Raw genomic sequence first — 102,500 nt, 5'->3', positions numbered from 1 at the left:
AGAGAGAGAGAGAGAGAGAGAGAGAGTCGTCTTACTGCTGATATAATATCTGCTCATGAACGAGCCAGGCAAGCAGAGTCGGCTGCAGAGAGAGAGCGTCGCCTAACTGCAAATAGAGCGTCACACCGACCGGTGAGAGAAGCACAAAACTCACGTTCCAGCTTTCTAGGTCCAGGTTTTGGCAGGACATCAAGGACAGTTGCCACTGCTGCTAGAAACATTGAGTGGCTCAAGGCCGCCTTCAACTATGACCTCTCTGAAGATTACGGCAGCATAAAGCCTTCCTTCCATAAATCTGAGGAGTAAAAGAAGCCTTCCTAATTTTCTCCATACAACGAATGCCTCAGTCTAACTAGCGTGAGGAAAATAGGGCAAATTTCCCGGGTATTACCGGGTACTTCAGCTAGTGTATATATATATATATATATATATATATATATATATATATATATATATATATATATATATATATATATATATATATATATATATATATATATATATATATATATATATATATATATATATATATATTGTTGCGAATTCGCGCCCGCCGGCGTGCGAACGGCCACGTAACTCGAATCGCGGCACGTCGCCCACCGGACAGACAATTCTGTCGTGATCCTCTCGGACTAACGCCGGGAGCGAGTCACGGGTGGGCCTTTCGACTTCACCACAATCATGCCAATCGGCCACCCGCGTAGGATAGGGTTGTTCGCCAAACTCGACCTACCTCAGTACCCACGTGGATGGTAAACTGGGCGATCATACCTCGCCACAGGTCGACTCTGGACACGAGCCGCTTGGGTGGCCCGTTCCGTACTATCGGGATAACCGAGCGGTGTTATCGTCGACCTGGCGGTTCAGATTAATTACCGAGATGTTGCACCCACTACGAACCTCTTACGTGATGCAAGATGGAGATTCAAATGGAGAAAAGACGAAGCGAAACGGGCACAGTTCAACAAGCAAGCATTTTATTACGTGACACACGGAAAGCACGTATATACAGCCATACACAAAAAGCAAAGGCAAGAAGAAAACAGTTGACACCGACCTAACGCGTACACACAGCAACACTTAAACAGTTTTACTTCACAGACGGCGCCAACACACATTTACACAAAAGCAAAAGAAGGAAGCCACCCTCACAGACAAGGAGGCAGACAGGCCCGTAGGCCAAATGTGCGCGGGACCTAGAGGAGCGTCCAGGTCCGCGAGACTGGGGAGGTCTTACCCGCGTCCTCGTGACACGTTGGCGGCCAAGCCGCAAAATGTCCGCACGCTGTGCCCCGACTTCGTGCCCCTGGCATGCTCGTTGGCACCACGTTTGGGGTGGGGGAGGAACGGGGCCCCCTTTGCACTATCTCAGCGCGGGGGAAGGGGAAATTGTTGATGCCCTGGGGGAGGGGAGTGGCTGGCTGGCTTGGGTCCCACGACGAGACGAGCGATCCCCCACACCGCAAGCTCGTTGCCGACCGCCGTCCTCCTTGCCTCGGACCCGAGCTTCCTTGCCCCGACCCGCCGCCTGCGGCTCCACCGCACGCACTCCACCTCTTCCGGCTCACTCTCAACGACGCCCTCCAATGCTCAACGTTCAATGCTCAATGCTCCAACTCACGCATAGCTCCACCAGTTCCACACTCTCCTCCTCTCTCACCACCCAACTCCCCCAGTTCCACACTCTTCACGTGAGTCGCCTTCCGCTCGCACCTTTATAGCTCTCAGGAGGCACCGATATGCAAATTCCCGGATCAGAACGTGATTGGAGGCGGGGCCACACCGCCCCCCCCCCCCGGTCAGCCATTGGTCAGGCAAAAATGGACGTGAACCTCCCCTGATCCTAAAATTTGCATAGACGGACATGGATGGAATTCACCTACATGCGCCTGGAGGTGGGGCCAAGCCGCCTCGCGCTTGTCCATTGGACGGAGGAGAAGTGGGCGTGAAGCATTCCTGATCCACGGAGCGACGTGTTCGGCCTCCATGGCCGAACGGCTCCGGGAACCCGACGTTTGGTGTTGACTGGTGGTGTTTGGGAATGGCCATACAAGCGATGATGTGGGATGAAGTTGTGAAGGTAAAGGTGAAGGTGGTAGTGTTTGCGAATGGTTGTGGAAGCGTAGGTGTTGGAGGTGGCGTCGTTGTAGTGTGGTTGATGCTGTGGTGGGGATGGCGTGGTTGGTGAGATGCTGTTTGTTTGAAATAAAAGATAGAACAGAAAAATGGCTAACTCAAAGTGTCGCAGCCCGGATGGATCACATAAATTCCCTCTCTACAACGGGTTTGGGCTAACTACACATGTACCTATGGAGATATCTCACCTGAGGGCCCTTTATGGTGTAATGCGAATTTCCACAACTGTAATACTATATATGTATGTGTATATATATATATATATATATATATATATATATATATATATATATATATATATATATATATATATATATATATATATGTATGTATATATGAATGAATGCCTGAAACTCCAATTGCATCAGATGACGCACTTTTTGCATCTATACCATAATGGAGCTACGTGTTTGTTATCTCCTCCAAGATGAAGCGTCAACGGTCCATGAAACTCAGCGATATAGTGCTTCATTTCCATGACTCTGGATCGCTCTACTTTTTGGCTCACGAGAGAAAATATAGATACTTGCTCATTATTACCTGTGACTGAACTTCATTTTCAAAAAAAGTGCTGCAACAACACATTTGGTCTCTCCGTGTGACTACCTTCAATTACAACCCCATAAAAGCCACTGAGGAATCAACACCTCATTCTGAAAAAATGACACGTGAAAAAGGAACGAAATCACGACTGCAGATCTCTGAACCGCGAAGCACAACAAAATCACGTGACCACCACCACCTCTGCCACCCATCCATGGGACGGGTAATCTAGGAGTATAAACAAATCAATCATTCTGCAATGAAGGGAAAATTCCAATGAAATGAGAGCTGCAAACATGAAGAGGGTTCCACCACACATTTCATCGTGAGAGGATATTAAAGGTGTGCAAGGTATTAATTTCCATTTCCTATTGATATCTATATATATATATATATATATATATATATATATATATATATATATATATATATATATATATATATATATATATATATATATCTACACTTATTGTGTTGGCATGATTTAATGCTTTAACTTTCAACTGGCTATGATTAACCGTGCTTTTGACATGGTCTGGCACCCTGTCCTGCTCACCAAACTCTCTTCCTCTGGTTTCCAAGGACGTCTCCACTCATGGCTCACAGACTGCTCCTGTCACAGTCAACGTGTGGCCCTTAATGGAGTTCTCCCATCCCCTCTGCCTGTTCGGCTGAAGTTCCTCAAAGGATCGTTCTGGGCCCTGTGCTTTTTTCTGGTTTAAAACAATGATCTCTCCGACTCTGGAAAATCCTCTTTATCTCTTTGCTAATGACTCCACCATCTGCCGTACAGCCATACCATCTGTCATCCCTCAGATCAGCAAGCAGCAGCTTCTTCACTCTCTGCAGATCTGGATAAAATCACAAACTAGTGGAACATGTCTTTCAATCCTGACAAATCTCACACTCTCACTATGTCTCTCCGAAAAGAACATCTGGAATCCCTCCCCCCCCCCCCATATACCCTCTCAACAATCCCCTTGAAGAATTCCTTTCGTTCAAGCTTTTGGGCCTCACTATCTGACAAGACCTTTCCAGGGAAAGCCACATCTCCAAGCTGACCTCCAAAACCAGTCACCAACTGGGCATCCTCCATCATGCAAAGTCCTTCCTTGGCACAACTGAGCTCCTGACAATGTACAAAGCTTTCATCCACAGTCTGATGGAGTACTGCTCTCCCCTCTGGGCTGGTGCTCCCACATCTCACCTTTCTTGGATTCACACGAATAGACCAAGGCACTTAGGATCATTGATATCTCCTGCGGTGAGGCTGTCTTTGGGTTTCCCCTCTGTCTGTCCAGCCATTCTGGAGAAGAAGATTTTTATATGTTTCAGGGTAAATCCAATATGGCTGCCAAACCTTGTGACCTATGATGTCATATCTCTGAACAGTTTGTTCCTCATGAATGGGCAGTTATACGTGTAAAGTTTTGCCTCGATCTGTTCAGCCATTTCAGAGAAGATTGTTGAAGGTTTAAAAAGACCAAAAAAAAAAAACAAACAATATGGCTGCTGACTAATGTGACCGATGACGTCATCATTTTTTTTCTGTGGACCATTTTATCCTAGGATAACCCTGAATAATTTTCATACTGATCAGATGTAGTGTTCTACATATGCAATTATGAGGTCATAACGAAGGCACCTATGATGTCATAAAAAATCACACTTATTCCCCATGAGGAGTACTTGCCACAGGCCAAGTTTCAATTTTTGCCTTGGTGTGGATTCATCGATACAGAGGTCCAAAGTTTTTTCCGTTTTTCAAACATGGCTGCCACACCACGTGACCTATGATGTCCTAATTATGATTAAAACATTCGGGATGAGTAGTCGCACCTACCGGGAAAACTTCGTCTAAATCCAACAAGCGGTTGTGGAGAAAAACATGAAAGTTCTGTGCAGACAAACAAACAAACAAACAGACAGACAGACAGACAAATGAAATTGCTCGTTGAGCAAGGAATTGCCGGAATAACTTTGTCATATCTCCATGATCTCTGAAAAAACAAAAACCTGGAAATCAATTTGTTTCTTATAAGTCGATAGTGCTACTGTTTAATGAGTTATAGCACTTAGTTTGGTCATGATCATAACTAGGAAGTCAATCGGACTTGAAATGGCGTTTTTATCGCAATTTGAAAATTTTGACCCGACCCCCCCTGACATTCGAACCCCGACCGCTAATAAGGGTGTTGGTGTGACATCCCCAATGAGACATATGGTTGGATGCAGAATTGGAAGATGCACATTTTGGATTTGATTTGAAGTCGATACGACAATTTTAGCGGACGTTATTGCAAAAATAAGAATTTCGGTTTTTCAGTGACCTTGACCTTTGACCTAGATTCACTAAAAACGACAAGTATCTAAGTTGGACCATGGCCGACGTCTATACCCAGTTTGGTCATGATCGCTGAAACGGTGTGGCTGCTACAGGGTAAACAAACACACAAACAAACAGACAAGCCAGTAGGCGGCCATGGGTCGCCGAGCATCTGATGACCTTTAACCCCTGATCTGAGTTAATCTAGTACTAAGTACTGGCGAAATTGCAATCAAATCGGTTAACCCGCGTATGAGCAAGGGGGCTTTGAATGGTCATTTTGGCCGAACAATGCACTCATTGACCTTTGACCCCTGACCTAGCCGAGAAAGGTCAATATGTCCTGAAGCAAAGTTGTAGTACCCATTGAGTACTCTGTACCTATGAACTTTCATTCATATTGGTTAACCCGTGTAGGAGCAAGGGGGATTTGAATGGTCATTTTGCCCGAAGAATGCACTAATTGACCTTTGACCCCTGACCTAGCCGAGATAGGTCAATATGTCCTGAAGCAAAGTTGTAGTACTCATTGAATCCTATGTACCTATGAACTTTCATTGGTATCGGTTAATCCGTGTAGGAGCAAGGGTGCCTTGAATGGTAATTTCGCCCGAAAAATGCAATTATTGACCTTTGACCCCTGACCTACTCGAGATAGGTCATTATGCAAATGAGCAAAGTTGTAGTACTCATTACGGTCTATAAGCATGTAAAGATTAATTCGGTTCAACCATCTTGGAGCTAGTGTACTTTGAATTTTCAGCGGGAATGCTCAATAGCCCTCGGACACCCAAGTTGAGTGGGTTACCATTTGGAGAATATAAGATGTGTTGTTGTTGTTCGTCTTTCGGCTGCTCCCGTTAGGGGTCATCACAGCGAATCATCCGTTATGATCCACATACTGATTTGGCATAGGTTTTACGCCGGATGCCCTTCCTGACGCAACCCTGGTCACCTCTTATGACACAGGGATAAGGATTGGGTTTCGCCATGATTCCAGGCTGCCCTACACCCTCTCATAGCGCGGCCCAGTACAGAGCTCCCGTCCTCAAGCGATCCTCCAACCAAAGCCTCCGACTAGCCGGATTACAGGCTCACGCCACTACGCCCGGTTATTTGGAAACTATAAGATATACAAAAAATGTATGTCATATAGCGGATAGAGAATCACCTTAAGATTATGCATACCAAATCTCATCCAGTTCCATCTCTTGATAACTACTCGGTATCAATTTGAATGAAAAGTACCGAAAATGCGGTTTGAAATCGGAAATCCCCAAAGTTCGAGGGGTGAACAAAGATATAAATCGAAATCTATCTCGATTGTTTCTGCACAATGCATTCCAGATGATTAGTGTGAATTTTCATGACCATCTGACCATAACCCTAGGAGGAGTAGCATTTGGCGCAAAGGCACCTCCAACTCTCACATATTATCGATTTTTGCCCTTTGACCCCTGACCTAAGCAATATCGGTCAAAATGTCCTGAGGCAAAGTTGTAGTACTCATTGCGTGCTATGAACCTGTAGTTTCATTCAGATCGATGCACTCACTTGGTTGCTCGGGGGCCTTCAATTTTTGCCAATTTTCGGGCATACCCCATTTGTAGGGGGCGCTGCAGGTAAACTCTTCCAGATATCACAAAAACTGGAATATATTTGGTAGAGCATCACCTGTAGATGATGCATGCCAAATTTCATAAGCCTACGTGGGATAATGGCTTTCGTAAATGATTTCGTGTTAACGGTACCGATTTTGAAGGGTTATCGGCTGTTGCTCGGGAACCAAAGCGTCCCTAGCAACCATCACAATTTCCAAAGCACTAGGTCATAAGATGTACCTACCACCTGAGTTTGGTCAAAATCCGCCCACGTTTACTACCAATTATGCTGATGACAAACGAACAAACATCCAAACAAACAGACAGAATTACTGACAATAAGGGTCACCTATTTCGGTGACCCAACAGACAGAATAACGAAATCGACTAAGCAATATCCTTGAAAAATCTTCAATTTTGCAAGTAACAAGAAGAAGATGCCATGCAGAGCACGATACTTGCAAAATCCATTAAACATATTTGACCTCAAAAACAATTGGTAGTTGAATTCAGTGACCTGATATGCAAATCCTCTTCAAATTTCAAGTCAATCGGATGAAAATTGAGGATTTTAGAAATACCACCTTAGTTGTTGACCTTGGGCCTATTTTGACCTTTTGGTCCATGTTGACCTTACAAATAATTGGCCAGTTGAATTCAGTGCCGTGAAACATAAATCTTCTTCACATTTCAAGTCAATCAGATAAAAATTGAGGATTTTAGAAATCTCACCGAAGTTGTTGACCTTTGGCCGATGTTGATCTTTTGACCTTTTGACCCCCAAAACAACAGGCTTCTTCCTGATGACAAACTCTACCATGTGGTGAAGTTTCGTGAAGATCGGCTTAAAGTTGTGACCTCCAGGCGACAAACAGACAGACAGAATAACAAAATCGACTGACCAATATACTTGAAAAAGATTCGATTTTCCAAGAAGCAAACGGACAAAAATGGGTGAAAACTTAACCTCCTTCACCTTCGGTGGCGGAGGTAGATAATCACTCTCCGGCATATTTGTTTTGTACACAAAATCTCAGCAAGTGAAAGATTGGACGTGACAGCGAGTAAAAAGGCAACGTACTGCCAGTAGGACAGTGATGGCACAATTAGACAGAATTAGCAAGGGAATGAGGAACAGGAAAAAGAGTAGAAGTATGAGGGGAGAAAATGCTACAACCTGCAAGAGGGTTGGATTAGGTGGGATTAATTGGGGTAGAAAATATTCCAGGTAGATATGGGGGATGACCCAGGATGGTGGTGCACCGCTTGCTTGAAGTCTGATGGTGAAGCATGCAATTGAACCATCTCTGGAAGACAGGCACATCCAGTCAGTCGAAAAGAGGAACAAAAAAGTGGAAATTGGCAGAAAGCCTGGATTTGGGGAGCTCTACTTGGAAAGGGTTTACTGGAGGAATGTATGCACCCTGGTGGGTCAGAGGACTGTTAGAGCATAGAGAGCTCAACCAACCTGTCTGCAATGTGAGAGCAACAGTCCTTGCATTTCAGCCTCATAAGATAGATAAGATGCTGGGGCACCAGCACATAAGTGAAAGCAGTGCTCCACTGAGCTATAGTCAAAGGCTGTGTGACTAGTTCTGATTTTGTAAGAACTTGGAATTTTGAATAGCCCCCGTATGCAAAACCTAACTCGTGGAGGAGCTTGCATGTATATCATATGTATGACTTGGACATTTGGAGATACCATTGTACCTGTACATAAATTACGCACACACGAGGACTCGGTCGATGAATTGGATTTAAACCCAGGATTCCAGCATCCTGAGAACCAAGTGTTCAGATAGGAACACCAAACGGGAAAACCAACATTTGTCTTATTGTTACACATGACACAAAAACATGGTTGATTACAAATACAAATACCATGCATGTGTCAGGGTCGCTGGGCACTGCTACCGCCGCAAAAAAAAAACCCCAACCAAAACCAACCTGTTTTCAATCTTGTACTCTGGATACCTAAACTTGGAAGGCTGAAGCAAGGCAGACCATCGCTCAACTACATCAACACGTTACAGAGGGATTACTGGCCTGGAAACAGATGAACTGCACACAGCAATTTGATGGAGAGGACTGGAAGCTGAGGACAGTCATCTGATTTTGACTTTCGAGCTGATTTAAGAATAATGAGAAGCATAGGATACATTTACCGATAAGACCTATTTCAATACACCCCACCACTCCCAAAATGCATCATATATATATATATATTTTTTTTCCAGAGGTATCTAATAGATCCAATGTGAAATAAACACGAAATTGCTATTAAAACAACCACGATCATAAGAACGATGCTTCTACCAGTGTGGTGAGATGAAACCACAAGCAGGCCCAATGGTAAAGATGTGACGACGCACCTGCCTATAAAAATGTGGATCCTGTTATCCATGCGAGTGTGTTTGTATGTTCTCGTGTGAGTCCCAGTTTGGAGATCGTTATGATTAAAAGCTGTTTCCTTTGGCTGTGCTCAAGAAAAGCATTCCTCTAATGCTGTGTTTACATGCACAGGGGAGTCTGATGGTGGGGGACGGAGTGTAGTCGAGATGGGTGGAATTAGTTGGACCAAGAATGTTTTTCATGAGCACCCCAACTGTCCCCACCTCCATCGAGCCTGGGCACCATTCCACACGTTTAGAGACTCAGAACGCAGGTAACTCCAAGCTGTGTTGCCTATAAATGAGTGATCATAAACAGGCTCTGCAGTACAATTGCCAGACATTCGATTTGGAACAAGCAAGTATACGATATGCTCGTTTATAGTCGGTGTGACATGTTCACATTTGTTTCGGCTCCAAACCTTTGTCTTTAAACAAAGTTACTAATATCAACTTAACCTTTTCAAAGGAAGAGACCATTATTTCTTGGCTTACTCCAGTCTACTCATATTGTAGATGATGAGCATGATTCAAAACTTTGGGTATTTTTGGGAAAAAATTTTTGCATATCTAATATAATCGTCAATTAAATCCTCACTAATGTAGCCACTTGGAGCAGTTGCAGTTAATCAAGGGTTATAAATGTCTCTTTTTTTAATAGTACCTTTTGGGAAAGACTCCATGAGTTAGTTCAAGATCATCATGAAGACGGCCAGCTTAACGACTAATAGTGTGCTAACCCGTTACAGATGGCAAGCCAAATTGGTTGCATACAGTACATGGTTAGTCTTGGATTTTGATTCTTGTGACTTGCGATTGGCAAGCTTTTAATACAAAGAGATGTTAAAACTACAACGAGGTCAATGGTGTGCCATCGCAAATCGCCACGCTCCCCCCCCTAAAGTAAAGTTGAAAGATGGCAAAACCTTTCACCAAAAATAACTCAATATCAAATTTTGAGTTAAAAAAAACATCAAATCTTGTTTTTGACCCTGTGACCCCAAGTCTTTACCCTCTAGGGCATGAACCGGGGATCAAATCCCCCAAAAATCGTTACATATTTCATGCATCCCCCAATGTTGATTGCAGACATAAAGTTTTTTGGTATTTGACCTTTTGACCCCACCCTGCAGGGGTCCCAGGGTTTGGGGCCAAATATGATCCTGCTCTCACACCTTCTTGCCATGTGTTGATCATAACTGCCAAGTTTGGTGAATTTCTGCACAACCGTCTCAGAGGAAATAGCATGATGGACAGACAGACAGACAAAGCCGATTACAATATCCCACGTTTTTTTTTCTTTCTTTTAAGCATGGGGATAACAACAAGTCGAAACACTGCTGCTAAGAAAGTTTGCTGCATTGGAACAATATTACATTAAACAAGCTTTCAAGGTTTGGGAAGTGTGTCGAGATTCCCGCGTGAGACATGATAATAATGCAAGGTCCATGACCTCCCGTCACACCGACATCAAAGCCTGGCAGTCTTCCCATTGCCCCATCAACGTAAGGCATTCTATAACCTGCTTCAAGTTATGAAAAGACAGGATAATGGAAAAAAAAATTAAAATCATACTCAACTCTTGCAGTTAGTTACCCAGTCTGGGTTTGACTCCAAATGGAATAAAAATGGATAATGAACATTTTTTTTTGTGTACTAGCAAGGCTCGTGGAGGAGTTAGAACACAGAACGGATTATGATGTAACAGAAAGAAAAGAACAGTGGAACGAAAAAAACAGGGGAGACGATACATCACCAGTCGGGTTAAAGGACAAAATAGAGGGAGACTTGGAGAAATGAGGGATGTGGGGAAGAATCAGGGCTCGGGGAAGATGCGGTGTGAACAAGATGGATACAGCCACAAACTCTTAATCACAGAAGTGGAAGGAAAAACTGGAGACTCAGAAAAGAGTTTGGCTTGAGGAGGGAGCGCAGTGGTATAAAAGATCATGGTTGTGGATGGAGGACGACTTGAGATGGTGGTGAACTGTTGTCCTGGTCTTTCACAGGTGGAGTGTTGCATCATACAGTATGCTGTCCTGTCTAATCTGTTAGTACAGTCCTCGTTTGTTGACGTCATATATTCCACCATATCCTTTGAAGAGCATAGGCCATTGTGTGCCAGTAGTGGTACTCTAGTAAATTAAAAGTCCTGCTCTGCTCAAAATCTGTTGTCAAGGACCGCAAATAAACCGGAATACAAAGATACCATTTGAGCTTTTGTCATCAAATTTTCAACAAAGCTTTACTGTGAAAATATGGAGAAGAGAAATTAATAATTTGATCAAAAGGTCAACGTCACATAATGTCATCAATTTTCATCTGATTGACCTGAAATTTTAAGGATTTGCATATTGGGTTACTGAATTGGTACACCAACCAAAAGCGAGAAGCCGATTGTTTTCTTTTTTTTGTCGGTCAAAGGTCAAGGTCACATAGAATTGAAGTTTCATCCCATTGACTTGAAATTTGAACAGGGTTTACATACTGGGTCACTGAAGCATCATGCTTTTGAGGTCAAAAGGTCAAGGTCGCCTAAAATCGTCAATTAGTTTATTTGTTGTTTTCGTCGTCTTTAGCATTTGGAAGAAGCAATCCGAATACAAAGCTGATGCGGATGGGCTTTGCATTTTCAGATGTTTTCTCATTTTGTTTGTGCTTAAATCTAACTTTTTACGGTCACCTCTGATGCCACTCAAAGCAGGGCGACTGGTTTTAAACTTTTAGGTACACGTGATGCAACACACGCCATTAAGTGTGGCTTTGCGACCTGAAATGCAAGGAGCGGACAAAGTTTTTAAACGTTCGATCAGTGCCTGGAGAGGGCGCAATTTACACATATTAGCTGCCTTCTTCAAAAATCCAAAGCTGTAATTTTCTGATCTTCAAAATAATTATCATGATTTTAAATTTCAGAGTTTCAACACTACCTTTCATGATGATTAAAACTGTGTTCGTTTATGTTTGTTATTCCTGTGTTAGAGTGCAGCTCAACATCATGATTGGTGGAAAAAACATCTGTCTATTTGTCGTGGGAAATATTTCCACCCCTCACCTCTCCTCATCCAGATCCCCATCCCCTCCAGATTTCACGACATATCAGCCACAGGAACGAACCTGCATTTATTCCCATGCATATGTATCTATACTAATAAATGTCAGTGTGTGTCAGTCTGTCAGACCATCTCCTCCATAACTCCAAAACCATGAAACCTAGCGGCCCCAAACTTTGCAAGCATACGAGGGGAGCACTAAGGTAGTGCATGAATGAAAACTGGGTGTTTGCATTAATTAAAACAGCCCTTTTGAGGATAATTAATGGCCTTATTTAATTACCCTTTCTCAAGGTGTCAGTCCCTATCAGATTGCTGGGGTCTTAATTTGCCATTCTGTTTGGCCTCATCAACAATGTCTTGACTTGGACCAGCCCATAACAGTTTCTTAACGATAATATACTCAATTTTTTTTTTTTTAAATTTCCTCACTCATTTTATTGAATGCCTGATCATCATACCTACGATTCACTGGATACATTCCAATGCTTATAAATGCCAGGAGACGAAAATGTCCGTGGCTTTATTTCATTTCCGCACATGCCATAACCTCTAGAATCTCTTAATCTGTGCGAAATTTCAATATATAAATTTCTTTATTGACTCCAGCAGCAGTTCTGACTGCTAAAAAAAAGTGTTTGGTTGTCCAATTCGGACATCGCTTTGCATTCGGGGCATCTCTGGGTGCATGGTGTTTATATGACTGATTGGCAATCGCGAAGCGCTTGCCAAGCACTGCAGTTGTGCTGGCAATTATAATATCATCTATATACACATAGCAGAAGTGTAATCCCTGGAGAACTGATCAATAAAACGTTGAAATGTTTTTGCGGCATTGTGTAGTCCAAATGCCATCCACAGGAACTCAAACAGGCCGAAAGGCATGGTGGCTGCTGTCTTCGGGATGTCATCTCAATCCACGGGAATCTGATGGTATGCATGAATGAGGTCGACCTTGGAGAATATTGTCGCACTATGGAGTATAGTGGTAAAATCCTGAATGTGTGGAATGGGGTAGTGGTCTGGAACAGTCACATTGATTAAGAACCGGTAATCCCCACAAGGTCGCCAATCCCCAGGTGTCGTTTTGGGTACCATGTGTAACAGTGAAGACCAACTGCTGGACGATGCTCTGATGATTCCTTGTTGTAACATGCAGTCAAACTCCTAGCGGGTGATACATCATTTCTTGGGTGCTAGTCGGCGAGCACATGCAAAAACAAGGGGTCCTGTGGTATCGATCTGATGTGTGGTCTGGTGCTTGGTGGGCTGGCTTGTCGCCGATGGGGGCTTTATGAAACGGTGGATGCCGTACCGAGAACACAAAGCCGTGTCGAGACATCCAATAAACAGTGATGTTTGATGTCTATGAGGACATTGAAATGATGCAAAAAAATCCACACAAAGGATAGAGTATTTTGTGTTGGCAAGGGTAAACATCCATGGGAATGAGTGACGTAAACCCAAATCAAGCTGAAGGAGGCATTCTCCAAAAGTATCAAGAGCGCTGTTGTTAGCGGCACGTAATGAATATTCCTGTCGATTTTCCTGCACCGCATCAGACGGGGACACAATGCTCACCTCTGCCCCTGTATCCACTAGGAAACGAAAACAGCAATTATGATTCAGGAGGAAGAGAAAGGTACTGATGTATGGCCCACGTGAACTCGTCACCATTAGTTGTGGGCCTCATCATTTTCCCTGTAGCCGGTACGAACATGGTGCTCTTCACTGATGAGCATTAGCACCGAAGGTCACATGGTACCAACACCAAACTGGAATGTTCACTGAAGGTGAAGTCAAATGGAAGATCGAGGTATGGCGTTTCTCACTTCTCCTACCAGGGGTACCCGAGGATGAGCACGATTGGCGTTGCAGATCATGGAATTCCAGGACTAGCTTCTTAAAGTCCGCCATTTTGGATTGTAGTTGTGTGACATGCTGTGCTGGAGGTGTCGCATTAGCCTAGCCACGGTCAGTATAACTGTGTTAATGAGATGATCAGTCATCTCCACAATGGTGGGTCATGCCAGCTCTGCATTAAATGCAAGTATTATGCATATGTGGGCGGGTAACCATTACAAAACCAACTCACGAAGGAGCGATTGGTCAAATGTGGCATTTCGGTCACCGAGAAGCTGCTGCATATGGCGCAGCAGCTGTGTAGGTCTTCAATTCCCTAAATCCTCAGTTGTAAGGAGTTGTTGAAGGTGGCGGTGCTCAGAGGGGATCACGGCCTCCAAAATTGGGGCCTTTATGAGCGTGGCCTTCAAAATCATGTATGGGTTGTTCGTCGGAGGTTGCAGCAGAATGTCTCTCACCCCCGTCGCATATTCTGGTGATAAGGATGCAACAATGTAATTGAACTGCGTCGGCTCAGTAGGAATGCTCCGGGTGTTGAATTGCACTTCGACCTATGTAAACCACAGCTGCGGGTCGTTGGGCCAAAATGGCAGCAGCTTTAACGAAACCGTTGCCACGGATGAAGCTGGTTGATCGACTGGGAAAGGTGCAGCTGCCTGGCTGTTCCCGGTTTATGTTTGGTCGTTTGTACATCCTTGTCCGTCCACTGTATCACGTTGGGGGTCACTAATTTAGCATACAGTGGTGAGAAAAAGTTTGTGAACCCTTTAGAATTTTCTGTATTTCTGCATGTTTGAAATAAAATGTGATCAGATCTTCATCTAAGTCCTTATAATAGATAAAGAGAACCTGGTTAAAGAAATGGCACACAAAAAAATTCTACTTTTTCATTTATTTATTGAGAAAAATCATCCAACATTCAATTTCTTTGTCGGAAAAAGTATGTGAACCTGCAGGTTAATCAGCTCAATTAAGGGGGTAATTACAGTCAGGTGTTTCAATCAATGGGATGACAATCAGGTGTGAGTTTGGGTGGTTCTGTCCTCCATGAAAAACATAAACTTTGTTCGACACCATCAGAATCTGGTCTTCAACACACAGGTTTGTGCAAATGTATCATGCCCTGATCAAAAGAGATTTCTGAGGACCTCAGTAAAAGAGTTGTCGATGCTATCGGTCTGAAAAGAGTTCAAAACCATTTCTAAAGATGTTGGGCTCCACCAATCCACTGTCAGGCAGATAGTGAACAATTGGAGAAAATTCAACACCATTGTTATGCTTTGCCTGGTGTTGGCTTAATGGTTAGGGTTGCAGGCTTGGGATCCCAGGGTCCTGAGTTCAAATCCTGCTTTACCATTGAATTAATACCACGTGGGGTTGACTCAGCCTGTGATCTTTTTGCGGTCGGCAAAATGAGTACCAGCTTGCTGGAATGATTAAGCCATTTGAGTATCCTGCATCAGAATGGTGACTCATCCAGGATTGTGCTCAACAGCCCAGGAGATTGCCTAGGTAACACCAATGCTCTGCACAGAGTATGGTCCCAAGGGAATGAAATGGAGCCAAGGAGACTGCTTCAGCAGCACCAATGTTCTGTATAGTGTATGGTCCCAATGGATGGATGGATGTTATTCTTTCCAGGAGCGGTTGTCCAATGAAAATCACTTCAAGAGCAAGGCGTACAATAATCCAAGAGGTCACAAAGAACCCTAGGGTAATGTCTAAGGATCTGCAGGCCTTAGAGTGATCTTAGAGCACCAGCTTTCAGCTGAGTGACCGTGTTGTTGGCACTGAGATTGGAGTAATTCATACTGCGGCTGGAGATTAGAGTGAACCGTGACTGCTTCAGCACTTCTGTGGCTGGCCCTTTGCTGGTACTGAACCTGGACTGCAGCACTGTGGGATTAAAACCTGGACTCGAAATGTTGGAATGGCTTGCATCCTAATGTCTGGGCTCCAACTGCGGCACAGGCTATTTTTTTAGCCACGGTCTTAACGTCATCTCATGTCGGGACTGCGCCTCATTGGAAGTCGCACCAGCTATGTTGGTTTCATAGCCGTGTAGAAGATGAGAAAATACAATGGGGAAGGATTAACAATGCAAAATACAGAGGGACAAAGGGATTAAAGAGCCAGACACGGGTGCTCGGTTGACAGGGAGCTGTCTATATGTTCAATCCCAGCAACTGTTAACCTGGGTGCTAAAAACTGACTTATGCTTACATTCATTAAGAAACAACTATCTAAGTAACCCCTTCATTAACCCCTATGTCATTTTTGTAACTACCCCATCCTCCCCAATCTGTCTATCAGGATCCTTCCTTCTCAGATGCATCCATCCCTAAGCACATAGTTAACACTTCTACCAGGTGTTTCTATTGAACAGCAAAAATAAAGTGGCTCTGAGGATGAGCACGGCATTTTAAAATCAAACAGCATATAGCAATACTAATAAAAAGTTCAGGAGTCCATGGAGGGGGCACATTTGTCAATAAGGGACAGCAACGCAATTCCTTGTCCATGGGTGAATAATAATTCATGGGACACGTACAACACAGTTTATGGCAGCACAATAAAAAGTCTGTCAGAGACCATGAAAATAGTTTATTGTACAGCAATGCCAGCAGGGTTGTCTGGCAGCACCACCCTTGGCAGCAGCGATGTTGTTCGCTGGCTACAGATGTTGGCAGGTCGTTTGGCAACAAGGGAGAAGGACGGCCGACTCAAAACCTACTAACCCTCTCTGGGGAGAAAATGATGGTGTGCTTAAAAAACTAAAACGCTGATCAGATGTGGCCGTACCTAGCTCGCTGGCAGAGAGGGTGACCGACTGTGATACCTACTCTTATCGAACAATTTGGGATTCAAAGGCTCTCCTCAAATGCCGATTACTCTTTTCTATACTCACCTGTAGCTCAGCCACTCATGAATCCCCAAGGTTCGGTGCATTCAATACTAAACACTCCTTACAATTCTCGGGCAACACTCTCAACCCGCAAGCTACACGTTTGCATACCCACTATGCACAATATTCCTTAGAACAGGCAATTTTCCATCCTCAATGACTTGGTGCTCTGCAGCTTCCATTTTCCAAACCTTCTGACTCCTCCATGTCACCACCACTAACTGGAGGTTCCTTCCAGTAAGGGGGGAGGAGTTGTAGGGGGCACTGCTCTCTATACAAATCTTTCTCACACTACTCATTCCCTTCACCATACACACCTGAAATTTGGCCACACTCTGATTTTACATTCACCACACACCAGCACATTTCCACAGTGTCCACTCATAACAAATTCCTCTGGACCAAGACACAGTAGCAGAAGAAAGGCGTACACTATCACTACAAGTCATCAAATTGCAATCCAATTCAAGCCATGTAAATTTTCTCGCAACTTAATTAAAATTTCATTCAATTTTTCCAAACTTTCCGAAAATTCTCTAAAATACCAATTATCCCATTCAATTTTAACGTCAAATTCTGTTGGTCCTTTGTCCGCTCTGCTTTCTATTCCCCATCAGTCCATTGCTGCTGCTGCTGCCCTATGTCACCTGCGAAGGCCTCATTTCCCTGGGCCCTGGTCTTGTTTTTGGCCCCTAGGTGGGCCCTGGGCCTGTTAATACTGCCCACTGAGGCCCAAAACCTCCCTCCACAACTCTCAAAGATGACTTGGTTGCCCATGCCTACCGCCACCTTTCCTCCAAGGCTAATGGGACCTGACACAACCACTTGTAATGACCCCCTCATATTCTCCTTGGCCTCTGCAAAGCCTGCAACTACCACAGATACCAACAACAGCTCCCTGCTAAATCCATGGTCAACAGTCTCGGCTTATGTGGGGACCAACCGCTGCCTAACATCTAACATGTTTGATCTTAATCGAGCGAGCATCATTTGTCCTCCTTCCTGCCACTCAGCCCTACTCGCTGCAATGCTCCGATCAAGAATGCTGATGGCTATAAGAATCTTCCATCCAAAGATGACATTGCGAGCCGTTGGATGGAATACTTTCAAAAGCTATTAAATCGTCCATCCACTGCAACTGTTGATGCACTTCAAAGCTTTGAATTGCCAGTCGAAGAAGCATTAGGAAGCGTACACACTATGGCAGAACTGTCAAGTACTCAAAAGGATGATACTATCTCTGTGCCAATTACAAGAAAAAGTGCTTGAACAACATCAACGTCTCTATGCTGTCTTCGTCGACTTTTCAAAGGCATTCGAGTCACGAGACCGAAAATTATTGTGGAAGCAGCTAGGCTTATGTGAACGCCCTGGCAAGCTGGTGGGGATGATTGAAAGAATCCACGGTGACATGTCTCTGTTGCTCACGAGACAAGTGAATGTATATGAGGGAAGAGAAGCGAAATCTTTGATCTACGAGTAAGAGAAGCTAAAAAATTAGGGTTAGGACTTCTGGTTCGGGGTTTGCTGTGCATGTCAGTTTGATAAGCAGTTGCTATTTCCACTTCATCAATGCCAAGTTTTCCAAACCGTATCCATCAGGTTTTTCTGTTATATTTTCGTCACTGTGTTGTGGTTTATGTTTTCCTCTGATTGACATGGATACTCCGATTTGATAGGCTTGAACCCTGCTCTGATGATGGAGTTGCACTTCACACCAATAATTCAATTGCTCACTATCCGCATACTGATCTTGCACCTCCCAACCCCCAGGAATACCTTTGGCTGCGAGTACCCCTCTGCTCCCACCTCTTGTACCACCAAAATCGTACCATCCTCAGTTACAATATCTCTCTCTCTCTCTCTCTCTCTCTCTCTCTCTCTCTCTCTCTCTCTCTCTCTCTCTCTCTCTCTCTCTCTCTCTCTCTCTCTCTCTCTCTCTCTCTCTCTCTCTCTCTCTCTCTCTCTCTCTCTCTCTCTCTCTCTCTCTCTCTCTCTCTCTCTCTCTCTCTCTACAAGGATCAACTTTTAACCACTCATCCCAATTCTCTCTTCTCTCATATGTGGTGATTTAAATTGTCACCATGCCAATTGGCTGGGTGTTGGTACCTCTCTCACCAGCCATAGCACTTTAGCAGAGGACTTCTGTGACTCCAAGGGACTGACTCACTCTGTGAACTTTCTCACCTGGATTTCTCCCAATGGTAAATCCTCTCTTCTGGACTTGGTGATGACAAACTACTCCATCAATGTTGCCTGCTCTTCCTGCTCCAATTGAATCAATTGATCATATGCTTATGAGAGTCAACATCCATCTCGCTATTCTCAGAGAGCCCCCTCAGTGCTGGCGAGTCTGGCAGATTGCCAAAGACTGCAAGCAGCCATCACACTTCAGGACTGGTCTCCTATATCTACCACCCCTGACATTAATTCCTACTGGGAATTCCTCCATATAAACCTGCTCTCTCTTATGCACAGATCGATCCCATCTCATCGTCAGCTATTCTACCCTACTTCTCACCCATGGTACACTGAATCATGTGGTGAGGCAGTTGGTTCAGGACAACTTCCCTTCTATTCCTGAAATGCAAACCTGACCGAAGGCAATCTCAAATTATTTCACAAAGCCCACAACAAATGTGTGTCTACTCTCAGGAGAGCCAGAAAACAACATCGGCCCAACCTCAAGATTGAACTTTCATACTTATCTCCCTCTTATAAAACCTGGTGGCACCATTGGTCTGTCTCTCGAGTATACTCATCTTCCATCCTTTCCCTCTCTTCAAATATCACCACAGCCGACTGCTCGTGAGAAGGCCCAATGCCTCAATTCTGCATCATCAATTTAGATTCAGACCGGGTCACTCCACCTTGCAAACTGCCTCTACTCTCCCAATGGATGGAGGCCCTCAATGTGAGACATCAGTGAGATTAGGGCCATCTCTCTAGACGTATCTCGAGCTTTCGATACAGTCTGGTAGCCTGAATTGCTCTCCAAACTCTTACTTTGGCATCCAAGGGCAACTCCACTTTTGGGTTGCTGACTTCCTCTACTCTCATAGCTAATGTCTCGCTCTCAATGGAATCCATTCATCTCCTCTCCCAGTCAAGGCTGACGTCTCCCAAGGTGGAGTTGTAGGCCCATCCTATTCCTAATCTTCATCACCGACCTTTCTGATTCTCAGGAAAATCCTCTTCATCTGTTTGCTGATAACTGCACCCTCTACTATTACATTGCTTTTCCTTCAGATAGGCAGGCAGCAGCCTCTTCACTCTCTTTACACCTTGATAAAATCATAAATTGGTCAAATACTTGAATTGTGTCTATTAATTCTGAATATACTTACATTCTTACTCTACAAAAGGACCGTCTGGAAAATCATCCCATCTACTTTCTCAACAATCCTCTTGAAGAAGTTTAGTCACTCAAACTCCTGGGTCGATCAGCCACGATCTTTCTTGGGCAAACCACATCTCAAGGTTGGTCTCCCAAACCAGCCAACGACTGGCATCCTCCATCATGCAAAGTCCTTCCTTGGTACACCTGAACTCTTATCCACCTATAAGGCCTTCATCCATCATTTGATGGAGTACTGCTCTCCCCTCGAGGCTGGCACCTGTGACTCACATCTTGCTCAGCTTTATGTCATGAAAATCCATTCAAGATCATTAGAATGATGTTGAGTCTATGGGCCTTATCACTTTGCCATTGAAGATAGGTCGGTGGTCTCTCTGTCTTCTACCACCTCCTTTCTGCTCTGCCCTTTCCATGCTTTGTCCCCCCCTCCCCCACAGATTTCTGCAGAGTGCACACAGTCCACCAGCAACCCCCTTCTGGTGAAACTCCCAAAACCCAGAAGTCCTGCTTAAGGCCCAGTCACACCTTGACGTTTTAGCCAGCAATGGCAACGTATTAAAATGTATGTAAAACGCTGGCTTACGTTGAACTTTTGATGTTTTTTTTTTAAAGATTCGGACGTATTCATAGCGACTTGTTCTTATGTATAACGTATTAGTAACGGACACAGAACGTTTCGTTGTGTTATAGATAACTTATACCAATGAATGCTGAACCTGTTGTCGGCCTACACAACCGATGCCCAACGATAGTCTAACTTAGGCATAGCGCGTTGCACGCATCGCCGACGATGTCGTGACGTAGCCTATTAAAAGGCTGACGCACAACGATTCGAATCATAACTGCCGTAGAAATGGAAGCGTCAACATCGCGGTCACACCTTGGCGATCTTGCCAGCGTATGCCGACCTAAGAAAAATGTGTCTAAAACGTTGGGGCACGTCAAATACGGTATGAGTAAGTTTGGTATACGTGAGTACAACGCTAAAGTACGCTATCATACGTCGTAGTAAGTAGAGTACGTCAAGAAATTTTAAACATGTTCAAAATTTTACGACGTACTCAGCATATGACACATGTTCCGCCATGCGATGGGGTTAAGTTTTACACACGATATGTGGACGCTTACACACGTCCACAAAGGCTACTTATAAGCTACTCATAAGTCGAAACACGTCGCGGTAATGTCTTTTTTACGCGAAACTTATTTCTAACTTATGTTTGACGTGCTTTGAACCAATTCTTTACGTAGTCCCAACACACATCGACGTATGTAGACGTATTCCAATGACGTCTTCCGGTCGACAAAAAAAATAAATGAACGTGTTTCTAACTTACAACTGCCATATAAAGACGTGTTCCCAGCGGTTTTGGGAATTGGTATATAAAAATGCTGCTCATAAAAGGGGAACCCAACAGTGTTTTCGAGTCCTTTTTGAGTCGATGTCCATGTCAGCAGTAACAGTATCAGTATCAGTATCAGTATCAGTATTAGTAGTAGTTTGTTCATGTTGGCAGTAGTAGGTGAGTGTGAGGGGGAGGGTGTGGGTTATGATGGATCCTCCTTGCATCCGCGTGTCCACGGGTAGGAGACATCTTTGCACCATTGTTCGAAGTTCTTCGCAGCTAATTTTTTATGGGGCTTTTTCAACAATGAGCTATAGCTTGTTTTTACGATTTACGTCTATTCATAACGGGTTGGACAAATGCACAATGAACTAATAATGTGCATAGAGCGCTTCGATAACTTATAGATACGATATACCAACGAATAATTATCGTGTAGCCGGCGTTCACAAACTCTGCCCAACGATAGCCTAACTTATCCATATCGTGCGGCAGTTTATCTTTGCCGGTGACGTGGGGTTTGCTATTCATAGGCTGCCACTCAACGATTTAAATGGCTGCATCTCCACTATTGAAAGTAGACGCTTGCGCTCAACAATTGGATTTTTTTTACACTCAACGACTTTTAAACGGTACCACTCAGCTATTTTCATTGTTTACAATGAACGATTTAAATTGCTGTCACTCGCCTTTGTTTTTTGACGCTGGGGTTTGGAAATTTGAAGCGTTTCTTCTGAACGTGTTAAAACGCTCAAACTCGACTATTTTAAATAGACGCTGCCGATGGACAATTGGAATCATAGCCAAGCTAGACATCGAAGTGTGAACATCCTCATCATGACGAAGAAAAGTTTGAAGAATGCTGCAAATAAGTGTCCTGGCCGTGGCCGTGGACGCTGACGCAAGGACGATCCATTATACCGACGTCTTTCAGCCGATGAGTAACTTAAAAGTAACGTCTGTCGATGTGTGGCAACGATCGCGTAACGTGCCAACAACACGTTAATCATAGGTTAGAAATAAGTTTCGGGTACGCTAAACATTACCTCGGCGTGTCTCAACTTATGATTAACTTACAAGTAGCATGTGTTGACGTCTGTCAACGATCGCAGACCGTGCATACAACTTGTGGCCAGCGTAGCGGAACGTGTGAGTCATACGCCGGCATACGTCGTGAAATTTCATGCATGCAAAAATTTGAGGACAACCGAAAAGTACAACGTTTAAAGCCAGCGTACAACGACGTATGGCAGTGTTTTTCAGCGTCCTCTCAATGTTATCAAAACTTACCCATAACGTATTCAACATGTGCCAGCGTTTTCGAAAAAATTTTCAAAAATCGGCATACGTTGGCTAAAACGTCAAGGTGTGACCAGGCCTTTAGCTCCACTCATTCGTTCTTTTTTTCCCCCACCTCTGGAACCAACTCCCACATTCTCTTAAATCTCAACTCTTCCCTCCAGCTTTTAAAGACAGCTGTTTGTCACCATCTCAGATCATCCCCCATCAAAAACCATGATCATTTCTACTCCAATTAACTCCACCCCAAGCACGCATCCCTAAAAATTTCCAGTTTTTCCTTCTTGAGAGTTTGCTTCCGTATCCATATTTTCCACCCCTTGTATCATTCCCGACCCTTCATGCTCTCCGCCACGGAAGGTGAAGGAGGTTATGTTTTAACCCCTCTCTGTCTGTTTGTCTGATTGTTTATGTACAGGATATCTCAAAAAGTTGTGGACAGTTTTGGATGAAACTTCGTGAAGATGTTGGGTGTCTGGCGAGGACGAATTGATTCGACTTTGGTGAAGATCCCAATCCGTATCTGGATACGATTTGTTAAACTTTTAAAATGATTCTTCACCATTGAAAGATCGGGCCAAAAACGATATAGTACTGTATAGCATATTTCTAAAATGTATTGGGCCCGATATGTTTTTTTTTTTTTTTTTTTCTCTCTCTCTCTCTCTCTCTCTCTCTCTCTCTCTCTCTCTCTCTCTCTCTCTCTCTCTCTCTCTCTCTCTCTCTCTCTCTCTCTCTCTCTCTCTCTCTCTCTCTCTCTCTCTCTCTCTCTCTCTCTCTCTCTCTCTCTCTCTCTCTCTCTCTCTCTCTCTCTCTCTCTCTCTCTTCGATCTCTCTCTCTCTCTCTCTCTCTCTCTCTCTCTCTCTCTCTCTCTCTCTCTCTCTCTCTCTCTCTCTCTCTCTCTTCGATCTCTCTCTCTCTCTCTCTCTCTCTCTCTCTCTCTCTCTCTCTCTCTCTCTCTCTCTCTCTCTCTCTCTCTCTCTCTCTCTCTCTCTCTCTCTCTCTCTCTCTCTCTCTCTCTCTCTCTCTCTCTCTCTCTCTCTCTCTCTCTCTCTCTCTCTCTCTCTCTCTCTCTCTCTCTCTCTCTCTCTCTCTCTCTCTCTCTCTCTCTCTCTCTCTCTCTCTCTCTCTCTCTCTCTCTCTCTCTCTCTCTCTCTCTCTCTCTCTCTCTCTCTCTCTCTCTCTCTCTCTCTCTCTCTCTCTCTCTCTCTCTCTCTCTCTCTCTCTCTCTCTCTCTCTCTCTCTCTCTCTCTCTCTCTCTCTCTCTCTCTCTCTCTCTCTCTCTCTCTCTCTCTCTCTCTCTCTCTCTCTCTCTCTCTCTCTCTCTCTCTCTCTCTCTCTCTCTCTCTCTCTCTCTCTCTCTCTCTCTCTCTCTCTCTCTCTCTCTCTCTCTCTCTCTCTCTCTCTCTCTCTCTCTCTCTCTCTCTCTCTCTCTCTCTCTCTCTCTCTCTCTCTCTCTCTCTCTCTCTCTCTCTCTCTCTCTCTCTCTCTCTCTCTCTCTCTCTCTCTCTCTCTCTCTCTCTCTCTCTCTCTCTCTCTCTCTCTCTCTCTCTCTCTCTCTCTCTCTCTCTCTCTCTCTCTCTCTCTCTCTCTCTCTCTCTCTCTCTCTCTCTCTCTCTCTCTCTCTCTCTCTCTCTCTCTCTCTCTCTCTCTCTCTCTCTCTCTCTCTCTCTCTCTCTCTCTCTCTCTCTCTCTCTCTCTCTCTCTCTCTCTCTCTCTCTCTCTCTCTCTCTCTCTCTCTCTCTCTCTCTCTCTCTCTCTCTCTCTCTCTCTCTCTCTCTCTCTCTCTCTCTCTCTCTCTCTCTCTCTCTCTCTCTCTCTCTCTCTCTCTCTCTCTCTCTCTCTCTCTCTCTCTCTCTCTCTCTCTCTCTCTCTCTCTCTCTCTCTCTCTCTCTCTCTCTCTCTCTCTCTCTCTCTCTCTCTCTCTCTCTCTCTCTCTCTCTCTCTCTCTCTCTCTCTCTCTCTCTCTCTCTCTCTCTCTCTCTCTCTCTCTCTCTCTCTCTCTCTCTCTCTCTCTCTCTCGATCTCTCTCTCTCTCTCTCTCTCTCTCTCTCTCTCTCTCTCTCTCTCTCTCTCTCTCTCTCTCTCTCTCTCTCTCTCTCTCTCTCTCTCTCTCTCTCTCTCTCTCTCTCTCTCTCTCTCTCTCTCTCTCTCTCTCTCTCTCTCTCTCTCTCTCTCTCTCTCTCTCTCTCTCTCTCTCTCTCTCTCTCTCTCTCTCTCTCTCTCTCTCTCTCTCTCTCTCTCTCTCTCTCTCTCTCTCTCTCTCTCTCTCTCTCTCTCTCTCTCTCTCTCTCTCTCTCTCTCTCTCTCTCTCTCTCTCTCTCTCTCTCTCTCTCTCTCTCTCTCTCTCTCTCTCTCTCTCTCTCTCTCTCTCTCTCTCTCTCTCTCTCTCTCTCTCTCTCTCTCTCTCTCTCTCTCTCTCTCTCTCTCTCTCTCTCTCTCTCTCTCTCTCTCTCTCTCTCTCTCTCTCTCTCTCTCTCTCTCTCTCTCTCTCTCTCTCTCTCTCTCTCTCTCTCTCTCTCTCTCTCTCTCTCTCTCTCTCTCTCTCTCTCTCTCTCTCTCTCTCTCTCTCTCTCTCTCTCTCTCTCTCTCTCTCTCTCTCTCTCTCTCTCTCTCTCTCTCTCTCTCTCTCTCTCTCTCTCTCTCTCTCTCTCTCTCTCTCTCTCTCTCTCTCTCTCTCTCTCTCTCTCTCTCTCTCTCTCTCTCTCTCTCTCTCTCTCTCTCTCTCTCTCTCTCTCTCTCTCTCTCTCTCTCTCTCTCTCTCTCTCTCTCTCTCTCTCTCTCTCTCTCTCTCTCTCTCTCTCTCTCTCTCTCTCTCTCTCTCTCTCTCTCTCTCTCTCTCTCTCTCTCTCTCTCTCTCTCTCTCTCTCTCTCTCTCTCTCTCTCTCTCTCTCTCTCTCTCTCTCTCTCTCTCTCTCTCTCTCTCTCTCTCTCTCTCTCTCTCTCTCTCTCTCTCTCTCTCTCTCTCTCTCTCTCTCTCTCTCTCTCTCTCTCTCTCTCTCTCTCTCTCTCTCTCTCTCTCTCTCTCTCTCTCTCTCTCTCTCTCTCTCTCTCTCTCTCTCTCTCTCTCTCTCTCTCTCTCTCTCTCTCTCTCTCTCTCTCTCTCTCTCTCTCTCTCTCTCTCTCTCTCTCTCTCTCTCTCTCTCTCTCTCTCTCTCTCTCTCTCTCTCTCTCTCTCTCTCTCTCTCTCTCTCTCTCTCTCTCTCTCTCTCTCTCTCTCTCTCTCTCTCTCTCTCTCTCTCTCTCTCTCTCTCTCTCTCTCTCTCTCTCTCTCTCTCTCTCTCTCTCTCTCTCTCTCTCTCTCTCTCTCTCTCTCTCTCTCTCTCTCTCTCTCTCTCTCTCTCTCTCTCTCTCTCTCTCTCTCTCTCTCTCTCTCTCTCTCTCTCTCTCTCTCCTGTTCCTTTTGTACTGTTGCATTCTGATCTGTTTGTTCTGTGTTCTAGCTGTTTTACGAGCCTTGACGGTATACGAAATTGTAAAATAGTCATATGATGACAGCGGAAATGGTATTTATGTTTGGGCAGGAATAGTTGGTGTTCTTTTTTAACCTTCGAAGATTGAAGGGAAACACAAAAGTGAGTGTGATTTGTATAAAGGAACTTATTTTTGCAGATAATGTCGCCCTGATTTCATCCAATCTGGGTGACATGCAAACAACTCTCAACCTCTTTAATATACTGAAGCTTCCACAAAGTGCGGCCTTACCATCAACATGAATAAAACAATTGATGCACTACGTACCACTTAACACTACCAAATACGGACCCTCATTGTCTGTATAAACGATGAACCTTTCAAAACAGTGCACAGTTTCACTTACTTAGGGAGCACTGTAACAGACACACCATCTGTCGAGATGGAGATAAATAATCGCATCCAAGCTGCGTCTGTTGCTTTTGGACGTTAGGAAAACAAAGTCTGGTTATAGCATGGAATTATGTGTGTGACCAAGTGCACGCTACACAAAGTTGTGATCCTTCTTACATTGCTCTATTCTGCTGAGACTTTACAGAGAGTATAAAACACTTGAGAGGATAATCTTGAAAATCAAGTGGCAGGATAAAGTCTCCAATGTTGATGTACTAAAGCATGCCGACATGTCCAGTGTTGAAGCAAAACTCATTTCTTTGCAACTCTACTGGACAGGCTATGTTATCAGATTGGATGACAATGGATACCCCAAGAATAGCCTTGTATGGCAAACCTAAGGAAGGTACTCGGCAGGTGGAGGGAGCCAATAAATTGTGATTCAACGATGTTCTGAAACACCATCTTAAAGCACCAGAAATCAATATTGATAATTGAGACGAGCTTGCTCAAGACCGTTCAACGTGGAAGCTGGGATGAAGACCATATTAACAAATAGGGACAACAGTACGTTACAAAGAGGGGCAACAGCCATCACCTTCTGCTTGGCTGTGACACTCACTGCTGGATGCAGTCAGTGTGGAAGAACTTTCCAGGCCATCATGGGGTTGTTGTCGCATGTACGTCCAACACAAGCACCAGAATGTTTCTCATCAGTCCTCGTCAACCACAATAGACAGCCAATGATGATGATGTGTGTGTGTGTGTGTGTGTGTGTGTGTGTGTGTGTGTGTGTGTGTGTGTGTGTGTGTGTGTGTGTGTGTGTGTGTGTGTGTGTGTGTGTGTGTGTGTGTGTGTGTGTGTGTGTGTGTGTGCGCGCGTGTGCGCGTGTTGTTATCTCCATATGCAGGTTTTAGAATGTGGAATGGAGTCCTCCCAGGGCTCTCTTTCAGTAAGGGATCAAGTGATTCATGGACGAAGCTGTGAAATTTTTCTTGTTTTCTAAATTTTGGTCCGAGGGCTCTTTTGAGGATGGTCATTGAGCCCCAGGACAGCTTCCAACGGAAATTCTTTGTAATAATAGTCCCAGGGATGGGTTTTAAGATCTCAATAAGGTTTTTCTTAATCGTTCCCATTGCTACAATTATCACTGTTACAATTCCAGCACTCTTCAACTTCAAGGATCTTTTGTCTTCATTTTTGAGATCATGGCATTTGGTCATTTTCTTGATTTCTGCGTTGTTTAATCTCTGGGTACTGACACATCAATTAGCAATACAGTACTGTGTTTTCCTTTTTTGTAACTCAATACTATGTCCGGTCACAATTCTTTGTTGAGCAAGTTCATGCTCGATGGGATCATCAGGTCGAACGTGAGCATTACTTCCTTGTCTTCAATGATTGATTTTGGTTCATGTTTCCATGAGTTTTCTGAAACTAGGATATTGAGATTTTTGCAGATGTGCTGGCAGATTACTCTATATACCTTCTTGTGCCTTTGTGTGTACAGCTGCTCTGACATGAGCGTTTTACATCCCGATCGGAGGTGGGTATTATTAGTCCTACGATTTTCTTAAAGCCATATGCGTAATGTCCCTAAGGTATCTCTAACCCACCTTGCAAAAAAATTCCAAACACAGGTGTGAATAAAAGATGTCTCTCATGAAATTTAAACTGCAATGAATAAATTCAGACTGGGCATTTGTTCGCCATCCCCGTTGAGCTGACCTCTTCTGAGCCATTCCAATAAGTCTTATTTGTCTTTGCCCAATTTGTCCAACTCATGTTTTTCTTTTTTTATAATCTTCCTGCTCTTTTATGGTTCTCCCAGTTTTTGGTGATATTTTGCTTTTGTCGTTTTTGCATTCGTTGGGGTTGTATTCATTGCTGTTTCGATTTCATGAGAGACATGTTTTATTCACACCTGTCTTTGGAAATTTTTTTGCAAGGTGGGTTAGAGATACCTTTTCTAGCTTTCTGTCTTTGTGTTTGCATACAAATTGGATTGGTTAGTCTGTTGAACTTTTCAAGAACTCAGCCAATCCGAGACTTGTCACTCTGTGGACTTGGTTGAACTCCAGTGGTTGATTACGTCCTCCTCTTTTCGCCCTCAGCCGCCCTCCTCCTCCACCTTTCCCCCCTCTTTTCCAGATACATTCAATTCTGTTCTCCCAGAATTCCTCTCATCTTTCCCACATGCATATATAACTTCTATATAGCCCAATATAGACAGCACGTCCTGTTACTGGCCTCACAAAATGCTTTCAACAAACAATCTAACACAGCTCATGAAAATAGGACATTATATTTTCAACACGAGACTTTTACAAGGCATCCATCCATCTGTGCACTCCATGGGCTGGCAGGATGTTCTAGCGGTATGCACACTCACCTCTGAACCATCGAGCCTGGGTTTGAATCTCAGCCAAGCTACAAACTGTCGTCCTGTTGTCTCGCAGGCATGGTGAGGCATCAATGTGTGTTCCCTCTCTCGGGTGGACGATAAACTGGGCGTCCCATCTGCCGGTTGTGAGGTCATGGATGGTAAAAATCCAACGGTGTCCTTCGCGAAGAGTTAGCGAGCTATCGCCGGCACACTGAACAAAGTACAACCTACAAGGGGCACTGCATCAGTGTCGAACAGTTCTCTCCGCCTATGGCATCCAATGATGCAAGCAGCAGCCACAGGCTGCATACAAAATGGTGGTGATGATGTTCATTTGGAAGTGCTATGATCACTGTCAACCATCACGAAGAACCAATATTATTTAAGTTGGAGAAATAAAAGAATATAACTTGCCAAATGTCATGTTTTACAGAAGTGCTTTGCATCTGTGTTGAAGCAGATAATGGCAGAATAAGAGGGTGGGGGGTTTAAATCAGACAGATCATTCATTTTGAAAAATAACTGCTGAAAACTTTCTCTTCAAAAGTCTCATTTCAGCCAGTGTGGCAAGATAAGTACTGTGTCGACCCTTCTAAAATAACAGGTTTTCAGACTCGATGGAGAAGCCATTTTATGATTTTTCTTTAAAAAAAAATAAAAAAATGAGAGAACTGCTGAGCTCCTGTACAATTTAACTTAAAAAGCGAGCGAGATTTATGGTTTCCATTAGACTTTTCACATTTAAAATATTCATTCCATTTATGATCCAGCAGGTGGGCTGAAACTTTGTAAAACCTTCATCTAACCTGTTTGTTGAAGACCCTAGTATATCTGGTATATTGCTGACCAGAAGCCATACACTTTTTTTTCTTTTTCTGTCCCTCTTTGTGGTTCCACGAGGATTGTTCAAATTTCACGAGCAGATTGTGATGGAAATTTAGAATATTTTAATATCAAAATGGCATCAAGTGAGGTGGGCTATGAGCTGGGTGTTGGCTTCGTGGCTAGAGTGGTGGCTTGGGATGCTCGGGGTCCTGAGTTCGAGCCCCGCTGGCCACTGGATTAACATCAGGGGGGTTGACTCAGCCTGTCATCCTTCCGAAGGTCGGCGAAATGAGTACCAGTGCACTGGTAATTATCCCTGCAGGGTTGGAGGTGACGAAAGGGTTGGCGTCAGTCATCCGGCCGTAAAAACATTGCCACAAGAAAGGGTACCATGATTGGAGCCCCCAAAAAGCTGACCCCTGCTCAGGAAAAAAAGGCTTTAAAATGGTGTGATGATGATCAAGTGAGGTGGGCTGATAGGATAGTCTTGACTCGAGAGGGTTAGAGCTGGGTGATCATCCTCTCTTATGAATTGGACAAAAGCTGTCTCGTCTGGATTTGAATCGAGATCCACCTATTAACTGTCATTCCGGTTCGAATCTAGACCCAGGTATGATGCAGGAGCCATGTAGTAGCATGAGTTGGTGGAAATGACAGATCCCACAGTGTCTTTAGCAAAGAGTACCGTACGCGAGTTATTGCTGGGAATCTGAACTGTATCTGCAGATGTCCTCCTGCAGTTGCGTTACTTTATATTCGGTGGTTGGTGGCAGGATTTGCATTCTGGCCACTCTTCATTCTGCAAACTCTTCCGTAAACTCTTAAAGAATTAAACTCTTCATTCCGCAAAACACAAGAAAAACGCAAACAAAACTGAAAACCCTTCCGTGGGAGTACCTCCTGCGCAGCTGTCCTTCGCAGGGCAACTCACTGGATGATGGGATTGGGACAAACCCTTCGGGACTCCCATTTTTTAATGATAGGAGGAAAAGCATGGGGTAACCTTCCTTCCTGGGTCGGATTGCGGTGATGTGTGTCGCGATGGTGCTGAGGTGTCTTCCACCTCCTCGGGCAGAAGGCAGTCTCCTCGGGTTAACCTGAGGCGGTCCTTTTGGGGGGGCACCTGGAATGTCCTATTCCTAAGAGAGGATGATCACGTGTCTCTGTTATCATCTGAGCTCCAGCGTTTGGACATCGGTATTGCAGCACTCTCTGAGGTTCGGAGACCGGATAGTGGTGAGATCATGGCAGGGAGTGACACTTACCGTTGGTCTGGTCGCTCTGATGGTTAACATTCCCAAGGAGTTGCTGTAGCTGTTCCCGTAGGTTCCTGTTCCCGCAAACCACCATTCAGGTCCCGTAGGTGAGATATCTCTGTAAGTACATGTGTAGTTAGCCCCAAACCCATTGTTTAGAGGGAATAAATGTGATTCATTCGGGCTGCGATGCTTTGAGATAGCCGTTTTTCTGTTCTATCTTTATTTTGAACCAACCACGCTCCAACCATCACACAACAACCACCAACCACAATGCCGCTTCACAACAACAACAACGCGAACAGCCACGATCTTTACCTTCACAACTCGCTCCCGCAAACATCGCATCACCGCCATTCCAAACGGCACCATGGCCATAAACCACCTCCATAAACCCTCCACCACCTTCACCTGTCTCCTTCTGCGGCCATTCCCGCAGCACCTGTGAGCACTGAGCGTCGGGTTGTCCTGGGCTCGTACAAGATGCGCGCTGAGCCGTGAGGGCAAAATGCAGCCTTTCCGAGGAGAATTCGGATCAGGAATACTACACGCCCACTTCTGATCCGTCCAATCAGCAAGCGCGGGGCGGTTTGGCCCCGCCTCCAGACACGTCTGTGTGGAATCGAGATATGCAAATTCTAGGATCAGGGGAGATTCATGCCCCTTTTTCTCCGTCCAATGGGCGAGCGTGGCTCCGCCCCCGAGCTAGTTCTGATCCGGAAATTTGCATATGTGTTCTCCTGCCGGCCTATAAAGCGCCGAGCGCAGAGTCGGTTTGGGCAGAGTCGGCCTTGGAAGAGCAGAGAGTGGCAGAAAAGCGAAGAGTCGGTTTGGGGAGAGTCGGCCTTGGAAGAGCGGAGAGTGGCAGAAGAGCGGAGTCGGTTTGGGGAGAGTCGGCCTTGGAAGAGCGGAGAGTGGCAGAAGAGCGGAGAGAGTTTTGGGCAGAATCAGTTTGGAGCGAGGAGTGGAGTCGGGAGGAGAGGGCGTCCCGGTGGTTTTCGGCAGTCGGCTGAGGAGAATTGGGGGAAGAGACCAAGGAGTTCGGGTCCGAGGCAAGGAAGACGGCGGTCGGCGACGAGGTCGCAGTGGAATCGCTCGTCACGGGACCCAAGCAAGCCAGCGATACTCTTTCCCCAGAGCATGAACAATTCCCCCCCTTTTTCCCCCGCGCTGAGATAGTGCGAAAAAGGGGCCCCGTTCCCACCCCACTCCAAGCAGTGCCAACGAAACCCGCGAAGGAGCACAAAGTCGGGGCACCACCGTGCTGCCACATTTGCGGCTCATCACAACGACGCGGGTAGGACCCACCCGGTCTCGCGGACCTGACCGCTCTTTCAGGTCCCGCGCAAATATTGGCCCACAGGGCCCGTCTGCCCCCTTGTCTTTGAGGGTGGCCTTTTCTTTTGTTTCTGTGTAAACGTGTGTGTGTGGCGCCAGTCTGGTGAAGTAAAACTGTTAAGTGTTGCCGTGTGTCGGTCTTATTCGGTAGTATCTCTGCGTCATTGTTTCTTTTGTTACATTTGCTTTTTGTGCATAATTGTTTTAATTGTATATGTGTGCTCTCCGTGTGCCGCGGAATAAATGTGCATCATGTTGAACCGTTTTTCCCGTTTCGCTTCGTCTTTTCTTTAATTGAATCTCCATCTTGCTTCAGTAAAGGGTTGGTAGTGGGCTTAATAAGCCTGATAATTAATCGGAACCATCGAGGCCCACGATAACACTGCTCGGTTATCCCGATAGTACGGAACGGATCGCTTAAGCGGCTCGTGTCCGGAGTCGACCTGCGGCGAGGTGCGATCGCCCGGTCTACCCTCCACGTGGGTACTTAGGTAGGTCGAGTTTGGCGAACAACCCTATCCCACGCGGGGGGCCGATTGGCACAATCGTGGTGAGGCCGAAAGGCCCACCCGTGACTAGCTCCCGGCGTTAGTCTGAGAGGGTCACGACAGAATTGTCGGTCGGGTGGGCGACGTGCCACGATTCGAGTTACGTGGCCGTTCGCATGCCGGCGGGCGCGAATTCGCAACAGTATTACGAAACTAAGGATTCCGTTACTCCTTGGGTGTCATTTCCCTGGTCTCTGTCTATGCTCCGACTGAGGTGATTGACCTTACCGTGAAGGATGCATTCTATACCACGATTGAGTCTGTGGTTGATCAGTACTCCCAGGCGAATTACTCCACTCGTCTTGGGGGATTTCAACGCATCGACTGGCACTCATAGGGATGGTTATGAGACGTGTGTTAATCCCCATGGGTTTGAAACGATGAATCAGAATAGCATTAAATACCTTGACGTTGCAAGAAGTCGTGGACTTAGGGTGGCTGGTTCTTGGTTTCTGTGTCCAGAGGCTCATTGCTGGACTTGATATTCCAAAGCTTCTTCTTCTTATTGCGTATGGCAGCTTGGCTGCCGGGTAGCTGTCATTTTGTTGGGGCACGACTATGCCGCTGATGTGATGCCCCTATATCAGTACACTGTTACTCATTTCGCCAACCTCGGAAGGATGACAGGCTGAGTGAATTCCACCTGGTGCTAATTCAGTGGGTGACGGGGCTCAAACTCAGAGCGCTGAGATCCCAAGCCAGCCAAAGTAACCACAAAGCCAATGGCAGGCGATTCCAACGCTGGTGGAGTGGCAAAGGAGATTGACCATGTGCTCGTTGATGGTCGCTGGAGGATGATCCAGAACTGCAGGGTCTACCGGAGTGCTCACTTCCTCAATACCAACCACAGGCTTGTTGTAGCAACTCTGAAGTTGCAGCTCAAATCCAGGGGAATTGTACCATCCCAGCCTAGGCTGGATGTGGCAAGCTCAAGGATGTGACGGTAGCTGCGGAATTTGCGAACAGGCCGAGTGGGTATTTGGGGGGGCTGGGTGTATTGGGAAATCCTGAAGAGTTGTGGAGTGCCTTCCTTGATGTTGCCGGTGGATGTCTTGGAACCCACCGTAAGGCAAAGAAGAATTTTGTCTCAAATGGGACACTGGATACCATTGACTGGAGTCGTAGGGCGAGGCTGAATGGCAGAGCTGAGCTGTTCAGGGAGTTCAGGCGTAAAACTGTACGTGCACTGAGGGTGGACAAGGAGGCCTATGTGCAAGGAATCTGTGAAGGGGTAGAGCATCACCTGTGGTCAAATGATTCTCATCCTGGTTACAAGGGAATTTGTGCATTTCATTCCTCCAAGCCCAATCCTTGGTGTACTACAATTAAAGCAGAGGGTGGTGAGCTCTTGACAGAGGAGTCTGACGTGAAGGACCACTGGGCTGGTTACTTTGAGCGGCTGTACCATGCTGGCCCACCAGCTGTTGAGTTGGATGTCAAGGGTGTAACTATCCCTATTGTTGATCCTCCATCTATCCACTGGGATCATGCTCTGTACAGAGCGTCGCTGCTGCCAAAGCAGTCTCCTGGGCTATTGGGTACAATCCTGGATGGTTCACCATTCCGACACAGGATAATCAAATGGCTCAATCATCCCATTAATCCAGTACTCATTATTGCCAACCTCAGAAGGATGAGAGGCTGTGTCAACCCACCTGGTGTTATTTCAACGTCACGCACAATTTGAAAATATTAACAAACCAGTGTGAATTACAATAACCCTGTTTGTTCCCTTACTAAGCCTGGTGTTGCCTTAACGGTTAAGGTCAGTGTGACCACTCCTTGGCTTTTTTCACAAGATCTTGGCTATTCGTTGTTCACCTTGGCGTCTTGGTTTTCTATAGGTTTTCTTGGCGTATAGGTTTTCTATTATCATCGCTTTTCCGAAACCTTGTGAATTCTTGGCTTTTTTCATTGGCTCACCTTGGAATTTATGAAAATGAGGAGTGCTCACACTGGTAAAGGTTGCTCCTTGGAAATATTAGGGTCTTGAGATCGAGCAAACAAACAGACAAACAAACGCACCCAAATGCAATCCCCTCTCCTTTGGTGAGTGCAACAAACACACATTATTATCAAAGGTATGAAGACAGGACACCAAAACTTGAAATGATCCCCCTCAATCAAAATGTGCATATTTTCCCAAAATGCAATGCAGCACATGGATTTTAAAGGTGCACAGGCAGATATGATTCGCAACTACATGAAGGGGCTTACGTCACGAAGGGGCTTACACCAATGTGACGTCATGTCTACCAGTGTGACGACGAACCTTTGCCATTGTGCTGTGTTTGTTAGACATTGGTTTTTGGACAACAGAATTGAAAATCTGTCATGTCCAACCAAAAACTCCAATTTATACCCAACTGAACCGCCATTAGACATTACCTATTTCCTGATTTATCGACATCCTGTCACACCACCTGAAGGTCATTGTCGGATAAGTCTCATCAACCACTGAATCTGCACTTTATCTTTTTTCTTTTATTTTCTTTACTTGTTTTGTGTGGTGTATAAGACTCGTACAGGAGCTGACACACACACACACACACACACACACACACACACACACACACACACACACACACACACACACACGGACACGGACATACAGACGAATACACGAAGTTTCGGGGCATGCACTCTGGGTACCGGTGATGGCACAACAATAGCGCTGCCTTTATCTCCGCACTCAGTGGAGCATTTCCCTGAAGGAGGAATTTCCTCCACCCCATGGATGCCAACCTATGGGGATTGTCCGTGCTCCATCCTTTTAAATGCTGAGCGTCAAGCAAGGAAGAAGCATACCACATACCATTGATAAAGTCTTTCGTGTGACTCGACCATGGGTTGAACCACCGACCTCCCAGAAAGGATGCTCCAACCATTACACCACCAAGTCTGGGAAAATCTGCAGGAGGAACACCGCAATATAATACATGATGTCTACCAACAATTGGCACATACTATTAAGCCTGTTCAGACTATACTTAATAACTGACAAATTCATAATGCTAGTCATAACTGACATTTCAAATCTGACAGGCGTCATGGTGTCCAGACAGTTTCAGTTATATCTGCTTTAGTTTCTCTCAAACCCTCAGGTGAGATAGTTGTGCGATGGTTCCTCTTGCCAAAAACATTTGAAAATGTGCATCGTTGGCAATAAGTACAACATGGAGGAAAAACAATCTCCATGAAAGAAAAACGTTTGGATGAAAATTGTGAAAGAGACGGACTGAGAGAGGCAGTTACTGCCAAGTGTTTCAGCAATTGCGCTAAAAGATTCCCCAGACTCTGCGACCGATGAGTGAATCTTTCTCAAAGTTTGATTGCATTTTATAAAATGTGAAACCCTGTATCAAGAAGAGTTGTACACATTTCAGAGATTCAGTTCCATCTGCATCATGACTCGAAGCGACGCTCCGCAGCGCTCCTGTTGGTTCTCCACTCCAAAATGATGGATGTTTGAATGATGAGAAACTAAACTCCACAAAACAATCTCAATTACAACTACAAAAGTTGAGAGTTTTCATGTGCACATTGTTGTTGTTTCGTATGCAGCCTGTGGCTGCTGGTTGCATCATTTTCTGGAAGCGCAGTTGTGCTGCTGATGCAGTGCCCCTGTTACCGATAAGCTGGTACTCATTTTGCCGACCTCAGAAGGATTAAAAGCTGAGTCAACCCACCTGGTGTTATTTCAACGTCACGCATAACTTGAAAATATTAACAAACCGGTGAGAATTACAATAGCCCTGTTTGTTCCCTTACTAAGCCTGTTGTTGCCTTAACAATTAAGGTTGCTGCCTGGAGATCTTAGGGTCTTGAGATCGAGCCCCTGCCGTATCGTTGAATTCACACCAGGTGGGTTGAATCGGCCTGTCATCCTTCCGAGGTCGGCAAAATGTGTTCCAGCTTCCTGGTAACAGGGGCACTGCATCATTGGCACAACCACGCTTCCAGAAGTGATGCAACCAGCAGCCACAAGCTGCATACGAAACGACAACCTTCTCTTACAGTCTAAGTTAACAACATACACATATTACACACTCACATGCATTCACAATAGAAATACGAAAGCAGGTCTAACAATCTCCCAAGATCCCAACACATCTATCTCCGATCCCAAGGCTGTTTGAAATGGTGTGATGATTTATCAAACCTGTTTTCCTCCTGATGCTTGCCAAAGCCTTGGACCGTTCGCCTTCGAAACAGGAAACCTTTGGCACGTTGCTGTGGAGGCAAAATTACCGGCTTTTAAAAGACAAAAGGTAACAATTTGAGGGCAATTTTCGTTCCATTACAGCATTGCTTGGACTCAAATCGTTTCCAGAGTGCTTGCAGGTAAATGTATACCACGTGATCTCAGCTGCTGTCGAGCTAATTTCATCGTTTCGAGTTGGTTAACTTGTCACCGAGCAAGCCTTAATTACCCTCCAGCTCCAATTACGACATTACTGACTGTACTGTTTAAGGTCCCGTTTAAGGTAGAAGGTTTTGACACGTTTTGGCTGCTGTCGCTGCAATATATCTGTCAAGTCCTCGACTTTCCTGAAACCTCCACCCCCCACCATCCCAGTCCCCCATAATATGCCCCCTCATATCCGATCAACATGGCCAACCGAGCAAGCAAAACTCCAGGTACTCTGCTCACGTGCAAACTCAATCAACAGAGCCACTTACATTACAAGCAGTCAGCATGTTTCTGCAGAACCTTCACTAACCAATCTACCTTCCTATCTAAAGTCATCTCAGAAGCCATGTGCCAGCAAATACGATTCCCCGAGCAGAATGCAGTGCCGCCGTCTCTTCGGAGAGAGTTGTGATTCTAACGAGTGACCTCTTGGGTGCCGTAATGAGTTTGCAAGCCGCACAGCCGACATAAGTTATATTTCAGCATCATAAGCATGTTTCCCCCCCCCCCCCCAAGGTTCAGGCTGGAAAATGCGACATGTTTTGTCTTCAGTGGAGGAATGAGAGAGTGTGCTGCGGTGGGAGTGAGATACTGATGCAGATCGTTATGTTCCAACCAGAGCAACAAACTACCGGCTATCAACACAACCACAATAACACACCATCAGCCATAGGTACAACCACAATAACATACCATCAGCCATAGATACAACCAGAGTAACACACTAAAAGCAAGAAAAGCATCTGTAATAATAACACATTAAATTCCACAGATAAACAAGAATAACACTAAAAGTCACAGAAACATCGAGACAAGAATAGCACACTCAAAGGTAACTGAAACATCTCGAACGAGAGAGTTCATATAACATGATACCCCACACAGTGTTCGGGTATGTCCTGTACTTCAATTGAAATAAATAATTATTTTAAAGTTCGTTTTAAAAATATTCCAGAAGTTTAGTGCCACAGTGTTGAAGCAGTCTTATACACCGTCTTATTTAACTTGTACTGCAAAACTGGAGGTTCTTGGAAGCGGTGTCGAGAAGGCGATTTGTGTTCTACAGTGTTCAAGTTTATAATTCAATTTAAACAAGAGCAACAATTGCTTTCCAATGCATGTCCCCTACTGATGTGATATTTTCTAAATCCAAAAAGGGCATAACTCTGCAAAAAATTGACGAAACGCTTTGAAACTCAAACTTGTTCTGTACCTTATAATATTAAAGCCATTTACCACATTTCAGTTGAATATGTTAAAGGATATGGGGGAAAAAAAGTCTGAAAACAAGCTCAAATGAGCTAAGATCCTCGTCGTCTTAATGATGACGTCATAAAAACGAATATGACGTCATTGTGATGTACCAGGTTTGCGATAAATTATCTGTGCTAATGCCCGGCTTGATTCCCACAAACAAAATTCAAACAGCTTGCCTAGTTTCGGAGATAATGGTATAGGCGATTTCCATTAGCGGCGATATTATGACGTCAACTTTTTTTCTTGGAATAATTTCCAAAATCGGAGATGGTTACTGCCTGTGTGTGGGCTTTCTGCATATACATGGCAAGTTTCACGAAGATCCGATGAAAACTCTGGGTTGTGAACCGAAAAATGTCAAAAAATAGGAATAACATCATAAAAATTGATATGAGGTCATGGTGATGTATCATATGTGCGGTAATTCATCTCTGCTAATGCCCTGTTCGATTCCCACAAACAGAATTCAAAAAGCTTGCCTAGTTTCGGAGATAATTTTTTCGGCGATTTCCATTAGTGGAGATATTTTGACGTCATAACTTTTTTTTCTAGGAGGAATTTTCAAAATCGGAGATGGTTACTGTCTGCGCAGGGTATTTTACATATACATGCCAAGTTTCAGGAAGTTTCGATGAAAACTGTAGGCTGTGAAACAAAAAAGTCCATAAGAAGGAGATGAAGAACAACAACGTGAGTAAGACTTAGAGATCCTCCACGAGGATCTAAAAACCACAGGTCAGACGGATGGACCAACAGACAGATGGAAAGCAAATGTATAGTCCCCTCAGGTGATACAGGTAGGGGACTAATAAAATAAAAATTGTAGAGGTTGTAGAAATAAATTAATTCCAGAAATTTATCGCCGTTTTCCCTAGTGTCGATTACATCACATTATCAAACACGTTACATTCATTCTTCGTGCCTGTTGTGTGTGTTCTTTATTGTAACTAGTGTGCCCGCATTGGACTAAATGTTCAATGGTCTTCAGGGCCTTGTAGCATAACTGCCTGCTGTACTGCTTGAGCATTTGTTTGCTTTTCACCAAACCCAGGTGTGCTTGGGCCAGGGCGGGGATTATACGTTTATTATTTTTATTGCCAAATTATACTACTACTATTATTATTATTATTTTTGTAGTTAATATTATGAGTATTAATTAATATATGCTTTGTTACAATGTTATCATCGTTTTTGTTATTTTTGTAATTAGAATGCCATGTTGTGGAAAGACCGATTAAGCTGCTCTATACATCTTAGCACGGTGTACATTTAAAACATGGGAATTCTTCCAGTTTCTTTGAAAAATAATTAGCCTAATCAGCTCAGGAGATCAAGATGATCATTTTGGTGCATCACGTTCAACATCAGAAGGCTCGAGTAAAACTAAAAAGAAAACATGCCTCACACACACACACACACACACACACACACACACACACACACACACACACCCACACACACACACACACACACCCATCATCATAATCATCATCAGCCATTCATAGTGAATCCTTAAAACCCGTACGTTTACTGTTTGAAATGATTTTCAATTCTGTTTGACTTCCAGGCAGGTAGACAGAGTGAAAAAATAAAAAAAATAAAAATCACACTCGTGTCTGAAGGAAGCAGTGCAGTTTGACATTTCCTCTGGTGATGTTCAGCAGCTACAGCTCCCCCTTGTGTCCATTCAGTGTCTGTGCACCACTTATGTCTTTTTTTTGTTTTTAACAGACTAACACAAAAAAAAAATTGACAGGTGGATGGACAGACCAAAAGCGCTACACTGCTTTAAAAATATCTCCCCAGCCACAGAGATAGCCAAACACACTGACAGATCGCTAAATGTTACAAAGAAAGTAATGGTTAACTTTTTGGTCAACATAATTAAACATTTGGTTTTGGTGAAACAGGTGACATTTTTGCATTACAGCTTTTCAGTCACATAAAGTAGCCTGGTGTTGGCTTAGTGGTTAGGGTGGCTGCTTGGGATCCTAGGGTCCTGAGTTCAAGCCCCGTTGGCCACTGAATTAAAAAAAAATACACCAGGAGGTTGACTCAGCCTGTCATCCTTCCGAGGTCGGCAAAATGAGCACCAGTGTACTGGTAAGGGGGACACTGCATCAGCGGCATAGCCGCGTCCCGACCAATGATGCAACCAGCAGCCACAGGCTGCACTCGATAGAGAGAGAGTCACATAAAGTGCAAAATGAAAATACTCCTCAAATATTGAGTTATGTTAAACGATATTGACACCAACAATTCCTGATGCACACAACGCATTTGAAAGGCTTAACTGTATAGGAGATGACCCACAATAATGAAACTTGGTGAAGACGTTAAAGGTTTTATGCGTCAATGGTTAATTTCGTTCATGTTGCATAAACAGGCTTTTGATGGCATGCACAGTTTTTTTAAAAGAGCAAAACCTTGCAGTGAGTCTCCCAAATGATGGGAAGAAGATGTGACAGATGTTGAGCAAGGATGTTCCTCCACACTTGCTCATTCGCTGAAAGATTGAGAAAAATCGTGAGGCACGAAAAGATTTGGACATTTCCTGGAACAGAAACAAGGAGAAGTACGTTGAGCCTTCCTACTTACCATTATCACGATAACTATGTTACCTTTATCACTTTTCAATACATCAAGATCATCATTGTGAGCAGATGTGATTTGAAGGCAATCTACGCATTCAAGCACATTCCTGATTGGAGAAAACATCTATAGACGGTGATCACTGATCGGGGATGCCTTGCAGTCACGTTGTGAAACTTATGAAACCAGCAAAATGGCTTCTCATTGTGTCAAAGGTGGCAATCAATCTTGTGTTCAAACTACCACTGAACTCTTGGCCGCAATATAATAACTGTTGGCCTCTCTTCAGTTAATTCAAGGGAATTAGACACAGGTGGAGACCATTCAGCCCATCATGCCAGCGCGAACACCATACTAATTTATCGACACAAGATCCAAAGAAGAAAATGCTGTTGACGACTGGTGGACATAAAATATCCCACAGTGTCTTTTCTGAAGAATATGTCCACAAAGTCTAACTCTCGATTTTCTTCCCTTAATATGGACCAATGGTCCATGTCAGAGCCCGAAACGTGACCAGAAAAAGTAAAAATAGGACCACTGGACCTGTAGCTTATCTGGGCCCTGGCCTAATGCTGGAACCCAACTTTGGTAGGAAAGTGCTTCCCATTTCAACCCCCATTCCCTGATGGAGGAATATTTTTCGGCCAACACTAATGTGGCCCTGGAGGAGATGAAATTAGAGGGCCCAGTAGATACCAAGGAATAACAAGGAAATCCAACACAGGTGGAGACCATTCAGCCCATCATGCCAGCGCGAACACCATACTAATTTATCGACACAAGATCCAAAGAAGAAAATGCTGTTTTATTTATTTATTTATTTTTACATCTATTTATTTTAAGTTTTTGTAGTTTTTATATATTTTTTTCTTCCCCTCAGGGGAGGGGGCATGGGCTTGGTTAAAAACATACATCAATCACACAACGCCCCTTGATGAGACCCCCACCAACAGCACTCCGTACACATGCACACAATCACCCATCAATGCTCAAACTACCGAAAAGTCCTGTCAACATCCTTTTTCCCCTTTATCGCCAAAACTTCCAGGTACCTATCTAATTCTAATTTAAACTTATCTACTGTTTCTGCTGCCACCACCTTTCCAGGGAGGCCATTCCATGCATTAACTACTCTCTGAGTAAAAGTCCCCTGGCCTTACTTCCATCTTAACTCTCCTCTCAAGATATGGTCCCTGGTCCTATCAGTCGACTCTGTTGAATAATTCATCTGTACTTATTTTATTGATACCTTTCATTATCTCAAACATCTCTATCATATCTCCTCGTAACCGCCTCCTTTCTAGTGTATGAAACCCTGTCTCCTTCAGCCGCTCCTCATATCTGTCTTGCTCGGCCTGGAATCAATCAAGTAGCCCTTTGCTGAACCCTCTCTATGGCATCTATGTCCTTCCTGAATTGTGGTGACGAAAACTGCACACAGTATTCCAGATGTGGCCCTCACTAAATTCTCACATGAGACAAATATACAGCATCGTTTTCTCACAAATTCAGTCACCACTGATTCCCATCTTTTTCGACCTTTTCAACATCTGACATTGTCACAATTTATGTTTTGGTGTTACCCATTTGTTTGAGTTGAAAAGATGTTGTAAAATTCGTGCATCAAGTTTCACCAATGTGGACCATCTTCGATAGAGTGGACCATATTACATTTTTAAAAAAAAATAGAAACACACTCGGTAGAGCGCCTACCTCCGCCAGGCTGAACAGCTTCGGTTTTGTCTCCCACCTATAGGCCGGATCTGGATGCAGGCCTGCACCAAAATCGAATCGGCTTGTTCATGTTACCTACCCAACTCATCCACCAAGTTTGGTTTCAATCCGTCCCTAACTTTTTGAAATATCATGCTATATATATATTTTGGTCCCATCTCACAATGGTGAGAATCACTGACAAAATTTTTTAAAAATTCTCGTATCCGAATCTGGATCTTCATCAAAATCGAATCGATTCTTCATTGTCATACACCCAAACTGTACACCAAATTTAATCCGAATCAGTCCACAACTTTTTGAGATATTGTGCAATATATCGTTTTTAGCCCTATCACTCAACGATGAAGAATCACTTAAAAAATTATGGGATCGGGATTGGGATTCTGATATTCCATCAAAATCGAAACAATTCTTCCTTGTTACACACCCAACATGTCCACCAAGTTTCATCCAAATCCGTCCCCAACGTTTTGAGATATCCCGTTCACAGACAAACACATAGACAGGGGTGAAAACAACCTCCGCCCACCTTCAGTGGTGGAGGTAATGAAAACATTCATCTCCATTAGACAAACGGTTTTTAAAAGCAAGACTGGCTCAGTTTGGAACACATTCTCATGATCTGAGAGAATTGGTCTGAGGTTTGATTACTCAGCACAATTGAATCAAACTATAAACCTGACACTCAAATGTGGAAATACACAAGGGTCGAGCGGGGTGGGGTGAGGGCATCATCTGGTTAAGCAGGCTGTCTTCCAGAGAGGAGTTTCATGCCTCGTTCACATCAAAAACTGTTCCTGTGCTGAAACAACATCAACGCTGCCTTAAACCAGGCCAGTGAAGTGTTCCTATGGGACAAGTTCCCATCTCATCCCAATGGTTGAATCCATTCACTGGTCTCGGAATGTCATCACATTCCCAGCCCACGGTGACACTAACGGCAATAAAATTGCAGACACAGCCAAGGCCTGTCTTGACACTTTTGTGATTGAAGAGTTGCTGGCACATTGTGCAGAAGATAATATGCAGGAAGAACTGGCATCAAGTTCAAGGAATGAACATTTTAGCACAGCGTATTTTCCAATGGGATGCAATGCTCTGCAAAAATGTTGCAATGAAATGCAAAAGCTGAAATTTGCATGTGACCAAATGTCGTAGCGCAAGAGGAAAACGAGGGTTGCATAGGAAAACAAAACTGATGCTATAAGAAACTCAGCACTGCTTTTGGAAACTGACCAGTGAGGGTTTATGATGCACACATACATACAGTTACACAATGATGTCGCCCTTAGGCCGAGGTCACATTTGCCACGGCGGCCGTGGGGTCTCCAAAATCTACAGCCACTAGCAATTATACGGCGGCCGCAGTATTTCCACGGTCACACAATGTAGCAGTCACATATGTTTTTATTTTTCGGGGAGCCGCACGACGTATTTATAAATTGTGGAGACCGAAAACGTGGGGTTGCCGTACGGTCTTTGACTTGATGTTTCACGGTGACCTTAGGGCGTTCCTGTGGCGGCCATATAATTTTCAAGGCAGACGCAAGGCGACCGCAGGGGGGCCCAAAGGCGAACGTGCGGCCAGACGGACGGTAACGAATGGGTTAATTTAATTTATTTTTTTTACCAGTTTTTTTTTCGGCTTGTCGAATTACTACGACGAACGTAGAAATGAAAAAAGTTATAACTCCGCGTTATAATTCCACGGCGACCTTACGGCCTGTAAAATATAGCCAAACGGAGTAGGGCCACCCTGAGGCCACCTCAGAAACTCTGCGGCCGCCGCACGTTTCTGACAATTCAGAGGGCGTACGGCCGCCGTATCCTCGCCGTAGAGCAAATGTGATTAGGCCTTAGTCCAAGAGGAAGTGGGAATGCTCAACTCTGCTCAAGGCTAGGAAGACCTCAGAATGGTTGCACCTCTTGGAATGGAATACTTCCTTGTGTGAACGAGGGACAAGTCAGCTGTCCCTGGATCTGCAATCCTCTAGATTCAAAATGTCATTTTAACTTGGAACTATGGCCATAAAAATTCCAGCTAATAAAAGGTATTTCAAAAGAAACAGTGTGAACACCTCTTGTGAAAAATGATGTCTTTCAGAGAAAAGTATTTATTGTCAAGTACAACTAAGACATGGTGGGTATCTCACTTGATTGAGTCAATGATTCTTTCTGCAAGTAAACAAGTACACATTTTAATTTTAACATTAATAAATACATGACATATAAGTATTTTTTTCAGTGCCTCGTTACTGGTGAAACACCCTGTAGATACATTATTAGCCCCCGTTGGACGTAGTCTGAAATGGGTGCTTATGGATTTGGTCTCGATTTTCGTGTCTGCATGTGTGTGCGTGTATCTGTGTGTGGGTGCATCTGCAACCATGTACGGACCGATTTGATTTGTAATTGGCACAAAGACAACACAGGATGGTATACACAGGCACATCATTTTGTTTCATGATGCGATCAAAGATGACCGACTGGTGGCCATTTTAGTTGTTAAAAAAAGAAATGGTATTGTTCACGTCTTCAACCATTTCACAGACATGCATTTACCAGTGTTGTTCGAACTTGGAAAGCGGATAATAAATGATGGCGTACATATGCATGTCATTGATTTTCGAGGTCAGATCCAAGATGACCAACTGGCAGGCATTTTAGTGGTAAGAACCTCGATGTTGAACACGTCCTCAAGCATTTGTCGGACATTCATTCACCGATATTGTCCAAACTTGGCACAGAGATAACGAATGATGGCTTAAATATGCACTTTATTTTTTTCGAGATCAGATCCAAGATGGCCACAAAGCAGCCATTTTAATTGTAAAAAAAAAACTGATATTGAACACGTCCTCAACCATTTCTCGGACATGCATTTCGCGATGTTGTTCAAACTTGGCACACAGATAATAGTGAATGATAGCTTACATATGCTCGTCATTTTTTTTTTTTGAGATCAGATCTAAGATGGCCGACTGGGAGCCATTTTGTTACTGAAATGTGTCCCCAACCATTTCTCAGACATGTATGGTCCGATTTTGTTCAAACTTAGTAAAAGAACAGTACATGATGGCATACATGTAAATCTCACTTCATTTTTGCAATCTGATCAAAGATGGGCCACTGGTAGACTTGCGGCCATTTTAGTTGTAAAAAAAACCCGGTATCAAACATGTCCTCAACCATTTCTCGGACATGCGTTTACCGATGTTGTTCAAACTTGGCACACAAATAAAAAAAATTCTTCCATATGCACGTTATTTTTTTTCAAGATAACATCCAAGATGGCTGACTACCGGGCGTAGTGGCGTGCGCCTGTTATCCGGCTACTCGGAGGCTTGGGTTGGAGGATCGCTTGAAGACGGGAGCTCTGCACTGGGCCGCGCAATGAGAGGGTGTAGGGCAGCCCGGAATCATGGCGAAACCCAATCCTTATCCCTGTGTCGTAAGAGGCGACCAGGGTTGCGTCAGGAAGGGCATCCGGCGTAAAACCTGTGCCAAATCAGTATGCGGATCATAACGGATGATCCGCTGTGGCGACCCCGAACGGGAGCAGCCGAAAGACGACCATCCAAGATGGCTGACTATGCCTGCTGTTGGCTTAATGGTTAGGGTTGTGGGATTTGGATCCAAGGATCCTGAGTTCAAATACCACTTGGCTGTTGAATTAATACCAGGTAGGGTTGACTCTGCCTGTCATCCTTCAGAGGTTGGCAAAATGAGTGCCAGCATGCGGGTGTCCTGTGTCAGAGTGGTGACCCATCCAGGATTGTGTCCAATAGCCAAGGAGACTGCTTCGGGAGCACCAACGCTCTGCACAGAGTCTGGTTCCAATGGATGGATGGATGGCTGACTGGTGGACATTTTGTTCCTTAAACACGTTCTTAACCATTTCTCAGACATGCATGGTCCGAATTTGTTCAAACATGGCACAACTACAATACACGATGACATACACTTTCACTTAACTTCATTTTGCGATCTGATCAAAGATGGTCGACTGGTCGACTGGCAGCCATTTTAGTTGTAAATAAATATGGGCTAGCCCTTTAACTCCATTCACCAAAATTACTAAAACAACGGGAGGGCTTTGACATTTTATGTCTTTTTTCCTTGTTTTTCAAGGTGTTCTCCAGCTTTGGACATGCTTATCCCCAAAGGTGGAAGCTTTCTTATGCCTTCATTGTGCAATTTTTGAGGACTTGTTCATAGCCGGTGCAGGACATTATTCTTAATAGCCTCGTTCATCAGAAATGTCGTGTGCCACCAAGGTGCTCATGATACACATGTATCTTTTTTCTATGCATGGTCTAGGCTAGTGGAAAACAGAGGACACAGAACAGATCTGGACACAACATAATAAAGGAAACAGAAGGAGAAAGGGTAAATGTCAATAGCAAGGTGGAGGGAGAAGGTGGATGTAAATGGACAAACAAGGAATGCAGGTTATGATGAGCGGTAGGGGAGAACACAAGGGATAGACAGGATAGATACATAATTAAAATTTTGGGAGGGAATGGGGGTGGTTTAAAGGGTGTGGAAAAGATCATGGCCTTGGATGGGGGATGACCAAAGATAGTGGTGAACAGCTGTCTTGAAGACAGGGATCGAAGGAAAGAATGAGATCTAAGAGAGTGTGAAAGGCAGTTCCACAAGTGGGAAAAGAGAGGAATAAATGAGTGGAGGTGAGCAGTGGTTCTGGATTTAGGCAGTTTCACAAGGAGGGGGTTTCTGGTGGACCGTGTACATCCTGCAGATACTTGAGGGAGACAGAGCATGGAGCAGGCAGAGGGTGCAAGACCAGAAATGAAGTGGAAGAAAACAGACAGACCACCGACTGCTTCATCCTGAGAGATTCCAATGATCTTGAAAGCCTTGGTTTCCATGGCGTCAAGCTGAGCAAGATGTGAGGCAGGGGAGCCAGCCCAGAGGAGAGAGAGCAGGACTCCATCAAGCTGTGGATGAAAGCCTTGTTGGTGGATAGGAGCTCAGGTGTGATAAGAAAGGACTTTGCATGATGGAGAATGCCCAATTGGCATCTGGCTTTGGAGGCCACCTTTCACCTTGACGTGAAATCATCACCATACTGTGCAGCCAATTATCTGCAGGTTTCAGCAGGCTTGATTTTCTTTTTTAATGACCAGAAGTTTTACAACTCCATGTTGTTTCACTTGCCACCATCTTTCATATTTATAAATCGGTGATGGTGCTCTCTGTGCCAAGTTCAGTTTTAGTGCATGCATTAAAGTGGAAAAAATGGTGATGGGCATTGGTAACCAACAAACCCACCTAAATACCAATCTACAAACCCACTTATACATCTATTTTCATGGTAAGCTAGTAGAAAAGGTTCAATCTCTTGAACCTCTAGGCCTGATCATTACCCATGACCACTTCTGGGCAAACCACATCGCAAAGCTGGCCTCAAAAGCCAGCCTCACATTGCATATCCTCTGCCGTTCAAGTAATTATTTGAAAATTCACTACTCACAGCCTAAAAGGTCTACATCGGTAACTCAATGTGGTACTGCTCTCCAATAAGGGTTGGTGCTCCAGCATCACATGCCTCTCCTTGAATCTAAGGAATCTAAAGCTCTCAATATTATTTCTATCTCCTGCTGGTGACATACACCAAAGCACTGGACCTGTTGCTCTCATAATGTCGGCAGGTTGGTGACCTCTGTGTTTTAGCAGCCTCTCCTCCATTCTAGCACCCTCTGTCTGCTCTCACAGCTCTCTGACCGTTTCCAGCAACTCTGCAATGCGTACGTTCTTCTAGTAACCACCCTCAGGTTAAACACTCAAAATCCTGGAACACTGTACATCTCAACTCTTTTGTTCCTCTTTTCTCCTGTTTGTGGAACTACCTTTTTGAGGTTGTTGAATCCCACTCTTCCCTCCAGGGCTTCAAGTAGCATTTCACAATAATATCATGCCATCCTCTATCCCTTTCCACAATCTTATCTACCATCGTTAATGCTACATATCCTTACCCAACTCTCTTTTTGCTGTGTTGCCTGCCCCGCTCTCCCCTCTTTCTGTTCGTTCATTCTCAATTTCTTATTGAGTCCAAATGTTGCCCGACTGTCCCACTGTCAGGTCATTGCAGTTTTACTCTCTATCACCTCACTCTTCCATGAGCCTGAAGTCTTTGATAAATAATAGGAACCATCCTCATAAAATAAAGATAAATATATTAGGTGCAAATCTCGTAAGTCAAGTTTTTGAAGTTGCCTTATATGGAATTTGAACCTTCCATATTCCATCATGAAACAGCTGCTCAAACCACTACACAAACAAGTCAGGGTCCTTCAAAGAAACTGCACTGCTGTAATACAATAAGGAATATACAATACAGTGTGACATACTGTGATATGTGTACATAAGTCTATGTGAAGGTGGGGTCCTCGTTCCATATGGGCACAGTACATGCCAGAACAATGCACTCACATCTCTCGCCGATAATTTAATCCTCACACATTCTCGAACGCTGCGTTTGACACCGACATGACGTGATTTGAAACTTGTCATCTTCGGTGATCCGCGGTGCTGGTGCTGGCTAGGCCGAGTCCAGTTTGGGATACTGCCTGCTCTGCCGTCTGGCAAGCAAGTGCAGGTCCATGCCACAGTTAGCCTGATATGGGATGTCGTAATCCTGGAATTATCCACGGTTAGCCATACCTTGTGATTGGAATAGTTTGGCCGTCGATGGATGCCTGGCCTCATTTGCAGCTGGTTTGTCGCCAATGCTTTCATCAGCCAGCATGCAAACATGCGTGCTTCTGCCCTCGAATGCCACAAATTTCCTGGTATCAGAGATTGGACCCAAATGGTTTCTCTATAATTCTACTACGATTTATAGGCCTATCTTCACTGCAGATAGCAGCCTTGAAAGTTTAGCTTCAAAGCAGTGACAGAAAATGAATAAAGTGAGGTCAAAGTAAAGGCTCCCTGTAACGTGGTTCTGGATAGTCAGAGTTGAAATAATCAGACTGATACTTCACAGTTCTATTATCGATGTAGGATTGATTGCATCGTTGTTCCATCAACGTGGCCCTGTGGGTGTGGGAATGCCATTGATGTCTTTTTTGCTGGAAGTCTAAGAATCACCCACATTTTGATATCTAAAGTGGTTTAGTTAATTAATTAGTCAAAGAAAAAGAGTGTACAAAGACAATGGTTCCCATTGAGATGTTTCTCTGCATAAATAGGAATCATTAAAGCACAATGATAAATTTGTGGGATTTCAAGTCTTCGACTTAAGACCTGACTCAGAATGTTTAATATATTACATGATATGGATTATTGGAATCCACAATCAAGATTGTTGCACAATCAAGAAATGCAACAGTGTCAGCAACATTTTCTTTGGAGCCATACATTTCTTACGTATGCACAATGACGGCTATGTTGGCAAGAGACAAGGAAGAGGAGGAGGAGGAGGAGGAGGGAGTAAAGAAAAGAGAAAGGAGGAGAGGAGAGATTTGGGGCAGCAGAAAGAGGATCAAAAGGATGTTGAGAAAGAAAGGATGCAGAGCTAGCTTCCCTATGCTACTGCAGTAGTCACTTGCAGAAGTTAAAGATCCCCTGATGCTTTGCAAAACCACTAAGTAGGCCATTGTGTGCTGGCACAATGACCAAATTCCAACTTCTTGCACAGATTACCACTGGGAAGGCAAAGGCAAACCATGTAATGTATCTCGTGCCGAAAACTGCTTCGGCACACACACACACAGCCTTGGGTGAGTTCAGGTGAAGCGATACTATTTCAAATTGACGTGAGCACTTAAAACTTCAAAAGCTACTGTGGAATGAGTTAGCCGTAATGTTACAAAACTTTTTTTTTTTAAACAGATAATTTAATGCAGAACCTCACTGGGATATTGAGCGGGGCAACCCCGACCATACAACAAGCCAATGAGTAAAACCCCCTTATTGATGAAACAAACACTTTTCATATTTACCTACAGCACTGAAGGTGGAAGGAAATTATGTTTTCACCGCTGTCTGTTTGTCTGGTCGTGAGCATGATATCTCAAAAGTTTGTGGATGGAATATGCCAAAACTTTGTGGATGAGTTGGATAGGTGGCAAGAACAAGCTGATTAAATTTTGGTGAAGATCCGGATCCAGATCCGGCCTAGCAGTAGGATACAAAACATAAACTACTCAGCTTGGTGGAGGTATGCGCTCGACTGAGTGTCGTTCTAGTTTAGTAGATGTATTTTAAAAGGGAAAATTTATAACCATTTTTACTTTTGCACAAAGCTGCGTGCATGTGATATAATATTTCAACCATCCTTGCATGAACTATGTGTGTGTGTGTGTGTGTGTGTGTGTGTGTGTGTGTGTGTGTGTGTGTGTGTGTGTGTGTGTGTGTGTGTGTGTGTGTGTGTGTGTGTGTGTGTGTGTGTGTGTGTGTGTGTGTGTGTGTGTGTGTGTGTGTGTGTGTGTGTGTGTATATATAGATACAAACAAACACAACATAATAGTAACCGAAGCTTTGTTTGTCCCTACTATGTTTGTCAAAGCTTCGGTTACTATTATGTCATGTTTGTTTGTATCCATATTCAAGTTCTGTAGTAGCAAACATCTGTTTATGCATATACAGTAATCCCCCGTTTCTCGCGGGGGTTACGTTCCAAACCTCCCCGCACTAAGTGAAAATCCGTGATGAATGGACGCCTCCCCCCAAAAAAATCGACTCGTCTGGTCTAGTCGGTTTGGGAGTGATCGGGTTTAAGGTGCCTGAGATCGACTCGTCTGGTCTGGTCGGTTTGGGAGTGATCGGGTTTGAAATGCCGGAGATCGACTTGTCTGGTGTGGTCGGTTTGGCAGTGATTGGGTTTGAGGTGCCGGAGATCGACTCGTCTGGTCTAGTCGGTTTGGGAGTGATCGGGTTTGAAATGCCGATCGACTTGTCTGGTGTGGTCGGTTTAGCAGTGATTGGGTTTGAGGTGCCGGAGATCGACTCGTCTGGTCTGGTCGGTTTGGCAGTGATGGGGTTTGAAATGCCGGAGATCGACTTGTCTGGTGTGGTCGGTTTGGCAGTGATTGGGTTTGAGGTGCCGGAGATCGACTCGTCTGGTCTGGTCGGTTTGGCAGTGATCGGGTTTGAGGTGCTGGAGATCGACTCGTCTGGTCTGGTCGGTTTGGCAGTGATTGGGTTTGAGGTGCCAGAGATCGACTCGTCTGGTCTGGTCGGTTTGGCAGTGATTGGGTTTGAGGTGCCAGAGATCGACTCGTCTGGTCTCGTCGGTTTGGGAGTGATTGGGTTTAAGGTGCCTGAGATCGACTCGTCTGGTCTGGTCGGTTTGGGAGTGATCGGGTTTGAAATGCCGGAGATCGACTTGTCTGGTGTGGTCGGTTTGGCAGTGATTGGGTTTGAGGTGCCGGAGATCGACTCGTCTGGTCTGGTCGGTTTGGCAGTGATTGGGTTTGAGGTGCTGGAGATCGACTCGTCTGGTCTGGTCGGTTTGGGAGTGATTGGGTTTGAGGTGCCAGAGATCGACTCGTCTGGTCTGGTCGGTTTGGCAGTGATTGGGTTTGAAATGCCGGAGATCGACTCGTCTGGTCTGGTCGGTTTGGCAGTGATTGGGTTTGAAATGCCGGAGATCGACTCGTCTGGTCTGGTCGGTTTGGCAGTGATTGGGTTTGAAATGCCGGAGATCGACTCGTCTGGTCTGGTCGGTTTGGCAGTGATTGGGTTTGAAATGCCGGAGATCGACTTGTCTGGTGTGGTCGGTTTGGCAGTGATTGGGTTTGAGGTGCCGGAGATCGACTCGTCTGGTCTGGTCGGTTTGGCAGTGATCGGGTTTGAGGTGCTGGAGATCGACTCGTCTGGTCTGGTCGGTTTGGCAGTGATTGGGTTTGAGGTGCCAGAGATCGACTCGTCTGGTCTAGTCGGTTTGGGAGTGATTGGGTTTAAGGTGCCTGAGATCGACTCGTCTGGTCTGGTCTGGTTTGGGAGTGATCGGGTTTGAAATGCCGGAGATCGACTTGTCTGGTGTGGTCGGTTTGGCAGTGATTGGGTTTGAGGTGCCGGAGATCGACTCGTCTGGTCTGGTCGGTTTGGCAGTGATTGGGTTTGAGGTGCTGGAGATCGACTCATCTGGTCTGGTCGGTTTGGCAGTGATTGGGTTTGAGGTGTCGGAGATCGACTCGTTTGGTCTGGTCGGTTTGGCAGTGATTGGGTTTGAGGTGTCGGAGATCGACTCGTTTGGTCTGGTCGGTTTGGCAGTGATTGGGTTTGAGGTGCCAGAGATCGACTCGTCTGGTCTGGTCGGTTTGGCAGTGATTGGGTTTGAGGTGCCGGAGATCGACTCGTCTGGTCTGGTCGGTTTTGAGGTGCTGGGTACGAGCAGTGCTCGTCCAACCGCGGCAAACCTTTTTCCTTCCTGAAGCATATATCGAGCACCTTAACCTTCTCCTGGAGCGTCAGGACCTTCCTCTAGCGCTTCGGTTCCTTGCCAGAAACCTTAGAAGGTGCAGGGCGTTTGGGCGGCATCGTGGGGCTTGGAGAAAAAAATGTAGAAAATATTCGAAGTTCACAAGCGAAACTTTGTCTCGTGCGTTGTGTGACTGGTCTCGCACCACGCATTATAATTTATTGCTTAAATAATTTATATTTTATATACTATTACCGCGATGTACCGGGGGAATCCGCAGAAAAAAAATAGTTACGTTCCAAGGGAAAACCCACGATGAACCGGGGGTGCGATAGATGAACCGCGATAAAGCGGGGGTTGACTGTATTTACATACATATATATAAATATACATACATATATATAAATATACATATATATATATATATATATATATATAAATATACATATATATATATACATATATATATATATGTTTTGTTTTTATCTGACCAAATATATATATATATGTACATACACTGATGAGCCAAAACATTATGATCACTGACAGGTGAAGTGAATAAAATTGAGTATCTTGTTACAATGCCACCTGTCAAATGGTGCGATATATTAGGCAGCAAGTGAACAGTCAGTTCTTGAAGTTGATGTGTTGGATGTGCAGGAAATGGGCAGGAGTAAAGACCTGAGGGACTTTGACAAAGGCCAAATTGTTATGGCCAGATGACTGGGTCAGAGCATCTCTGAAACGGCAAGGCTTGTGGGGTGTTCCCGGTCAGCAGTGGTGAGTACCTACCGACAGTGGGCCGAGGAGGGACAAACCACAAACCGGCAACAGGGTGTTGGGCGCCCAAGGCTTATCGATGCACGAGTGCAACGAAGGCTATCCCATCTGGTCTGAACCGACAGAAGATCTACTGTGGCACAAGTCACAGAAAATTTTAATGTGGTCACGGGAGGAATGTGTCACAATCCACAATGCATCACACCCTGCTGCGTATGGGGCTGCGTAGCCGCAGACTGGTCAGAGTGCCAATGATGACCCCTGTCCACCGTCAAAAGCACCTACAAAGCGCCCAACAATGGATGCACGTACTCAATGCCGACATGAAATCAGAGCCACATCCCTCGATATATCGCGTGCTTTTGACACGGTCTGGCACCCTGCCCTGGTCACTAAACTCTCTTCCTATGGTATCCAAAGCCATCTCCACTCATGGCTCAAAGAATTCCTCTCCTGTGATAGCCAATATGTGGCCCGAAATGGAGTTCTCTCAACCCCTCTTCCTGGATTTCTTCAAGGCAGCATTCTGGGCCCTGTTCTTTTTCTGGTTTTCATCAATGATCTCTCAGATTCTCTGTAAAATCCTCTTTCTCTCTTTGCTGATGACTCCACCCTCTGCCGTACCATCTGTCATCCCTCAGACCGGCAAGCAGCAGCTTCTTCACTCTCTGCAAATCTGGGTAAAACCACAAACTGGGCCAACACGTGGAACATGTCTTTCAATCCTGACAAATCTCACACTCTCACTATGTCTGAGAAAGAGAGAGAGAGCAATTGATTGAGATTGGGACCATACTCTGTGCAGAGCATTGGTGCTGCTTCAGCAGTCTCCGAAAGGACCATATGGAACCCCCTCCCCCCCCCATCTTCTTTCTCAACAATCCTCTGGAAGAAGTCCTTTCATGCAAGCTTCTGGGTCTCACTATCTGCCATGATCTTTCCTGGGAAAGCCACATTTCCAACCTGACTTCAAAAACCAGTTGCCGACTGGGAATCCTCCATCATGCAAAGTTCTTCCTCGGTCCAACTGAGCTCCTGACCACAAACAAAGCTTTCCTCTGCAACTTGATTGAGTGCTGCTCTCCCATCTGGGCTGATGCTCCCACTTCTCACCTTTCTCGGCTTCACGCTGTGGAAACCAAGGCATTTAGGATCATTGGTATCTCCCACGGTGAGGCTGAGTCTTTGGGCCTCTCACTCTCTCGCCGCAGGCAGGTCGGTGGTCTTTCTGTCTTTTACCGTTTCGTTTCCGGTTTCGCCCCCTCTCTGCTCTGTCTGCAATATATCCCACCCCCCCCCCCATATTTCTGCAGGGCACTCAAGGTCTGCCAGCAACCCACTTCTGGTAAAACTACCAAAATCACGAATTATTGCTCACCTTCACCCTTTCATTCCTATTTGTTCCCACCTTTGGAATAATCTCCCGCACTCTCTTGAATCCCCAGCCTGGTGTTGGCACAGTGGTTAGGGCAGCGGCTTGGGATCCAAAAGGTCTTGAGTTCAAGCCCCGTTGGACCACTGAATTAATACACCAGGGGGTTGACTCAGCCTGTCATCCTTCCGAGGTCGGCGAAATGAGTACCAGTATACTGGGCCGGTGTATACCCCGGTTAAAATAGGTGTACTATATCCCTGTGTCGTAAGAGGCGACCAGGGTTGCGTCAGGAAGGGCATCCGGCGTAAAACATGTGCCAAATCACTATGCGGATCATACGGTTGATCCGCTGTGGCGACCCCTAACGGGAGCAGCCGAAAGAAGAAGAAGAGAGGAGGGGTTGACTCAGCCTGTCATCCTTCCGAGGTCGGCGAAATGAGTACCAGTATACTGGGCCGGTGTATACCCCGGTTAAAATAGGTGTACCATATCCCTGTGTCGTAAGAGGCGACCAGGGTTGTGTCAGGAAGGGCATCCGGCGTAAAACATGTGCCAAATCACTATGCGGATCATACGGATGATCTGCTGTGGCGACCCCTAACACGAGCAGCCGAAAGAAGAAGAAGAAGACTCTCTTGAATCCCCATTCATTCATTGAGGCCTTCAAAACAGCCATTCACCACCACCTCTTATCATCCCCCATCCAAATCCTCGATCTTTTCTACCCCCGTTAATCCACCCCAAACCCACCTCCTTCAAATTCCCTGCTTTCCTTCCTGAAAGTCCCTGTAATGTCCATCATGTGTTCCCCATGTTCCCCACCCCATCCCTCTCCCTTCCACAGATCTCCTAGTGTCTCTGTTCCCCACTGTCCTTCCCTCTCCCGCCCCTCTTGTCTCATGCCCCCCCCTTGCTGTGCGTTGTGTGTTCGCTCTCATATGAGCCTTCAAAATGTCAACCAAAAAAAAAGGGATTGTCATCTGTCGTCAGAAACTAAAGCTTTTGACATAAAGGGCCTGAGAACATACAACACCCAAAAATTGGTTACAGATTGGAGGTTATGGGGACCTTTATGAGAATAAGCAAACGAAAAAGGAAATACAAGTGTGAATTAATACAAGTGAAGGCACAAAACTTGATTCCATTTCAAATCACGTCAAGAGTTCAGGGTTTGAACTCGCTGATGCTGTATTTTTATTATCAGCCGGGACCATTTGTGAATGGTTATGTCATGGTACACAGCAACCTTTTCAAACATTAGCCTACCTTAATCACATGTTCATTCGTTTTGGCTCTGTACTTCAGCAGAACACTGGAAAAATGGAATTGCGTTCCAATTGTGGCTCGGATCTCTGACAACCAGTATATTAATTGCTTAAAAAGCCGAAATAGAAATGAAATAATATTTTGCTTTCAAACTCTTAAAAAGGGATTAGGCAGATCAATCGTTTATGTGCTATAATAAAGGACGTTTATTTTAAGTGTAATTTTCAAGAAGAACAGATAGATTAAACTAAGTATGAGGCACTGCTTATGAATTGTTATTTCCTTCACTTTGAATTGGTTCAAAAACTTTGTCAAGATGGAAATCCTCTCTGTCGTTTTTAGATTTGGCTGAGTGCCCCCAGAATGGAATGAGGGAAAGAACCATAATGGAATGGTGGAATGGCAGGCGAACAAGGCATGAATGTGCCATATTCCTGACAAATCTCACACTCTCACTCTGACTCTCTGAAAGGACCATCTGGCAAATCATCCCATTTACTTTTTAAACAATCCTCTTGAAGAAGTTCAGTCACTCAAACTTTTGGCCATGACTGAACTATTATCTTTCTTAGGCAAACCACATTTCTAAGTTGGCCTCCAAAGCCAGTTCCTGTCGGGGCATCTTCCATCATGCAAAGTCTTTCCTTGGCACACCTGTACTCCTATCCACCTACATGGCTTTAATACGCACCTTGATGTACACTGCTCTCCCCCTCTGGGCTGGTGCCCATACCTCACACCTTGCTCAGCCTGATGTGGAAACCAAGCCTTTCAAGATCATTGGAATGTTCCGTGATGAAGTTGAGTCCATTGGTCAATCCCATTCAAATCGTAAACAGGTCAGTGGTCTCTCTGTCTTCAACCACCTCCTTTCTGGTATTGTACCCTCTGCTCTTTCCATGCTTGGTCCTCCCCACACCTCACCCCCAAGTTTCTGCAGGATGCATGCAGTTTACCAGCAACCCCCTTCTGGTGAAACTCTCAAAATCCAGAACCACTGCTCACCTACACTCATTTGTTTCTATTTTTCCTGCCTGTCGAACCAACTTCCATACCCTCTTCAATCTAAATTCTTCCCTCCAAGCCTTCAACACAGCTGTTCACCACCATCTCAGATCATCCCACATCCAAAACCATAATTTTTTTTTTCTATCAAGCACAACTCTTTCCAAGTTTTTCTACTTTTTCCTTCCTGAGAGTTTGTGGCTGTATTCATCTTGTCCACCCCGTGTGTCCTCCCCTATCCCTCCTTCTTCCCCACATCACTCATTACCCCGTGCATGGGAAGCGAACAGTGGAGTTAAGCAATTAGTTTCATGTCTGTCCATCCATCCATCTGTCTGTCTGTCATCAGTTTATGATTGAAGAACAACTTATTTAAGTTGAATGGTATATTTTGAACACGAATCGGAACATGAATAGGAAGACAAGTCTTCTGTTTTACCGCACCTTGACTCTGAATTCATCCCGGATTGCACATCTGCAGAGAGGAAGGAGATAATATTTTACTCTATCTGCCTGTACGGCAGGCAAGCAAAATCGAAAATAATTCCGAACAGGAAACGAACTGTTTTTAAGGACATAATAATGGACACAAACACCAGGCATGACTAACTAATGTAACATGTTCGATAGGGTGGTGTAAGACAGTGCAGAAAAGGGTGGTAAAACCGGAATTAATTAATTTATACGACATTTACTCACTTTATCTTATTTAAATTTAATTATATACTCAAAGACTGGAGTACACAAATCACTCGTCATAATACTTCCAAAAAAAATCTTCATTTTTGCAGTCCTTCAATATAAATAAATGCTCAACGGAGGTGGTGAATACCTGGTGTTGGCTTAATGGTTAGGGTGGTGGGCTTGGGATCCTAGGATCCTGAGTTTAAATCACACTCGGCTGTTGAATGAATACCAGGTGGGGTTGAATCTGCCTGTCATCCTTCCGAGGTCGGCAAAATGAGTGCCAGCTTGCTGGTATCCTGTGTCGGAGTGGCGACCCGTCCAGGATTGTGCCCAATAGCCAAGGAGACTGTCTAGGCAGCACCAACACTCTGCACAGAGTCTGGTCCCAATGAATGGTTGGATGGGGTGGTGTGTTTGGGTGGTATTCACGACTGCTTTGGGACAACTTCAATTGCACTAAACTTTCGGATTTGTTTTTTTAACGATTGTTAAAAATCATTGTTTTATTAAAAATTGAAGTGAAATTGAAGTAACACTTCGCTGGGTAGAGTGTTCTATGAAGTCTCTAGTTTGTCCAAGCCTCTGTCTATTTTGTCTGTCATCCCTACTGTTGGAGTATTTTCCCCCTCTATTACTCCTGTTATTTTTATTTTGTTACACCCTGGACTGTTCTATGTTTTTGTACTCCACCAGGAATTTTTAATTTGGCCAGGATGTCGGCGATAGCTCGCCAACTCTTGCTCTTCAATGGTTGGGGGCCCATAACTCGCCTACTCTTCGTTAAGGAAACCGTGGGGTCTTTAACGTCCACAAACTAATGCCGGCAGATGGGATTCCCGTTTAATGTCCATCCGAGGGACGACACACACATTGATGAATCACACGACCTGTGAAACACCGGGTCGAGTTTCAAACCTAATTTATACAAGAGTTAAGGTGTGTAGCAAGCCTGGGTTTTGAGATATTTACCCATAAGGGGTTACTGGAAGAAAGTATGCCTCCTTAAGGAGCTGGGGGGGGGGGGGGTTAGAGGGCTGAGTGAGCAAAAAAGAGACACACCAACCTGGCTGTGATGTAAGGATGGCTGGGAATGATGGGGGGATGCTAAGTCTGGGGTTGGCTTAGTTTACAGGCTTGTCAGCATGGGAGAGGTCAAGGCTGTTGGTACGAGACCTAAGAGTTAAAGAGACTGAACCTATTCCAGTGGCTGACCATGGGAAATGATAGGTAGGTAAGTTTGATGATCCTTCTGCAGTGACAGGGTGATATCCTGATATTTGTCAGAATTGAAAGACATGATCCCGTTTATCAGACAAGCATAAAATAAATTCCAAACTAGAAGGCCACTCGGTAGAGCGCATAACTCTGCCACTTAATACCTGATCCACGAGAACATATCGGGTCCAATACATTTTTTAAATATCATGCTACACACTACTATATCGTTTTTGGCCCTATCACTCAATGGTGAAGAATCACTTTGAAGTTAAATAATTTTCGTATCCAGATCAGTCTTCACCAAAATCGAATAAATTCGTCTTCGTCACAGTCCCAACCTGTCCACCAACTTTCGTCCGAATCAATTCACAACTTTTTGAGATATCCTGCACATAAACAAACAGACAAACAAACAAACAAACGAACAAACAAACAGACAGAAAGGGGTGAAAACATAACGTCCTTCGCCTTCGGTGGCGGAGGTAATAAGCAGAGAGTGACACAGCTGTCTGCCCCTCACTGGGATGTGATACTGTATGACATAATGTGGAGTCATCTGCAAAAATAAAGAGGTTTTCCAGAATAATGGGGATATCGTTTATAACGGTGAGGAAGAGGACTGAAAATAAGTCTGCCTTGAAGCACTCCAGCCTCTACGGAAAGGAAACAGGAAAGAGTTCCACTGATATTTATAGCAATGCATTGACTCCATGAGTAGAGAAAGTCAGAAAGTCAGAAAGCCAGGTAGGAAGGCAACCTTATATGCTGCAGGCACTGAGCAGAGCAGGAAACTAGAGTGTCGGATACCTGAGATATGTCCAGGGAGAAGATGCTGACCTCTTGATTGAGGTTATGGTCCCCCAACCATTGCAGAGCAAGAAGCAATCGCATAACCAGAGTCAAATGACCGAGCCAGAATCCAGACTGATAGATAGAAATGGAGAGCTTAAGAAGGACAATGTCAGCGGCAATGGTGGATTCCATCCATCATTGATGAATCATCATTGATGAATGATGGAGAGTCTGCAGTGATGGAGAGTCTGCAATGATACCGTTTGAGGTGAGGGAGCAGAGATACTGGTTGTGAGCATTATGGCATGCCCTAAAGTTGTGGATGCCATTCGTGGATTGCATTTAATACAATCATTGCATGGTGTTGGCTTATTGGTTAGGGTGGCTGGCTTGGGATCCTCGTGTCCTTAGTTTGAGCCCTGTTGGCTGCTGAATTAACACCAGGTGGGATCGACATAGCCTGTCATCCTCCGGGGTCATTGAAATGAGTACCATTGTACTGGTAGTGGTGCACAGCATCAGTGGCACAGCTGCGCTGCAAGAAATGATGGCTACCCAGCAGCAAAGCTACCATATACATGAACAGAAGAATGGACTCATTCATTTGTCACTTTTTGACGATACCTCTATTGGAACATCGGAAGATCATGAAACTTTCCTTTCAAAGCTCTATGGTTGTTTCACCAAACATTGTGTCGTTGATCTCAGGGCATGATTTGAAGTATGTAGGAATGGCATGGGTGCAACTTGGCTGCTTCAGGCTAAGTGAAGTTTTGTCTTTCTTGAATTTTTTTCCCTTGTACATTGACCTATTGTGGTTTATGAGATATTAATAGTAATCTGCTGTGCACTGCAGCGTACCAATAAGCTATCAGTGAGCTCGGGAGTAGAGACAGCATCATGAGCTAAGGTAATAATGGAGAGAAGATGAGAAAGCAGTTTTACATCTCATTGTAGATGAGAAGGCAGTTCCTCATAAAAGGGTTCGGCTGTTGTAGTGAAGCAAAGAAAGGTAAAGGAGGTAGAAGATGAGTCTGAGAAACGAAAGGATGACCAAAATTGAAGAGTTTAACAATGCAAGTGTAATGCTGAATCATTGATCTGCATTACATTGATGGCTTAAGCTTCAGCAATAGGCTCATCATTACTGGTGTATGAAGCCAGATGGCTGCCATATTACCCTGCACAGGTACGTCTACTTAGCCATTGCAATAGCTCGCATAACATCGCTGTAAGCTCACATGATTTGATGTTGCAGCCTCAAACTGACTGGATTATTTTATATTGTTACAGACGCGGGGTTTGGGGTTACCATGAGGGAGCTCCTCGTACCTTCACCCGACCTCCGGTCCTGAGGCTGCAGGCCATGGATATCTCTGTGGTCCAACAACTTGCTGGGCAACCACGGCCGCCATTTAAAATTACTGGAACCGAGCAGGGTTCTCGCTCCCTGGTTACGCATTATTTTACCATTGGCTTGGCAACCATAATTGGGGCCATGCTCTCAACGTGCACTTGCCTATTTATTCTGTCCGATCAAGTGAAACCGTGGGTGCAGCGTTGGCTAAAGAGATGAGTGATTGGTGGGGTAAAACGTCCCGGCTATCTAGTCTTACACACTAATTCAGACCAATGGAGGAAAGGACGAAAGCAAGCAGGTCGTGACCGTTTAACAACAAGGACATTTATTTATAAAATGCAATGTAATATCCATTCGGGTGTATTTACAATCAGCAATCAATGGGAATATTCTGTATTTACAAGGCAAAGTCAGGAATTACAATCAATTATCACAACTAAAATGCACAAGAGAAAAGTAATTATTCTTAACACATATGGACGCCACTTACGCATTCTTACCAATGACTAAACACAAGACATGGCACCATCAATCATCAGGGAAAACATAGATGGAAAGAAAGCAGAAAGAGTGCTGAGTGGAGCGTGGGTACGGCTCCGAGCTCACCTTACACATACTTGTGCAAGCTCGTGCAAGCTCGTGCAAGCTTGTGGAGACTTTGTGCAGACTTGCGCAAACCCGTGTAGGCTTCGTGCAGACTCGTGCAAGCTTGTGGCATACCAACCCCCACCCCCGCCCCCATCCTCCAGTGGCTCTTGTAGTCTGAATAGGCAGACGTCAGCATTGGCTTGGCCAAAAGATTTGGGGTAAGGAGAGCTTAATAAACGAGAGTGAGACGAGTCAAAAGTCCTGGCAAATGAGATGAGTGGAGACTTCCTGGCAAATGAGATTAGTCGAGAGCGCTCCCGGCAGGCGAGATGAGTCGAGAGCGCTCACGACAGGTAAGACAAGTCAAGAGTACTCCTGGCAGGTGAGATGATTGATGAGTGCTCCCGGCGGGCGAGACAAGTCAAGAGCACTCCCGGAAGGCAAGATGCCTGGAGAGTGCTCCTGGCAGGCGAGACGAGTCAAGGAGCACTCCTGGCAAGCGTGACGAGTGGAGAGCCCTCCTGGCAGGCGAGATGAGATGTGTGGAAAGTCGAGTGTCATGAGCTACATCGAAAGGCGGTAAGAACACTTGCCGAATCTCATCTGGATGAACACCAAAGGTGCAGTTGAGGGTGACATTTTCCCCAAGAGAGGATTCGATGCTGACGTTGAAAGCTTGGCTGGTGGACACCATAAGGAATAAAACAAATCAACAGAGGTAAGACAAGTCAAGAGCACTCCCGGAAGGGAAGATGCCTGGAGAGTTTATCCTCCGGGGTCATTGTTTGATCTCTCAATGATAAATTGACGGGGGATCAAAAACATGATCTCTTGTTTGGTACTTCCCTTGTCCAGGCTCTCAATATCACCAACTTCGTCCACTCGTTTCTACATCCACTGCATCGAAGTCAAGCAGATAGGGGTGTGGTTACGACTCTTGGAATTTGGTCGTCTTCCTGGCCATGTCACCTTCTAATTGGCCTCTGCCAGGCCACAGCATTGGGAGGTCTGGCCATGGACCCAGGCCACACCCCCATGGGGAGCAGCTGTTGTTGGCTGCAAGAATTGCCTTGCAAGATGACAACTGATTGTCTTTAATGTGTTTAATTGTGTTGTTTTGTAAGAAAGAAAAGAAGTCTTTAATTCCATGGTGATTTTCACATGCTGGGGGATCCTATTTACTGAGTGAAAGGGTAATTTGGATCCATTGTACCGAATTAATAGGGTAATTAATGACGTGTGGAAATGGTGACAGGTGGTGAAAGGGGGATGGGTTTGAATGTTGAATGAAAAAGGGTGGGGGTAAGGTTTGAGTAAAGGATCGTGAGGAGTTACTGTTTGGAAACTAAAGAGTGATGGACCGGTGATGGATGGGTAGCTGGAGATAAAGAAGGGTCGAAAAATGGATTGTTGAAATAAAAGTGAGAAAATAGCGTGATATTACTCAGGGAATGAAACATGCTAAACTCACAATGCATCTCTCTCGCAAATCCCTCTATCTGATGGGAAGGAACTCGATCTAAGTACATAAATTAAAGACACTGGTGCATGCCCGTAGATGCGTGGCCGTACGTGCAAACCCCCCCCCCCTGCAAAAAAACTCAAACCGAGTGCCAGAAACAACAACCACACAAGCCATTCCTTCGCTTTCACGTGCCCGTACGTGCAAAAAAAATATATATATACATTTTAAAACCGCTTGCCAGAAACAACCACACAGGCCGTTCCTTCGCTCTCGCGTGGCCCTACATACAAAAAAAAATAAAAAAATAACTTTCAAACCGCGTGCCAGAAACAACAACCACACAGGCCGCTCCTTCGCTCTCGCGTGCCCATATGTGCGTGGCCGTACATGCAAAAAAAAAAAATTCAAACAACCACACAGGCCATTCCTTTGCTCTCATAAACGACGACTGGATTGGGGCATCATGTTTATCTATAAATGCGGATAAGAAATCGAGAAATTATTAGAATACAGTAAGTCATCACTATCCAAAAGTAGTGCGTGCCCGTACAGAATGTTCACATCATTCCACGAATTAATCGCTTGCATTGAAGTAACAACTGCTGTGATACTTACACATAGAGTTAAGTAAAATCAAGTTTACCTCCCTGTCTTTGCTTGCCATGACATCCGGCAATATAGCTGGCAAGTTTCAATTAGATCGGACCAGTGGTTGTCGGGAAACAGCGGTCACACACACACACACACACACACACACACACACACACACACACACACACACACACACACACACACACACACACACACACACACACACACACACACACACACACACACACACACACACACACACACACACACACACACTGCTGGAATGATAGATAGATGAAATGAGGTCAATGAGATGACAAATGAAGTGGTTGAATGCAGACTGCAGAGCAATGAGTAAGGAAACCCGTTGTTGTGAATCGTTTTTACCACCAAATTGAGATGTATTTCATTGGCAAGCATGTTGAGTGGAGCTGAATTCCTTAACACTTCCAAAGGCCACAGCATTTTGACAATTGGAAACAAAGAAAAGTTGTGCACTTTTTTTGATAAATTATTTTTGGAACAATTTTTCTTCAATAAATAAATAATAAAAATCGTCTCCATGTGCATTGTACACACCTTTATCTCGTTAGCACCTCTTCATAAACAACATCGCTGAGGAAACGGCGCTTCTTCTTTGTTTCCTCGTCCAGGGCAAGAATGCAGAGGCTTTTAATGGCCAATTATTCAATTCGTGCCAACGTATTTTGCCTTTTCGCAAGGAAAAACACGGAGAGGAGAGTAGAGGAGAGGAGAGGAGAGGAGAAACCCGTAATGGCGAACGCGGCTGAGTTTCTCTTCACCATCGACGACGGCTACGCAGCAACGCTTCTTGTCATTGGTTGATATAAAATGGCCGCAGCAACGGTTCCTGTCATTGGTTGGTAAATAAATGGCCATAACTTAGGAAGCACTTGTCTGATTAATATCAAACCTTGAAAAGGCACATCCTCAGGTCCCCAGCAATATATCTGGCAAGTTTCAATTAGATCGGACCAGTGGTTGTCGAGAAACAGCGGTCACAGACACACACACACACACACACACACACACACACACACACACACACACACACACATTGCTGGAATTATAGATAGATATGTAACACTGGGAACTCCGACATGTCTCTGAATGCTTGGGGGTCCATTTCCATGGTCACAACAATATATTCCAGAGTCGAGAGTGTTTATCTATATTCATGTTGTAGTCAGAGCAATCTTTTTTTATAAATACGAGCAGTACCTGCTAAAACAAGTTAATTACACAGTGTGAATGATCCTTGAAACTGGTGTGTCATGGCTTCAGCTTCAGCCATGACTCACCAACACATAATGCTTACAAGGTGGAAGCCACTTAGCGGAATACAGGATGCACAGGAAGGCACTGCTATGATTTCAGACAAATTTACCACTTTAGATGAACTTTCAGTGTTTCTGTGGAAGTGTATTCAAGCGATGACATGCTGCGCATAACAAGATGGTGGCAGTGCAATTGCTGTTTTTAGATCCTCGTGGAGGATGTCTAAGTTTTACTCATGTTGTTGTTCTTGTGGACTTTTTTGTTTCACAGCCCACAGTTTTTATCGAAACTTCCTGAAACTTGGCGTAAATATGTAAAAATACCCCGCGCAGACAGTAACCATCTCCGATTTTGAAAATTCCTCCTATAAAAAAAGTTATGACGTCAAAATATCTCCGCTAATGGAAATCGCCTCAAAAATTATCTCAAACTAGGCAAGCTTTTTGAATTCTGTTTGCGGGAATCGAACAGGGCATTAGCAGAGATGAATTACCGCACATATGATACATCACTATGATGTCATATCAATTTTTATGACGTCATTCCTATTTTTTGACATTTTTTGTTTCACAACCCAGATTTTTCATCGGATCTTCATGAAACTTGCCATGTATATGCAGAGAGCCCACGCGCAGGCAGTAACCATCTCCGATTTTGGAAATTCTTCCGAGAAAAAAAGTTGACGTCATAATATCGCTGCTAATGGAAATCGCCTATACCATTATCTCCGAAACTAGGCAAGCTGTTTGAATTTTGTTTGCGGGAATCAAGCTGGGCATTAGCACTGATAACTTATCGCAAACCTGATACATCACAATGACGTCATATTCGTTTTATAACGTCATCATTAAGAGGATGAGGATCTTAGCTCATTCGAGCTTGATCATTCACCAACGCGCACTCCATTCCATGGAGCAAGTGCTCTGAACTCAAAAAGCTTCCACAAAGAGATGAAATGAGGACACTTGAAAAGAATGGAGTTGGAGGTGAAATTGCAATCCAGAAGAATAATACACCAGAGTGGAGGCAAGCAAACAACCTGGGCAGCATGGTGTTGAGCGAATGATTGGTCAATGAATGCAGCTATGTAATGGTACTGGGTGAGGCAGACGTTTAAAGATGGTCATTAAAAGAGACCACCCACCAACTGAGAGTCTCACAGGATTGCTGCAGAGGTAGTGCTCTTGCTTTTGAGCCATCTGGTCTGGGTTCAATACCAAACTACAAGCTTTCAGACTCTCACTTTGCAGGCAAGGAGTTGCATCAAAAAGTGCACCGTCCATTAATCAGCTGAAATGCTAAGTCTTTGTATTGACGACTGGTGGACATAAAATATCCCACAGTGTCTTTTCTGAAGAATATGTCCACAAAGTCTAACTCTCGATTTTCTTCCCTTAATATGGACCAATGGTCCATGTCAGAGCCCGAAACGTGACCAGAAAAAGTAAAAATAGGACCACTGGACCTGTAGCTTATCTGGGCCCTGGCCTAATGCTGGAACCCAACTTTGGTAGGAAAGTGCTTCCCATTTCAACCCCCATTCCCTGATGGAGGAATATTTTTCGGCCAACACTAATGTGGCCCTGGAGGAGATGAAATTAGAGGGCCCAGTAGATAACAAGGAATAACAAGGAAATCCAACACAGGTGGAGTCCATTCAGCCCATCATGCCTGTACGAACACCACACCAACCTGTCTACACAAGATCCAAGAAAGAAAATGCAAAAAAAATGTTTTTAATTAATGAAATAATTTTTTTGTTTTTTTGTTTGTTTGCTTATTTTTTTTTTGTAGTCCCCCCCCCCCGCCCTCCTTTCTTCCCCTCGTGGAGGGGGCATAGGCTTGGTGAAAAACACACCATCAACCACACAACCCCCCTTGACAAGACTGCAATATGGTGATGAGTTGACTCCTCCACCCAGTAGCCCAGCACCCCCGAGTAGCCCAGCGTGAAGCAGCTGCAGGCGCTGCCACACTTTACATAACAATTTGTGGCCATGATGGCCATCTTGAGATGGAAAAATAAATAAAGGCTGGTCAGGCCAAAGTAAAGGCCAATAGGGTCGATCTGTCAGCCAAGCTAGAGACCAGTGAGACCAAGCAGGACAAATTGGCAGCTGACTTGGCTGAGGCAAAGGTTATATAACAGCAGTTGGCAGCTGGCCAAGTCAGATTAGTGTGGAATCTGGGTGGGCTCGGAGAAGAAGCAATGAGTGTAGAAGAGGGGGAATTAAAAGGGGAGATAGCAGGGAGTATGGAGAATATAGAGTTCATAATAGGAACAGTGAGAAGCAAACCCAAATGAAATGAAGAGATAGCAAAGAGATTAGAGGGGACAGCACCAGCAGGAGGCAAAAGGCATCGAGGATGATACGCATTGATGTATCATGGCGGTGTGGTCTGAAGTGGGCTTGACTCTCTAGGAGAACGACAGAAAGCTTGAAGCACTGGAGTAGGGGTGCAAATGCCCGGAGAAGCCGGTGGTCTTCAAAAAGTATGTGAATGCCCTCATGAATGATGAGGAGGAGGACCACATCAAGGTAATGGGAGACGGGATGGGTTATTGAAGATGCACGACCGTTACAATATGTAAAAGTACATTGATGTTTCACGTCCTTGTCTAGCATAGAATATGTGGAGGAGCTCCTCCACAGCTCGTCATGAGCAAAATGCAGGTGAGTAAGGAATCACTTCAAAATTTTCTCTGAGGTAAGTAGAGGTGAGTGATTAAATTTAAGGGGAAATAACTCCATTGCGGACACATTGGTGTGGTGGGCATGTCTGGATGGGAGTTTGTCTCTGGACAGCTTGGCTCTGGATGCGTCCAGGTGGTGTTTGTCTCCGAATGTGTCCGGGTAGTGTTTATGTCTGAATCGGAGTTTGTCTCTGGATGTGTCCTAGCAGTGTTTGTCTCCAGAAGGCTTGGCTCCAGATACATCCGGCAGTGTTTGTCTCCGAATGTGTCTGGGTGATGTTTGTCTCTTGGCCATATTTATAGTTTGGCCAGCAGAAAATGGATTTCAGACATTATTTTGTTTCCATCTTCACTGTTATTCTATGTAGAATCATTTTGATGAGACAGTATGAATCGTAATTAATGCTCCACCGCACGTCTGCTTTCCCTTCCTCTCACCTCACACTGTCTTCCCTTCCCCCACCCTTCCTCACTCCTCCTCCCTCCTCTATTTTCCCCTCCCCCCCTTCACCTCCCCCCTCTCAATTCCCCCCTCACCCCCCCTCCACCTTTAGTATACCCGTCAGTGAAGCGACAGGTGGTATTTGCTAGTTTAAGCAATAAGACTAAAGGTTGTTCAGTGTAATATTGTATATTCACAGGAGTTTATTTGTCACCTTACAACCAAAGTAATCATGAACACAGAAATATATGACATTAGAGACATACATTAAACAAATCAATACAAACCACTCTTGAAATAATGTATGTACACTGTTATGACTCTTCACCCGGCCGAGTAATGACAGAGTCGAATGAGGGTTCTCGAATGATACGATTTATTTCAGAAGATGGCACTACGCATGCGGAATGCAGCCCAAAGGCCCTTCAGTCAGGTGCCCCCGGACCACATTGAGATTCTTACTTCAAAACAGTTGTATATATAATCACACAAAAGCAGAAATGGGTGTGGACTACAAGTGTGTGCTTAAGGGATAAAGAAATAAAGAAATAAATGCGGCAGTGGGCTTCTTTCCCCCCTCCCTAGGGGCCCTCAGGGAAGTTGGATCAGTCAATCCTCAGATTCGCAACCCAACAGTTCATCTTGCAAACTAATAACTTTCTAAGACTCCTACACCCCTACACTGGCACCTGCTGATAGCAAAGGCGAAACTCTGGTGATGACTAAGAACAGGAATGTGTGGGATATCAGCATACACAGTTTTCCCAAGGACATGCTGTTGTGCAGCTGCAGAGCCATAAAGAGTTATCAAAGACATAGTGAAAACAGCATGATACATTTAAAGCAACATTTTAAAGCAAGGTTTGAATAATACACAATTACAAGCAAGGTTAGAATCCCGACAGCTGATTAACACACAGCTAATGGTCCAAAAATATGACCACCTAGCATATCATCATAACAGTTTCCCTCCTTGGTCATATTTTGACCATACTCCAGCCACACCTGATACTCACCAACCGAGTGGACCCCTATTTGGTTCCTGTAGCAGCTACCCCTAGGCCCCCGTGCCTGCCAAACGGGATTTGCAAATGCCGTGGATAGCCATCAACATTCCCCAAATGAGAAGTCCCCAACTGCCGGTGGTTCAGGTTAGCTTCTGTTGCCTTTATCTTGCCCACTGCCACAAGTCTCCCATTAAGTTGTCATATACAAATTTGATGTTAGTTAAGTCCACACAATATTAAAGGCACTACAAGTCTATACAATATTAACAGCAACATTATTATTTAGGCAATTATACTCAACACTAATTACAACAATAATATTTACAATATGCAAATGTATTAATGGGTGAGCAGCACTGTGAGCGCTCAAGGCATGGTGTAAGCTCCTTTCTCAACTTGCGCTAGAAGACAAAAAGAGTCTCATGAGATGCATATTTACATATAAGGGTCATACAAGTATTTTCCATACATTCCTTCACTATCTGGTATTGTCCATTTTCCACGATTATGCATATGCTAGTCAAAACACTGCCACATCTATCATAAACCTCCATCAGCATTTTACTTGTAGATTTCCTTTCTTTCTTGTTACAACTTCCTGTATCTTCGTGTGTAGTGAGATGTATGAGTCCATGTTTGGCTTACCTTTTCACTTGAAAGTTCGTTGAGTAATCAGTAATACCTGGAAGAGTCTTCCCCAGGGCGCCCTCCGCCAGAACACCTTGTTGGCTCCTCAGCTGGTGGGGGTCGGGTCTGGTTGTGGCCCCATACAGAGGTCCTCGGGGTCTTCCTCCATGAGTTCGCTGTTAATTATTATGATGGCCTGGGTGAGGGGTGAGGCTTCACAGCATTTCTTTAGACAAATGGAAATGAGACGTTTGATCAGAAATACTCCAAAAATGATTCCCATGATGATTAGGATTGCTGCCCCTACCAGGCGCAGTAACCAGTCTCCCCAGTCATGAAATATAGATCTCCACCCTGCGTAACCCTCCTTGCGTTCCACTCGATCGCTCGTGAGAGAGCTTCAAGCCTTATAGGTGAAAACACCTATAAGTGAAATGTGTTCTTCTCCGGGAGGTTACTGTATTTTCACAAGATTTCACAACTATACTCCAAAAGGGTTCTTTCGGGGCCCATGGAACTTGGGTAATTAGAGATGCGTGTTGACCCCATATGAATCCTATTTGTGCAAAGTGCCCCCACTGGGTTTTGTCTTGGCGTTTTGTTCTGCCAAGCCACTTCTGTCTTTTCTGCATTTTCTGACGTCCTCCCAACAGGTTTTGTCATAGCATAAGACCATCTAATTGATTTTATTTCCTCGTTTCGTTCTCTATCAAATCATAAGTTTCCTCGGCTTGGACGCAAGACAGTTCTATGAGCTGCTGTGGCTGGATGGTTGTCAGCCCTCTGGAAATGAGTGGTGCGGTCTTGCCAGGTTCCTTTGAAAATATCTTTACCTTATCTAGTTCTTGGTTGTATGTTTTCCCCAACCTTCCGTATTCACCTGCTTCCATTCTTTCTCCAGCCGCTCCCCTCCTATGTCGCTGTGGGGTTGGTACTGGTTCATTTCCGTGTCCCCCTTTGCCACGGAGGTGTATACGGTTTCTTTGGCTTGAGTGTGTTAGTGTGTTGCCTAGTGATAGGTCCCCCCACAAAGGAGTAGTGTCAGTACCAGGAGTTGCATATTGTGTCGTCAAAGGTTCTGTCACTGTCTCCGTTACTACAAGGTTTACAGCATGCCACTGCACTGAACACTGCAGTCAACTGCAACATAATGACAAGTATTTGTGTAAAGATTATTTTTAAATGATACCTCCGCACGAGCCTCCCACCATGACTAGAGCTTGCAGGACTGGAAGTTGCTCTGGGTGCGTGGTGAGTGGACGTGAAGGCCAGAGACCTTACTGTACACTACTGTGGATTTTGATCAGGCAAGCATACCTTCCATCCATCTCCTTGTCTGACGGCCAGTAAAGTGTTCTGGTGTTCGTTGCCCCATCTTGTGGTTCTGGGGCGCATCTCAATCTGTTCACCATTCTTCCTAACTCCCCTGCACTATGTCCGTTACTAACTGCCATTGAGATGTACGGTGTTAGTCCTTCTCTGTGCTTCATTAGTTCGCGCTCTCTGGCGGCTTGTTTCACCTCCACCGCCGCTCCTTCCCGATCCATCGGTTGGTTGTCATCAGAGAGCGTTTGACGGTGTAATCTCTATGTGCTTTGGCCACGTATTCATAATCCTGCCCTGTTTCATCGTAGTCAACAGTGAGTGCAGTGCAAAGCCAATTCCATTCCTTCCAGATCGATGTCGTTGCTAAGCAACCATTCCTCTACATCCCTTTAATTCCGCTTATGCTTCCCAAATCCAATGAATTTATCCTGACAGATAGAGGCTCATATAAAGACAACAGACATGCTTTTCTGTCCGCTTCCAGACAAACATCTCGACCCTGACAGGCAGAGAATCGAAACGCTCCCTCGTCAAGGCCCACGATGGCTGCGTGTTCAAACAGCACGAGCTCCGCCCGTAATTTTTCCCAAAAACACCGCATCATCATGTTTCCCAAAAACACCAAAAACATCCTGATAAGTGCGTAGCCTACCAAACGTCCTTGTTCTTGGATGTCTGACATGTAAACAAGGACAAATGTGTCCAAGAGCCACGTCCTAAAGGTTTTGTCTTCACCAGAAGAAGAAGAAGAAGAAGAAGAAGAAGAAGAAGAAGAAGAAGAAGAAGAACAACGCGGAGCTCTCTTAGAGCCGGCGTTCACTACGCGAGACGCGGCTAAAAGATAAACCCACATTAAATAAAATCCCTTCCTTGTTCAAAGCATTTAAAATCCCCCTTTCCATCTGTTGTAGTAATCAACAATAAACCTTTTCGATCGGCTTTATTCTCACAAAACCCATACGCATATCTGCAACAACATAAATATACATAGGGTAAGAATAACAAAATACAATAACTTGTACACATAATACTGAAGGCAAACTCCATACTCTAATCCCAATTACATTCCTCAGAGTACACCATTCCTAACACAGTATACTACATACCATTACTGTTCCAGCACGACCCTCCACGGAGCACGCGGCATACGAGTCATCACCAGCCACCGACCCCCATACACAGTGCTGCCACATCCGCCCAATCTCCGTTGCCGCTAATCACAGTACGGCACTTCATTATCACAACACCATCCATCCTAAATCCCTCGGTCCTGCGCCTCTTCCGCGTCTCCTTTTTTTTTTTTTTTCTCTTTTCCTCTTCCGGTCACGAAGCCCAATCAACAACAACAACAACAACAACAACAACCGGAACAAACATATATATATATATTACAGCCTTGTTTCAAAGCATTGTCGCTTCCATGTTCCGATAGCGCGTGCACTCGCCTCGAAACACAAAATCGAGCGATCCTTTGAAACGTCAATGTCCTTATTAATTAATTTTACCACAAAGCTATCTCTTTAAAATCTAGTTTGTCCACCATATTCAAAATCAGCCGCCTCGAGAAATTCTTGTACATTGCTCCGACAAGCAGGCACATTCACAGCAGGGTGTTAATTGCACTTTCAAGTTTGACAAAGCGCGCTGGGCCCATGCGTGATTACGTCATCACGCACTCACATGAGCAATACGTCTTATCAGCGCGTTGGTTTTTACCATCAAACTCACGGAACAAATATTTGACGACATCTCAAATACGTTCGTTTTAAATCGGAATTTTACAGAATCCTATGAAGGGCGTCCCCATCTTGTAAAATGTGCTGATCCATTTCGTAAACCCTCACGATAAGCTGTCCTTCTCGACGGGACGATTTCGTGCTTTCGGCGCGCCTGTTAAATCCTATGGCACGTCATGTGACTCGCAAAACCCCATAAAAATAAGTTTTTTTCCCAGATTTACGAAAGTCAAGCATAAACATGCTTAATGACCCCAACAATGAAACCAGAATTGAAACTGACGTTAAAACGAACCCGTAACGTCGATCAGCCTTACGAAACATGCAAAGTGGAAACAGAACTGAATTTCAATTTGAAATCAAAATGATGCTCCGTGGAGACCATCCATTTATCACGTACAGTGTTCAAAGCCAAAACAGCATACAGAGTTTATCGGACCATGAGAAAATCCGAACGTTGGTCCATTTGACATCCCATTTGACAAACTGTCTGCTGAAGTGGTTTTAATTATTCAATTCCCCATCCAGTTCACACACACACACACACACACACACACACACACACACACACACACACACACACACACACACACACACACACACACACACACACACACACACACACACACACACACACACACACACACACACACACACACACACACACACACACACTCTCTCAATGACATTTTCCCATCACTGAATTAACAACACGTGCAGAATCGGTCATCATGGTCCTTCCTCCAGATTTGGTGTGCGCAATTCACCTCGTCCAAAGTCTTCACATTGACGATGACGACCCATCATTATCTCCATACAAACATACAAGTTGTTCCACACATACAAGTTCCAGGTTGGAACACTCAACTTACGTCTAACACAAAACTCAACCTTCCCACCACATTGTATTCACAAATACATCCAAACAGGTAACTTCTACAGACAGCGTTTCTCCTGGCTCATTAACCTTGTGTTCTTTTCCCGTTGGTTCAAGATTCCCTCTGAATCAAATCGCTTACGTCCTGTCTCTCTTTGTGACTCGTTAGCCACGCTGCAAACGCTCTCCAGTGTTTTCCACTTTCACTGATAACTTTAAGTGTTGTTCCTTTGGGTAACTCTATGTTCTTTGCAGAGTTATTCCCCATTCTTTTGTTCTTATCTTACCAACCGCCTAATAGCTGTAAATCGTTTCTCCTTTTACGTCGGGACCGAGATCCCTTTCAATCAGCCGCCTAATAGCTGTAAATCGTTTCTCCTTTTACACCGGGATTGAGATCCCTTTCGACCCGCCGCCTAATAGCCTCAAACCCAATGAAGGCCTCTAACCTTCCCTCTCTTGGTACAGGATTCCAACCTGTTTCCTCCCTTATTTCACACGGATACCTTTATCCTCGACCCTTACCGGGTTCTAACATACGGCCTGCCAGCCCTCTTTGTGCCCTTCAAACAAACCGCATTCGAATCACCTCATATGTTTTACCGTTACAGTTCTTGATCCGAGCAGATCCTGGAGCTGCGTCCAGCGGGCACTGCCCACCAAGTGTACAGTTTTCACCTAACTAGGGCTCCCTGTCTTAGGTGCCCTATACGTGCAATTTCCACGCACCTTTAGCTGAACCCTTGTGATCGCTGTACACCAAGTGGAGTCCCGCCGTCCACACCGCCAGCATCAGTCGCATCCCATCCTCGTCGCCAATTGTTATGACTCTTCACCCGGCCGAGTAATGACAGAGTCGAATGAGGGTTCTCGAATGATACGATTTATTTCAGAAGATGGCACTACGCATGCGGAATGCAGCCCAAAGGCCCTTCAGTCAGGTGCCCCGGACCACATTGAGATTCTTACTTCAAAACAGTTGTATATATAATCACACAAAAGCAGAAATGGGTGTGGACTACAAGTGTGTGCTTAAGGGATAAAGAAATAAAAAAAGAAATAAATGCGGCAGTGGGCTTCTTTCCCCCCTCCCTAGGGGCCCTCAGGGAAGTTGGATCAGTCAATCCTCAGATTCGCAACCCAACAGTTCATCTTGCAAACTAATAACTTTCTAAGACTCCTACACCCCTACACTGGCACCTGCTGATAGCAAAGGCGAAACTCTGGTGATGACTAAGAACAGGAATGTGTGGGATATCAGCATACACAGTTTTCCCAAGGACATGCTGTTGTGCAGCTGCAGAGCCATAAAGAGTTATCAAAGACATAGTGAAAACAGCATGATACATTTAAAGCAACATTTTAAAGCAAGGTTTGAATAATACACAATTACAAGCAAGGTTAGAATCCCGACAGCTGATTAACACACAGCTAATGGTCCAAAATATGACCACCTAGCATATCATCATAACATACACAAGTATACAATTTAAGGGTGCAGGTTGAGAGTGGAGGGACAACAGGGAAGGAGAGACAGGCCTTCATGAATAATTATCTTTGGGCTGCGAAGGCAAAAGGGAGGTAAGCCATTCAGGTCTTCAAAGCAGCTATTCACCACCATCTGAGATCACCCCCAATCAAAAACCATGATCTCTTCTCCCTTCGTTAACCCCCACGCCAAGTTCTCCTCTTTCCAAGTTTCCAGTTTTTCCCTCCTGAGAATCTCCTTCTGTATCCATCTTGTCCACCTCATGCGTCCTCCCCACACTCATTGTTTGTACAATCTCCCTCCATCTTGTCCATCAACCCCACTGTTGGTGCACCCCACTGTATATATATATATATATATATATATATATAAAGTTGAAAGTGTGTTTATCTGTGACCTATGCACGCGAAAAGTGCTGGACTGATCCTCACCAAACTTTACATGCTGACAGAACAAGTACCCGGGAGTGTCCCGATGTAAAATAATTGTACTTCCGACTTCCGGTTTCCGAATTATGACGTCATCACCTGATTTCGTAAAGTTAATTTTTCAAGTTCAGCCGATTGACATGGGGCCAATGCCATATACAACATATCTAACATGTGATTTTAAGTTTTTGTTTGTCTGTTTGTTTGTTTGTCTGCACGTGCTAATCTCTTGAAAGGTGAAAGATAGGAGCTAACCACTGAAACAAAAAAATGTCGGGATGGGCCCCGAGAAGGTTAAAGGCTATGTGGCAAGGCCCCTCGGCCGGGGGGGGGGGTGTTTCCCCCTCACCAGCCCCCTTAGCCTATGACTGCCATGGCTCAATAGGGAACTGATACTGTGCTCGCTTAAGACATATGTATAGAAGATTAAATTCATTCAAAAAGAACCCGGGCAGCACCAGGTGCATTCACCTAGTATAATATTATGTGTGTGCATATATATATATATATATATATATATATATATATATATATATATATATATATATATATATATATATATATATATATATATATATATATATATATATACTTGCGATACCCGTGCACATGCACATGCACGGGATAGCAGTACAACATAGCTGGTAGCAGACGAGAGACCGTACACGGGGAATGACGAAAATACGCATTGTGCAAAATGCAAGTGGTACTATGGAACGCCAAGACTTCCCAAACATTGTCGGCATGTCCACGAAGTGCCACAACAATTTCATAGGGATCGTGTGACGGCGAGCCGAGTTTTTAGTGTGCAAGCTTGGTATTATATATATATATATATACACACACACACACATATATCTGTCTGTCTCTCTGTCTCTGTGTCTCTGTCTCTCCCTCTCTGGTCTCTGTGTGTCTCTCTGTCTCTCTCTCTCTCTCTCTCTGTCTGTCTGTCTCTCTCTCCCTCTGTCTGTGTCTCTCTCTCCCTCTGTCTGTCTCTGTCTCTCCCTGCCTCTCTCCACCCCTGTTCTTTTTGTCCTGTTACTTGTACTTCAGTGTACAAGCACTTCCATGAGCCTTGGCTCTGTATTCAAAAAAAAGAAGAAAAGGATTCGAGTGGAACATACATTGCAATTAACTGCATTGTTTAGTTCATTTCCTCTCGATGGAACTTGTCATGTAGTTCAAGGTCACAGTAGTTGGTGTACATTTGCCAAGTGTGGGTTAGTGGTGAATAAGCAGCCATGGGAATCAAACCCAGACCAGCTAGTGGAGAAACGTGTCCTTCACCGCTCAACCAAACAGCCCGGATCTGATGCACATCCTGTTTGGACACTTCACTTTTATTAATCTATTTATTTTGTCACTATGTGAGCAAGTATCAACGGGACAATTTTAACCCTAACTCTCGAATCTGCTCCATGTAATCTTCCCTTCATTCATTCTCCCCTCACTCGATCTTCTCCCAAACTTCCATTCCCTGTTTAACTCCCTCCTGTCATCTTCCCTTCGCTTCAAAGTTCCATTTTCTCATTTTCTCCGTGCATACCCTCATCACCAGACGGCTCCTTGTAATTAACGTCACCCGTCATTCGTCACTTTTACACCGCTCCCAATGCAAATGTCGTTTGATTAACAATAATTTGTGCAATTCCCTCTGCTTGAAAGAATAAACAATACCTGACAAAGAACATTGTAGAATTTTGATAAAATATTGAAAGCAATATTCACTTCAGGGGAGAATGATATTCACCTCACGAACGCCAGTTTACCACAAGCACCACATTTGCCGCCAATTTCATGAGAGCGAAAGTCGACGTACCTGAACCTCGGTGACAGGCCGTCGTGGGGCAGGTGTGGACTGGGGTGGCGTCCGAGCCTCAAGCTCCCTGAAGCACTCGTTCCCTCTTTTGCAATAACCACTGGCACTGATCTCTCCACTGTACGAACCAGATGGCTGACTATCAAGGCTGAATATTGAAGCCAAGGCGCCGCCATCTTGGGATACCCAAAATAAATTAGTGCACGTGCGGTTCGTGTTGAGCGTAGGTGGCATGCTCACGACATTTTTAAATCGATCGCCTCAAGCCTGCAGGGAACGTTTGCAAATCGTCTTGCTAAGTATCGTTCTCAAATGGTCTGCGAACCGTATATGCTTGTGAACCGCCGTGATTACGTGAAAATAGTTTGCCTATCCCCCATTCCCCCCCTTCCGGATCGTCTTCACTCCTTCACTGACCCCAATCATCGTTCGTTTCCTCGTCAAATGTCACTTGTTCCCGACAATAATGATAATTAATTATCATAAAAAATAAATTCCATGGGCATGCCTTGGAAATAGTTATCACCTTTCCTCAAAACGAAATTGTAAAGACAACAAGCTCAAATGAGCTAAGATCCTCGTTCTCTTAATGATGACGTCATAAAAACGAATATGACGTCATTGTGATGTATCAGGTTTGCGATAAATTATCTGTGCTAATGCCCGGCTTGATTCCCGCAAACAAAATTCAAACAGCTTGCCTAGTTTCGGAGATGATGGTATAGGCGATTTCCATTAACGGCGATATTATGACGTCAACTTTTTTTCTCTGAGGAATTTTCAAAATCGGAGATGGTTACTGCCTGCGCAGGGTATTTTTACAGATATACGCCAAGTTTCAGGAAGTTTCGATGAAAACTGTAGGCTGTGAAACAAAAAAGTCCACAAGAACAACAATGTGAGTAAGACTTAGAGATCCTCCACGAGGATCTAAAAATGAGAAAACAAGAGGTATTTATGCTTTCCAATTCTGCACACCTTTCTGTAAAATGGTGGATTATTTTAGACAGCAAAGGTGAGACTTCAGTCAAGTTCATCGTAAGGTATTAATGAATCGTAAAGAGGATATGCACGTCTATTGGCTCATGGTTTTGGTTTTGGACTGGGGACGATCTGAGATGGTGGTGGAACAGCTGTCTTGAAGACCTGGAGGGAAGAATGGGATAGAAGAGAAGTAGAAGTTGGTTCCACAAGCGGTAGAAGAGAGGAATGAGTGCAGGTGAGCAGTGATTCTGTTTTTTGGGAGTTTCACGAGAAGGGGGTTGATGGTGGACCGTGTGCAGCCTGCAGAAATATGTGGGGGACAAATCACAGAGAGGTCAGAGGGTCAGGTCAGGTATGGGAGCATGCGCCAGAGCAGCGCGTCGCTGCGTCCACTTTCCGCCGGTACTCCAGGGGCCTCTGTCTGGCCATCCCCCAGGCAGATGCCTGGCCCATCCTCCATCTCCTTGAGATGCCGATCAACCTGCTGCAACCACGAGGAACGTGGTCGTCACATTGGCCTCCTCCACTCACGAGACTTCCTCACTGAGAGAATCTGGTGAGCAGGATCAACGTCAGGAAAATGAGCCACGTGTCCATACAGCCACAGCTGACGCTCACGGACTATACAGGTAACAAATCTCATTTGAGTCTCTCTCAGCAACCGCTCGTTGGACACAAAGTACGACCCGCGATTGCCAGGGATTGTCTGAAGAGACCTGGTACCAAAGGAATTAAGTCTCCATCTCAGATCCTTGGTCAGAGTCCAAGTCTCGCATCCATAGAGCAAGACTGGAAGCACCAAGGACCTGAAGACTGGGACTTTCGTCCTCCCGCACAGGTTCCGGCAGTGCCACACCCCATTATCCAGTGAATCCATGACTCCCCAGGCCTCACCTAGACGTCTATTGACCTCTGACTCACAGCCAGTAGAGACATGAATATCACTGCCAAGGTAAGTGAATCTCTCCATGACCTCAATATCCTCACCACAAACAGGCACAGACAGCACAGCAGCATCCAAGGTGTCATTGAAAGCTTGAATCTTATTTTTGACCCAGGAAACCCGTAATCCCAGTGGCTCAGACTCCTCATTCAGCACCTTGAAGGCCCCCAAAAGTATATCTAAAGCCTCCGAAAAGACGACTGCATCATCTGCGAAATCAAGGTCAGAGATCTTGACATTCCCAAACGATACACCGCAGCTTGATCTTCCCGACATCCTCCCTAGAATCCAGTCCATACAAGTGCTGGAAAGTGCGGGGGCCAATACACACCCCTGACCAACTCCAGTAACAACTGTAAATAAGTCAGAGATGGTACCATCACATCTCTCAGCACTCTCAGTACCAGAGTGGAGTTCAGACATCAGATCGATCAGTTTTGGTGGCACCCCATGAAGACCAAGAATCCTCCAGAGGGTATCCCGATTCACTGAATCAAACACTTCACAGAGATCAACATAAGCTGCAAGCAGCCCCTGCAGAAACTCTCGTCTGCATTCAGGGAGGACCCGAAGAGCTAGGATACGGTCAATCGTTGACCTCTTTGGTGTAAAGCCTGACTGCTCTGGACGCTGGTGCTCAAGCAGATGGTGGCGAACCCTATCAAGAATTATCCGAGCAAAGACCGTGCCCGGCACTGACAGCAGTGTCACCCCTCGGTAGTTGTTGCAGTCTTTGGCGATCTCCCTTCCCTTTCCAGAGAGGGACAACAAGGCCCCTCTTCCAGTCAGTTGGGATGATGCCTGTGTTCCAGGCAGAGCACAGAACTGCATAAAACAACACGAGTGCAGCATTTCCACCAGCCTTGAGAAGTTCAACATGGATGCCAAAGATCCCTGGAGCTTTACCCCATTTCAACCGGTTCACCGCATCCTGTGTTTCCACAAGCGAAGGTGGACCACAGTTGATTGGAGGGTCAGCAACAGGGATTGTAACACCCCTGATGTCCAACTCGACAGCTGTTGGATCAGCCTGGTACAACTGCTCAATGTAACCGGCCCAGCGGGCCGTCACTTCGGACTCCTCTGTCAAGAGCCTCGCACCCTCTGCTCTAACTGCAGTGTACCGAGGGACGGGCTTGGAAGAACGCAATGCGCGAATTCCCCTGTAAGCAGGATGAGAATCACTTGACCACAGGTGATGCTCTACGCCCTCACAGATTCCTTGCACAAAGGCCTCCTTGTACACCCTGAGCACACGTACAGTTTTATGCCTCAGCTCCCCGAACAGCTCAGCTCTGCCATTCAGCCTGGCCCTGCGACTCTGGTTAATGGGATCCAGTGTCCCTTGAAAGACAAAATTCTTCTTTGCCCTACGTTGAGTTCTAAGACGTCCACCGGCAACATCAAGGACGGTGGTCTTGAAGACACTCCACAACTCTTCAGGACCTCCCAAATCACCCAGACCCCCAAATCTCCACTCAGCTTGTTCGCAAACTCCTCAGCTACCCTCTCATCCTTGAGTTTGCCAACATCCAGCCGAGGCTGGGATGGAACCATTCTCCTAGATTTAAGGTGCATCTTCAGAGTTGCTACAACAAGCAAGTGGTCAATATTGAGGAACTGAGGACTCCGGTAGACCCTGCAGTTCTGGATCATCCTCCAGCGACCATCATTGAGGACATGGTCAATCTCCTTTGCCACACCACCAGCATTGGAATACCAAGTCCAGCGATGAGCTTGTGGGCGCTGAAACCATGAACCGGCCACCCTAAGTCCATGACTTCTTGCAAAGCAAAAATCCTGACCCATGGGGACCAACACATGTCTCATAACCATCCCTATCAGTTCCAGTTGATGTATTTAAATCCCCCAAGACTCGAAGAGTATCTCGCCTGTAGCACCGATCAACCATAGACACGAGCGTGGTGTAGAATGTGTCCTATACGATGAGATCACTCGCCTCAGTCGGAGCATATACAGAGACCAGGTAAATGACACCCAAGGAGTGATGAATCCTTCGTCTCTAAATATGCTTATCGACCGGTGTTACCTCAATTATCATTGGATTCAGCTTATTGGACACAGCTACAGCAACTCCTTGGGCATGGCAACCATCAGAGCGACCAGACCAATAGTAGGTGTAACGACCCGCCATGATCTCACCACAATCCAGTCTCCGAACCTCAGAGAGTGCTGCAATACCGATGTCCAAATGCTTGAGCTCAGATGATTATAGAGACAGGGGATCATCCTCTTTTCGGGATATGACATTCCAGGCACCCACCCAAAGGGACCGACTCAGGTTATCCCAAGGAGACCGCCGTCTGGTGGACGACACCTCACCACCACCCCGACACACACCACTGCAATCTTACCCGGGAATATTACTCCATGGTTTCCCTCCTGGCGTCAAAGATTGGGGTCCTGAAGGCTTTGCCCCAATCCCGTCATCCGGTGAGCTGCCCTGCGAAGGGAAACTGCACAGGAGGTACTCCCACGGAGTGGGTTTTAACATTTCTTTGCGTTTTTGTGTTTTGCGGAATGAAGGGTTTTACGGTGGCTGGGGTGCAAATCCTGCCATAAAAAGTAACCTCCTCATAAAAAGTAACCCAACTGCAGGAGGACATCTGCTGACACAGTTGGGCACTAGATATGGATGGCTGTTGGCTCACAAGGAGCTCCTCCACCCTTTGACAGGTTTTGTTTTTAATCCTGCTGGGTGTCCATATCCAAACACCCTCCTCACCAGAAAACCTGGTGGGGGAGACGGTTTATTCATCGACAAACCCACCATGGAACAGATTAGTGCAGGTTTACATGATACCTGTACTGTAGCAAGTCGCAGATCTAATCTGGCCTGACCTGACATCCAATCAGATGACCTGTCAGAGGGTAAAAGACCAGAAAGGAGGCAAAAGAAGACAGAGAGACCACCGACCTGTCTACGATGGCAAAATGATAGGCCCATAGACTCAGCTTCATTGTGAGAGGCAGAGCCACCAGCCCAGAGGCTGGTATAGTATTCCATCAAGTTGCGGATGTAAACCTTGAAGTTGGATTGGAGTTTAGGTGTACATAGATGGCAACTGACCTGCATTTCGAGGGTTTTGCCTGTTCTGTTTCTGAAAACCCGCAGACCCATCCTACTGTAGTATCATCAAAACCCATATTGGATGGAAAGTACGACAATTTTTAAAACGCAATGTTTCACTTCCATTACACTTGAACGTTCCCTCAATGGAGAACATATCACCACCCTACAGGATTCTGCTCACAGTATGGCTTCACTTCCGATCATGTGACTAATGGAACAAATATATAAAATAAAAACCTGCTTTTGATTCCTACCAACCCATTTTTTGTCACCCCAAACCTGCCACATATGAGTGTGCCAAGAAAGGACCGCACAATGGAAGCTGGCTTTGGGGTCCAACTTTGAAATGTGGTTTGCCCATAAAATATCATGGTTGACAGTGAGACCCAGAAGTTCAAATGACTGAACTTTGAGAACGATAGCGAGTGTGGGATTTGTCAGGACTGAAAGACATATTCCAAGTATTTCACCAGATTGTAATTTTGTCAAGGTTTGAATATATGGAAGAGGCTGCAGCCTGTTTGTCTGAAAGATGAGGGAAGTCACAGCAGAATGTGGAGTCATCAGAAAATGGATAGAGGATTTTCCAGAGAATCAGAGAGATCATTGATGAAGATCGGGAATAGGACTGGGCCCAGAATACTTTATTGGGGCACTCCAGCCTCGACAGGAAGAGGAGGTGAAAGGATTCCGTTCAGAGCCACATGTTGGCTACGAGAGTGGAGGAAGTCAGTAAGCCATGTGTGGAGTTGGCCTTGGATTCCGGAGACAGAGTATGGAGAGCAAGGTAATTGGTATCTCCCGACACGTGGCTGAGTCTTTTGGTCTCTCACTCTCTCACCACAGGCAGGTTGGTGGTCTTTCTGTCCTCTATTGTCTCCTCTCTGGCATCGCCTTCCCCCTTGCTCTGTCTGAGATATGTCCCCCCACCCATATTTCCGCAGGCTGCTAAAGATCCGTCAGCAACTCCCTTCTCGTAAAACCACCAAAATCAAGTTGATTGCTGCTCACCTTCACTCTTTCATTCCTCTTTTCCCCCACCTTTGGAACAAACTCCCACACTCTCTTCAATCCCACTCTTCTCTCCAGGTCTTCAAAATAGCTGTTCACCACCATCTCTTATCTTCCCCTATCCAAAACCACAATCGTTTCTACCTCCGCTAATCCACCCCAAACCCACCTCCTTTAAATTCCCTGCTTTTGTTCCAAAAAGTTCCTGTAGTGTCCATCTTGTTTCCCTATGTATCTCATCCCATCCTTCTCCCTTCCACAGATCTCCTCATGTCTGTGTTTCACACTGTTTTTTTCCTTCCCTCTCCCTCCCCCCCCCTTGTCTCCTGTTCCCCTTGTTGTATGTTCTGTGTTTTAGCTCCCATACAAGCATCGACAGTGTTGGCAAATTTTTTAAAAGGTGGGATGCCAGGCTGTATGGAAAGCTCGAGATATGTGCAGAAATACTACCCTGAATTAATGCCTGACATTGCGGGCTTCTATCCATTGTTGGGATAGTAGAAGCAGCATGTCCAAGGCAGAGTGACCTGGACTGAAACCAAATTGGTAATCTGAGATGAGGTCGATGGAACAAAAAGGAAGGATTTTATGTCAACTGCGATGCTGGATAACATGACTTTGCTGATGATCAGAAGCAAGCTGATAGGTCTGCATTTATGGGAAATGGTTTTTGTACCTCGTTTATGTGGGGTTTGACCAGTTCACTCCAGGGAGGAATTCTGCTCCACACTGATAAGGGCCAACAAGCCTGAAACACGTGTCTGTGGATGTCCCCTCTTTGAGGTGGACTGGCCTATAAAATTGTGAAAAATTACCTTCCCGGTATTGGCTTCAGTACAATCTTACGGAGAAGTAACTCTGCTAAGCTTTTGCCTAATATGTGGTGCCTATGCAACTTTTTAACCAAAAGAGCCTTAAAAAATTTTTAAATATATATATATATATATATATATATATATATATATATATATATATATATATATATATATATATATATGTACATTGTTATGGTCTTGCGGGAAGATAGAATGATTTAATAGGGAATATTGCATTGTGTGGAGTTGCTTGGTCCGTGGACGTGTAGAAGGCATCTCAATGAAACTTAGTAGGGAACCTGTGAGCCTCAGTGTTACGTGTCACCACACGGGGCGGGGTGGTGTCGTGCTAATTAACTCGGGTTTAAGAATAAGCTTCCCCAGTATGTAATCACCCCTCTGTGATATTTCCCGATGTTTTTATATTTCAAGATCGGCAATAAAGGTGGGGAACACATCCCTAAAGCAAATGTGCAGAGCAGGCAGAAAGCCCCGCCTTCAAAGGGTGACAACAGGCAAAGTCATGCCCCTGAGTGATATTGATGGGCATGACGTCCGAAGCTAGCCGAGCAGGCAGAAGCCCTGCCTTCTCAGGTTTCGTGCGAGCAGGCCACGCCCCGGAGGTGGAGGATTTTTAGGCGTGATGCCTGAAGAGGAAGAGGGCGCATGGTGGAAGGCTTCCGACTGAATAAGACGAGAGATCGGCAGAACGCACGCACAAGGTCAGTGTGAGGAACGAACGAGGCAGAGTTGATTTTAAGAGTCAGTCAGAGGCGAGAGTTCAAGGCTGGCACATTTTGAGAGGCATCGGACTCAGTAGGCCTGCGCATCTTGGAGAGCCATGGTCAAAGAGGAAGGGGGTTGCGGATTTTGGAGAGGTGAAAGCGGAGGGTAAGTGCATGCCGAGGAGGACAACATGACCCTTGCATTCGTGTTTAAGCAATTTTGCTCGCATGGTGATGCAAGACACTGGCCTTTGGCTCTTGGTTGGGTCGGTGAGGATGATCGGCACACAAAGCAATTGCACTGGGTCTCTGAGCCCTGGATGTGGAGTACCGCTCACTGTTTGCCTGGCGTGCGTTTGTCCCACTACGCGAGAAGCGCCATTTTGCACACGTCTGCACATGCAAATTGAAGTGCCTCCATTCCAAGTTCCACAAAGAACAGCTCTGGGCCAAGCTTAGTACAAGAATAAAAGGAGGGATTTTATCTTCTTTTCTTTCGTTTTCCCTTTGTCTCTATTTGAGTCTGTGTGCAGAGGTGCCCCAACTTTAGGATTTATTTATTTCATACTATTATCATTACCTTTTGAATTATTGTCCTTTGTAAATATTTGTTTTATTTTTATTAAATGTGTTCATTTTGAAGAAACTGTGGCCATGTATTTGTCGTGGGGTTCATGTCTAATCACCCCTTGTGCTGTGCTCCTCTGTCCCTCCGCTATTACCCCATGCCCTTCGAGCACATGTCATAACCTCTGAGGATCAACGTGTCCACCTCCTAATAATAAGGAACTGCTTGGCCGTCCGGGGGCTGGCGGTGTTAACCGCCCGTCATCACAAATTGGGTCTGAGGATTAACCTGGTCGGCCACCCCTGTGACATTTGGTGTCAGGAGTGGGATTCAAACCCTGATCAACATTTCAGAGGGGACATGAAATTGTTGATCACGCTAATTGGTGTCAGGAGAAAATAACACATGGAAATTTAAGGGAAAGAAAGTTGTGTTTTTTTTCTGAGGAGATTAAATGCATGCTCGAAATTTCGGACGAGCTCAAAATGGCGGTTCGGAGAGAAGGTAGTAATAGGTATGAAGGTAGCGAGTCGAGTGTAGAGCTGATTGATAAGCATAGGGTAAAAGTTTGCCCCATCCCGAGCAGGGGCCCCCAGCACCAAATATTCTTCCTGGAGGATGAAGCGATTCCACTGGGATTCACATTCAATGGTAGTGGATCAGCCTCGCTAAGGCCAATGACTCCACAGCAGTTTATGGAAAGGATGAAACAAATGATGCACCAACAGAGGGGTGATATGCAAACACTGAAGGATGAAATGAGAGGTGATATGCGGAGTGATATACAAGAAAAAAAATGAATGAAATGAATGTAAATATGCAAGGAAAAATGGAGAAAATGGAAGGGAATATACAAACACAGCTGACAGCGAATCAGGAGGAAATGAAGGCAGATCAAATGGAGCTGAAGGCAGAGCTGGAAAAGGTAAAGGCGGGCAGCAAAGCCTGGAAGTGGGTCTGGTAGAGGAGGTAAAGGCTCAGTCAAAGGCAAACAGCACACGGATAACCGATGCACGTACGAAACCATTTGAGGTGAGTGCGTTGGTACACGAAGGAATTAGAGAGGAAATGAAGGAACAAGGGAAAAAATTGAAGAGACAAATTAATGGAATGGAGAATGACATGAAGAGAATAAGTGAACAAATGAACGAAATTAAGAAAGGAGTGACACACGAACTGCGGGCCTGAAATGATGGAATAGGGGAAAAGAATGAACGAATGGAAAGCGAAATTGAGGAACATAGGAATGAAATGGAGACTGAATTTGAGCTAAAACGGGAAGAAATGCCATTGAAAATAGAGGAGGGTAAAACCCAGACTGTTCGAAAGGGCAAAAAGTCGAAAGAAGAAATTGGGTGAACAAAGCAAAGAGTTAATGAAGTAAATACGGGCCTTGAGGACCATCACGCCTGCGTGAATGCCATGGTACGACGGCGGGAGGAGGAATTCGAATTTTGGAAACGCCAGAGCGGCAGTTGAGTGCAAAATCTGGAAATCCATGTAATAGAACGAGAGCGGGTGTTAGTTGATAAAGGTTTGTGGGAGCCACAATTGACTGAAGAAAGAATGGATGAGACATTACAGGAGTAGCTAAATACTTGGAACAAAGCTGTAAAGGGAGAGGAGATAGAACCAAAGGTTTCTGTTAGCCTCGATGGTGATGTTGTTGGTGTTGTTGAGACCATGTTAAGGCTGACTGACTCGTACAAAGTTGGGTTGGGCTTGCAGCACCTTGACATTGGGAATGTTCCTGGAAAGGGTCGATCAGATTTGGCAGAGTCAATGTTTGAACCACTTGCAGGACATGCAGAGGAGAGTTGCAGCAACGGTAGCTTAAAGTTGGTTGAGTGGGAGGCTCATCTTGAATTATACCAGAGTGAGTCAAGTGCAGGCTTTGAAGAGAAACATGTCCGCATTTGCATCTTGGGTAAAGTGTCTAGGGCAACACAAGGTGCCAGCACCATCTGGAATGTAGCGGGCACTTTCTCCTTTTCCAGCAACTCTATTCTCAGCTGGAAGTTCTGCAATTTACTGCACAAGCTTTTGCGCGGTGGGCACCACAATGTTCCGCAGGATTCCTCACTTCCAGTTGCTCGGCTGTGGGAGTTTGGTCGCGTGTGCAACCATCGTCATGACCGTTGTGGTTGGCTTCTGGCCATCTACATCATGTTGAATATAAAGAAAGTTGACTGCCACATTGGGTAGCCGGTTTTTCCATCTGGCTTGGCAGTGATGGGCGGTGAGCTTGGCGCTGCGGGAGAGAGTGGCATTGGCACCATCTTTCAGCTGATAGTGGAGCTTTTTGCCTGTATGGATGGTGAGATTAGCCGTTTTGAAGCAGGTTCTGCATCTTTGGATCTTCCACGTGCTATTTCCATGACACAGGCTGGACAGTGTCGTCTGGCACCTCCCACCCAGGTCATACCAGATCCAAATCTCAGAGTCTCCCATCCTATGGAGGTACAACTGTGGTGCGAAGGAGAGCAGGGGCCGCACATGAGGGCATTTGCACTGGTTGAGCATGTGAGTCCAGCAGTGGTGATTTCAGGTGAGGAAGAGTCAGAATTGAACCAGAACCAGAATCACAGCCTTTGCTGATTCCAGAACCCAGCATTGTTGCTTGGAGTCTGGAGGGAGGGGCGCTGTTACAGGAGGAAGGGGAAGGTGTGGGTGGTGGGAGGGGAAAGGTGGGAGGGCAACGCCAGGTACCTTTGCTGGTATATACTGTACACCACATACGGGCAGATAACTTGATTCCACTGGGCAGTTGTAAGGGAATTAGTTTCCAATAGAGTGGAATATTTAGGGACTTTGACAGGAATGTCATTTGACAGCATAATGGAAGAGACCTGTGAAAATTCCACATGATGTAAAATGTGATTTCAAGTCCTGAACCCCTCCCCACCCTCACCCTCCCCCCCCCCGCTCCACTGTCCTCTTCGCCACAAGTCCTCAACCCCATTTCTTCAAGCCCTCCTCCCAAACTTCAAGTCCTTATCCTCCCCCTCACAACCTGAAGGCTTCAATCACACTCCAAGCCTTCAAACCCACTCTCCACCTCAACTCCTGAACCCTCCAGTTCCACCACAACACCTCAACACCCCACCAAGTCTCAACCTACCACTCCCATCTTTGCTGTCTCCACCACCATACCCCAACTCTGTGTCCCCCTACCCCACCTCATAAAAGCAAAAGCACATTCTTACATCGGTCACACATTCTTAGATCAGATAGACCCAGACACACACACACACACACACACACACACACACACACACACACACACACACACACACACACACACACACACATCCTTACCTTACTATATGCTTCGCCGTTAAAACTACTTTTTCAAAGTAAAGTTTGACAATCGAGTTTGATTTCTAAATTAATTGTTTTATATATTATTTTACTCTTAGAGGAATAACTACCATCATGAACGATCAATTTTGTGCAAAACAAGTGGCTGGTGCTGGTCGTGTGATGTGATATGAAAATTATAGTGATTATGTACAAAATGTGATGAAACGCAATGTTCAAGCTTCGTTTATCAGTTAGAACAGCCGGATATTTTGTAGGGAAACACAGAATAAATACAAAAGCATTCCTCAAGTTTAGCAAAGACAGAGCATTATCACCATTGGTGGATTCATGTTCTGTGTACAGATGGACTTAACTTGCTCCATGAGGTTTTATATTGTTATTAAGCCTCAGATTTTATTTGCATTAACAAAAGTTTTGAATTTTTTTTTTTCGTGAGAGGTTTGAAAATGTTTTTTTTTGTGTTGATAACAAGCAAAAAGGCCTTTGGAATCAATTGGTTATTGTGTAATTGACAAAGCAGTTGATTTTTTTGATTTTTTTATTTTTTGGTATTTATTATGAAAGAGATTTTGTTTGAAAATGTTACATTTTTCTGTTTTTTTAATCGTGCAAGAAATATTCGTCTTTTTTGTTTTATTGATCGACAAAAACTTTTTTTCTTCTTCTTGTGTGTAGCTGGGTTGGAATATAGCATCCTTCACATCTTGCACCCTTTTTGGTATTCTGTGAACACGAACGAATGTCATCACTTTGGTCCTGACAAACTGCATTTGCGTTAGCTTGATGTGATATTACACAATCATATTTAGGCAACTGTAATGACTATTCTCATCTTAGTTGCGTCACGTATAAACATGACAAGTACATAAATTTGAGTGGAATTCAGAGCAGGAGTATGTTCAATTACCAGGTTTTTTGAAAACGCTTCACAAGTGGCTTAAGCATTCAAGAAAGAACTCCATTTGAAACCATCGATAAGGAAAGGCGAGCTTGGCAAGTACTAGCTTGCTGCTTGGTAACTGAAAACACCCCAGGTGTGGGAGTGCATGGTATGGATGGTGTGTGAGAAGGTGGAGAAAAGGCTGCTTGGTGTGGTTGTGCATAAAGCTGGTTGTGTGTTGTACAACTCACTTTTTAAATTATAAACTCATTGACAAGTGTTAATATTTTGTGCTAAAAGTTACACTCAGCACTGCAATTACAAGTTTGTTTGTTTTTCCTCCAATGCTGTGCTGTTAGTAGCCATTGTAGTGTGGTTTAAGTCAGTGGAGACTTATTGCCGCATCTGCAACACAGACATGGCACATGTTCTGTGCGTGCTTGCGGCGCCATCTGATAATGCTGGGTGCGCCGAAGCTGGGAATTTATCTTTCTTTTGCTCTTCTGTATTCCCGTGTTCTGCATTCCCATTTTATTTTCAATTCTTATTCTCATTTTCCTTTCTCCTTTTCTTCCAAACCAGGGATGAGAGAGAATCAGTGGCAATTGCTAACTTTATATATACTAGTGCATGCCCGTAGATGCGTGCCCGTACATGCGTGGCCGTACGTGCAAACAAAAAAAAAACTTTCAAACCGCATGCCAGAAACAACAACCACACAGGCCGTTCCTTCGCTTTCGTAAACGACACACACACACACACACACACACACACACACACACACACACACACACACACACACACACATACACACACACACACTGCTGGAATGATAGATAGATGAAATGAGGTCAATGAGATGACAAATGAAGGGGTTGAATGCAGACTGCAGAGCAATGAGTAAGGAAACCCGTCGTTGTGAATCGTTTTTACCACCAAATTGAGATGTATTTTGTTGGCAAGCATGCTGAGTGGAGCTGAATTCCTTAACACTTCCAAAGGCCACAGCGTTTTGACAATTGGAAACACAAAAAAGTTGTGCACTTTTTTTGATAAATTATTTTTGGAACAATTTTTCTTCAATAAATAAATAATAATAAAAATAGTCTCCATGTACATTGTACACACCTTTATCTCGTTAGCCCCTCTTCATAAACAACATCGCTGAGGAAACGGCGCTTCTTTGTTTCCTCTTCCAGGGCAAGAATGCGGAGGCTGCTGGATCGACCAACGTTTTGATAAATTATTTGTTTTAATGGCCAATTATTCAATTAGCGCCAACGTATTTTGCCTTTTCGCAATGAAAAACGAGTAGAGAAGAGAAGAGAAGAGAAGAGAAGAGAAAAAAAACCCGTAATGGCGAACGCGGCTGTGGTTCTCTTCCCCCATCGGCCGTGTCGACGCAGCAACGTGTCCTGTCATTGGTTGGTTTAAAAAAATGGCCGCAGCAACGTGTCCTGTCATTGGTTGGTAAATAAATGGCCATAACTTGGGAAGCACGTGTCCGATTAATATCAAACCTTGAAAAGGCATATCCTCAGGTCCCCAGCAAAATATCTGGCAAGTTTCAATTAGATCGGACCAGTGGTTGTCGAGAAACAGCGGTCACACACACGCACACACACACACACACACACACACACACACACACACACACACACACACACACACACACACACACACACACACTGCTGGAATAATAGATAGATGTATATTGTATATATGTATATATATATATATATATATATATATATATATATATATATATATATATATATATATATATATATATATATATATACACTCACTGTTCATACGAGGTGTGTTCAAAAAGTATCCAACCTTAATTTTTCGTGCGTAAACAAATGAAGCTAGGGAGGCGTGGTTTGGTGCACATATGTAGGCGATCCTAATCCGTATGCGTAAATATTTTCCCGCCTGCAGAAGCTGTCAGTCGCCGACAGACCGCCGATGAGTTCGGAAGTGTAAGTGAGCACCGTCGGATTTAAGTTTTTGACAAAATTATGGAAAAACTTGAACAACGCTACTGCATCAAATTTTGTGTAAAGCTTGGCGATTCCCAAGTGGAAACGATCCGCAAGATTCAACAGGCCTTCGGGAACGAAACAATGGGCAACACACAGATAAAAGAGTGGTACAACCGCTTCAAAGATGGTCACACATCAGTGGAAAGTGAAGCACGTTCTGGTAGGCCCTCAACATCCCGAAATGAGATCGTCATTGACCAAGTGAGGACCCTGCTGCTGCAGGATCATCGAATCACAATCAGAGAACTTGCAGACGAGGCAGGCGTCAGCATTGGATCCGTCCATTCCATTGTGACTGAGGATTTGGGCTTAAGGAGAATCTCAGCGAAGTTCGTGCCAAAGCTGCGAACGATCGAGCAGAAGCAACTCCGTTTGGAGATCGCACAGGACATGCTGGAGACTGTGAACAGCGATCCCAACTTCTTCAACACAGTGATCACTGGCGATGAGACCACAATGAACCGTCATTTTGTCAAAAACGAAAATCCAACGGCACTCACTTCCACTTCCTCACTCAATGGCGGTCTGTCGGCGACTGACAGCTTCTACAGGCAGGAAAATATTCACGCATACGGATTAGGATCGCCTACATACGTGCACCAAACCACGCCTCCCTAACTTCATTTGTTTACGCACGAAAAATTAAGGTTGGATACTTTTTGAACACACCTCCTATATCATAAATATATGTGGAAAAATTATGGGCCTAGACCAGGAATTGAAGACATCCGCTGGCAAACCGTACCAGTGCTCTGCCATCTTCCACAGGGGGAAGACGCTCTTGAGAGCAGGCCCGAGCTGCTCCTGTAGTTGGCAGCGAGTGCTTCAGCAGTAGTGGGGGAAAGAGAGTGGCACTTAAATATGTGTGGAAGAATTGCAATGCTGGGCCAGTGGCTTGCCCAGATCACTCAGATGGCAGGCACTGGAACAGTTTGTCAGTGTACCTGGGTTTGATTCCTGGTCTGGGCCTATAATTTTTTCACATATATTTATGATGGTTCTATCCTGTTTATATATATATATATATATATATATATATATATATATATATATATATATATATATATATATATATATATATATATATATATATATATATATATATATATATATATATATATATTGGTTCACGAGTCAGTGAGTGATACTATATTCGTTTTGGGTGTGTATCTGTCTGTCTGTCCCGAGCATAGCTCCGTGGGTTTTGATCCGATCTTGGTAAAATTAGGGTGCGAGGTTTGTATCATGATCTTGTTGTGTTTTCCGTAGAATGGGCATGCTGCGCCCATTATGGGTGAAGCCACACCCAAAAAACATGTGTTTTTAGGTGGTAGCCGGTTTCAAGTTACATCTTCTCCGAGAGGGTTTGTCGAATCTGGCAGGGGTTTCGGTATTTGGTTAGCCCAATGGCAACTGCATAGCCCCACTGAGCTCGATTTTTCATTCTCATCCCAAGGTCAAGGTCACAAAGTCACGAGCTGAGAAAATGTAAAAAAAAATCAATAAAGTGGGCATCGAGCTCCTAGGGTTTTCAACTGTTTTGAATGAAAGTTGGTATGCAAGTCGTGCTCTTCGAGTACTACATCTTTCATCATTTACGTTTTTCCCGATTCCCACCAGTTTGCCCGTGGCATCCCCTCGAAAGTCAAAAAATAAAAAGGCGAACCGTGTACATTGCTCGTGAACCTTCGCAGTCTCCAGACTTGTGTATGTATATATATATATATATATATATATATATATATATATATATATATATATATATATATATATATATATATATATATATATAGTTATGTTCATGGGGTAGATGGAGGAACTTCATCGTAAATGCAGGATTGTACAGAGTAGCATGGTACGTGAACGAGTAGGAGACATCTCAATGTAATTTAAGTCGGGAAACTGTCAGGTTAAGTTGTGACATGTCACCGCATTGGGGGGGGGGGCAGTGCTGTGTTTATTCGGTGGGGCTTAAGGGTAATTTCTCCCAGTATGTGATTGCCCCCTGTGACCTTTTCCTACATTTCTGCATTTGCAAGACCAGAGATAAGGAATCACATCCTTCAAACAACAACCGAGCCAAACGTTTAAAGCAGAAGGTTTGGAAGGTTCAGGGAAGAGTTGTGTGAGGTACGCGAATGGAGGCAAAAGGATCTAGCTCACTAGCTTCCCCTCGACACGGTGAAGAAGGCTGCATGATTCTCCTGTACTTGCTGAGGCGAATTTGTTCACGAACAGGAGCAAAACACGAGCTGAGTTCAGCTGATTCGTGAAGTGTGTACGTTTCTGAGGAGGGAAGAAGAGCGTGCCTCGTAGCCTTATCACGGTCCCTCAGAAATTGCCTCGTCGTATGGTCAAGGTGGAAGGTGGGAAATCATGGTGAAAGGACCTCGTGCAAGAGAGGAATGGTTGGTATATTTGCTCATCAAAAGAAGCTGCACAGTGGTTTCTGAACCCTGATGTTGAATACTGCGCCACGAATACCTCACATATATTTCCTGCCAAGAGAGCAGCTTGGTGCCATTTTCGGGTGTGGTTTCCCACGCAGTGACAATAACAGACAAGGGCAAAAGATAAAACAAAAGAAAAATGCCCTCTTTATTCTGGCACTTCGAGATGCTCCAGAGATGATCCTTTTTGTACCTGGCGTCATTGAAACCGTGTCATCACTACACAGTAAAATGACGTGCCTTCTGGTTGAAAGGTTTGCATTAACAGGAGCAATTGTCTGGGTGGCAGATGGATGGATGATCTGTGCGGATTATACGGTTTTACCGTGTGAGACATAATCCGCGGTGATGCTCACCATAACAGTCAGGAGGTGTGTCTGATGTATAAATGAAGAATGTGGTCATCATTGGTTAGATATTTATCGGTGTGCAATCCTGATGAGGAAAAATAAGCCTGCAGTCTGGGCTCAAACGGTTCTGTTTGATGTTTAACTGATGATGACCATATAATCTTTGTCTGTTTGATAGAGTCACCAAGCCGAGGCCGCTGTGTTGGGGCGACGCTTGGGTGTAAACTGTGTCCAATGGGGATCGGTGGAGTGTTCGTCACATTCCACATGTTTCTATATATATATATATATATATATATATATATATATATATATATATATATATATATATATATATATATATGTATATGTTAGTATATGTTGATACCTCTCATGCTCCAGCCATACCTGCTCTGTAAAGCAACCATGAAGGCTTACACAAGGTAAGTGCCACAGTTCCTCAACAATTATAAAGATATTCACAAATAGTAGACACATGAGAATTCCAATGCTGCACACCCCTTCAGCTGCCGGACTGGTTTCATTTGCACGTGGTACATGCTTGGGAGCCTCATTGGTATGCATTGCTGTCTGTGCTATCACTGATGGTTCACCAATAAGCAATGAAACCGGTTACTTCACTTGGAATGGGAAGCAAGCTCACTGGCCTATAGTTGGTAGTATCTGTTTTGCACCCTTCTTGTGGACACGAGTGATGTTTGCTGACTTTCATACAGAGGGGAGGTGGTGAAAGGAGAAAGAAACACCGAATAGGGTTGATGTGGGGGAACAATAATGGCAGAGCAGGATTTGAGAACATGGGCACTGATGCCATCAAGTCCAGTCACTGAAGCAGGGTCAAGGTCAGACAGAACTTTCATTACCGACTCAGGTGAGGACACAGAGTCCAGTAAACAGTGTGTATGTCGAAGTAAGATGGGGGACAGAACTGGATGGGTTCGGTGCATGAGAATTAGAAGCAAAGCTGGAGTTTAGACATTCTGCTTTACATCAGGCAGAGTCTGCAGTACTGTCGTTTGAGGTGTGGGGTGGAGGAGGATCATACACTTGAGAAGGACTTAATCAGGCACCACCATGACATGGAGGAAGAAGACTGGCTGGAGAGTTCAACCTTGAGATTTGCAAGATCATGTTTTCTGCCTTGCCCCAGGCTGGACACACATTTGTTGCGAGCCTTACGGAATAAACGAAAATTACCCACAGGCAGGTTAGCTTTCCAAGCTGAGAAAGCAAGGTGCTTAACTGAAACGGCCTCCCCATATGATTCAGTGTACCAGGGTCTCGGCTCTTGATGATGGATGGTTAAACAGCAGACAGGATTGGATAAATCCATGTATGAGACAATGTAGACTTTTGTGAAAGTATTCCCAGGTGGAATCATTATCAGGTGTTGTGGAGATGGTGGTCCATTCCCTTTATGAGAGAGCAGATTAGAAGTAGTTGGCCTGTGCAAACAGCCATATCCTGTGTCTTTGAGGTTTCTCCCTTACAATAGCCCAATTTGGGCCTTGGCAAGAAAGTGATCAGAGGAAGCAATGGAAGCAGAAGAGGAGCAAGCAAGATTGGAGGGAAACTTAGTCATTACTAGGTCCAGGAGAATGTACCAATGATGGAATATCCTGATTGGGAAGTTTCCAGATTTGGTGAAATCGAGAGTCACAAAAGGCCTTTGATGCAATGCCATTGGGTGGTTGTTTCTGAGCGAACACCCAGCCAGCTAGTATCGTGACAGTTGAAATTGCCACAAATGAAAAACAGAGAGTTGAGATGGGTGATTACATATTTATGGATGGGTTAATTCCCCCACATTTGCAGACGATAAGACTTGTAATAGCCATATTCACATTGAGATACACATTTACAAAGAGAGAATTGGGGGTGTTCCCTCCCCCCACCCGGAACTCCCAGGACTATGAATTCCTTTTACCTCCTGAAACTTTCTCAGGCACATCCCGAGTACAACCTCAAGTTTTCAACTCATTCCATGCAGCGGTTCAGGAAATAAAGCAAACACACACACACACACACACACACACACACACACACACACACACACACACACACACACACACACACACACATACACACACACACACACACACACACACACACACACACACACACACACAAACAAATGCACAAACAACTCGAGTTCATAGAACACCTTACCCCACACAGTCTTGAGAAACAAGGACATGTGCAGGGTCTGAGCACAGCAAATTTGATTGGTCATGATGACGTAAAATGTCATTATATTTTGTCCAAATATTGCTAAACGGAAGGTCTAGAAAGTGCCAAGAAGGTGATTTGTGTTCTACAGCGTTCAAGTATATAATTCAATTGAAATTAAAAAAGATTTTAAAGGTTGTCGAAAAAGAAATTGGAAGTTTTCCGCCGTTGATGCAGCGTCTTTTACACCACCTTACATCACTTTTTTTGGAGCCTGGTGTTGGCTTAGCTGTTGGGACAGCGGGCTTAGGATCCTATAGGATCCTAGTGCCCTGAGTTCAAGGCACGTTGGCTGCTGAATTAACACCAGGTGTGGTTGACTCAGTCTGTCATCCTTCTGAGGTTGGTGTAAATGAGTACTAGTGAACTGGTGGAGGGGCACAGACAGCATCAACAGCACAGCTGTGCTTGCAACAAATGAAAGCTACCTATCAGCCAAAACTACCATATGCAAGAACAGAACAGATTAGTTTTTTTGTCCCTGTTGTTTGTGTCCTTTATGACATCCCTAAAAACAGTAAATTTGCCGTTTGGAATGATTTTCAATTGTGTTTGACTGCTTTTTCCAATTGATGTTCCGATTCAAAATATAACATTCAATTTCAATGAAGTAGTTCCTCGATACAAAACTGATATTTATTGACAGACAAACAGAGAGACAGACAGACAGACAAAGTGAACATGAACCAATTACTTCACCCCATTTTACACTTCACGTGCACAGGGTATAAAACACACAAACAAACAAACAGTCAATTCTCAAATTATAGTGGGATAATATTTATGATTGTGAAATAAATTTAGTGGAAAAAAGTCGACTTGAAAAATAAAAGAAAAGAAGCATCAATGAAATTTCATCATCATGTCAGAATGTGTCACCAAGACCGGGACAGACAATCGAAACAACATGCTGGATGGCTAAACGGTGATGGATTGGAAGAGTGAGATTTTGAGGGAAACTAAGGAGTTTTTAGATGATGATGTGATGGCTTCACTTGATGTCATCTAATAGGGAAATAACCATGAGGCTTTGTGGTTATCCAAAAGTGGTAAAAGCTAAAATACAATTTCTTGTTGAATTTTTTTTGTTTGTTTGTTATTTCAAATATTTGTATTTTAAAAGTACTTGTCGAAATAATTTTATGGCTGTTGAGCATTTCAAGTGTCCAATATTTTATAAGTAATAATAATTTTATTAATATCGCTTGCGTGCTTTTCGATTCATTATCGGAAACAAGAGGTCGGTGGTCACCTGTTTGTATCTGAGCTTTCTACTCTCGACTTAAATTCCAAAACAAATGGTATATGCTGAAAACTACCACCTAGTGTTGTGCCATTCAAACCCTTCAGCGAAGAATGTATCTAGTCGGCTGTCCTGTGCAAGTTGCTCTCGTGAACTGCAATGCAAATGTAATGTAGGCTTGCATCCCTGGCCGGATGAACACGCATCACCTGAAAGTTTTCTCCGCAGCATGTGCTGAACACATGGAAATAGGTTGACCTTTTTCTGAAACCAAGTGATTGCAGAAGCTCCATGTGGTGTACAATTAAATGTCACCGCACAGTCCAAACAGGGGCTGGTGAAAAGTACCACGAAGCACCTGCGGACGTTGGTGCGTGCGCTTTGAACTACGACACCGCACGCCCATCCCATCCACCGATGTGGCTTTTAGAACATGACACACCAATTGTTATATTATGACACAAACAGTAATTTACGATATGGTATAATTCACTGTATAAAGTTGCGTTGATCTTTAAATGCAAGCACGTGAAGTTGGAGTAAAGATCTGGATTTCCCACAAATGTGTGCTGTGTTTGCAAATTAAGATAGCTGAAGCCTTTTGGAAATGGAACAGCAGACGGTCAGACAGACGTGATTGCTGTATGACCTGCGAGTGATATCCCAGCCATTCGTTGCTCTTTGATTAGAAGATGCAAAACACGTTCATTTGGCAAAATTTAATATTATCCTTATAATCGCAATCTGCGACAACATTTCACTGTTCATTTGGGGCTTGAGCTTCACCTCGGTGTTTACATTCTGAGTGTTCGTAATGTGATGAGCTTGAGGCATTAGAATGATATGGGCAGCATTTAATATATGGGATTTCAGGACAGTGTGGAGTTTTGTGCACTCACCTCTTAGCTGTCTAACCTGGGTTTTGCCCACTCACCTCTGAGCTGTCTAACCTGGGTTTTGTGCACTCACCTCTAAGCTGTCCAGCCTGGGTTTTGTGCACTCACCTCTGAGCTGTCTCGCCTGGGTTTTGTGCACTCACCTCTAAGCTGTCCAGCCTGGGTTTTGTGCACTCACCTCTGAGTTGGCTAGCCTGGGTTTTGCGCACTCGCCTCTCAGCTTTCACCCTGGGTTTTGCACACTCACCTCTGAGCTATCTAGCCTGGGTTTTGCGCACTCACCTCTGAGCTGTCTAGCCTGGGTTTTGCACACTCACCTCTGAGCTGTCTAGCCTGGGTTTTACACACTCGCCTCTCAGCTGTCACCCTGGTTTTTGCGCACTCACCTCTGAGCTCTCACCCTGGTGTTTCAATATGTGATCGTCATCAATGTGTGCACCATCCCTCAGATGAACGTTAAACGAGGTGTCCCATCTGCTCCTATTAGTCGGTGGGTGTTAAAGATACCATGGTGTCCTTTGTGACGAGAAAGCGAGTTAACGCTGGCAGCTTGAACAAATTTCAAATTCCGGCCTGGACTGTAGTAAACAGATGGTCTAGCCTTGGAGTCTCCTTGATAACAAGTTGCAATGGTTGCTGTCTGGACAGCAGCTTCCACACTGCAAACAAATTCATCATGTCGTTTGGATGTTCCATGTGAAAGGTCTTCTTCAGATATATATATATATATATATATATATATATATATATATATATATATATATATATATATATATATATATATATATATATATATCAAATCAACATGCCGACTAAAGCATGCTATTAACCAATGGGCGGACAGCTCTTATAGGGACTGCCTCCATGCCTGTTGGAGAACTTTCTGCAGCAACAAAGACCTCGACCCACCCCAGAATGTCGGGGAAAAGGCCAATCCGTGAATGCATTTCTGCTGACTGGCTTCATCAGCACGACATGATCACGCCTCGCCATGGATGGCCCGGTGGATACCTCCTCCTCGACCTGATTTTCACCGTGTGGCTGCTGTGGAATCACAAGTCACGACCGTTGATGCACGTTCCCCCCAATGAGTGACATTTGCCTGACTGCATCTATTTATACCCTTTGGTTGTTGATGTTACCGCAAGCCTGGAGTTGGCATGGCAAGGACTCTGCTGATTACAATTCTTGCAGCAATAACAACGATGACACACAAATTTGTTACTCAACAACAGGCAAAGGGTAAATATTATATAAACCTCTCGGGTAGACAAAAGGTTTCTATATCATCTTAATTCATCGTTACCTTCACAAAGGAAGGTGAGTGGAGGTGATGTTTTCATCCCTGTCTGTCTGTCTGTCTGTCTGTTTGTGACGAGAAAATCGAAGCTTTTTCAAGTGTGTTGGTTGGTTGCGTTATTCTGTCTGTCTGTTTGTTTGTCTGTAATTTTTTTTTTTTTTAATGTTTGTCGCCTACAGGTCACAGTTTTAAACCGATCTTCACGAAACTTCACCACATGGTGGAGTTTCACATAAGCAAGAAGCCTACTGTTTTTGAGGTCAAAAGGTCAACCGAGGCCAAAGGTCAACCACTTGGGTGGGATTTCTAAATTCCTCAATTTTCATCCGATTGACTTGAAAATTGAAGAGAATTTATATTTCAGGTCACTGAATTCAACCTCCAATTATTTGTGAAGTCAAAATAGACCAAAAGGTCAACAACATCGGTCCAAGATCAACAACTGAGGAGGTATTTCTAAAATCCTCAATTTTAATCCTGATTCACTTGAAATTTTAAGAGGATTTGCATATCAGGTCACAGAATTCAACCACGAATTATTTTTGAGGTCACCTTATGCCAAAAGGTCAACATAGGCCGAATTTCTAAAAATTATTAATTTTCATCTGATTAACTTGAAATTTGAAGAATAGTTGAATATTTGGTCATTAAATTCAATCACCAATTATTTTTGAGGTCAACATAGAAGAAAAGGTCAACATAGGCCAAAGGTCAACAACTCAGATGAGATTTGTAAAATCCTCAATTTTCATCCCATTGACTTCCAATTTGAAGAGGATTTGCATATCAGGTCACTGAATTCAACCACTAATTATTTTTGAAGTCACCTTATGCCAAAAGGTCAACATAGGCTGAATTTCAAAAATTATTAATTTTCGATTGACTTGAAATTTGAAGACGAGTTGAATATTTGGTGATTCAATTCAATCATCAATTCTTTTTTGAGGTCAACATGGAAGAAAAGGTCAATATAGGCCAAAGGTCATCAACTTAGATGAGATTTGTAAAAATCCTCAATTTCCATCCCAGGGACTTCAAATTTGAAGACGATTTGCATATCAGGTTACTGAATTCAACCACCTATTATTTTGAGGTCAACATAGGCTGAATTTCTAATATTGTCAATTTTAACCGATTGACGAGATTTGCCGAGGATTTGGATATTTTTTCATTGAATTCAACCACCAATTATTTTTCATGTCAAATTTTATTTTTGGATTTCGCAAGTATCGTGCTCAGCATGACGTTTTTCTGGTTTGTTTGTTTGTCTGTGAGCAGGGTATCTCAAAAAGTTGTGAACGGATTTGAACGAAACTTATGAGAGAAGTAGCGTGTGTGACAAGGACGAACTTATTATATTTTGGTGAAGAACTGAATCCAGATCCAAGAAC

General features: G+C 44.5%; 2 protein-coding genes and 1 long non-coding RNA gene across 4 annotated transcripts in view; all 3 read right to left on the bottom strand.

Annotated features, from left to right (window-relative positions):
- CPPED1 (calcineurin like phosphoesterase domain containing 1) overlaps positions 1-7,441 on the bottom strand; it is a 46,492-nt gene extending 39,051 nt beyond the window's left edge. For both annotated transcript variants that reach the window (XR_015053098.1, XM_085863370.1), the window contains exon 1: positions 7,339-7,441. Coding sequence is in view for 1 of the 2 variants with exons in the window: in XM_085863370.1 (XP_085719496.1) it covers positions 7,339-7,426 (88 nt within the window). In the remaining variant the exon portion in view is untranslated. The remainder of the gene's footprint in view (positions 1-7,338) is intronic.
- Positions 7,442-27,405: 19,964 nt separating this feature from the next.
- On the bottom strand, positions 27,406-78,532 carry LOC147009712 (uncharacterized). The gene is made up of 6 exons (XM_085863373.1): positions 78,250-78,532; positions 41,079-41,206; positions 37,144-37,214; positions 35,797-35,892; positions 31,105-31,213; positions 27,406-30,155 (listed from the first exon to the last, which is right to left on the bottom strand). The coding sequence occupies exons 1-5, from the start codon at positions 78,481-78,483 to the stop codon at positions 31,128-31,130; spliced, it is 615 nt and encodes a 204-aa protein (XP_085719499.1). The 5' UTR covers positions 78,484-78,532; the 3' UTR covers positions 27,406-30,155; positions 31,105-31,127.
- On the bottom strand, positions 69,294-74,527 carry LOC147009713 (uncharacterized). Its single transcript, XR_015052642.1, has 2 exons — positions 73,007-74,527; positions 69,294-70,348 (listed from the first exon to the last, which is right to left on the bottom strand). It is a non-coding gene; the product is annotated as an uncharacterized LOC147009713 (long non-coding RNA).
- Positions 78,533-102,500: the final 23,968 nt, after the last annotated feature.

This window comes from Eptatretus burgeri, chromosome 17, assembly GCF_056783735.1.
Source record: "Eptatretus burgeri isolate ZD-2024b chromosome 17, Ebu_testis_v1, whole genome shotgun sequence".
Classification (NCBI taxonomy): Eukaryota; Metazoa; Chordata; class Myxini; order Myxiniformes; family Myxinidae; genus Eptatretus; species Eptatretus burgeri.
Note: the sequence above shows the minus strand (reverse complement) of the source record. Positions and strands in the feature narration are given on the sequence as shown.

Excerpts from the sequence above, each read along its gene's own strand:
- LOC147009712 (XM_085863373.1), bottom strand. The coding sequence starts at position 78,483 with ATGCCACCTACGCTCAACACGAACCGCACGTGCACTAATTTATTTTGG. Across the intron at positions 41,207-78,249 it reads GGCCTGTCACCGAGGTTCAG|GAAATGTCCAAATCTTTTCG; the intron begins GTACGTCGACTT and ends TTTCTGTTCCAG. Across the intron at positions 31,214-35,796 it reads CACGAAAGACTTTATCAATG|AGATATCTCACCTACGGGAC; the intron begins GTATGTGGTATG and ends ATGTACTTACAG.